Source organism: Poromitra crassiceps, assembly GCF_964638095.1.
Source record: "Poromitra crassiceps genome assembly, chromosome: 9".
NCBI lineage: Eukaryota > Metazoa > Chordata > Actinopteri > Beryciformes > Melamphaidae > Poromitra > Poromitra crassiceps.
The window spans coordinates 27,585,040-27,707,539 of NC_139630.1; the positions used below are offsets into that span (position 1 = coordinate 27,585,040).

The following is a 122,500-nucleotide window of genomic DNA, read 5'->3' on the forward strand; positions in this document are numbered from 1 at the left end:
TGGAAACAGTGTTACTCGAAATGGTTAAAAGTTAAATCAATTTGGTCATTCAGTGGCGTTTTACTGCCATGTAAAGTAACTAACGCTAGCCGCTAACATTAGCCACACTAGCCGACTACCCAGGGTTCGAGTTATGGGGGGACCTATGAGGTCTTGGACCCCATAGCTAGAGTCTGGGACCCCATAGTCCAGAACACCTGTGGGACCCCCACAAATATAACTTTTTTATTTTTATTTATTTTTTCCTTTTTTGTGTTCCAAATAACACATTTTTCGATGGAAGAATTATTATTATTTATGTTAACTAGATAAATAGGCTAAATAAGAAACATGTTTTCAGTTTTCCCAAAACAACCGTTTGAATTGTTGTGTGAAATAGGCTGCATTTCACCTCCAAGCCACCATGTGCCGCCCATGAGCGCGTGTTCTACTGCTACAACCGAGTTGCAGGGAGAAGAAGCCACAACATGCAACCATCACGTGATGTAAACAGCCGCCTGAGCCAACAAGATCTTATTAATCTTTAGTATAGCGTTATCATGCCACTGAAGAAAAGGCTGAAGCTGCCAACGGGGTGTACAAGCCTGGATAGCTTCGGTTTCAGAAAGAAACAAAGAACGGCTTCAGACAACGGACAACGACCTGTTAGTGCAACAGCTAGGTTGCTACTAGCTAGTAGGTAAGCTAACGTTATGGATGATGTCGTGGACACAGCTGAGAGGAGAGGAGTCTGAGATTTTTCATTTTGTAAGTATTACGCCTACAGTTGTTTTTGTTCTAACAAGATGCTGCTACTGTATCTGCTGAAATATGCTGCTGTTTGTTGCAATTTGTTTTTCATTCACAAGTTCTTGATTACCTGTGCACAAGGGGTTTGTTCGTAAGGTTAGCCTACTCTGGTAACTTCCGGTCTGTTGTTGCTATGCAACGGTAGCGTAGGGGATGGCTGCCCCATTCATCTGTTTTCTTGTTAGCGTTTCTTGCTGAGTGCAGAGAACTGCTCGGAAAGCAAATTGTATGAGCATTATGTATTTATTTGTGTAGTTTTTGATTTATAAGTGCAGAGACAGAGTTAAATAAATGTTAATTTAAGTTAAGCAATTTTGTCTCATTTGTAAAATTAAATTGTTGTATTTTATCAGATGCAAGTGTAAGACTGAATAATAACATCATACAACAGTCTAAACCGAATGTTAATTTAAAATTAGATATTCCTCTAAATCTGGCTTCAAACGGCCACAATTTGAGGAAAAAACGGCCCAATTTTTTTTCGCCGACCCCCTCTGGGGGCCGCCGATTTAGGGGGACCCCATAGCTATCTGACTATAACTCGAACCCTGCGACTACCCATAATCGTATGAATGGGTATGAATGTCTATGAATGTTGGTGGTGGTCGGAGGGGCCGTAGGCGCGAAATGGCTGCCACGCTTCCGTCAGTCTTCCCCAGGGCAGCTGTGGCTACATCACCCGTAGCTTACCACCACTGGTACGAATGGTGTGAATGAATAATGATTCCTGTGAAGCGCTTTGGGTGTCTAGAAAAGCGCTATATAAATCCAATCATTATTATTATTATTATTTATAATGCATTACGTTATCCCAGCACCCGAACGACACGGCTGTAGAGCAGAATGGCTCTGCTGTGAAATCCTCAAGACGTTTTTTTGTCAAGTAAAAATAGTCTATTACACCGGAAGAAGCACCCATCAGGCAGATCAGGCATCATGGCCGCCAAAAATAAGGTGGATACAGACATATTTGTTTCTTTAATTGAAAATGGCTTTTCAATGATGTGGGTGTTTTGGGGTGTGTACGATTGGCTGTGGCTGTAGTATCGTTTTGTTGCGGTGAGCTAAGTTGTGGCTATCAATCTGAAGCTAGAACAGCATCAGGTAAGTCATAGCAACAATACAGCAGTAAAGAAAGTACAGTGAAGCTAAATGTGCAGCAGAAAGTTGTTTTGCTATTTTCAAATTTTCAAAATAAATGATGCAACCCGCTGCTCAAGTCAAGCTGAACAACATGGCCGCGCCCTGTAGGCCTTCATATAGAGTGAGACACTCTCACTTTTTGAAAACATTCAAAAGTAATATCTTGTCAGGAAAGAACTCTATGCAGAAAGCAATGGCATTTTTCTATAGCGGAGGAACAGTTTCATTTTCCATTCGCTTACAGAGGGTGATATGAAACTTAGAGAGACCGACAGACAGAGATTAAGACAGAGAGAGAGAGCTTTGCGATAGAATGAGAGAAAGAAAGCAAAAATAAAATGAAAACACCAATTCAGTCATAAAGGATCACCTTATGTAGCCCCGCCCATTTGTCCCAGTTGTATTATGACTTCCTGTTCAAAACACTGTCTGTTTTACCTGCTCACTAGTACTGTACTGTCACAGGAAGTGTAAACACAATAGGAAGTAACTGGCTGACCCCCAAGTTGGGACATAAGGTGAAAGTCAACAAATGGCGATAGACAGTCAGTCACTCAGAAAAAGGGGAATTGACCTGTTTCATAGCAGCCATTTTGTGTCTAAAAGGCAGGAAATAACATGGGGTGCAAGCAGAAGATCAATGCGGGTTTCCAACTTCCAATCCGTCGGTGTTCCAGTGCTGGGGGGGCCCTCACTGCTTGCACCTGTGTTACTTCCTGCCTTTTAGACACAAAATGGCTGCTGTGAAAAAGGCGGATTCAAGAGGAATGACAGAGAGAGAGAGATTGCGTTAACTCACCGAGTCCAGGTATGAAGGTGTTTAGAAACAGACAGATGACAGCCAGGGGGAAAGGCATTGTGGGTATTGCAGCGCGTAGAGTTCCCTTCTTCTCCCTGACCTCCACCACCACTCCTCCGCCGAACGAGTGGTCCCCCATCACGGGTTTGCCCCCCATGTCCCCGGCGTTACTACGGCCCTGCTGTGTCCCCCCCTCTTTCTCTGCCATCTCTCTTCTCTTCTTTGCTCTATGTCTCAATGTGTTAAAATATCCTGGAAGAAGAGGTGATGGCAACTGCAGGTAAGATGGTTCAGAATATCTTGACAATTATCTGCAACAGAAAGTGAGAAGTAGCTCCTCCCTTTCTATCGCTCTCAACAAGAAAAGCTTCAAAATGATTCAATAGTATAGGCAAAAAAATAATATTGTGGAAAAATTTTGTCACCACATTTAGAGTTATTCAAGTAGCATTCAGTCTTCCCTGGTCTCTTCAGTGTTTTCTGTGAAAGTCTCCTCACGCTCACAGTTGTTAAAGTCCAACAGTCCGTTTAACAGACGGGATTTCTTTTTCTTGAAGAAGTCTCTTCAAGATCGTTGAATGATCCTCAGTTGTATCCTCTTCATTCTGAGTGCAATAATAATAATAATAATAATATGAAGGACGCAATCTTCAATCTTCCATTGGTTTTCCTATCCGGATGTTGAATCCACAATAGTGCTTTTGAAGAATTACTGATTCAATGAAAGTTCTTCAAATATCTTCCATTCAGAAAAGTCTTGAAGGATGTCAATGAGGATTATTTTCATAAATATCCTCAGAAGTTTCCTTTTCTTTCTTTCTTTTCTTTCTTTCTTTCTTTCTTTCTTTCTTTCTTTCTTTCTTTCTTTCTTTCTTTCTTTCTTTCTTTCTTTCTTTCTTTTAATGTGACTCAAATCATGCTCAGCCCACACACTGCTATCGAAAGGCAGAGAAGAGAAACTGCACAACAGCCCCCCTTTTTTACAACTGTGTGTGTAGTGTCGCTCTCTCTCTCTCTCTCTCTCTCTCTCTCTCTCTCTCTCTCTCTCTCTCTCTCTCTCTCTCTCTCTCTCTCTCTCTCTCTCCCCTTCTCCCTCCCTCCACTCCCCACCTTCCCAGGCTCCTTCCATTTAAAGGAACAGCTTACACCAATCTAGTGTTACAGTTCAGTGGGAGCGCATTCAACAAATCATTTTTCACTGTGTCTGAATGGAGAAAGGTATTACATCTAGTGAATTCAGTCACTATTCAAGGCATTGCAGTTGCGAATATAATGACTAAAGTGAATGCATTTGATTCACATTCAAATTAGAGAATGCTGTAGAGAGCGCTGTGACTTTCATTGTTAACGTGACATGTATGAATTATGGATTTATTCAAAAGAAAACTGGAGTATGCATGGGAGAGAGAGAGAGAGAGAGAGAGAGGGAGGGAGAGAGGGAGAGTCACGGAGGAAGAGAGAGGATGCATAGAGAAAGAAAGACAGTTTCCTGTCATATTCACGATTATGAGTTGTTATTATTATTATTATTATTATTATTATTATTATTATTATTATAAGTGCATGCTTTCAACCCAAATTATCAGTTATCTCAATATGGTTTGAATATATAAACGGTTGTTTGTCACCGTTTTTGAAAAATGACAAATAAAGTTATAATTGAGAAATAGAAACAAGAGAGTGAGAGAGAGACAAACACTAAAAAGAAAGGAAGAAAGAAAGAAAGAAAGAAAGAAAGACCAGGGGAGGGTGAGAGAAGGAGGGGTGTAAAGATGGAGAGAAACAACAGACCAATGACAGGCTTGAGGGAAGGAGACAGGTGTGTGTGTGTGTGTGTGTGTGTGTGTGTGTGTTTGAGAGAGAGAGAGAGAGAGAGAGAGGACGAGAGGCAGGGCAGAGCAGGAGAGGAATGAAAGGAAGTAGAATAAAGCGGGCATGGAGAGGAGAGGGGCGATGGAGACGGAGGGCGAGAGAGGATGAGAAGGGGGAAAATAAAGAGAGAGAGAGAGAGAGAGGGAAGATAGAGGGGGAGGGAAAGAGATGAGGAGACAGCCAGTGTCAATAACTCAGTAATTATTCATCAAAGATCACATATATCTTTCTGTCTCCCCCTCTGTGCCTTTGCCCCGCCTCCATCTCTCCCTTTCTCTTAATTCCCTCTCCCTCCCCCTTTCTCCATCTCTCTCTCTCTCTCCCTCTCTCTCTCTCTCTCTCTCTCTCTCTTTTTCTCTCTCTCTCTCTACTTTTATGGCATGAGCTCCATTTAAACATAAATGACAAAAAAATAATGTAAATCAGTATATTTTTCCTGCTCGCTCGCTCGCTCTCTCGCTCTCTGTCTCTCTCTGTCTCCCTCTGTCTCCCTCTGTCTCCGTTTGGTCGCCTAGCAACCCAGGAAGCTGTGGGTAATTATACTGGAGATACTGATCTCGGTTTTTGGTCCTCCTCCCTCCCTCTCTCTCCCTCCCTCCCCCTTTCAATTTCAGTTCAATTCACAGGTTAAACCACCACAATTTCCTTTAATATCTCATTATGCACGAGATGGCTGGCAAAAAGGAAAGGAGCAGTGCCTCTTATTTGTTAATGCAGATGCATTTGATAAACACACTGTAAGCTAACAGCAGACACCATAAAGATGACATGTGACGTCTCTATGGAGGAACATCTTCACCAGAGGTCCAGAAACTGACCTCCATTAGACCATAATGGCTGCTGGTAATTTACAGGCGTTTGACTGGTGGCTGATTGTTTAATTGTTTAATGGTGTGCATTAAAATACGCTCCTAATACTGATATATCCCCTGTGTGTGTGTGTGTGTGTGTGTGTGTGTGTGTGTGTGTGTGTGTGTTTGTGTGTGTGTGTGTTTCAGAGATGCTCACAGTGATATTTTGCAAGACCAAATCTCAAGTCTTTGAGCTGGAGTCCACAAGTCTTTGAGCAAGAGAGTCTAAGTCAAGTCTCAAGTCTTTGAGCGAGAGTCCAAGTCAAGTCTCAAGTCTTTGAGCTGGAGTCCAAGTCAAGTCTCAAGTCTTTGAGCTGGAGTCCAAGTCAAGTCTCAAGTCTTTGAGCTGGAGTCCAAGTCAAGTCTCAAGTCTTTGAGCTGGAGTCCAAGTCAAGTCTCAAGTCTTTGAGCTGGAGTCCAAGTCAAGTCTCAAGTCTTTGAGCTGGAGTCCAAGTCAAATTCATTTTAGCTATGCAGTGTTAAAGCAGACCGGATGGCAGCAGATGATGGAAGGTTGAACTTTTAACCATTTCGAACACCATTTGTAACACTGTTTCCATACGGACCCCCAGCGTTGGTTAGTTGTTTATAACGTGACTATATTTATAACTTGTATAACGGACTCCAGCTTCCGGTTTATAATTCGGGTCTGCAGCCGAGTACAAAGGCTGCAGAAGAAGACACGTTAAACCGGACCTTGTTCCCACATTTTTTACCGTGAGGCATTCAAAAATAAGGTGGATAGGCAGAGTTGATTGGCGATTGTGTGCAGCTGTGATGCCATCTCCAGCCTCCAGCACACCAGGCTCCAATCCTGCAATCACACACACACACACACACACACACACACACACACACACACACACACACACACACACACACACACCACACACACGCATACAGAAAGAGAGAGAGAGACTAGGAGGCAGGGGGCATGACACCTGGTTCCTCTAGCCAGCGCACCTGGCCACTGCTGGGCCGGACCCCCCGTCCTTCTGGCCTCCTCTACAGCAGCTCCAGCCCCTGCTCTGTCTGTTGCAAATTCCGGCCACATCTTCTATTTGAACTCTCAGTATAAACCCTTCAACTGTGCTTTAACTGTCGCTTGTGGGTTTTTGGTCCAGGTCATTGTTCATGACATCGACTCCAGCTGGGAATTCAGCTTGTCAAGTTGCAGGGCCTAGTTGCAAGTCGTTGGAATTAGTCTTGTCTCGTCGTGAATCTTTGGCCTAAACTGAGCTTAAGTGCGACTCGAGTCCAAGTTGCAAGTCCAAGTCCCCATTTTGTGTGTGTGTGTGTGTGTGTGTGTGTGTGTGTGTGTGTGTGTGTGCGAGCAATATTCAGTGATGAGTAAGCAGATATTTAAGTGTTGCTCTACTTTAGAGTCTGTTCTTTCTTTCTTTGTGTGTCGTTACTGTACTGCTACTGTATGTAGCCTGGCTGGCCGGTACAAAGCCAAACTGTTGTCTAAATTAAATGGACATCAATGGGAAAATCAAGCAATTCTCTCTTGTCGTTGATACAGTGTGTGTGTGTGTGTGTGTGTGTGTGTCTCATACAGGTGTTGAACTTGGTCTTGACATATGCTGTCACATGTTGTAGCTATGAAAGGATTATGTGCCCTCTTCTCTCCTGCTGTCTGTTACTTTTTTCTCTCTCCGTACCCCCCCCCCCCTCTCTCCATCTCTCTCTCTCTCTCTCTCTCCCTCTCTGTCTCTCTCTCTCTCTCTCACTCCCCCCCTCTCTCTGTCTCTGTCTCTCTCTCTCTCACTCCCCCCCTCTCTCTGTCTCTGTCTCTCTCACTCTGCAGGTTTTGAATTTATTTCGATCCATCCATCTGTCATGAAAAGCTGACATCACACACACCGGTTATTTGTATCTGACTGCGTGCACGTACATGTGTGTGTGTGTGTGTGTGTGTGTGTGTGTGTGTGTGTGTGTGTGTGTGTGTGTGTGTGTGTGTGTGCGCGTGTGACCTCCTGATGGCATCCCATTGTGTGCCTCTCCTGGACAGGACGGTCACCACGGTGTTTACTCCCTCCTTTTCTCTGGCCCCTCCTCTGCAAACGGCAGACTCTCTCTCTCTCTCTCTCTGTAGTTTCTCATCATCACATGTACTTTTCCCCACACAAGTCCGGCTCATTAGTTTCTGTTTCCATCCAGATTGTATGGATCCAATGCTAATTTTGTTAAAGGGAGATAGCAGCAGCAACATGCTAAGAGTACAGAGTCAAACAGGCTGCCAGAGGGATGATAGTTTCGCTCCTGCAGTCCAAGGTCACTGATTCATTTTATGGTCCCATCACCTTGTCTTGAACGGTGGAGGATATATCTTAGTGGACAGGCTGGGAAATCACATACAAGATGAACACCATCTCGACATGTGCAGGAAGTGTAGCAGTCCTTTTCCTACCAGCCAAAAAGCCAACTAACATGATTTTTAGGTGGGGAACTCTTTGACTGCAACACGTCTGCTGTATTTCACTGATCTATTTTGCATTTCAGTATCCCTGTTTCTACAAGTAGGTCACTTCAAATTTTACGTACAGTACATACGTCCAAATTTAATATGGCGCATCTCTCCAGATTGTCTCGTGAATCAATATCCTGCTAAACTCATTAAAATGACACAATGACTAAAGCTTGACTAAAGATATGAAGATGTTTTAATTCTTCTATATTTGAAATATTTGTCATCTGGTTAGTCATGTGTATAGTGACTAATTGACTTGATGTTGTGAAAAACATCATTATATAATTGCAAACAAGAAACGTTTGGTCCTTTGCCTAAAGTCCTCCAGATTTTCCCTCATAATATGCAAATCCAACATCTAATCAGATCATGTGTTTTATAGGAGGAACCATGTGGTTTAAATATGAAGTTTCATTGTGTTCACAAAGAGCATACAATATCTACACAGACAGACAACATCATGTAGGCTACCATGGAGGCGGGACATACATTAACAGTACAAATCTGTGTCTGGGTCCATTGAAAGACAGATTGGACATGCTGTCACTGGTTCCCAGGACTATTGCTGGGACAATAATCCCGTTTCAGAACGGTTTATATTGAAAAATCAAGGAAACAGAAAGAGAGCACAATTCAAATTGAACCATATCTGCTGTCTTGAAAGTTGGTCCCGTGGCTTTTAGATCAAATAAACCCCAAACAGATCCATGTTAGACCCCTAAATAAGCCTACATCCCAAAGAAGTCACATATGACTCGGTAGATAATTCAATATTAACTGTCTGTAACAGCAGTTGTGGGAGTGAAACCTCTGATCAAAACAGCCATCTTTAGGCTATTCCTCCTTAAGCTAACTTCTCAAGCGTGTAAATAAAAGTGAAATAAACATTCCTCATTTTGCAGCGGACCCCTTGGAAACATCAAGACCTGACTGTGGAAACCCCAGTGCTGTATGAGAAGACCTCAGTCAGTGTGAGACAAGACAAGAGCGACATCTGCTGGTCACATGAGGTGCTGTAGACCAGCGGTGTCCCTCCTAACTTTTTTGAATGGGGGCCAGATTAGATCATGTGAAAATATCGGGGAGCCAGCTGCTTTCCGCATATGGGTTATAAAAAAAAACATACAATACAATTGTACTCTAAGGATTGTCATTGTCAGGATCTGTCATTGTTGTGAACGGAAAAAAAACACAAGGTGAACTTGCTTGATTAACCAACACTGTATGGAGGGCCACATATAGTATATTATTTTGAGAGACAAGCCGTGAGCCCCTTAAAATCGGTCCGCAGGCCGCAATTGGCCCTCGGGCCGGACTTTGGCCATGCCTGCTGTAGACCTTCTGGGATTTCTTCTGGCAACACTCGGAAATGCTGACTTGTGATTCAGACTCTGCGTTGCTGGAAGCATGCTGATGTGAGACGTTGGGTCTGACCACGTTGTTTGTGCCTGAAGATCAAACCTTTTGGCAGACCTCAGCCTATAGCTTTATCAGAGATGTTTAACTGATGGTAGACCATGCGTTGATGTTCTCAGTCTTTCTTTTCTAACAAGGACAACACTACAAAGAACCAAATTTAACCAAAGCGTGTAAGGAATCAAAACCACTTGAAAATAAATATTTTGTCTATAAAATATTGTATTGTATAGAAAATAATATCAGCGAATTAAAAACAGTACAGTACAGTACAGTACATCATACATAGACATCCCATTAAAACAAATGTGAATATTATAACAATAAAGACATACAGTGGTTTATCTGAGCAATTATTTTGCATCATTCTATTTTGTTCTAGCGATAGAAAAAGGAGGAAAATGGAGAAAGTTATGAAGATGGTCTAGCTCATGGGTTTCAATTTTTCAGAGATGTATTTTTATTTCCATATATGTGGTTAAAACATCTATTGGGCGAATCAGATTGCTTGCTGGTGGTACAGGTACACAGTTGTACCCAGAACCCTCCACATTAGCAGTTTGGGCCTATGGTCTGGAATTCACAGCATTCATGGTGTCCTTCACCCAGTCCAGAGTCGGGTCAGCACAGTGCAAAATATGGTTACCATTGGTATTCAGCCTCTTCATCTTAAAGCTAGAAGAGAGAGAGAGAGAGAGAGAGAGAGAGAGAGAGAGAGAGAGAAAGAGAGTTGTTGTTGTTGTTGTTGTTGTTGTTGTTGTTGTTGTTGTTGTTGTTGTTGCTGCTGCTGCTTTTTTCCTTGTCAGCAAACCAGCCAGCCAATCAATCAGTCAATAATTCAGCCAGTAGCAATTCAGTCAGCCAATCATGCTCAACTCGGGTGGTATTATTATTATTATTATTATTGTTGTTGTTGTTGTTGTTGTTGTTGTTGTTGTTGTTGTTGTTGTTGTTGTTTATTATGGTAGATTTTCACACTCAATATGTATTTATTTATTTATCTATAGCAGAGTTATCTTAAATGTTTCAATAAACCAATTAGTATGGATTGATGATTTTGTATCAGTGCAAAGTTATTCTATCATAGGTTCAACTCTTTCTGAAATCTGCCATTTCCCTAAGTTGATTCAAGACACAGAAACAACGACTTTGTCTATAACACACATTCTATCAGCTACTTCTGAAATTTGAACAGTAGTATTATTTGCAATTTGCAGAACAACAAGAGTAAATGCCATAAAGCTACGTTCTAGTCCAGATACATATTTTTTTAGGACTCTGCAGGTCAAATGGAGTTTCGTAGCTCGTTCCAACAACGAAGAACCACAGAAGAGAAGAGAACCACAGAACAGAAGAGAACATTAGGCTATGACCTAATGTTAGGGCCTTGTTGTAGTGGCAGAACACCCTGCATGGAGCCTAGCCCCTTTCAGGACTGTGTTGTCACTGGCTACGCAGGTCATACACAGTCCCATACTGTACCATCTAAGGGCGTACGTTTGATTTGGAAAGTGGTGGGGACATTTGGCAGGTGGTCCGTAGACCCCCTAGGGGGGTCCGGGGGCGCCCCCGCAAGAAAAGTTTGTACATTTTAAAGTAAAATGCATCAATCTGGAGGTGATTTGTCAAGGGACCCCTTTTAAAATGGTCATGCCCATTTTTTCCCTCGCCAAAATTTAGCCAAAATTTGGAGCATTATTTTGCCCCCTTGCTGACATGGTAGGTTGACAAGGCTGGTACCAATCGATTCCTTAGGTCATTGGTTCCCAACTTGTGGTCCGCGGACCTCTGCCTGGTGGTCCGTCAGAGAATAGCATTATTATTATTATCATTTTTTACAGACAATAGTTACAAATGTTGCAGAGACATTTTAAGCTTAGCCTACTCACCAACGCAGAAGGGTCTTGTGATCAGATCCGCTGTGTTTTGAAAGCTCAATGTTGCAAATAAATAACTTTACCACACCTTCTGTGTGTTGTGCCGGTGCGCCCAGGAATCACAGCTCTCCATAGCACCCCTCTGGTCAAAAGCTAACACAGAAGAAGGCACGGCTACCATCTTGCCATTTTTCGGGAAAAAAATACTTTAATCGGCACAAGATTGGTATATTAAAGTTATTTATAAGCGTCAGTAAGTAACTTTGAAATGTCTGCGACACTTGTAAGACGAGCGTTTTAAGATTGACTGCTGCTTGATTCTTTTGTTAGCGCCACTCATAACTAGGGTTGTCAAAAGTATCGATAAGTATCAATCACACTCAGTTTGAAACGGATACAAAAATAATTTGCAACAGGTATTGATAGTATATTGATATGTATTGATTAGGGGTGTCACGATACACTCAGTTCACGATACGATACGTATCACGATACTGGGTTCACGATAACGATACGATACGATACGATTTTAACAATATTTTTTTAAACTTGAATAATGACAATATATGACTGGAAAAGTAGTATTTTATTTGAAATGCACAAATACAAAACATGCTGTTGTGGGAAATTGTTATTACAATAACAACTAGAAAAAACATGAGATTGGAGATAAGGCTTATCTTGAAATAGAATGAGTTACACCGTCACTTAGATTTACTTTGAACTAAAAGGTTTCTCAGCAGTATAAATTCTCATTATGCATCTTCAGTTTTTCTTCAAACTCAAACAACAAGACTTTTCTTAGTCTATTTTTTATGCATCTTCAGTTTTTCCTGTCAAGTAAACAGTTTTGCCAGAAACTCAATTGAATGGTTTCTCTCCTGTATAACTTCTCATGTGTCTCTTCAGAGACTTGTTCAACTGAACTACTTTCCACACATTGAACTTCAACAAACAAAGACGTTTCTTTGTCTACTTTTGAAAAAAAAAAAAAAAAAAAAAAAAAAAAAAAAAAAAAATCACGATATGAGATTTCATCTCAACGATACATATCGTGACGTTTTACTATCGCGAAATTTCGTGGGACGATATATTGTGACACCCCTAGTATTGATACAAAAAATTAACGGATGCAATAGTCATTTGCGACAATATCGATGTCAGCAGTGCGTTCTCATAATGAAAAATCAAACATACTGATGTTTCCCTCTCCCTATCATCGATGAGTATCTGTTGCTTCAACAAGCTAAAACTGATTTGATAGGCTGCTGACTAGAGCAGGGGTAATCTGCTGTGTTGTGATAGGCTGATGTCTAGAGCAGATCTGCTGTGTTATAGGCTGATGACTAGCAGGGGCAATCTGCTGCGTTGTTATAGGCTGATGATGACTAGAGCAGGGGCAATCTACTGCATTGTTATAGGCTGATGACTAGAGCAGGGGCAATCTGCTGCATTGTTATAGGCTGATGACTAGAGCAGGGGTAATCTGCTGTGTTGTTATAGGCTGATGAGCAGGGGTAATCTGTTGTGTTGTGATAGGCTGATGACTAGAGCAGGGGTAATCTGCTGTGTTGTGATAGGCTGATGACTAGAGCAGGGGTAATCTGCTATGTTGTTATAGGCTGATGAGCGTAATCTGTTGTGTTGTGATAGGCTGATGAGCAGGGGTAATCTAATCTGTTGTGTTGTGATAGGCTGATGACTAGAGCAAGGGTAATCTGCTGTGTTGTGATAGGCTGATGACTATAGCAGAGGTAATCTGTTGTGTTGTGATAGGCTGATGAGCAGGGGTAATCTGTTGTGTTGTGATAGGCTGATGAGCAGGGGTAATCTGTTGTGTTGTGATAGGCTGATGACTAGAGCAGGGGTAATCTGTTGTGTTGTGATAGGCTGATGACTAGAGCAGGGGTAATCTGCTGTGTAAGATTGTAATGAGTTTTATCTGGCCTAGATAATGAAGAAGCATGTGTCCCTCCATCTATCTTCCTTTATTTTGTATGCCTCTTGATGTGTTGTCATTTCCTCCCACCGTGGTATCAAAAATGGTGTCACGTATTGATGTTTTCTTGGGTATCGAAATTGATGTTAGAAATTCTAGTATCGTGACACCCTACTCATAACGATGGTATAAGGGACTGTGTATGAGCTGACACCCTACTCATAACGATGGTATAAGGGACTGTGTATGAGCTGACACCCTACTCATAACGATGGTATAAGGGACTGTGTATGAGCTGCGCAGCCAGTGACAACACAGTCCTGAAAGGGGCTACCTGCAGCACTTCCAGTAAGGAGTTGCAAGGTGTGATATCAGCGCCTGTAGTTAATTGTGTGTATTATGTATTATAGAATGTCTAAAATGACAGATAAATTAAAATGTGCCCTGAGCCTTAATAAAAGATAACTCCTACACTTGTGCAGGAGTAGCAAAGTTTGTAAGGTTAAACGTAAATAACAGCAGATGCAACACTCACATTACACCTTCCTTTACACACCGAGTGTCTATGTAGTGGTACTCCAGCACATGGCTCTTGGGCAGGCGTCCAGAGGTAAATCTAAAACAGCATTCAGCTGGACCACCGCCTGGGAAACAGACAGAGAAACAGCATGAACACACAGAGATAAATATTATTATATTTTTCCCCTTTTTGTCTTTACACTTTATACACTTCTGTAGTTTATACTATTATACTACATTTACAAAGCATGAATACGCTTTAGGCTCATATTCAATGACTGCTGAGGCTTGCTGTGGTTTGGTTTGAGTATGGTATGAATCAACATATCTCTTCAGCATTAAGTAAGAACAAGAATAGCAAAACAAACAGTGCAAAACAATTTCATTGCCGTTTACTTTTTTCCACCAGGTCTGGTTGTGAAACACAGCAGCCAGGTTGACATTTGACATCAAGACGTGAGACTGACCACAAGACAGTAAACTCACCTCCATCCTCATGCTGAGATGCAGCCAGAGTTGAGAAAAGCAGGATGCAGACCACCAGAACGACTGGCTTCTTCATCACCGTCATCACCGTCATCATAATCATCGCCTCTGATATAGTTGAGAGTGGACACACACGTACACTGATAGCTGAGGACACCACGGACGCAGAGTACCTCTAAATAAATAGGTGGGTGCTATAACTCCAAGTGGGAGGTGCTTTGCTCCAATGGAAGGCCTTATGATGACAGCAACAGACTGACCGTAGTTAGCTGCCAGTAGAGCAGTATAGTTCTCAACCTTTTTCCACACCAAGGACCCCTAAACTGAAACATATTAGATAACGGACCCCCAATTGATAAGATTCTGTCCCAGCCAGGGTCCATCTGATACGATTTCTGTTAGATTTCTGTTAGATGTGTTATTACAGAACCTGTATGAAACCCATAACCAAAATAGTCCTACATTCTGTCAGTGTGTTCTTTATGGATGGGAATTACAGTGAAAATAAATGATTCACCTTTTTACTGGGGACCCCCTGGAACGCCCTCAAGGACCCCTGGGGGTCCCTGGGCCGCACTTTAAGAACCGCTGCAGTAGAACACTGCTCGGCTTTAGCATAGCATACTGAGTGTTTGCAGGCAGCAACAGGAAGTGTGCAGCGAAACTGTATTAACCAGATTGTTGTGAAATATTCACTTTAATAAAGCAAACAGATGTGAAACTGACTGACGTGAATTTATACTTCTGCATAATGTTCTGATGCAACCAAACAGTCACCGAGCAGGGGTAAAGTAGGCCTACAAGGGTTTGGCAATTCTGGTATTAAGGTACCTAATGTACAGTCATTTTCACATTTTATGAGAGATATGCTCAGAGGAAAAGCTTTTATTTCAGATATATTCTATTTTGTCACACAAACTCCAATCAAGGACTGTTGAACTTAAATGGATGACTGTATACACCATTAAAGAAAATCAGCATGCACATTCCCATGAAGATGAATGTAGAACTGGATTTATATACAGTATGTAGAACTGGTGCTGAGAAATTCTGAATAAAGAGAAAATGAAATGTCTGCACTGTACAGCACACAGTATATTGCTGTTCCATGCTTTAATTTCACCCACACCAAGTTGGTGAGGGTCAAATGAAAGCATATGTTACAGCAATGCACTGTGTGTGGACATGTCTCTTCTCTAAACATGTCAGTGCCATTCTTTAGCACTTGGCCTGATAAGACAGTATCAATGCACTCCAGTATAATTTACGGTTGGTAATGCAGGGCTCACCCATCACCCATGTGAGAGAACATCTTCAACTGCCACACCCCATAAGTGCCGTTTCTCCTTTTTAAATCAATTTATTCATACTCATCTAGATTCACTTCTTGTTCTGTAAAATAGGAAGGCCACTATAAGTTAGATTATACAACATGTAATATGATTTTTTTTTTTATCAACATCATTTTATGATTTTCTCTTCCAAAAGCCATCTTCCCTCACCTTAAAGGGACACTTCACCGAAAAACAATACTGATTTATTTTGCACATGATCTCACACAAAACTGAAAACACTTTTCTTCAAAGCAACTCATTCATTGAGTTCTGACAGTTATTGAGAGTTGATTTGAGTTAAGTTGTGGAGCAATGATGTCATCAGAATGCACTGGATCATTGTGTACAGTTTTGTGATGACAGCACTGGTCCACAACTTCACTCAAGTCAACTGTCAATAACTGGCAAACCAAATTATCATCATCATTCCACAGCTTATCCGGGATCGGGTCACGGAGGTATAGTTCCAGCAGGGAAGCCCAAACTTTCCTCTTCTTTTGGTGAAGTGTCCCTTTAAGTTACATGCCATATCTGTTTTATTTTGTTTATCAGACTGCTTTAACCTTGCACTGACATGTAACACAGTGCATTGCTGTAACATATGCTTTCATTTGACCCTCACCAAATAGAACTTGGATTAAAGCATGGGACAGCAATATACTGTGTGCGGTACAGTGCAGACATTTCATGTTGTCTTTATTCAGAATTTCTTAGCACCAGTATACGTATATAAATCCAGTTCTACATTAATCTTCATGGGAATGTGCATACTGATGTTCTTTACTGGGATATACAGTCATCCATTTAAGTTCAACGGTCCTTGATTGTAGTTCGTGTTAACCGTTTTTCCTCTGCGCATATCTCTCAGAAAATGTGAAATCCACAACCCCCCCCCCCCCCCCCGCCCGTTCCCCCCCCCCCCCCCCTGTTAGACCCCTAAATAAGCCTGCATCCCAAAGAAGTCACATATGACTCGGGAGAGAATTAAATATTAACTGTAACAGCAGTTGTGGGAGTGAAACCTCTGATCAAAACAGCCATCTTTAGGCTATTACCTCATTAAGATAACTTCTCAAGCATGTAAATAAAAGTGAAATAAACATTCCTCATTTTGCAGCGGACCCCTTGGAACCATCAAGACCTGACTGGGGAAACCACAGTGCTGTATGAGAAGACCTCAGTCAGCGTGAGACAAGGCAATGTGGGCAATGTTCTCTGTTTACATTTTTCTATGCCGGCCACAGCTATGCCGTTTTGCGTGCAATCAGGCTGAAACTTTCAGGGCGTGTAAAGAGGGTGACCTGACGGAGCTGGATTTTTTAATTATGTGATTGCCCTAATTACCAATGTCATCACCGATGTCATACCACCACTGATGATGTCATCAGTGATGTCATACATAGGAAGTGTGACATCATTGTGACATGACTGATGATGTCATCAGTGACATATGGGAGCAGAAAAAACCTGTGTTGCGAGCCGTCTTTTCTCATTTGATTTTCTGTCATACAGTTTAGCTCAGCACCAATAGCTGGATGTGTGTAAGTTCCTCTAATACTTGTCATCAGTGACACACACACACACACACACACACACACACACACACACACACACACACACACACACACACACACACACACACACACACACACACACACACACACACACACACACACACACACACACACACAAGAGAGACTGTGAAGGAGAGGGAGAGAGACGAGAGGGAAAGGGATAGGGGGAGAGAGACTGAGGGAGAGGGCAAGAGAGGGGAAGAGAGACTGAGGGAGAGAGAAAGGGAGACATTGCGCACGCGCCAATAGGGCAGGCGAGGCCACGCAGTAGCCGAGCTGCAGGCCTGCATATCCGAGGCCAGCTCGGTGAGCTGCAGGGCGGCCTAGGAATCGAGCGCGTGTAGCACGCGCGCGATGCCTAGTTTGCATACACTTTCAGAGCATAAATCTGAACATTGGATAAAGCAAGGTTCAAAATTCATATCCACCTTATTTTTGAATGCCCGTCTGTAAAATGATTATGGGTGCAAGGTCCGGTGACTGATTGTTGCAGCTGGCGCATTTCCTCATCAAGCTCCAACGCTGAAAAAAAGTTGCTTGTCACAAAGAAATAACATTCGTTTGAGGACTTATTTGAGGGAATGTATGTTATCTATCACATCTGCTAACTTCTCTGCTCTTTGAACAACTCGGGATATTTATCGGCCAAAGCTATGTGATTTGTTCCCTTCGCCTGCAGCTTTGAAACATGGTTTACAGACGCGTCCATGTGTCTGTGTCAGCAACGTAACGGGGGAGGGGGCTGGGAGGATTACATCGGAAGAAGCACCCATATTTCACATAAGCATAGCAGCTAGAAAAAAGGTGGATAGATCCAAAGGTTGCAACAAGGGGGTTTGTTCATATATCATTAGCCTGATTTATATTGTAAATAAATAAATAAAAACATAATGAAAATGGATTTCTTTTACAGTATTCATGAAGTGACAAAAAGAGATATCTACAATTCCCTCTGTAAAAAAAGCTTTGGCTCTAATTAATATGTCAACAAAATGAAACAAGCAGCCATTCCGTGGGGGCCCCTCGGCAACTGCAGTGTCCTAACTACAGTATATCCAGTTATAGGACCAGTGTTATGCTGAGTTTTGCACCTCCACCTCCACAGGACGGTCACCACGGTGTTTACTCCCTCCTTTTCTCTGGCCCCTCCTCTGCAAACGCCAGACTCTCTCTCTCTCTCTCTCTCTCTCTCTCTCTCTCTCTCTCTCTCTCTCTCTTTCTCTCTGTAGTTTCTCATCATCACATGTACTTTGCCCACACAAGTCCGGCACATTAGTTTCTGTTTCCATCCAGATTGTATGGATCTAATGCTAATTTTAATAAAGGGAGATAGCAGCAGCAACATGCTAGTACAGAGTCAAACAGGCTGCCAGAGGGATGATAGTTTAGCTCCTGCAGTCCAAGGTCACTGATTCATTTTATGGTCCCATCACCTTGTCTTGAACGGTGGAGGATATATCTTAGTGGACAGGCTGGGAAATCACATACAAGATGAACACCATCTCGACATGTGCAGGAAGTGTAGCAGTCCTTTTCCTACCAGCCAAAAAGCCAACTAACATGATTTTTAGGTGGGGAACTCTTTGACTGCAACAAGTCTGCTGTATTTCACTGATCTATTTTGCATTTCAGTATCCCTGTTTCTACAAGTAGGTCACTTCAAATTGTACATACATACGTCCAAATTTAATATGCCGCATCTCTCCAGATTGTCTCGTGAATCAATATCCTGCTAAACTCATTAAAATGACACAATGACTAAAGCTTGACTAAAGATATGAAGATGTTTTAATTCTTCTATATTTGAAATATTTGTCATCTGGTTAGTCATGTGTATAGTGACTAATTGACATGATGTTGTGAAAAACATCATTATATAATTGCAAACAAGAAACGCTTGGTCCTTTGCCTAAAGTCCTCCAGATTTTCCCTCATAATATGCAAATCCAACATCTAATCAGATCATGTGTTTTATAGGAGGAACCATGTGGTTTAAATATGAAGTTTCATTGTGTTCACAAAGAGCATACAATATCTACACAGACAGACAACATCATGTAGGCTACCATGGAGGCGGGACATACATTAACAGTACAAATCTGTGTCTGGGTCCACTGAAAGACAGATTGGACATGCTGTCACTCATGGTTCCCAGGACTATTGCTGGGACAATAATCCCGTTTCAGAACGGTTTATATTGAAAAGTCAAGGAAACAGAAAGAGAGCACAATTCAAATTGAACCATATCTGCTGTCTTGAAAGTTGGTCCCGTGGCTTTTAGATCAAATAAACCCCAAACAGATCCATGTTAGACCCCTAAATGAGCCTACATCCCAAAGAAGTCACATATGACTCGGTAGATAATTCAATATTAACTGTCTGTAACAGCAGTTGTGGGAGTGAAACCTCCGATCAAAACAGCCATCTTTAGGCTATTCCTCCTTAAGCTAACTTCTCAAGCGTGTAAATAAAAGTGAAATAAACATTTCTCATTTTGCAGCGGACCCCTTGGAACCATCAAGACCTGACTGTGGAAACCACAGTGCTGTATGAGAAGACCTCAGTCAGTGTGAGACAAGACAAGAGCGACATCTGCTGGTCACATGAGGTGCTGTAGACCAGCGGTGTCCCTCCTAACTTTTTTGAATGGGGGCCAGATTAGATCATGCAAAATATCGGGGAGCCAGCAGCTTTTCGCATATGAGTTATAAAAAAAACATACAATACAATTGTACTCTAAGGATTTTGTTTACCATCTGAAAATATTAGTTCTGTGTTGTTGTTCCTTGGCACTTGTCAAACTGTATGATAGTGCTGTCATTGTTGTGAACGGAAAAAAACACAAGGTGAACTTGCTTGATTAACCAACACTGTATGGAGGGCCACATATAGTATATTATTTTGACAGACAAGCCGTGAGCCCCTTAAAATCGGTCCGCAGGCCGCAATTGGCCCTCGGGCCGGACTTTGGCCATGCCTGCTGTAGACCTTCTCGGATTTCTTCTGGCAACACTCGGAAATGCTGACTTGTGATTCAGACTCTGCGTTGCTGGAAGCATGCTGATGTAAGACGTTGGGTCTGACTACGTTGTTTGTGCCTGAAGATCAAACCTTTTGGCAGACCTCAGCCTATAGCTTTATCAGAGATGTTTAACTGATGGTAGACCATGCGTTGATGTTCTCAGTCTTTCTTTTCTAACAAGGACAACACTACAAAGAACCACATTTAACCAAAGCGTAAGGAATCAAAACCACTTGAAAATAAATATATTGTCTATAAAATATTATATTGTATAGAAAATAATATCAGCGAATTAAAAACAGTACAGTACAGTACAGTACATCATACATAGACATCCCATTAAAACAAATGTGAATATTATAACAATAAAGACATACAGTGGTTTATCTGAGCAATTATTTTGCATCATTCTATTTTGTTCTAGCGATAGAAAAGGAGGAAAATGGAGAAAGTTATGAAGATGGTCTAGCTCATGGGTTTAAATTTTTCAGAGATGTATTTTTATTTCCATATATGTGGTTAAAACATCTATTGAGCGAATCAGATTGCTTGCTGGTGGTACAGGTACTCAGTTGTACAGAACCCTCCACATTAGCAGTTTAGGCCTATGGTCTGGAATCCACAACGTTGATGATGTTCTTTACCCAGTCCTGAGTTGGGTCAGCACAGTGCTCAATATGGTTACCATCTTCATTCAGCCTCTTCATCTTAAAGCTAGAAGAGAGAGAGAGAGAGAGAGAGAGAGAGAGAGAGAGAGAGAGAGAGAGAGAGATAGAGAGAGAGTGTTGTGTTGTTGTTGTTGTTGTTGTTGTTGTTGCTGCTGCTTTTTTCCTTGTCAGCAAACCAGCCAGCCAATCAATCAGTCAATAATTCAGCCAGTAGCAATTCAGTCAGCCAATCAGGCTCAACTCGGGTGGTATTATTATTATTATTATTATTGTTGTTGTTGTTGTTGTTGTTGTTGTTGTTGTTGTTGTTGTTGTTTATTATGGTAGATTTTCACACTCAATATGTATTTATTTATTTATCTATAGCAGAGTTATCTTAAATGTTTCAATAAGCCAATTAGTATGGATTGATGATTTTGTATCAGTGCAAAGTTATTCTATCAAAGGTTCAACTCTTTCTGAAATCTGCCATTTCCCTAAGTTGATTCAAGACACAGAAACAACGACTTTGTCTATAACACACATTCTATCAGCTACTTCTGAAATTTGAACAGTAGTATTATTTGCAATTTGCAGAACAACAAGACTAAATGCCATAAAGCTACGTTCTAGTCCAGATACATATTTTTTTAGGACTCTGCAGGTCAAATGGAGTTTCGTAGCTCGTTCCAACAACGAAGAACCACAGAAGAGAAGAGAACCACAGAACAGAAGAGAACATTAGGCTATGACCTAATGTTAGGGCCTTGTTGTAGTGGCAGAACACCCTGCATGGAGCCTAGCCCCTTTCAGGACTGTGTTGTCACTGGCTACGCAGGTCATACACAGTCCCATACTGTACCATCTAAGGGCGTACGTTTGATTTGGAAAGTGGTGGGGACATTTGGCAGGTGGTCCGTAGACCCCCTAGGGGGGTCCGGGGGCATGCCCCCCGCAAGAAAAGTTTGTACATTTTAAAGTAAAATGCATCAATCTGGAGGTGATTGGTCAAGGGACCCCTTTTAAAATGGTCATGCCCATTTTTTCCCTCGCCAAAATTTGGAGCATTATTTTGCCCCCTTGCTGACATAGTAGGTAGACAAGGCTGGTACCAATCGATTCCTTAGGTCATTGGTTCCCAACTTGTGGTCCGCGGACCTTTGCCTGGTGGTCCATCAGAGAATAGCATTATTATTATGTTTTTTTTTTACAGACAATAGTTACAAATGTTGCAGAGACATTTTAAACTTACTCGCCAACGCAGGTCTTGTGATCAGATCCGCTGTGTTTTGAAAGCTCGATGTTGCAAATAAATAACTTTACCAAACCTTCTGTGTGTTGTGCCGGTGCGCCCAGGAATCACAGCTCTCTATAGCACCCCTCTGGTCAAAAGCTATCACAGAAGAAGGCACGGCTACCATCTTGCCATTTTCGGAAAAAAAATATTGAATCGGCACAAGATTGGTATATTAAAGTTATTTATAAGCGTCAGTAAGTAACTTTGAAATGTCTGCGACACTTGTAAGACGAGCATTTTAAGATTGACCGCTGCTTGATTCTTTTGTTAGCGCCACTCATAACTACAGTATAGGGTTGTCAAAAGTAGTATCAATCACACTCAGTTTGAAACGCGGATGCAAAAATAATTTGCAACAGGTATTGATAGTATATTGATATGTATTGATACAAAAAATTAACAGATGCAATAGTCATTTGCGACAATATCGATGTCAGCAGTGCGTTCTCATAATGAAAAATCAAACATACTGATGTTTCCCTCTCCCTACTACTAGCTAAAAATGATTTGATAGGCTGCTGACTAGAGCAGGGGCAATCTGCTGCATGCGTTGTGATAGGCTGATGACTAGAGCAGGGGTAATCTGCTGTATTGTGATAGGCTGATGTCTAGAGCAGGGGTAATCTGCTGTGTTGTGATAGGCTGGTGACTAGAGCAGGGGTAATCTGTTGTGTTGTGATAGGCTGATGACTAGAGCAGGGGTAATCTGCTGTATTGTGATAGGCTGATGTCTAGAGCAGGGGTAATCTGCTGTGTTGTGATAGGCTGGTGACTAGAGCAGGGGTAATCTGTTGTGTTGTGATAGGCTGGTGACTAGAGCAGGGGTAATCTGTTGTGTTGTGATAGGCTGGTGACTAGAGCAGGGGTAATCTGTTGTGTTGTGATATGCTGGTGACTAGAGCAGGGGTAATCTGCTGTGTTGTGATAGGCTGATGTCTAGAGCAGGGGTAATCTGCTGTGTTGTGATAGGCTGGTGACTAGAGCAGGGGTAATCTGTTGTGTTGTGATAGGCTGATGACTAGAGCAGGGGTAATCTGCTGTATTGTGATAGGCTGATGTCTAGAGCAGGGGTAATCTGCTGTGTTGTGATAGGCTGGTGACTAGAGCAGGGGTAATCTGTTGTGTTGTGATAGGCTGGTGACTAGAGCAGGGGTAATCTGTTGTGTTGTGATAGGCTGGTGACTAGAGCAGGGGTAATCTGTTGTGTTGTGATATGCTGGTGACTAGAGCAGGGGTAATCTGCTGTGTTGTGATAGGCTGGTGATTAGAGCAGGGGTAATCTGTTGTGTTGTGATAGGCTGATGACTATAGCAGGGGTAATCTGTTGTGTTGTGATAGGCTGGTGACTAAAGCAGGGGTAATCTGCTGTGTTGTGATAGGCTGGTGACTAGAGCAGGGGTAATCTGTTGTGTTGTGATAGGCTGGTGACTAGAGCAGGGGTAATCTGTTGTGTTGTGATAGGCTGGTGACTAGAGCAGGGGTAATCTGTTGTGTTGTGATATGCTGGTGACTAGAGCAGGGGTAATCTGCTGTGTTGTGATAGGCTGGTGATTAGAGCAGGGGTAATCTGTTGTGTTGTGATAGGCTGATGACTATAGCAGGGGTAATCTGTTGTGTTGTGATAGGCTGGTGACTAGAGCAGGGGTAATCTGTTGTGTTGTGATAGGCTGATGACTATAGCAGGGGTAATCTGTTGTGTTGTGATATGCTGGTGACTAGAGCAGAGGTAATCTGTTGTGTTGTGATATGCTGATGACTATAGCAGAGGTAATCTGTTGTGTTGTGATAGGCTGATGACTAGCAGAGGTAATCTGTTGTGTTGTGATAGGCTGGTGACTAGAGCAGGGGTAATCTGTTGTGTTGTGATAGGCTGGTGACTAGAGCAGGGGTAATCTGTTGTGTTGTGATATGCTGGTGACTAGAGCAGGGGTAATCTGCTCTGTTGTGATAGGCTGGTGATTAGAGCAGGGGTAATCTGTTGTGTTGTGATAGGCTGATGACTATAGCAGGGGTAATCTGTTGTGTTGTGATAGGCTGGTGACTAGAGCAGGGGTAATCTGTTGTGTTGTGATAGGCTGATGACTATAGCAGGGGTAATCTGTTGTGTTGTGATAGGCTGGTGACTAGAGCAGGGGTAATCTGTTGTGTTGTGATAGGCTGATGACTATAGCAGAGGTAATCTGTTGTGTTGTGATAGGCTGATGACTAGAGCAGGGGTAATCTGTTGTGTTGTGATATGCTGGTGACTAGAGCAAGGGTAATCTGCTGTGTAAGATTTTAATGAGTTTTATCTGGCCTAGATAATGAAGAAGCGTGCGTCTGTCCCTCCATCTATCTTCCTTTATTTTGTATGCCTCTTGATGTGTTGTCATTTCCTCCCCCCGTGGTATCAAAAATGGTGTCACGTATTGATGTTTTCTTGGGTATCGATATTGATGTTAGAAATTCTAGTATCGTGACACCCTACTCATAACCATGGTATAAGGGACTGTGTATGAGCTGCGCAGCCAGTGACAACACAGTCCTGAAAGGGGCTACCTGCAGCACTTCCAGTAAGGAGTTGCAAGGTGTGATATCAGCGCCTGTAGTTATGTAATTGTGTGTATTATGTATTATAGAATGTCTAAAATGACAGATAAATTTAAATGTACCCTGAGCCTTAATAAAAAGATAACTCCTACACTTGTGCAGGAGTAGCAAAGTTTGTAAGGTTAAACGTAAATAACAGCAGATGCAACACTCACATTACACCTTCCTTTCCACACCGACTGTCTGTGTAGTGGTAGCTCAGCACATGGCTCTTGGGCAGGCGTCCAGAGGTAAATCTGAAACAGCATTGATCCGGACCACCGCCTGGGAAACAGACAGAGAAACAGCATGAACACACAGAGATAATTATTATTATATTTTTCCCCTTTTTGTCTTTACACTTTATACACTTCTGTAGTTTATACTATTATACTACATTTACAAAGCATGAATAAGCTTTAGGCTCATATTCAATGACTGCTGAGGCTTGCTGTGGTTTGGTTTGAGTATGGTATGAATCAACATATTTCTTCAGCATTAAGTAAGAACAAGAATAGCAAAACAAACAGTGCAAAACAATTTCATTGCCGTTTACTTTTTTCCACCAGGCCTGGTTGTGAAACACAGCAGCCAGGTTGACATTTGACATCAAGACGTGAGACTGACCACAAGACAGTAAACTCACCTCCATCCTCATGCTGAGATGCAGCCAGAGTTGAGAAAAGCAGGATGCAGACCACCAGAACGACTGGCTTCTTCATCACCGTCATCACCGTCATCATAATCATCGCCTCTGATATAGTTGAGAGTGGACACACGTACACTGATAGCTGAGGACACCACGGACGCAGGGTACCTCTAAATAAATAGGTGGGAGCTATAACTCCAAGTGGGAGGTGCTTTGCTCGCTCCAATGGTAGGCCTTATGATGACAGCAACAGACTGACCGTAGTTAGCTGCCAGACAGTAGAGCAGTATATTTCTCAACCTTTTTCCACACCAAGGACCCCTAAACTGAAACATATTAGATAACGGACCCCCAATTGATAAGATTCTGTCCCAGGGTCCATCTGATACGATTTCTGTTAGATTTCTGTTAGATGTGTTATTACAGAACCTGTATGAAACCCATAACCAAAATAGTCCTACATTCTGTCAGTGTGTTCCTTATGGATGGAATTACAGTGAAAATAAGTTATTCACCTTTTTACTGGGGACCCCCTGGAACGCCCTCAAGGACCCCTGGGGGTCCCTGGGCCGCACTTTAAGAACCGCTGCAGTAGAACACTGCTCGGCTTTAGCATAGCGTAATGAGTGTTTGCAGGCAGCAACAGGAAGTGTCCAGCGAAACTGTATTAACCAGATTGTTGTGAAATATATACACTTTAATAAAGCAATCAGATGTGAAACTGGCTGACGTGAATTTATACTTCTGCATAATGTTCTGATGCAACCAAACAGTCACCGAGCAGGGGTAAAGTAGGCCTACAAGGGTTTGGCAATTCTGGTATTAAGGTACCTAATGTACAGTCATTTTCACATTTTATGAGAGATATGCTCAGAGGAAAAGCTTTTATTTCAGATATATTCTATTTTGTCACACAAACTCCAATCAAGGACTGTTGAACTTAAATGGATGACTGTATACACCAGTAAAGAAAATCAGCATGCACATTCCCATGAAGATTAATGTAGAACTGGATTTATATACATACTGTACGTAGAACTGGTGCTGAGAAATTCTGAATAAAGAGAACATGTTATGTCTGCACTGTACCGCCAGGGGCGTAGTGGAGGGTAAACGCAAGTAAACGCAGTTTATCCACCTCTTTGAAATGATGCAGATAGTTTACTCACCTATTTTCAGATCACCTATATAAAACAATGAAGGGACACAAGGTGGGTAAACTACTCCTCTTGGATAGTTTACCCACCTCTGTATTTACCACTACACCCCTGTGTACCGCACACAGTATATTGCTGTCCCATGCTTTAATTTCACCCACACCAAGTTGGTGAGGGTCAAATGAAAGCATATGTTATAGCAATGCACTGTGTGTGGACATGTCTCTTCTCTAAACATGTCAGTGCCATTCTTTAGCACTTGGTCTGATAAGACAGTATCAATGCACTCCAGTATAATTTACAGTTGGTAATGCAGGGCTCACCCATCACCCGTGTGAGAGAACATCTTCAACTGCCACACCCCTTAAGTGCCGTTTCTCCTTTTCAAATCAATTTATTCATACTCATCTAGATTCACTTCTTGTTCTGTAAAATAGGAAGGCCACTATAAGTTAGATTATACAACATGTAATATGATTTTTTCTTTATCAACACCATTTTATGATGTTCTCTTGCAAAAGCCATCTTCCCTCACCTTAAAGGGACACTTCACCGAAAAACAATACTGATTTATTTTGCACATGATCTCACACATATCCGAAAACTGAAAACACTTTTCTTCAAAGCAACTCATTCATTGAGTTCTGACAGTTATTGAGAGTTGATTTGAGTTAAGTTGTGGAGCAATGATGTCATCAGAATGCACTGGATCATTGTGTACAGTTTTGTGATGACAGCACTGGTCCACAACTTAACTCAAGTCAACTGTCAATTAGTTTCGCTGGCCAGACTCCTCTCCCTTCTGTCCGAGGAGTCTGGCGCCACAGGTCTCGGATTGCGATGGGCGGCCCTTAGCGGTAGTGCCCTTGGAAAATAGTTTCAAACAATCCAACGTTTTCAGCGTGTAGCAACGAGCTAGCGTGTAGGTTTCTGCCGTTAGCTTGCTAGCTAGTTAGCGTTGTTGTTTTCACTGCGGCGGCAGGGCACTATTTACAGCGACACACAGGGAGGAGGGAGCGGAAGCCGCTCTGATTGACATGGTCGGAGCCAATGACAGAGGCCAAAGGCTGCGCCAACTGGGTGTTGAGGGCACCGCACTGGACTGGCTCACCTCATACCTCACCGACAGACAACAATTCATCTCCCTCTCCGGTCATTCCTCCACCCTCTCCTCTGTTTTGCAGGGGGTCCCCCAGGGCTCAGTCCTCGGCCCCCTGCTCTTCCTCTGTTACATACTCCCCCTTGGTCACATCATCCGTCAATTCAACCTGGACTTCCACTGCTACGCTGACGACACTCAGCTCTACATCACCACCAAATCCCTCCAGAACCCACCCCTCACCCACATCGAAAACTGCATATCCGCAATAAAAACCTGGCTAACCCACAACTTCCTCCAACTCAACAGCGACAAAACTGAACTCCTCCTCATTGGCACCAAATCCACCCTCAATAAAACCGGACCCATCACCCTCACCATTGACGACTCCATCATCACTCCCTCCCCCCTGGCACGCAACCTTGGTTTCATCCTGGACCCCACCCTCTCCTTCGATCCCCATGTCAGCTCCGTTGTTAAAACCTCATATTTTCATCTCCGCAACATCGCTAAAATCAGACACTGCCTCTCCCCCCCTGCTGCTCAATCCCTCATCCATGCCTTCATCTCCTCCCGCCTCGATTATTGCAACTCCCTCCTCACTGGCATCACCTCCCGTTCCCTCCATAGACTCCAGATGGTACAAAACTCAGCTGCTCGCCTGCTCACTCACACCCGGTCCCGCGATCACATCACCCCTGTCCTCCACTCTCTCCACTGGCTCCCCGTTAAGCAACGCATTGACTTCAAATTACTCCTCCTCACCTTCAAAGCCCTCCACAGCCTAGCCCCCCCCTACCTGACTGACCTCCTCATCCCCCATCGCCCCTCCCGTACACTCCGATCCTCTTCTACTGCCACCCTCACCATCCCCCCATCCAGACTCAAAACCTTCGGCGACCGTGCTTTCTCCCGCGCTGCACCCCGACTTTGGAACTCCCTCCCCCAGACCGTCCGAGACTCTCCCTCACTCCCCACTTTCAAAACCCGACTCAAAACCTACCTGTTCTCCCAAGCCTACAACCTCCCCTACCCCTGACCACCTCCTCCAAACCATAGCTCCAAACCATCACCCTCCCCCCCCATCCCCCCCCCTCTTCCTCCCTCCTGTTATCTTCCTCCCCTCTGCTTCTCCATACTACCTGCCCTGAACCGCGACTGTCATCTGTATCTGTTCCCTGTAACTGTTGCCTGTTACTTGTATCTGTTGCCTGTTTTGTTCCCTGTTGCTTGTCTCTTGTTCTCTGTTAAGCGTCTTTGGGTCTGGAAAAGCGCTATATAAAATAAATGAATTATTATTATTATTATTATTAGAGCTTGTAATAAGCCGGGAGCGGACATCCGGCTGCCACCGAAACAGTCGCTCCAATAGAGAGCCGCAGGGATGACGTATTTTTGTAGGCTGAATGCGGAAGTCCCGAACTTCCTGGTTCTTCACTGTTTCTGTCTATGGGATTTTTGAATGGGTTTTTGGCACGATGCTTCAAATAATGTCTGTGGGCAACGCAAGTTTAATCAAACGCGAAACAAGGTTCAGCGGGATAATCTTCACACATGAGGACCACTTTCATGAGTTTTGAAGCGTAACTGCGAGCCCTAGAAGTAAAATGCTCGAGCTAAGCTAATCCAGAACTACACACTGTCGCATAGGCTTCCACGTCACGTCAGCACTCAACCTGGACTTTTGTTGATGTGTGCACTGATTACCCCGGGCTGAACGGGGCTGAACCAGGTGAGGGAAAGATAATTTCTCTCGGCTCTCTATGGGAGAGCAGAGTAGAGCAGGGGAGGGTTTATCCCAGTTATGGAGACCTGCGGCGCCAGACTCCTCGGACGGAAGGGAGAGGAGGCTGGCCAGCGAGACTAACTCTCAATAACTAGCAAACCAAATTATTATCTTCCACAGCTTATCAGGGTCGCGGAGGTATAGTTCCAGCAGGGAAGCCCAAACTTTCCTCTTCCTGGCCACATTAGCCAGCTCTGACTGGGGGATCCCGAGGCGTTTGCCCTCTGGCTCAGCTGTCTTCTCGTCACAACAGTACAAACCAAATTAATGTCTGCAAAACGGTTAACAGTTTTTGGATTAGTGTGAGATCATGTGCCAAATAAACCAGCATTCTTTTACGGTGAAGTGTCCCTTTAAGTTACATGCCATATCTGTTTTATTTTATTGATCAGACTGCTTTAACCTTGCACTGCCATGTTTAGAGAAGAGACATGTCGACACACAGTGCATTGCTGTAACATATGCTTTCATTTGACCCTCACCAACTAGAACTTGGTGTGGGTGAAATTAAAGCATGGAAGAGCAATATACTGTGTGCGGTACAGTGCAGACATTTCATGTTCTCTTTATTCAGAATTTCTCAGCACCAGTTCTACATACTGTATATAAATCCAGTTCTACATTCATCTTCATGGGAATGTGCATACTGATGTTCTTTACTGGGATATACAGTCATCCATTTAAGTTCAACAGTCCTTGATTGGAGTTCGTGTTAACCGGCATGTGACAAAATAGGATATATCTAAAATAAACATTTTTCCTCTGAGCATATCTCTCATAAAATGTGAAATCCACAACACCCCCCCCCAAAAACAACAACAACAACAACAACAACACACCTCCGCCCCTTCCTCTCCCTCTCATCTGCCCCCTACGACACACACACACACACACACACACACACACACACACACACACACACACACACACACACACACACACACACACACACACACACACAGCTATAAGTGTTGACCACAGTGTTTGCATGCGAGCTGCATCTTATGGTTTTTATTTTGTCATGGAAACAATCACAAACACGCGTTACGCACCTGACATAACAAAAGTCAGGGGAGACAAAGCCAGAATGACAGAAAGAGCGAGACAGAGACAGAGAGAGACACTCAGAGACACACAGACAGACAGTTATGATGATGAAGATGATGATGAAGAAGCCAGTCCTTGTGGTGGTCTGCATTCTGCTTCTTTCAACGATGGCATCTCAGCATCAGAGTAAGTTTACCGCCTTGTGCTGTACTGCTCATGTGCAGTAATAATGTGAAATGTCTAGAAATCCTGACTGCTGTGTTTCACAACCAGGCCTGGTAAACATTACATTAAAAAACATGATGCTGTACACTACAGTATAGAATACATGCACTGTATTGTGGGGAGATTTTGCAAAGCTTTCAATTGTAATTGTTAGCTTAGCTGTGGTAAACTGATTTGTTCCTCATTTTGCAGCGGACCCCTTGGAACCATCAAGACCTGACTGTGGGAACCACAGTGCTGTATGAGAAGACCTCAGTCAGTGTGAGACAAGGCAATGTGGGCAATGTTCTCTGTTTAAAAAAAATTATGCCGGCCACAGCTATGCCGTTTTGCGTGCAATCGGGCTGAAACTTTCAGGGCGTGTAAAGAGGGTGACCTGACGGAGCTGGATTTTTTAATTAGGTGATTGCCCTAATTACCCTTGTCATCAGTGATGTCATCACCGATGTCATACCACCACTGATGATGTCATCAGTGATGTCATACATAGGAATTGTGACATCATTGTGACATGACTGATGATGTCATCAGTGACATATGGGAGCAGAAAAAAACCTTTTTTTGCGAGTCGTCTTTTCTCATTTGAGTTCCTCTATACTTGTCATCAGTGACACACACACACACACACACACGCACGCACGCACGCACGCGCGCGCGCGCACACACACACACACACACACACACACACACACACACACACACACACACACACACACACACACAAGAGAGACTGTGAGGGAGAGGGAGAGAGACGAGAGGGAAAGGGATAGGGGGGGAGAGACTGAGGGAGAGGGCGAGAGAGGGGAAGAGAGACTGAGGGAGACATTGCGCACGCGCCAATAGGGCAGGCGAAGCCACGCAGTAGCTGAGCTGCGGGCCTGCATATCCGAGGGCCAGCTCGGTGAGCTGCAGGGCGGCCTAGGAATCGAGCGCGTGTAGCACGCGCGCGATGCCTAGTTTGCATACACTTTCAGAGCATAAATCTGAACATTGGATAAAGCAAGGTTCAAAATTCATATCCACCTTATTTTTGAATGCCCGGCTGTATAAAATGATTATGGGTGCAAGGTCCGGTCACTGATTGTTGCAGCTGGCGCATTTCCTCATCAAACTCCAACGCTGAAAAAAGTTGCTTGTCACAAAGAAATAACATTCGTTTGAGGACTTATTTGAGGGAATGTATGTTATCTATCACATCTGCTAACTTCTCTGCTCTTTGAACAACTCGGGATATTTATCGGCCAAGCTACGTGATTTGCTCCCTTCGCCTGCAGCTTTGAAACATCGTTTACAGACGCGTCCGGGAGGGGCTGGGAGGATTACATCGGAAGAAGCACCCATATTTCACATAAGGCATCATAGCAGCTAGAAAAAAGGTGGATAGATCCAAAGGTTGCAACAAGGGGGTTTGTTCATATATCATTAGCCTGATTTATATTGTAAATAAATAAATAAAAAACATAATGAAAATGGATTTCTTTTACAGTATTCATGAAGTGACAAAAAGAGATATCTACAATTCCCTGTGTAAAAAAAGCTTTGGCTCTAATTAATATGTCAACAAAATGAAACAAGCAGCCATTCCGTGGGGGCCCCTCGGCAACTGCAGTGTCCTAACTACAGTATATCCAGTTATAGGACCAGTGTTATGCTGAGTTTTGCACCTCCACCGCCAAATGCATCAGAACCTCACGGGAGCACATTGTAATATGCCGTACATACGGCAACATAACTGTTGATGATATAATCTTCTCGTAGATGTGACCTCCAGGCGAGGGGATATGTCCTGGCTCATGGAGAACGACTTTGATGCATAACATCCATGTCGAAGTGACCTCCATGCTGGGGCTCTCTCCTGGCTCGTGGTCCTGGAGGCCAACTTTGGTGCTAGTTAAAATCCGTGTACAGGTGACCTGGAGCTGGAGGCCTCGTCGGGGTCTCTACTGCTTGGCTTATGGAGGGGGATGCAAACCTCGGCGGGAATGCAGAACTCGGCATAACATCGGCCCTGCAAGTTGCGGCCCTTCTTTCAATGAATGAATGAATGCTTTTATTTTAGTGTCATGCCACCTAGTGGCCTCTCCCTCATGGGCTTATGACACCTTTGCAGCAAATGCAACAATAATCCACAGTACAGTACATATTTTATTGCATGAGAATAAGTAGACAAAGAAAAAGAAAAAAGGAAGAGATTAAGATACAAACTTATATACAGTTATACACACATCACCTTCTGATAATGCTCCCTTCCTCATGTCCCATGCTTTCTCTAGCCTAAATAATTTGCCAGTTTAAATGACTCTTTTTCAACTCGTTGTGAGTTATCAATATTTAGCAAATCAACTTCAGACTATATGTTATTAAACAACTCTTCATGGATCTTCCAATTCAAAGGACAATACAAAAGAAAGTGATAGGCTACTACTTATTTTTAATTTTTTAAGGTCACACATGACATTGGGCAGATTCGGGCTTAGATGACAAGCTAACTCACTCACACACAGGTTTGTTACAATGAATAGACTACTGCAACAGCTGTTTTACTTACCGGCCTCCCTAAAATGTCTATAGAATAAAACAATGAACTATGCAGTGACAGGCATATTTGAAATTTTTACTTGTAGCCTATCAGTTGGTAGCATCTTTAAAGTCGAGCTGAACCCAAAAATGACTTTTCTTTTCTTTTAGTTCAAATATCTGGGTATTCAGTGCACCTATTTAATAATGTATACAAAGAAAATCACAAAAATCACGTCTTTCGTTTTTCACACTTTCACATCAAAAGTTCATTTTTCAAGATTTCATTCATAACAGTTTGCTGACGTCACATACTTTCTACTTTCTACTTACATAATTTCTACCCCATTTCAACCAATCATATCACAACATGGCAGCTGTCAATCAATCTTCATTTCAGGAGAATTTTCTCCTCCAAATGAAGGAGAAAATGGTGCCTCGTGTCTGTAATCTGGCAGAATTTCTAGTCCATAAACTAACTACTAACATGGCCAATTGTATGTAATCCAAAATAAAGCAAACGGTAATGTCTAAGAATGCAAAGAAATGTAACTGGCTCGTTAAACTCGCATTCCAGCATAACGTTAACTAAGGGGTCGCCCCTCGGAGATTCCAGGTGGGCGGGCAGCACTCATGCATCGGACTGTCTGCGCCGCACCACAACACGTTGAATCCCACTCGATTTGGGGGTGGAACACGCCAGGATTGGCCAATGCCAAAGCCAGTCGCCAGAATTGTCAAATCAAATCATCGACACATTATTATGGTCCGCCTCTCAACCCTGTCATCTCAGACAAGATTTGTTTTCAGACTCTGAAACGTCTCCGACCCTCACGCTACTTGTGTTCCGTGGGGTTCATTTAATCTTTAAACTCTTTAAGGTTCTGCGTTTTCTCATTTCTAGTGAAATCCCTTTGCTGCCTTGTGTTATGTGCCTCTGTGTCTGATCATAAGGCCATCATGTTCAATGTGGACCTCTCCCAGTCCCACCCCACCCCTGACATAATGTGCCCCTCCTTCCACTCACGTGCTTCAAATTCCTTCAATAGCATGTACACAACAACCCACGTTCCAAAAGTCATAAAAGTTATTCATGTTTGTGAGGATTATCCTGCTCAACCCAAATTTGCGTTCCCCATAAACATTTGTTAACCACAGACCTTATTGTATGAATTTAAGTGAAATCCCCATTCTAAAAGCCCATTCACTTTTCCTCTTACGAACCCGGAAGTATACTTGCGGCCTCATTCCTGCGGTTCTCTATGAGCACATCGGGGCCCTTAAAGGTGACCTATTATGCTAATTCCCAGCTCTATATTTTATTATTAGTTTATTCTGGGACTATAGAGTAGCTTTGCATGATTCACAGTTCAAAATGTATCTTGTACTGTCCCTTTATGCAGCCCCTCAGTTCAGCCTCTGGCTGGGTGATATTGTTGAAATCAATACAGTATATACGGTATGTTTTCAAAATTCAAGATTCAAGATTCAAGATTCAAGATTTTTATTGTCACTCCATGGTACAAGTATCACGTGTGAAATTCTTGTGCTGTGGACTCCGTTTACAACATAGTACAAATATCAAATATCAAATCAAATATCAAATCAAACATACAATTAAACATTAGACATACAATCACATAAAATCACCTTAATCAAATTAATTGAATATCCCCTTAGAGTGTTTATTACCCCATTTCTTTCCCAGAGTTTCTAAATAGAATACAATTTACTTCCTCCATCATATCATCACGATTCCACTGAAAGATGATAAACCATATTATAGTATGCAGGGGCAGACGGACTGGAGTTTGATGTGGTATAAAACATAATGTGATATAAAACACAACATGGAGTTTTGACAATGTATTTATTTTAGTTATTGCATAACATATGACTGACTGCACAACATATAGGCTACTAACATGTATGCTGTAACCACCAGTGACTAATAGGCTATTTCCTGCTTCTCTTCCACCAGGATTTGCCCTGTGATCTGAAACTCCAGCGCTCTCCAGTTGAAGATATTGCCTGGAGTGAAGCTCACATTATTCATGTATGAATGGATCTGCTTGGGCGAGAGCACACGGTCCCACATGTGGACATCAGACATCATGCCAATGAACGCATAAGGGGCATATAACGACCCACCATGAGTGCTCTGCCATTGTCCGAGGACAGTGATGGGAGCCCCGGTGATGTGCTGTCCAGAGTTGATATATCTTTTGATGGTCGGTTTGCCGTCCACCCACACCTGAGCCACCCCGGTGTCAGAGCCCCAAGTGACGCACAGGGAGTGCCAGGCGTTTTGTTCCATGGGCACTGCCAAGAAGACTGTGTATATGCCCCGAGCATATATCAACACAGACTTTTCGTTGAAAATACGAATGTAAAAGGCACGGTCTTGGGATGGAGCAGTCAAAGAGAAGAGTGTATACTCTTTGCTGAGATCTGTGACGAATCTAAACACATCAGCCAACGGTTAGAGATGTATAATGAAAAACATAAGAATAATACGAACTCTCTGCAATTCTTCACTGATAATATCACATTTACCTGAGGCAGACTGTCACATAGATGAATGAAGTTGAGGATGTCAGTAGTTTGACATAATTTGTGTTGGTCTGTCTAGGAAAGACAAACACTTTACCTGAGAGATCTGCACAGGGGAGAAAACCAAAGCAAGAAATGCAGGCCAGTCAGAGTTCAAGTGACAGGAGAGAGAGAAAAAAAAGGTTTACAACTACACACACACCGTCTCTTTCATTGTGTTTGAATGAAAGAGAAAAAAGTGCAGACTCAGCTCCCAAGGGTCTAGGGGTTGCCTTGGATGGCTGTACACATGAATACTGGAAGGGGTAAATAGAGAGTTGGGTAAACTATCCAAGGTGAGTAGTTTACCTTGTTTCCCCTCATTGATTGATAGTTGATCTGAAAGTAGGTGAGTAAACTCTCTGCCTGATTTAAAAAGGGTGGGTAAACTGTGCTTCACAATCTCTCCTCCTCTGGAGAGGCTGGCGCTCACTGTATCTGGCCCCGCCTCCCCCCTCCCTCCCAACTAAGCACCCCCCCCCCTGCTCCCCCCCCCCCCACATACATATCCAGACACACTACCACGTCTATTCGCATATTCAGAAAGGTGAACATACATAAAAGAAACACAACATATCCGCTTACCTCTCACACCTTTGTAACAAGAATCTCCCCCCAAATGTCTGCATGTCTGCCCAACCACAAGACCCTGTCACTGCTATTGTATGTCTTGTGTTTGTTGTGTTTTGTACAAGTCTGTTTTGTCTTTGACTTATTTATACTGTTATTTGTTTGCACACACACAAAAAATGCACCAAATCACTCACAATAGTGTCAATATATTGGGTAAACAGAATTGAGTAACAATGGTTGACTAACCTTGAGGTGCTGCATAACATGCTGCAAACATCACCGTCAGAAGAAGTAAGAGCTTCTCCATCTGAGATTTAAAAAGTCAGAATTGCACTGCAGATATTGTTTTACAAGAGTCGTAACAAGACTAGTGTGAACTCATTCTAGCATTATGGTCATGACATTTTTATCACATTGGCTGCATAATAAAATTTGAATTGATCAGTCTTTGGCAATACTGAGGTGCCAAGTAACTATAGTGTTGCAATATATATATATATATATATATATATATATATATATATCACACTATAAATCCAATGAATAGTGGAATTTAATTCCTAGAGGTAGAGACAAATCTTACCTTGTGGCTTGGTTGTATCAGTTTAATGTGAATGATCTGGAATGTCCAAATTCAGGATGTTGGACCTCCTTTTATTTGTGAGCCAAGTAGGTTGGGGGCTGTTCTTTCAACTTCATCATCAGAGACTTCCCCCCCACCCCCCCACCCCTTTGCAGACATCTAAAAATCACATCATGACGCACTCACGCTTTGAGTTGATTAAAACTGTTGTTTAGAAAGAGGAGTTTGTTATTTTCAAAAATTTATTTTCCACAATTAATTAATTAATTACACTGTAGAAAAATAATTTAAGGTGTAATTCCCAACTAAGTTGGGGGTGCCCACTGATTTGGTGATACTTTTGAGATCGCCAGAACCCAAGGACATGCAGTTAGATCAAGGTCAAATTACATCAATGTTGCTAATACATCTATTTGAGCTTGGACACTGGATTGGACCTATGCTCATTTCCATTTTGACACTATAGGGATAATAATATAAAACAAGACTCGGTTGAAACCTAGTATATGACCAGAGCCTGAAAAACGTTGAGGCAGGCATACTATACTGCGTGGTGAAGCGCACGCCACGCATTATGTTGTACCAGGTACCATTTTGTGGATAAGTAAAGTTTGTGTAGCAGTTGGGACAAAACATGAAAGGTAGTGTGTCTGTGATTGGCTTGGCGTGACAATGTTTTGCGTAAGGTGAAAGAAGAAGGCTGTAATTGGTGCATTTGTGCACATGAGTGAAGCAGTCCTAAAATGCCCTTTACAGTGTGTGTGGTCATAGGGGGAAAGGGGGGTAGAAAAAAAGAAAAACAAATGACCAAAGACAAAGTATTTTCCACCCTGTTAAACCTCAAGCAAAGTTTTAAATAAAATGTAACTAAAATATATCAAATCAAAAGTAGTGTATTTGTTCCAATAATTATGTACACACTTAACGGTATTTTACAATCTGTGCCAAATTGATATTAAAAAAATATTTTATACGGTCCTGCCGCATACATCGACCAGCCAATCAGGGTCAGGACAGTATATTGCCTGAATAAACGCAGTGGATGGCCGAATGTCCAGACCCATATGAAGAGTGATGACAACTGCGATTCATATGAGGCTGGATACCAGGCTAGGGACTCTGCAGGTCAAAAGCAGTTAGGTGACTCGTTCCACCAACAAGGAACCACAGAAGAGTAGAGTCTGGCTAGTGACTTAAAGGCTAGTGACTTAAAGGCTAGTGACTTAAAGGCTAGTGACTTAAATGGATATGCCAACTTTTCGGGAGTTTCGCTCATTTGCCATATCCTCCATACATAACCAAGATACACAGTGTCTTCACCGTCACTCTCCGCACAGTATACAGTGAGCTACAGTCGTCAAGTTAGATAGTATCGCTATAGAATGGAGGCAAATGGTACAGTCATTCAAAATCACCAAAAACACACAACAGTGCCAAAAAGCACTTTGTGCTTCGGGTACTCACCATGCGATGAAATATTAATCCATAGTTACGTGAAATGTAATTTTTGGAGTAAATCCCCACACTGAGATACTTCCTTGTTTGCCTGTAAAGAGCGCTTCCAATGTACACAGCGCATGCGCTGTATGCCGCCCATGCCTGGTGGCCATGTTTAATTCTGGCTATCTATTTACCTTAAAAAAAGATTATGTTCCAGGGTCCCCCATCTGATGAGATTTTTGCTGTTACAGTAGATGTTTTATTACAGAAGGACCTGTTGAAACCCATAACCAAAATAATCATACATTCTGTCAGTGTGTTCCTTATGGATGGAATTACAGTGAAAATAAATTATTCACCTTTTTGCTGGGGACCCCCTGGAACACCCTCAAGGACCCCTGGGGGTCCCTGGGCCGCACTTTAAGAACCGCTGCAGTAGAGCACTGCTTGACTTTAGCATAGCGTACTGCTCGACTTTAGCATAGCGTACTGTTTGCAGGCAGCAACAGGAAGTGTGCAGCGAACCTGTATTAACCAGATTGTTGTGAAATATCTGCTTTAATAAAGCAAACAGATGTGAAACTGGCTGACGTGAATTTCTACTTCTGCCCAATACTCTGATGCAACCAAACAGTCACAGAGCAGGGCTAGAGTTATACTGTGCTAGCTGGCTTTGGTCATTCTGGTATTAAGGCACCTAGTCATTTTCACATTTTATGAGAGATATGCTCAGAGGAAAAGCTTTTATTTCAGATATATTCTATTTTGTCACACAAACTCCAATCAAGGACTGTTGAACTTAAATGGATGACTGTAAGAAAATCAGTATGTACATTCCCATGAAGATTAATGTAGAACTGGATTTATATACGTATAACTGGTGCTGAGAAATTCTGAATAAAGAGAAAATGAAATGTCTGCACTGTACAGCACACAGTATATTGCTGTCCCATGCTTTAATTTCACCCACACCAAGTTGGTGAGGGTTAAATGAAAGCATATGTTACAGCAATGCACTGTGTGTGGACATGTCTCTTCTCTAAACATGTCAGTGCCATTCTTTAGCACTTTGCCTGTTTACGGTTTGTAAACTAATTTACGGTTGGTAATGCATGCAGCGCTCACCCATCACCCATGTGAGAGAATATCTTCAACTGCCACACCCCATAAGTGGCATTTCTCCTTTTCAAATCAATTTATTCATACTCATCTAGATTCACTTCTTGTTCTGTAAAATAGGAAGGGCACTATAAGTTAGATTATAGCCTACAACATGTAATATGCATTTTTTTTATCAACACCATTTTATGATTTTCTCTTCAAAAAGCCATCTTCCCTCACCTTAAAGGAGAATTTCGGTTTTTTACACCACGGTCCTCATTTCCAGTTTAGAATATGATGTTTTACTCACCGAAATAGTTTCGCTTCATTTGGAGGCCCACGGAAGATTTTGAGCTCCGAGTAGTCTCCTCAAACAGGCTATAACGAGAGCCTGCGGCGAGTGCGGGGCATGCTGCACACACTCTGTAAATGACACTTTTTCGGTCACATCACGGTTCATTATGGTTGTAAATATAATTATTTAGCTAATAGCTAGAAGCTAAGCTAACACCAACACAACAGTCAACGTAGATCTGCCCCGGATGGGGTTACAGTGTTCATCTTCTTCTGTGGTTTCTCTGAAGAAGTGTGGTAAGAAGAGGCGGTAAACTTACTCTGATGCTGAGATGCCACCGTTGAGAAAAGCAGAATGCAGACCACCACAAGGACTGGCTTCTTCATCATCATCTTCATCATCATAACTGTCTGTCTGTGTGTCTCTGAGTGTCTCTCTGTGTCTCTGTCTCGCTCTTTTGGCTTTGTCTTCCCTGACTTTTATTATGCTGCCAGTTATGTGTGTGCGTGTGTGTGTGTGTGTGTGTGTGTGTGTGTGTGTGTGTGTGTGTGTGTGTGTGTGTGTGGGGGGGGGGGGGGGGGGGGGGGGGGCAGATGAGAGGGAGAGGAAGGGGCAGAGGTGAGGTTTTTTTGGGGGGGGACAAACTTCTATTTTAGATATATCTATTTTGTCTTACGCCGGTTAACACAAACTCCAATCCAGGACTGTTGAACTTAAATGGATGACTGTATATAGCAGTAAAGAAAATCAGCATGCACATTCCCATGAAGATTCATTTTTTTTTTATTTATTTTTTTGCCTTTATTTATACAGGGAAGGCTATTGAGAGCAAGCTCTCATTTTCAAGAGCGCCCTGTTACAATGAACATATACAAGGGGTTACAGACAGACAAGATAAGAGCAATAAGAACAAATGATAATCAACTAAAACATGTGCATTCCTCGTGCAGTGTGCTCTCGAGGAGTACTCTAAATGAGTCCAGAGAGATGTTCATGTAGAACTGGATTTATATACGTAGAACTGGTGCTGAGAAATTCTGAATAAAGAGAACATGAAATGTCTGCACTGTACAGCACACAGTATATTGCTGTTCCATGCTTTAATTTCACCCACACCAAGTTGGTGAGGGTCAAATGAAAGCATATGTTACAGCAATGCACTGTGTGTGGACATGTCTCTTCTCTAAACATGTCAGTGCCATTCTTTAGCACTTGGCCTGTTTACGCGGTTTGTAAACTAATTTACAGTTGGTAATGCAGGGCTCACCCATCACCCATGTGAGAGAACATCTTCAACTGCCACACCCCATAAGTGCCGTTTCTCCTTTTCAAATCAATTTATTCATACTCATCTAGATTCACTTCTTGTTCTGTAAAATTGGAAGGCCACTAGAAGTTAGATTATACAACATGTAGCCTAATATGCATTTTTTTTTATCAACACCATTTTATGATGTTCTCTTGCAAAAGCCATCTTCCCTCACCTTAAAGGGACACTTCACCGAAAAACAATACTGATTTATTTTGCACATGATCTCACACATATCCGAAAACTGAAAACCGTTTTCCTCAAAGCAACTCATTCATTTAGTTTGACAGTAATTGAGAGTTGATTTGAGTTAAGTTGTGGAGCAATGATGTCATCAGAATGCCCTGAATCATTGTGTACAGTTTTTTGATGACAGCACTGGTCCACAACTTAACTCAAGTCAACTGTCAATTAGTCTCGCTGGCCAGACTCCTCTCCCTTCCGTCCGAGGTCTGACGCCGCAGGTCTCTATAGTGGGATTGCGATGGGCGCCGCTTAGCGGCAGTGCCCTTGGAAAATAGTTTCAAACAATCCACCTTGCTGTTTTCAGCATGTAGCAATAGCTTGTAGGTTTCTGCCGTTAGCTTGTTAGCTAGTTAGCGTTGTTGTCACTGCGGCGGCAGGGCACTATTTACAGCGACACACAGGGAGGAGGGAGCGGAAGCCGCTCTGATTGACATGATCGGAGCCAATGACAGAGCTTGTTGTAATAAGCCGGGAGCGGACATCCGGCTGCCACCGAAACAATCGCTCCAATGGGAGAGCTGGGTCAGAGCAGGGGAGGGTTTATCCCTGTTATGGAGACCTAGGCGCCAGACTCCTCGGACGGAAGGGAGAGGAGGCTGGCCAGCGAGACTAATTCTCAATAACTGGCAAACCAAATTATTATCTTCCACATCTTATCAGGGTCGCGGAGGTATAGTTCCAGCAGGGAAGCCCAAACTTTCCTCTTCCTGGCCACATTAGCCAGCTCTGACTGGGGGATCCCGAGGCGTTTGCCCTCTGGCTCAACTCTCTTTTCCTCACAACAGTACAAACCAAATGAATGTCTGCAAAACGGTTAACAGTTTTTGGATTAGTGTGAGATCATGTGCCAAATAAACCAGCATTGTTTTTCGGTGAAGTGTCCCTTTAAGTTACATGCCATATCTGTTTTATTTTGTTGATCAGACTGCTTTAACCTTGCACTGCCATGTTTAGAGAAGAGACATGTCCACACACAGTGCATTGCTGTAACATATGCTTTCATTTGACCCTCACCAAATAGAACTTGGATTAAAGCATGGAACAGCAATATACTGTGTGCGGTACAGTGCAGACATTTCATTTTCTCTTTATTCAGAATTTCTCAGCACCAGTTCTACATACTGTATATAAATCCAGTTCTACATTAATCTTCATGGGAATGTGCATACTGATGTTCTTTACTGGGATATACAGTCATCCATTTAAGTTCAACGGTCCTTGATTGGAGTTCGTGTTAACCGGCATGTGACAAAATAGAATATATCTAAAATAAACGTTTTTCCTCTGAGCATATCTCTCATAAAATGTGAAATCCACAACACCCCCCCCCACACACACACACACACACACACAATACAACAACAACACACCTCCGCCCCTTCCTCTCCACCCCCCCCCCCCACACACACACAGCTATAAGTGTTGACCACAGTGTTTGCATGCGAGCTGCATCTTATGGTTTTTATTTCGTCATGGAAACAATCACACACACGCGTTGCACACCTGACATAACAAAAATCAGGGGAGACAAAGCCAGAATGACAGAAAGAGCGAGACAGAGACAGAGAGAGACACTCAGAGACACACAGACAGACAGTTATGATGATGAAGATGATGATGAAGAAGCCAGTCCTTGTGGTGGTCTGCATTCTGCTTTTCTCAACGATGGCATCTCAGCATCAGAGTAAGTTTACCGCCTTGTGTCCCGCTCATGTGCAGTAATAATGTGAAATGTCTAGAAATCCTGGCTGCTGTGTTTCACAACCAGGCCTGGTAAACATTACATAAAAAAACATGATGCTGTACAGTATAGAATACATGCACTGTATTGTGGGGACATTTTGCACAGCTTTCAATTGTAATTGTTAGCTGTGGTAAAATGATTTGTTAAAAAAAAAGTAACACCAATGAAACACTTTTGTTTAGCTGTTCTTACTGTTCTTACTTAATGCTTTTTTTATGATCTTTTTTTTTATTGAAGGTATAGCACCATGAAACAATAAGCAGTGATGCCTAACAAAGACATAATGCTATATACATTCAATAACAAAATGTATGAATAAAATAATACACAATAATAATAAAAAACATACACCAAGGAAAAAAACAGCCAAGACAAACAACTATACAGAAATAAATTAAAATTAAAATAATAATAATAATAATAATAATACTAATAATAATAATAATAATAATAATAATAATAATAATAATAATAATAATTGATTGGATTCATATAGCGCCTTTCAAGACACTCAAAGCGCTTCACATATCAGGGAAGGGAACTCAACTCATCCACCACCGATGCATAGCACCCACCTGGGGGAACGCTCACCACACATCAGCTATCACGGTGGAGAGTTGAGGACTGAATGTGGCAGTTAAGTAATGAGGGATGATTAGGTGTCCATGATTGAAGGAAGGCCTGTTTGGGGAATTTTGCCAGGACACCGTTACACCCCGACTCTTGTGAAGAGTGCCGATGGGATGAGATGAAGATGGTAATATAGTTCATGGGTTACCATGGGGTAGATTCTGCTTTATTATTATTATTATTATTATTATTATTATTATTATTATTATTATTATTATTATTATTATTATTATTATTGTTTTTACATATAGTGTGGTTAAAACACCTATTAGACCAATCAGATTGCTTGCTGAGGGTACAGACCCAGTCCCAGAATCCCCCAACGTTAGCAGTTTAAGCCTTAATTTCTTGTTCTGGAATCCACAGCCTTTCTTTTTTTTGTAACTTTATTTTTAAGGTTTTTGTTTTTGAACAGAGTGTTTGCATCACATTCCAACATTTCTCCACATGAGTGACAGTTTTACAAATGCAAACTCACAAAATTAAAATTAAAATAAAAAACAATAAACAACAAACATTCAGGTCATCATGATGGGTGTTACAGATCAATTCTTAGTTTTTTAATAGTTAGCTTTGTGTTAAGTTATGTTGTTTGGTTACTTGTTCCAATCAGCTTCAGAGAGAGAGAGAAGTATAGAGCGAAAAATAGAGAAAAAAAAAGAAAAAAAAAGGGAATGAGACATATACATGTATAATATATAATACATTCGATGTGAAAATACTAGGGGTGTCACGATACACTCAGTTCACGATACGATACGTATCACGATACTGGGTTCACGATAACGATACGATACGATACGATTTTAACAATATTTTTTAAAACTTGAATAATGACAATATATGACTGGAAAAGTAGTATTTTATTTGAAATGCACAAATACAAAACATGCTGTTGTGGGAAATTGTTATTACAATAACAACTAGAAAAAACATGAGATTGGAGATAAGGCTTATCTTGAAATAGAATGAGTTACACCGTCACTTAGATTTACTTTGAACTAAAAGGTTTCTCAGCAGTATAAATTCTCATTATGCATCTTCAGTTTTTCTTCAAACTCAAACAACAAGACTTTTCTTAGTCTATTTTTTATGCATCTTCAGTTTTTCCTGTCAAGTAAACAGCTTTGCCAGAAACTCAATTGAATGGTTTCTCTCCTGTATAACTTCTCATGTGTCTCTTCAGAGACTTGTTCAACTGAACTACTTTCCACACATTGAACTTCAACAAACAAAGACGTTTCTTTGTCTACTTTTGAAAAAAAAAAAAAAAAAAAAAAAAAAAAAAAAAAAAAATTCACGATATGAGATTTCATCTCAACGATACATATCGTGACGTTTTACTATCGCGAAATTTCGTGGGACGATATATTGTGACACCCCTAGAAAATACACATGGGCCAAACGAGCATAGACAAGGCTAAATGGGAATAGAGGCTCCTCCTATACTCGTATGCGCCAACCATTTGGACCAGAACCCATCGAATTTATCCTTTCTCAATCTTAGATAGAAGGTCAGCTTTTCCATCTCATATATTTCCTGTACAATTGCTATCCACTCTTTTTTTGTTGGTGGGTCCTGGTTTAGCCATTTTCTTGTTATTGTTTTTTTGCTGGCTACAAGAAGTATTTTGAGGAGGTATTTATCTTGGGGATTAAATTCGATTGGTATATTCAGGTATATGGTGCCAAAACTGTCATCTATTTCAAAACCCAATATTAATTTGATCTCTGAGATTATTTTTAACCAGTAATCTTGGATTGCTGGGCATTTCCAAAATATGTGATAGTGATCAGCCATTGAATTATTGCATTTTCTCCAGCAATTACCGGATTCTGGTCAATCGTTCTGTAAATATTTTCTTCTTGGAGTAATAAAAAATCCGATAAGGTTCTTCCATGAAAATTCCCTCCATTGGCCAGAGCTGGAGGTGGAGGATTGCATATCGCATATGTTTAACCATTCGTCCTCTGTTATGGTTATGTCTGCTTCTTTTTCCCTTAGCCTTTATACTGTATAGAGTAGAGTGATTCCTGGAGAACTGTATATATGAGTACATTCTTGATACTAGTTTCTTGTGAGCTTTGCCCTTATATGCATCTATAAAAAGATTAACCAGATTCCCTTCAGCTTCCTCATTAATTTTTATATTTCTATTGAAATGATATCTAAGCTGTAAATATCTATAGAAGTCTTCTTTTTCAAAGTTGTGGGTGTCAATAAAGTATTGGAAGCTCTCCAAATTTGTGTTATCTGAAATCAAACAATATGATGTGATGCCCTTCCGAACCCATTGTTGAAACCTCTGATCCATCTGTGCTGGCAAAAAATCTTTGTCATATGCCACCCATTTTGGAATCCACAGCCTTGATGACATCCTTCACCCATTTCACAGTCGGATCAGCACAGATCTCAACACCAGTATGCATCTGAAAGCTAGAACAAAAAGAGAAAGAGAGAGGTTGTTGTTGTTAATTGTTGCAGTGCATTTACAGTAAGCAAACCAACCAGACATAATTCAGAGCCAGTGGAGGGATATGAACATGTCGAGTGACATGTGCTCTTTTGGGCATTCAGTCAAGGTGTGATATCAGCACCTGTAGGAGTTGTGCTGCATGTTCCGGCCGAAGCAAGCCACAGTATGTCTATAATGACAGATACATTATAATGTGCCCTGAGCCTGGATATGAAATCTGCATGAAACAAAGCTCATAAGGTTAAAGGTCAGTAACAGGAGATGCAACACTCACACTACACCGCTCTTGGCAGGCGCGCTCTGTGTGTGGTAGTAGCTCAGCACGTTGGCCTTTGGCACGCGTCTGGGGGCAAATCTGAAACAGCATTCTTGTGGACTGAAACCTGTGAAACGGACAGAGAAACAGTGTGAATACACAGAGAGTCTATTACAGTATTTTTGTCTTCCCTCCTTTCTGTCTGTACACTTTATATACTTCTCCTCATATACTTGTATAGTTTAAATGGGTTTAAAGCGATAGACTGTTTACTATGTGAATTACGCCAAATTGTTCTACTGTACTGCTTATGATGAAGCAAGGGAAGTACTCTATAGTGAAATGTCCTCCATTTATGTTGACTTCTTTGAATTAATTGGACGATTATGAGAAACTTGAGCTGTGCTGTAAAAAAGGAACCTTCCTCACAGTAAAGTTTGTCAAGCATGGGAGCAAAGACACAACTTTTTGTTGAGTAAATGATGTATTGCTCTGTACTGCTGTCTGAGCAGTACGCTGACCTGACACCTGTTTTTATTGAAATGTACCACTGTATCAATGCTGTCTTGTTCTATTTTATTGTGTGTCTTGGAAACCCATCTGGGTTGGGCACGATGAGTGCATGACACTTTAATACATTAATAAATCAATCAAATATAGTTTATACTAAAAAAAACTCTCGTAACGGACAAGCCCGTCTTTTATTGTCATACGAACACCACAATACATGCATGCGGCCACAACACACTCATGCTGACGGTGGCCGGTGAAAAGTGTCCTCTGCATTTAACCCATCCAGGCATGTCCTTTCCTCCGGGGGGCAGGCCAGGAGCAGTGGTCGCTTTCTCGTACAGCGCCCGGGGACCAACTTCGGATGTTGTCGTCACTGGTCGGATGACGATGACGATCTGATCTTCTGCATGTTTTTAGTGTGGGGGGGGGGGTTATATACGGAGGAACCCCCTGCGGGAGCACGGGGAGAACATGCAAACTCCACACAGAGAGAAAGGCCCTTACGACTATTACTGTTATACAACATTTACAAAGCACCATCGCAAACCTTTGGACCATATCGCATGAAATGCTGATGCTAGCTATGGTTTGGTTTGATCATGATGAATCAACATGTTTCTTCAGCATTAAGTAAGAACAGTAAGAACAGCTAAACAAAAGCGTTTCATTGGTGTTACTTTTTTAATTTATTTTTCTTTCTTTTATTTTTTTTTACAAATCAGTTTACCACAGCTAACAATTACAATTGCAAGCTGTGCAAAATGTCCCCACAATACAGTGCATGTATTCTATACAGCATCATGTTTTTTAATGTAATGTTTACCAGGCCTGGTTGTGAAACACAGCAGCCAGGATTTCTAGACATTTCACATTATTACTGCACATGAGCGGGGACACAAGGTGGTAAACTTACTCTGATGCTGAGATGCCACCGTTGAGAAAAGCAGAATGCAGACCACCACAAGGACTGGCTTCTTCATCATCATCTTCATCATCATAACTGTCTGTCTGTGTGTCTCTGAGTGTCTCTCTCTGTCTGCCTCGCTCTTTCTGTCATTCTGGCTTTATCTCCCCTGACTTTTGTTAAGCTGCCAATTGTGTGTGTGTGCGTGTGTGTGTGTGTGTGTGTGTGTGTGTGTGTGTGTGTGTGTGTGTGTGTGTGTGTGTGTGTGGGGGGGGGTTGGGGGGGGGGGGGGGGGGGGGTTGTGGATTTCACATCTTATGAGAGATATGCTCAGAGGACAAACTTCTATTTTAGATACGTATATCTATTTTGTCTTACGCCGGTTAACACAAACTCCAATCCTGGACTGTTGAACTTAAATGGATGACTGTATATACCAGTAAAGAAAATCAGTATGCACATTCCTATGAAGATTCATGTAGAACTGGATTTATATACGTAGAACTGGTGCTGAGAAATTCTGAATAAAGAGAACATGTTATGTCTGCACTGTACAGCACACAGTATATTGCTGTCCCATGCTTTAATTTCACCCACACCAAGTTGGTGAGGGTCAAATGAAAGCATATGTTACAGCAATGCACTGTGTGTGGACATGTCTCTTCTCTAAACATGTCAGTGCCATTCTTTAGCACTTGGCCTGTTTACGGTTTGTAAACTAATTTACAGTTGGTAATGCAGGGCTCACCCATCACCCATGTGAAAGAATATCTTCAACTGCCACACCCCATAAGTGCCGTTTCTCCTTTTCAAATCGATTTATTCATATTCATCTAGATTCACTTCTTGTTCTGTAAAATAGGAACATGTAATATGTATTGTTTTTATCTTCCAAAAGCCTCTTCCCTCATCTTAAAGCTGGGATACTCAACATGCTTTGCCCGGGGGCCACTTTCGTGAAATGATAGAAGGTCAGGCGCCAGTTAATAAACAATCAATATACATTTTTCTGTAGCGGATTGTAGGTTTTTGGGGTGTCAGCCGGAGTTTAGTCTGACAACAGCACACCAGATAGTTAGTTAGGTTAAGTTAGTTAGGTTAAGTACATACATAAGTGCCTGGGTAGCGAGCAGACGTCAGTATTTGACAATTTAGCAGCTAAATCATAGATTATTGAAATATATTCCATATTCCAGACTGAAATGCTATAACAGAAGTGGAGTATTGGCCAGAATGGCATGAACATTTGGACACTTATTCAGCGGGTATCTTGCATGTTGCGTTCAGGTGCACTGTAAAAAAAAAATCTTTGCAATTCCATCGCGGGCCACACAGGAGCAACTTGCGCCCGCGGGCCGCAAGTTGAGAATCACTGCCTTAAAGGGACACTTCACCGAAAAACAATACTGATTTATTTTGCACATGATCTCACACATATCCGAAAACTGAAAACAGTTTTACTCAAACCAACTCATTCATTGAGTTCTGACAGTAATTGAGAGTTGATTTGAGTTAAGTTGTTTAGCAATGATGTCATCAGAATGCACTCAATCATTGTGTACAGTTTTGTGATGACAGCACTGGTCCACAACTTAACTCAAGTCAACCCTCAATAACTCTCAATAACTGCCGAAACCCTCATCCATGCCCTCATTACTTCAAGACTAGACTACTGTAACAGCATCCTCTACGGCTCACCAAACAAAATTCTCAATAAACTGCAATATGTCCAGAACTCCGCTGCTCGCCTGCTCACCTCCACTCGTCGCCGAGATCACATCACCCGTGTCCTTCACAACCTCCACTGGCTCCCAGTCAAACACCGGATAGACTTCAAAATACTGCTCACCACCTACAAAGCCCTCAACAACCTGGCCCCTCCCTACCTCTCCGACCTCCTCCTCTGCCACACCCCTACCCGTCGCGTCAGGTCCGCTGACACTACTGATAACCCCGAGGACCAAGCTGGACCTGGGGCGACAGGGCCTTTTCAGTTGCTGCACCCTCCAGTGGCGCCGGAACGAGTTTGCAATTAGGGGGACATTTTTATTTTTTTTGTCAATTTTTTTTTTTTTTTTTTTTTTTTTTTTTCAATGTTTTTTTGCCGGCTCCCGTCAGGGCGCCGGCAAGAAAAAATTATGTTTTTTTGAACGTCTGGATGATTTTTAGCCATATTTAGAGGAATATCTCATTTTAAATTAACATTAGGATTATACTGTAGTGATGTAATTATTCAGTATTTTCTCCTTTTCTCACTCACTTGGTGACCTGCTCTCCCTTTAGGTCATTTTACAATTACACTACAACAGACAGCAACACAGGCAGAAACACTGAACTTATTATTATTATTATCACTTCGAAACACAGTGCAAAACTTGTCATCTCAACACAAAAATAAAATAACAATAACCGTATACGATTATAGCAGCAGCCAATGACAGTGAGTGCAAACAGAGTCCAGGTCTGTCTGTCTCTCAGGTGTAATAATCCCACAATGATCACGGCTTTAACAAGTGTCACAGGCTGTGTAAACAGTGTAAAGTGGGCTCTCTGTAATTTGATCCCTGGGTCTGTCTGTCTCAGGTGTAATAATCCCACAACGATCATGGCTTTAACAAGCATCACAGGCTGTGTAAACAGTGTAAAGTGGGCTCTAAGCGTCAGGGGCAGTTGCCCCCTCAGATTAAAAAAAAAAAAAAAAAAAAAAAATTTAGGGGGACCAAATTTTAAGGGGGACAAAATGTCCCCATGTCCCCCTTGTTCCGGCGCCAGTGGCACCCTCCCTCTGGAACGCCCTCCCCATCCACATCCGTCAGGCAACCACGTACCATCCTTCAAACAGGCCCTCAAGACCCACCTCTTCAAACTCGCTTTCACCTGCTTATCATCCTCCCCTCCATCATCACAACTCATCAATTTTTTTCACATACCCTGTTTTATTGTTATTCCTATTGTTATGTTCTTTTATGTTCTGTATCTATTAAATTATTTTATTGTGTGTAAAGCGACTTTGAGTATTTAGAAAAGCGCTATATAAATCTAATGTATTATTATTATTATTATTATTATTATTATTATTATTATAACTGGCAAACCAAATTATCATCATCATTATATTCCACAGCTTATCCGGGATCGGGTCGTGGAGGTATAGTTCCAGCAGGGAAGCCCAAACTTTCCTCTCCCTGGCCACATTAGCCAGCTCTGTCAACATCTCTCTTTGGATATCTTCCTGAGGGCTGAAGACCTCCGTCAGTGAGACAAGACAAGAGTGACATCTGCTGGTCACTGAGGTAGACTGCAAACTGATCTGAGGTTATCTCAACTGCATTTAAAGTGGAGAGACTACACTTACACAGAATCACAAGAACTAGTCTACTAACACGTTGTAATATTAATCACATTAACCTATAAGCCATTTACAATCAGTTTGGCTTAATGATAGATAACATTTACTTATTACTTAGTATGATTACTTATTACTTATTATATTTGGCTATATTATTACTGATTATTTACTCATGTTTTAGAAATGATTTGCCACTATGTTGTGTGTGTGTGTGTGTGTGTGTGTGTGTGTGTGTGTGTGTGTGTGTGTGTGTGTGTGTGTGTGTGTATATATATATATATATATATGAATAAATACTTGGCTACTCATTTATAAACTTGTTGCAGCACCTTATCTAAAGTAGCAACTTATTCCAGTCTGTTAAGGATTAATAAGACATCTGTTACTATCAAGATGGCCTAGAAATGTGTACTGGGTGAGCGTATGTATGTATAGTATATGCAAAAGTTTAAAAAAGGGGGTAGGGGGGGCAGAAAATGAAGAAAACATTTTTAAAACCTGTCATTGTTGAATGCATGTCATACTGAAATTTGGTATAAAAAAATTGACAAGTGTCATTGCTGTCACTGGATTGTTTCTCTCATTTCTAGGACATTAATAGACTGGAATAAGTTGTATATATTTCGTGCTGCAACAAGTTTATAAATGAGTAGCTATGTATTCATTAATATATTTATCTCTTATTTACAACATAGTAACAAATCATTTATAAAGCACGAGTGAATAATCAGTTAACACTATTACAATGTACATGTATGCAGGATTGTATGTCTTTTTTTAATCCATCATCTGAAAACACAGACGGGTCAAACAGCTCGCAAAATTGACTGATGCAAAAAACGCAGAAAATGTAACCTGTTCCCAAAACTTTAATGACGGACGAAAGTTTCAAAATGTGTAAACGTGAGTGACACAACATGTCATATTTATTTTAAAACATGCGGCAATCGGATGGAAAATACAGACTTCTCTAGTGTGCAAAAGCCTTAAGTGTGAATTTTACCAGCATCAGCTAATGTTTTACAAATGACTTAGACATTTGTATTCCTTCAGATATAAATGTAGGACTAATATGAGTACTAATGATGGCTTAATCAGATTTGAACATCTATAATATAATATAGTGTAATATATTATGAGTAATTGTTTAATTAATAATTTATTAACTGCCTTTCAATGGTTTTTAGGTTAGTTATTATAGTGTTACCAACATACTGCATATCACAGGAAAAGAAAATCATATTCTGTATAATGTCTCTCTAGTTAGACATGAAATGGTCAACTCGATATAAGATTGTTTGTGCCTGACTATCAAGCCTTTACACCTCAGCCTCTCATGGCTTTATCAAAGAGAAACACATAGATTCTGATGTTTAACTGATTGTAGGCCAGAGTTGATGTTCTCAGTCTTGTTTAACGAGGACACTATGTGGAACCTGATTTTGTAGAAATGGATTATATCAAAGACTGTAAGAAATCAAAACCACTTGAAGATAAATATTTTGTCTATAAAATATTTTATTGTATAGAAAGCAAGATCAGCAAAAGGAGAAAAAAAGCCTATAATACTAAATACTTTGCATTCAATACATCATATGAGACATCATATTAAAATAGACATGAAAATTATAATAAAAACATAATATAGTAGAAAGATTTATCCAAGGAATTATTTTTGCTATTTACTACTCTTTTTAACTCATTCTAATGATAGAAAATGGAGGAGAACTGAAGAAAGCTATAATAAAGATAATAATAATAATAATAATAATAATAATAATAATAATAATAATAATAATAATAATAATAATAATAATAATAATAATAATTGATTGGATTTATATAGCGCCTTTCAAGACACTCAAAGCGCTTCACATATCAGGGAAGGGAACTCAACTCATCCACCACCGATGCATAGCACCCACCTGGGTGATGCACGGCAGCCAGTTTGCACCAGAACGCTCACCACACATCAGCTATCACATGGAGAGTTGAGCACTGAATGTGGCAGTTAAGTAATGAGGGATGATTAGGTGTCCATGATTGAAGGAAGGCCTGTTTGGGGAATTTTGCCAGGACACCGGGGTTACACTATACTCTTGTGAAGAGTGCCGATGGGATGAGATAAAGATGGTAATATAGTTCATTTGTTACCATGGGGTAGATTCTGCTGTTTATTATTATTATTATTATTATTATTATTACCTTTATTATTATTATTATTATTATTATTATTATTATTATTATTATTATTATTATAACTGGCAAACCAAATGATCATCATCATTATATTCCACAGCTTATCCGGGATCGGGTCGTGGAGGTATAGTTCCAGCAGGGAAGCCCAAACTTTCCTCTCCCTGGCCACATTAGCCAGCTCTGTCAACATGTCTCTTTGGATATCTTCCTGAGGGCTGAAGACCTCCGTCAGTGAGACAAGACAAGAGTGACATCTGCTGGTCACTGAGGTAGACTGCAAACTGATCTGAGGTTACCTCAACTGCATTTAAAGTGGAGAGACTACACTTACACAGAATCACAAGAACTACTAACACATTGTAATATTAATCACATTAACCTATAAGCCATTTACAATCAGTTTGGCTTAATGATAGATAACATTTACTTATTCCTTAGTATGATTGCTTATTACTTATTATATTTGGCTATATTATTACTGATTATTTACTCATATTTTAGAAATGATTTGCCACTATGTTGTAATAAGATATATATAAATATATATATATATATATATATATATATATATATATATATATATATATATATATATATATATACAGTATATATATATATATATATATATATATATATATATATATATGAATAAATACTTGGCTACTCATTTATAAACTTGTTGCAGCACCTTATCTAAAGTAGCAACTTATTCCAGTCTGTTAAGGATTAATAAGACATCTGTTACTATCAAGATGGCCTAGAAATGTGTACTGGGTGAGCGTATGTATGTATAGTATATGCAAACATTTAAAAAAGGGGGTAGGGGGGGCAGAAAATGAAGAAAACTTTTTTAAAACCTGTCATTGTTGAATGCATGTCATACTGAAATTTGGTATAAAAAAATTGACAAGTGTCATTGCTGTCACTGGATTGTTTCTCTCATTTCTAGGACATTAATAGACTGGAATAAGTTGTATACTTCATGCTGCAACAAGTTTATAAATAGTAAAGTAAATAAATAGTAAGTAAATAGTATAGTAAATAGTAGCTATGTATTCATTAATATATTTATCTCTTATTTACAACATAGTAACAAATCATTTATAAAGCATGAGTGAATAATCAGTTAACACTATTACAATGTACATGTATGCAGGATTGTATGTCTTTTTTTAATCCATCATCTGAAAACACAGACGGGTCAAACAGCTCGCAAAATTGACTGATGCAAAAAACGCAGAAAATGTAACCTGTTCCGAAAACTTTAATGACGGACGAAAGTTTCAGAGTGTGTAAACGCGAGGGACACAACATGAGCTCATATTTATTTTAAAGCATGCGGCAATCGGATGGAAAATAGTGTGCAAAAGCCTTAACTCTGAATTTTACCAGCATCAGCTAATGTTTTACAAACGACTTACAGACATTTGTATTCCTTCAGATATAAATGTAGGACTAATATGAGTACTAATGATGGCTTAATCAGATTTGAACATCTATAATATAATATAGTGTAATATATTATAATGAGTAATTGTTTAATTAATAATTTATTAACTGCTTTTAAATGGTTTTTAGGTTACTTATTATAGTGTTACCAACATACTGCATATCACAGGAAAAGAAAATCATATTCTGTATAATGTCTCTCTAGTTAGACATGAAATGGTCAACTCGATATAAGATTGTTTGTGCCTGACTATCAAGCCTTTGCACCTCAGCCTCTCATGGCTTTATCAAAGAGAAACACATATAGATTCTGATGTTTAACTGATTGTAGGCCAGAGTTGATGTTCTCAGTCTTGTTTAACGAGGACACTATGTGGAACCTGATTTTGTAGAAATGGATTGAATCAAAGACTGTAAGAAATCAAAACCACTTGAAGATAAATATTTTGTCTATAAAATATTTTATTGTATAGAAAGCAATCAGCAAAAGGAGAAAAAAGCCTATAACACTAAATACTTTGCATTCAATACATCATATATGAGACATCATATTAAAACAGACATGAAAATTATAATAAAAACATACAGTAGAAAGATTTATCCAAGGAATTATTTTTGCCATTTACTATTCTTTTTAACTAATTCTAATGATAGAAATGGAGGAGAACTGAATAAAGCTATAATAATAATAATAATAATAATAATAATAATAATAATAATAATAATAATAATAATAATAATAATAATAGATTGGATTTATATAGCACCTTTCAAGACACTCAAAGCGTTTCACATATCAGGGAAGGGAACTCAACTCATCCACCACCGATGCATAGCACCCACTTGGGTGATGCATGGCAGCCAGTTTGCACCAGAACGCTCACCACACATCAGCTATCACGGTGGAGAGTTGAGGACTGAATGTGGCAGTTAAGTAAGGAGGGATGATTAGGTGGCCATGATTGAAGGAAGGCCTGTTTGGGGAATTTTGCCAGGATACCGGGGTTACACTAACCTCTTGTGAAGAGTGCCGATGGGATGAGATGAAGATGGTAATATAGTTCATGGGTTACCATGGGGTAGATTCTGCTGTGTTTTATTATTATTATTATTATTATTATTATTATTATTATTACCTGTATAGGTTTTTGGGTCACGAAGCCCATAGGCCTTTGTCCGGTGAACACGCAAATTTCCGGGCCCTACTGTGCGGCACGTGGGGGCGTGAAAAATCAGGGGGTGGACTTTACATGTCTTCTGGGCCCCCCTCTGCGAGTGGACACCACTTGTTTGCCCATCAGTCCTACAGATAACCCACAATGATTTTTTGTCATTTTCATGCCATTTTCTTGCAGTTCAAGCATGTTCCACAGTGTGGCACAGTCCCACATTACCCAATGGAAAATATGGTCCGTGCACACCGTGTGCACGTGTAGCACTTATGCTGGAATAAGTGTAAATAGGAGACATATATAATCAAGTATACAGTAGAGTATGGACTAGTTCCAGGTTTGACTATGGAGCTGGTGGAAGAGTAATGAACACACCGACACAGAACTGCAAGAACCGGTTTGTATTAGATCAACAAAATGAAAATGCATATGTAACCATGCAAAGAAGCCAGTTACATAAATTGACAACGCCACCTTGGGAATTTCACCCAAAGAGTTAAACCAAAGTTCAGTTTTACCCTTAAATGAAAAGCAGAGGCAAGATGTTCCAAGTATAACAAGGGTACATGTTTATTTAATGCACAAAGTCCAAGTTAAAAGGTTAACATGCTAAAAGGCTGGTTGTTTATAAATTAAAAACACATTTAGATAGTTCTAAATGGGAGCTGCTCAACGACCAGGAGGAGGGGTTAAGAGTCCCCAGAGAGGGAGCTAAAAGCTAAAATGCGATCCCAAATTAAGACTAGGTGGGGATACACTACAAACAGCACGGCAAACCAAAAACACAAACCCACAGATAACTAGGAACACGGGGATTCACACACTCAGCCCCTCTCAATGGGACAATTTCTCCACTCCTGGCCGGGACAACCTGCAGTCAGAACGTAACAATTAAAAACAGGCAGTGGTATAACAGAAAGTGAAATAGTACAACAAAATAAATAAAACAATAAAGAAAGGGCAAAACAGCAGCTGGCCGCTACTGTAAAGAGACAGGCGAAACACAAGTATTAATACATATATCTATATGTTCTGTGACAAATACCTCTATGAACATTTTACCTTCACAGAGAATAAAGCTCTTGGGATTCTCAAGCTGTGATGAATGTTCTAGGCCGCATGTTCACTTCTGCCTACAAACAGTCATGGTTAGACAGTAACAGTGGAAATAACCAGGAAGTACCTGCATACAAGTCACCCAACATACAACCTTACTCACATAGTGTCAGCAACCAAGCTCCAAGCAACCATTTCCAGGGAAAACCAAAGAGTGTGGGATAAGGACAGCTCAGCCCCACAAGACACAGTATTTATTGAGGTGCACCTAATTATCTAAGCAGCAGCACCTGGGCCTGGATGGGTGTAAATCACTAGGGAGGGAACCTGACTACAACATGGGCCAGCCCTCTAAGTTAGCCTGGCTACACATAACAAAAAACACTTGAAAATAAATCAAGAAAAACAACAAATAAAGTAAATATAAAGAGGCCTTTTAGATAAAAAGAGTGGGTTTACACCTTCTGTAAAGTAGCACTACTAGTGGTGATTTCCGTTCAGTCCATTAATGTTCAAATCAATTCATTGAGTCAAATAATCACATTTCTATTCATTTCATTCCCATCTTCTTCCCCGTCATAAATACTATGCAATTGCACAATCCCATAAAGCCTTCAATTCAGTTCACACTATAAAGTGACTATTGTGACTAAAGTGCTTCAAGTTTGACAATTGTTATGACAATAATTGCACAACCCATATGACCTGTGTGCAATGAGGGAGAAGGGGAGAGAAAAAATGAGTAAAGACTAGTGTGTAAAGTTCTACCACCCAAGGGGAATGGGGCCTATGGTAGGAGTGAGTTAGGCTTGAGGCCTGCCCAGAGTTCAAGGTTCTTCTGGTTTAGCTCGCCATCCATTTAGCTCCAGCTATGAAGCCCATCCAGTATTCGCATGCACGGTTTCCTCCACAACAGCAGCAGTTCCTCAGATCAGACACTGTTGAGTGATGGCTTGATTACAATTTGCATATATAGTGAAGGCTGTAGTTGGCATGGTAGCTTAGCATTTATCTTGGCATGTAGCTTAGCATTTATCATTGCTGGTTTTAGCAATGATGGCAGAAGATTTCCATGCTTTCTGTAATGAGGATGCACTCACCCATGTGGTGTAAAAAGCAGTGTTGCATCCAGTTTCCAATATTCAGGTTCCAAATGTCCAATGTCAGTCAACGTGAACATGAGTCAAGGTTTGTGGCCTGCTTGCATCAAGGTGTGGGGTCTGCTCTCAGCAGGTGTGAGTGAGAGAGTGAGGCAGTGATTTCCTCTTCCCAGACCAAGAAAAGGGGGCGGGTGCAGGACTGAAGAGCCTGCAGCCGATTGGCTCAGGTGTTTGAGTTGACAGTTTTGCTTGTCCAATCATTATACAGGACTGTGGATAGGTGAGTGTGTATATGGCAGAATGTTCAATTCACCTGTGTTACACACGTCCCACATTACCCAATGGAAAATATGGTCCCTGCACACCGGAAGGAAACCATGTGATTGATGTGGCTGAAGATTACCCTCAATAGACTAGATGCACAAAATGAGTTCAGCTGCAGTACTTAATTGAAGCTGCACGTGGGGTTCCGTCTCGCTACTTGGGGGCGGGGCAGTGTAGGCTACTCAGAACAATCAAGGTGTAACTAGAGAACCCATAGTACATTGTCAAAGAGTTGTTTTCGTGCTATTTTCAATTACTGATTTTTACAGAATTGTGGTAAATGACACAAAGGTGACTTTGACAGAAGCGGACACAGCTTTAAGGCCATAACATTGCAGTGGATGCATAGAATGACTAAAGTTTTTGCACGTGTGTTCAGCCGGAGGTCCTGAACTAGTGTAGCGAATATCGCCTCATTCCGTTAAGCCATGCCAAAATGAGAGCCAATCAGGGTCGCTCAGAAGGCCGGGGTACAGCTAATTTGTCATAACATTGCAGCGGATGGATAGAATGACAAAAAAATTTGCACGTGTGTTCAGCCGGAGGTCCTGAACTAGTGTAGCGAATATCGCCTCATTCTGTTAAGCCATGCCAAGATGAGAGCCAATCAGGGTCGCTCAGAAGGCCGGGGAACAGCTAATTTGCCATAACATTGATGCGGATGGAGAGAATGACTAAATTCTTTGCACGTGTGTTCAGCCGGAGGTCCTGAACTACAATGATAACCTTAAATGGAAGTGGGCGAGGCCAAGGGGCGTCACCCCCCACCCTTCTGAGATCAATTTAGATAGTAAGTAGCCCTGGTGGCATGTGGGGACCTCAGGACGACATCCTGAGGGACTGTTTTGACCAAGTAGCATGGGAGGAGTTCAGAGCGGCAGGAGACCTGGGCGCGTACGCAGAGACGGTGTCATGCTTCATTAAGAAGTGTACCAACGACATAGTCCCCACAAAGAAAGTAAAAATAATGCCAAACCAAAAGCCCTGGATCAACAGCGAGGTCAGGGCTGCCCTACACGCCAGGACCACCACCTTCAGTTCAGGCACACCAGAACAATACAAGCAGGCACAATATGCCCTCCGGACCGCTATTAAAAAAGCACAGAGAGACTATGGAAGGCAGCTGGAGTCAAAACTGGACACCAACAACCCCAGACACCTGTGGAAAGGCCTCCATGCTGCTACAGACTTCAAAGAGGTGAAACGACAGAACCCCAGCACATCACCCACCCTACCGGACGAACTCAACGCGTTCTACGCTAGGTTCGACCCCTCTGGCAGAGCGCCTCCCATCCCCCCTCTCCCAGCCCTCTCCCACTCCCTCCCCCCCATCACCTCCCACCCTCTCCTCCCCCCCACCCTCCCCTCCCCCCCACCACCACCCCCCCTCTCCGCCCCCCCCTGCCACCTCCCTCCCCCCATCACCCCCCCCTCCTCCCCTGCCACCCCTCCCCCCTCATCACGAGTTTGGTGTCATTTGGAATAACTTTGGTTTTTTGGAAAAAAAAAAAAAAAGACGGATGTCGGATGCAACAATTCAGTAAAAATCAGTAATTGAAGCTAGCCCTTTCAAAGTTGCTGGACACGTAGGAGACAGTCTAAAGCCTACTCTCAGCAAAGGGTAGGCTAATCGGAGCTACGCTGAGCGAGCTGTGGTCCCGCAGAGTTGAAAAAAATAAGAAAACGCACGAAATTACGAAATCCTGCAAAATTTACATCTCTTTTTGGGCCAGGGACACAGTTCCACTCAACCTTGAGCCGAAATTTTGGCTACAGTGTATGTTGACAACCCCTAGTACATGCTCAAACCGTCATTTTGGTTGTAGCTTCAATTACTGAATTTTAGTGAATATAAAGATACGACATTTTTTTTGTAAAGAAAAAAAGTTCCGTTTTGACCTCCCATTTTTTGTGGGCTGAAAGAGGAGTGTGAGAGGAGTTCCCACAAAAAAAATTACACCTTGAAGTTACTTCCCCTAGGAGTTATTCAGGTTTGATTTTTTTTTTTTTTTTTTCAAAAATTTTTTTTTCAAATTTTTTTTTTTTTTTTTTTATAGCCATGTAGGTACTCTAAGGACTCCATTTTTGGCGAGGAGCCCGAAAACCGACTTCATTTTGGCCAAAAAGCAAGGGAAATGGCCGAAACGCGACTTCCGATTTTTAGGGGGCGTTTTGACCTCCCATTTTTTGTCGGCGGGAAGAGGGGTGTGAGAGGAGTTCCCCCAAGAAAGGACAGCCTTCTAGTCCTTTTACTTTAGGAGTTATTAGCACCCCTATTTTCAACATTTTTAAACGATTGGACCGCCCCCCTGCCTAGGGGGAGGGGACTTTGGCTAATCTTTTCTCAGGATCTACTCTCCTATAGGAGGGCTACATGCTCCAATTGAAATTATAGCTCCAGGTGGTCCAGGGGAGTTAATTGACAACCCTAGCTGAAATTTGCACTAGGTTGTTAGGGTTGTAGACCGTTCACCCATGTTGAAGGGCTAAGTTGGAACTAGGGTTAGGAAGTTAGACATGTAGTCTTATGTAGTTTTATGCGCTGGTCCCGAATATGGGCGGGGCTTCCGCCGGAAGTGACCGGAAGTGGGTGTAAATAGGCTTTGAACATGGCATTTTGGCCAACCCTAGGCTGTTTTGCATATGGGTTGTTGGGGGGGTGTCATATGAGCATGAATTGGGTTGATTGGAGTCGTTTGGTGAAACGGCTAAGAGACTTTTTTTTTTTTTTTGTATGGGAAAAGTACTTGGTGTTTTTTTTTTTTTGTTTTTTTTTTTTTTTTGCTAATGCTAAGCTAACTTTTTTTTATCTTTTTTTTTATGCTAAGGTAATGCTAAGCTAACATGCTAGCAACTTCCCGCACACTCCCGCCGGACCACGACCCGCTACAATTTGCATACCGCCCCAACAGGAGCACAGCGGATGCAGTAGCACACGTGCTCCACACCATTCTTACACCTATGTAAGAATGCTGTTCGTGGACTACAGCTCAGCATTCAACACCATAGTACCCTCCAGGCTGGTAAGCAAACTCAGGGATCTGGGACTAAACACGGCAATGTGCGACTGGATCCTGGATTTCCTAACAGACCGCCGCCAGGTGGTGAGGGTGGGCAACCTCACCTCCTCCCCACTGACCATCAGCATAGGAGCGCCCCAGGGGTGCGTCTCCAGCCCCTTCTGGTACGACCTCTACACCCACGACTGCGTGGCGACTCAAACTTCAAACTCCATTGTGAAGTTTGCAGACGACACAGCAGTCGTGGGGCTGATCTCAGGGGACGACGAGACGGCCTACAGAGAGGAGGTGAGGGTCCTGGAACAATGGTGCCAGGACAACCACCTCTCTCTGAACGTCTCCAAGACCAAGGAGATAATTGTGGACTACAGGAGAGGGGGGGGCGCACACCCCCCAATCACCATCAACGGCGCAGTGGTGGAAAGGGTGGACAGCTTCAAGTACCTGGGAGTCAACATCCACCAGGACCTGACCTGGGCCGGCCACACCGCCACTGTTGTCAAAAAGGCCCAACAGCGAATACACGGACTCAGGCGCCTGAAGAAATTTGGGCTAAGGAAAGAAATCCTCAGGGACTTCTACAGAGGCACCATTGCAAGCCTGCTGACTGGCTGCTTCACCGCCTGGTACGGGAACTGTACCGCCATGGACCGCAGGGCGCTACGGAGGGTGAGGCACGCGGCCCAGCACGTAACAGGAGATGAGTTGCCAGATCTGCATGAACTGTATAACCAGCGGTGCCTCAGGAGGTCCCTGAAGATCATCAAAGACACAAACCATCCCCACAACAGCCTGTTCTCCCTGCTACCCTCAGGGAGGAGATACAGGGTTCCAAAAGCACGCACAAATCGCTTGAGGAACAGTTTCTTCCCGCAGGCCACGAGACTCCTTAACATACACAAATAGTGTAGTAGTCGTACCGTACCGTACTGCAGCTGCTACCATTATGTATGCCTAATGTTTAATTGTATGTTTAATAAGGTACATGCTATTTGCACCTGTATGTCAAATACGTCGAATTTAAAATGTCTGAACACGTCCAACGTATGCACAATGCCTAATGTTAATTGTATGTTTAAACATGCTATTTGCACCTGCATGTCAAATACGTCGAATTTAAAATGTCTGAACACGTCTAACGTATGCACATGACATGTGCACCTATGTGCAATGAATAAGCCACTGACTTGTCTTATCGCTATTCTGCCTTATTGCCTATTGCTGCTTAGTATTGCTTATTGATGCCTATTTCTTATTGCCTATTGCTCATTGCTTGTTGCCTATTTGTACTATGTCATAAACGGAGTCCACAGCACAAGAATTTCACACGTGATACTTGTACCATGGAGTGACAATAAAAATCTAGAATCTTGAATGTGGGCGGGGCCAAGGGCCACATGTGTGGGCTAGAAGGCTGACACTTGGTGGTCGTAGAGTAGCAGGGGGTGCCACAAACATACCAAAAGATCAGCCTTCTAGCCCTCACCTCTCTTGAGAAACAGACGTGTTCACCCTGCATATGTTGGTGTACACCGCGCATGCTTTATCATGTAATATGTAAAAGCTTATATCTCAAAAACGACTCAGGCTAGGAGGCTGAGATTTCAACTGCAGCCTCTCCTTATTATACAGGACCAGCCCTGTGAGTAGCAGGAGGATTGGAAGAAGTTGGATTTTTTGCCTTCGGCAGCTGAGAGCTGGTTTCTAGATTTTGGTCCAAAATTCAAATTGCTCCTATTGACTGGAAACTCAGCACACTAATAGAGCACCGTGGTGGTATTAACATACTTTGGTATCAGCCTCCTAACCTGAGTCGTTTTTGAGATATAAGCTTTTACATATTACATGATAAAGCATGCGCGGTGTACACCAACATAGGCCGGGTGCACACGGCTGTTTCTCAAGAAATGTGTGGGCTAGAAGGCTGACACTTGGTGGTCATAGAGTAGCAGGGGGTGCCACAAACATACCAAAAGATCAGCCTTCTAGCCCTCACCTCTCTTGAGAAACAGCCGTGTTCACCCTGCATATGTTGGTGTACACCGCGCATGCTTTACCATGTAATATGTAAAAGCTTATATCTCAAAAACGACTCAGGCTAGGAGGCTGAGATTTCAACTGCAGTCTCTCCTTATTATACAGGACCAGCCCTGTGAGTAGCAGGAGGATTGGAAGAAGTTGGATTTTTTGCCTTCGGCAGCTGAGAGCTGGTTTCCAGATTTTGGTCCAAAATTCAAATTGCTCCTATTGACTGGAAACTCAGCACACTAATAGAGCACCGTGGTGGTATTAACATACTTTGGTATCAGCCTCCTAACCTGAGTCGTTTTTGAGATATAAGCTTTTACATATTACATGATAAAGCATGCGCGGTGTACACCAACATAGGCCGGGTGCACACGGCTGTTTCTCAAGAAATGTGTGGGCTAGAAGGCTGACACTTGGTGGTCATAGAGTAGCAGGGGGTGCCACAAACATACCAAAAGATCAGCCTTCTAGCCCTCACCTCTCTTGAGAAACAGCCGTGTTCACCCTGCATATGTTGGTGTACACCGCGCATGCTTTACCATGTAATATGTAAAAGCTTATATCTCAAAAACGACTCAGGCTAGGAGGCTGAGATTTCAACTGCAGCCTCTCCTTATTATACAGGACCAGCCCTGTGAGTAGCAGGAGGATTGGAAGAAGTTGGATTTTTTGCCTTCGGCAGCTGAGAGCTGGTTTCCAGATTTTGGTCCAAAATTCAAATTGCTCCTATTGACTGGAAACTCAGCACACTAATAGAGCACCGTGGTGGTATTAACATACTTTGGTATCAGCCTCCTAACCTGAGTCGTTTTTGAGATATAAGCTTTTACATATTACATGATAAAGCATGCGCGGTGTACACCAACATAGGCCGGGTGCACACGGCTGTTTCTCAAGAAATGTGTGGGCTAGAAGGCTGACACTTGGTGGTCATAGAGTAGCAGGGGGTGCCACAAACATACCAAAAGATCAGCCTTCTAGCCCTCACCTCTCTTGAGAAACAGCCGTGTTCACCCTGCATATGTTGGTGTACACCGCGCATGCTTTACCATGTAATATGTAAAAGCTTATATCTAAAAGACGACTCAGGCTAGGAGGCTGAGATTTCAACTGCAGCCTCTCCTTATTATACAGGACCAGCCCTGTGAGTAGCAGGAGGATTGGAAGAAGTTGGATTTTTTGCCTTCGGCAGCTGAGAGCTGGTTTCCAGATTTTGGTCCAAAATTCAAATTGCTCCTATTGACTGGAAACTCAGCACACTAATAGAGCACCGTGGTGGTATTAACATACTTTGGTATCAGCCTCCTAACCTGAGTCGTTTTTGAGATATAAGCTTTTACATATTACATGATAAAGCATGCGCGGTGTACACCAACATAGGCCGGGTGCACACGGCTGTTTCTCAAGAAATGTGTGGGCTAGAAGGCTGACACTTGGTGGTCATAGAGTAGCAGGGGGTGCCACAAACATACCAAAAGATCAGCCTTCTAGCCCTCACCTCTCTTGAGAAACAGCCGTGTTCACCCTGCATATGTTGGTGTACACCGCGCATGCTTTACCATGTAATATGTAAAAGCTTATATCTCAAAAACGACTCAGGCTAGGAGGCTGAGATTTCAACTGCAGCCTCTCCTTATTATACAGGACCAGCCCTGTGAGTAGCAGGAGGATTGGAAGAAGTTGGATTTTTTGCCTTCGGCAGCTGAGAGCTGGTTTCCAGATTTTGGTCCAAAATTCAAATTGCTCCTATTGACTGGAAACTCAGCACACTAATAGAGCACCGTGGTGGTATTAACATACTTTGGTATCAGCCTCCTAACCTGAGTCGTTTTTGAGATATAAGCTTTTACATATTACATGATAAAGCATGCGCGGTGTACACCAACATAGGCCGGGTGCACACGGCTGTTTCTCAAGAAATGTGTGGGCTAGAAGGCTGACACTTGGTGGTCATAGAGTAGCAGGGGGTGCCACAAACATACCAAAAGATCAGCCTTCTAGCCCTCACCTCTCTTGAGAAACAGCCGTGTTCACCCTGCATATGTTGGTGTACACCGCGCATGCTTTACCATGTAATATGTAAAAGCTTATATCTAAAAGACGACTCAGGCTAGGAGGCTGAGATTTCAACTGCAGCCTCTCCTTATTATACAGGACCAGCCCTGTGAGTAGCAGGAGGATTGGAAGAAGTTGGATTTTTTGCCTTCGGCAGCTGAGAGCTGGTTTCCAGATTTTGGTCCAAAATTCAAATTGCTCCTATTGACTGGAAACTCAGCACACTAATAGAGCACCGTGGTGGTATTAACATACTTTGGTATCAGCCTCCTAACCTGAGTCGTTTTTGAGATATAAGCTTTTACATATTACATGATAAAGCATGCGCGGTGTACACCAACATAGGCCGGGTGCACACGGCTGTTTCTCAAGAAATGTGTGGGCTAGAAGGCTGACACTTGGTGGTCATAGAGTAGCAGGGGGTGCCACAAACATACCAAAAGATCAGCCTTCTAGCCCTCACCTCTCTTGAGAAACAGCCGTGTTCACCCTGCATATGTTGGTGTACACCGCGCATGCTTTACCATGTAATATGTAAAAGCTTATATCTCAAAAACGACTCAGGCTAGGAGGCTGAGATTTCAACTGCAGCCTCTCCTTATTATACAGGACCAGCCCTGTGAGTAGCAGGAGGATTGGAAGAAGTTGGATTTTTTGCCTTCGGCAGCTGAGAGCTGGTTTCCAGATTTTGGTCCAAAATTCAAATTGCTCCTATTGACTGGAAACTCAGCACACTAATAGAGCACCGTGGTGGTATTAACATACTTTGGTATCAGCCTCCTAACCTGAGTCGTTTTTGAGATATAAGCTTTTACATATTACATGATAAAGCATGCGCGGTGTACACCAACATAGGCCGGGTGCACACGGCTGTTTCTCAAGAAATGTGTGGGCTAGAAGGCTGACACTTGGTGGTCATAGAGTAGCAGGGGGTGCCACAAACATACCAAAAGATCAGCCTTCTAGCCCTCACCTCTCTTGAGAAACAGCCGTGTTCACCCTGCATATGTTGGTGTACACCGCGCATGCTTTACCATGTAATATGTAAAAGCTTATATCTAAAAGACGACTCAGGCTAGGAGGCTGAGATTTCAACTGCAGCCTCTCCTTATTATACAGGACCAGCCCTGTGAGTAGCAGGAGGATTGGAAGAAGTTGGATTTTTTGCCTTCGGCAGCTGAGAGCTGGTTTCCAGATTTTGGTCCAAAATTCAAATTGCTCCTATTGACTGGAAACTCAGCACACTAATAGAGCACCGTGGTGGTATTAACATACTTTGGTATCAGCCTCCTAACCTGAGTCGTTTTTGAGATATAAGCTTTTACATATTACATGATAAAGCATGCGCGGTGTACACCAACATAGGCCGGGTGCACACGGCTGTTTCTCAAGAAATGTGTGGGCTAGAAGGCTGACACTTGGTGGTCATAGAGTAGCAGGGGGTGCCACAAACATACCAAAAGATCAGCCTTCTAGCCCTCACCTCTCTTGAGAAACAGCCGTGTTCACCCTGCATATGTTGGTGTACACCGCGCATGCTTTACCATGTAATATGTAAAAGCTTATATCTAAAAAACGACTCAGGCTAGGAGGCTGAGATTTCAACTGCAGCCTCTCCTTATTATACAGGACCAGCCCTGTGAGTAGCAGGAGGATTGGAAGAAGTTGGATTTTTTGCCTTCGGCAGCTGAGAGCTGGTTTCCAGATTTTGGTCCAAAATTCAAATTGCTCCTATTGACTGGAAACTCAGCACACTAATAGAGCACCGTGGTGGTATTAACATACTTTGGTATCAGCCTCCTAACCTGAGTCGTTTTTGAGATATAAGCTTTTACATATTACATGATAAAGCATGCGCGGTGTACACCAACATAGGCCGGGTGCACACGGCTGTTTCTCAAGAAATGTGTGGGCTAGAAGGCTGACACTTGGTGGTCATAGAGTAGCAGGGGGTGCCACAAACATACCAAAAGATCAGCCTTCTAGCCCTCACCTCTCTTGAGAAACAGCCGTGTTCACCCTGCATATGTTGGTGTACACCGCGCATGCTTTACCATGTAATATGTAAAAGCTTATATCTCAAAAACGACTCAGGCTAGGAGGCTGAGATTTCAACTGCAGCCTCTCCTTATTATACAGGACCAGCCCTGTGAGTAGCAGGAGGATTGGAAGAAGTTGGATTTTTTGCCTTCGGCAGCTGAGAGCTGGTTTCCAGATTTTGGTCCAAAATTCAAATTGCTCCTATTGACTGGAAACTCAGCACACTAATAGAGCACCGTGGTGGTATTAACATACTTTGGTATCAGCCTCCTAACCTGAGTCGTTTTTGAGATATAAGCTTTTACATATTACATGATAAAGCATGCGCGGTGTACACCAACATAGGCCGGGTGCACACGGCTGTTTCTCAAGAAATGTGTGGGCTAGAAGGCTGACACTTGGTGGTCATAGAGTAGCAGGGGGTGCCACAAACATACCAAAAGATCAGCCTTCTAGCCCTCACCTCTCTTGAGAAACAGCCGTGTTCACCCTGCATATGTTGGTGTACACCGCGCATGCTTTACCATGTAATATGTAAAAGCTTATATCTAAAAAACGACTCAGGCTAGGAGGCTGATATTTCAACTGCAGCCACCCCTTTTATAGAGGACCAGCCCTGTGAGTAGCAGGAGGATTGGAAGAAGTTGGATTTTTTGCCTTCGGCAGCTGAGAGCTGGTTTCCAGATTTTGGTCCAAAATTCAAATTGCTCCTATTGACTGGAAACTCAGCACACTAATAGAGCACCGTGGTGGTATTAACATACTTTGGTATCAGCCTCCTAACCTGAGTCGTTTTTGAGTTATAAGCTTTTACATATTACATGATAAAGCATGCGCGGTGTACACCAACATATGCCGGGTGCACACGGCTGTTTCTCAAGAAATGTGTGGGCTAGAAGGCTGACACTTGGTGGTCGTAGAGTAGCAGGGGGTGCCACAAACATACCAAAAGATCAGCCTTCTAGCCCTCACCTCTCTTGAGAAACAGCCGTGTTCACCCTGCATATGTTGGTGTACACCGCGCATGCTTGGCTAGGCTTGGCTAATGTGTACTAGGCTCTATTAGGCTGTGCTAGGCTGGACTAGGCTGGGGTGTACTAGGATATATTCAGCGGTACTATGCTATACTAGAATGTATTAGGCTGTGCTAAGCTACACTGTAATGTACTTGGCTTTACTGAACTATACTATAATGTACAAGGCTCTATTTGGGTGTACTGGGCTGGACTAGGCTGTACTAGCCTGGGCTAGGCTAGACTAGGGTGAACTAGGATATACTCAACTGTACTAGGCTATACTATAAATTACTAGGCTCTATTAGGATGTAGTAGGTTGTAATGGGATGTACTATGCTGGGCTAGGCTGGAGTAGGCTGTACTATGCTGTAGTACAATGTACTAGGCTATACTACAATGTAATAGGCTCTATTAAGGTGTACTAGCTTGTACTAGGATGAGCTAGGCTGTACTAGGCTCCATTAGGCTGTGCTAGGCTGGACTAGACTGGGCTAGGCTAGACTAGGGTGTACTAGGCTATATTCAGCTGTACTAGGCTATACTAGAATGTACTAGACTGTACTAGAATGTACTAGGCTGTGCTAAGCTACACTATAATGCACTTGGCTTTACTGAACTATACTATGATGTACAAGGCTCTATTTGGGTGTACTGGGCTGGACTAGGCTGTACTAGCCTGGGCTAGGCTAGACTAGGGTGAACTAGGATATACTCAACTGTACTAGGCTATACTATAAATTACTAGGCTCTATTAGGATGTAGTAGGTTGTAATAGGATGTACTATGCTGGGCTAGGCTGGAGTAGGCTGTACTAGGCTGTACTATGCTGTAGTACGATGTACTAAGCTATACTACAATGGGCTATACAGGGCTGGTCCTCTATAATAAGGAGAAGCTGCAGTTGAAATATCAGCCTCCTAGCCTGAGTCGTTTTTGAGATACAAGCTTTTACATATTACATCCCCTGTATAAATAAAGGTAAAAAAAAAAAAAAAAAGATAAAGCATGCACGGTGTACACCAACATATGCAGGGTGAACACGGCTCAAAATGGCTCAAATGGCTCTCTGCTCCCCTCTATTGACAAAATATAGTCAGTACAGACATGTTCACGAAAGAAAGTAGCAAGTGTTCAGTAACCTAAGTTACTGAGGTTCGTGAACACGAAATGTCTTCCGGCACGAGTTGTTCATTTGCCTTAGTTTTTTGTATTGAGCACTGCCTGCTGTGCACACACTTTTATTATTATTATTACCTTTATTATTAGTATTATTATTATTATTGTTTTTACATATAGTGGGGTTAAAACACCTATTAGACCAATCAGATTGCTTGCTGAGGGTACAGACCCAGTCCCAGAATCACCCAACGTTAGCAGTTTAAGCCTTAATTTTGTGTTGTGGAATCCACATCCTTGATGATATCCTTCACCCAGGCCACAGTCGGATCAGCACAGATCTCAACACCAGTCTGCATCGTAAAGCTAGAACAAAAGGAGAAAGAGAGAGGTTGTTGTTGTTGTTGTTGTTATTGTTGCAGTGCATTTACAGTATAAGCAAACCAACCAGACATAATTCAGAGCCAGTGGAGGGATATGAACATGTCAAGTGACATGTGCTCTTTTGGGCATTCAGTCACAGTGTGATATCGGCACCTGTAGGAGTTGTGCTGCATGTTCAGGCCGAAGCAAGCCACAGTATGTCTATAATGACAGATACATTATAATGTGCCCTGAGCCTGGATATGAAATCTGCATGAAACGGAGTAGCAAAGCTCGTAAGGTTAAAGGTCAATAACAGGAGATGCAACACTCACACTACACCGCTCTTGGCACACGTGCTCTGTGTGTGGTAGTAGCTCATCACGTTGGCCTTTGGCACGCGTCTGGGGGCAAATCTGAAACAGCATTCTTGGGGACCAAAACCGCCGTCTGTGAAACGGACAGATAAGAGAAACAGTATGAATACACAGAGAGACTATTACAGTATTTTTTGTCTTCCCTCCTTTCTGTCTGTACACTTTATATACTTCTCCTCATATACTTGTATAGTTTAAACGGGGTTTAAAGCTACCCCTGAAGAAGATAGACTCTGTTTACTATGTGAGTTACGCCGAATTGAAAACGAAGTAAATTTCTTGTTCTGCTGTACTGCTTATGAAGCAAGGGAAGTACTCTTTAGTCAAATGTCCTCCATTTATGCCGACTTCTTTGAATTGGACAATTATGAGAAACTTGAGCTGTGCTGTAAAAAAGGAACCTTCCCCACAGTAGAGTTTATCAAGCATGACACTTTAATAAATTAATAAATCAATCAAATATAGTTTATACTATTACTGTTATACAACATTTACAAAGCAGTATCGCAAACTTTTGGACCATATCGCATGACTGCCGATGCTTGCTATGGTTTGGTTTGATCATGATGAATCAACATGTTTCTTCATCATTAAGTAAGAACAGTAAGAACAGCTAAACAAAAGTGTTTCATTGGTGTTACTTTTTTTTTTAACAAATCAGTTTACCACAGCTAACAATTACAATTGAAAGCTGTGCAAAATGTCCCCACAATACAGTGCATGTATTCTATACAGCATCATGTTTTTTAATGTAATGTTTACCAGGCCTGGTTGTGAAACACAGCAGCCAGGATTTCTAGACATTTCACATTATTACTGCACATGAGCGGGACACAAGGCGGTAAACTTACTCTGATGCTGAGATGCCACCGTTGAGAAAAGCAGAATGCAGACCACCACAAGGACTGGCTTCTTCATCATCATCTTCATCATCATCATAACTGTCTGTCTGTGTGTCTCTGAGTGTCTCTCTCTGTCTGCCTCGCTCTTTCTGTCATTCTGGCTTTGTCTTCCCTGACTCTTATTATGCTGTCAATTGTGTGTGTGTGTGTGTGTGTGTGTGTGTGTGTGTGTGTGTGTGTGTGTGTGTGTGTGTGTGTGCGTGTGTGTGTGTGTGTGTGTGTGTGTGTGTGTGTGTGCGTGTGCACGCACATGCAGGTGTGCACCGCGTGTGTGCACCGCGTGTGTGTGATTGTTTCCATGACAAAATAAAGACCAGAGCCCATAGGATGCAGCTAGCATGCAAACACACTGTGGTCAACACCTATAGCTGTGTGTGTGTGTGTGTGTGTGTGTGTGTGTGTGTGTGTGTGTGTGTGTGTGTGTGTGTGTGTGTGTGTGTGTGTGTGTGTGTGTGTGTGTGTGTGTGTGTATGTGTGGGGGAGGGGGGCAGATGAGAGGGAGAGGAAGGGGCGGAGGTGTGGTTTTTTAAGGGGCTGTTGTGGATTCTACGAAAAGGTAACACTATTGTGTGTGTGTGTGTGTGTGTGTGTGTGTGTGTGTGTGTGTGTGTGTGTGTGTGTGTGTGTGTGTGTGTGTGTGTGTGTGGGTGGGTGGGTGGGTGGGTGGGTGTGTGTGTGAGTGTGTGTGTGTGTGTGTGTGTGTGTGTGTGTGTGTGTGTGTGTGTGTGTGTGTGTGTGTGGTGTGTGTGTGTGTGTGTGTGTGTGTGTGTGTGTGTGTGTGTGTGTGTTGTGGGAGGGTGAGCTCCTCTTGCAGCTTCCTGTGGTTTTAAAGGGCATGGTTTGAATTGCATAATTCAAATAGAGTAATTCTTTCATTTTCTTGAAGCTGTAATCAAGTTTCAACGTTCGTAATGTCATCAAAGTAATAAAGTTACAAAATGTCTGATTACAGTCTGTGTCGCAAGTTTATATATTCAAGCCATACAGCCATGTTAAAAAATCTTGCCCCTTGAAATGACAACTTTGTTACAGTATGTTTATTGCACAAATTGATTATTTACTAGGCATCTTGTGCGCTACGCACGCTCGATTCCTAGGCTCGCCCGTTGGAGGGCTCGCTAGCTCAGCCGCTGAGTGGCCTCGCCCGCGCTGCACCTCGCCAAGCTGGCCCTGCATCTTGCATAGGAGCTCGGCTGCAACGTGGCCTCGCCCTGGCTGCTCCTTGATGGCATACTTCAGGGATGCTGGATCACCTGTCCTGGAGCTGGCAACATACAGCTGTCCATGGCTGAAGACGAGGATCTGAAGCCAGACTCCCACTTCTTTCAGTGTCTGCCCCTGGCACTTGATTTTCCTCTTATGACATCACTGATGACATCATCAGTGGGACTCTTATGACATCACTGATGATGTCACATTGCTCTGATGACATCACTGATGACATCACAACCTCTTATGACATCACTGATGATGTCCCAATGTATGACATCACTGATGTAATGACTTAAATGTTATCTATAACACTCATCAACATAAACATTCTAAATAGGCCCCAGCTCACTTCCTGTTGCAGTGTTTGCTAGTACAATAACTGACAGGAGATAATGTAGGTTCCAAACTGTTGCCAAGCAACACAATTCTGTGAAAACCGTCTATATAGGTTTATTATTCTTAAAATGCTAACCGAGAAATTCAAACAGTGATTTGTTCCCAGTGCAATGCAATTGTGGAGTGACAGATTTGTGACTGATCTCTCTGCTTAGTACAGACTTGGGTGGTTGTGCATGTACACTACTGTATGTAATGTTTGGGTTGTGTAGGCTACTGTGTCTTGCTTTGCTTGTGATGTTTCTGTGATAGTTTTTTCCATGGAGTAATACAGGGGATCCCAACCTTTTTTGGCTCGTGACCTTACTTTGACATCAGAAAAAACTAGGGACCCGAGACATTCAAATTCTGGTACACCATCGATAATATCATCAGTGACATCGCCAGTATATTATGCTTATTTTTTCCTGCAGAATTCTGACTTTAATCTCAGAATTCTAACTTTATTCTGAGAATTCTGACTTTATTCTCAGAATCCTGATAGTTATAATCTCAAAGATCTAAATAAAAATAAATATGAGTTGAGTTTGAGTTTGAGTTTTAATCATTCTGACTTGCAATACTGTACATGATTGAATTATGCAGAATGTACACTTAAAAAGAAACAATAAAAAATACACATACATTCATTATGCATTATTAAAACAAACCCCAACATCAAAAATACAATCAACGCTTAACTACAGCCCATTAAAAAGCCTGACGCCACAAGAGATGGTGGAATTTCTCAGTCTATTTGTTCAGGTTTTTGGCAAAGACAACTGATTGCCTCTGCACAGAACACGGCCAGTCCTTTCTTCCTTACTAGGAGGGAGGATGTGGTGGAGCGGGTGGTTAGGCTGCTGCATTTCCTGAATCAGCTTCACAGTGGCCTGTTCTCTTCATGTCTGCAGATCAGGTGCAAAGAGATGTCCTTGAACCCCATCATTATTTTGACAGCCCTTTTCTGAACCCTGTCCATGGTGGCTTGTTGTTTAGCTGTACAGCCCACAAGCAGTGCACTCCCATATAAAATAAAATAAAATAAAATAAAATAAGAGTCACTCACAATTTTGATTGAGGCTATGGTCCATTGATGGAAGCAGTATATAGTGACATTATGTGAATTAATGTCACATAATGCAACACTGTTTGGATCTCACCTGCAATTATTACTCACCGCCATACTGTAGGTGTCACCCAAGAGAACAAAACTGAATATCACTTTAAACATATCTATGCTTTAAACTCAGAACTATTTTTTTTTTGCAAGTGACCCTAATCACCTTCGGTAGCATTAAATTGTGTGTGGTGTTAAAAAAAAGAAAAATCCAGGCGACCCTATTTGAATTCCATGTGACCCCATTTAGGGTCATGACCCTAAGGTTGGGAACCACTGGATTAATAAGTCAGTACCTCTTCTACTGGACATGATCTCTGTTGTGCAGATGGAGAGACTCGGGTCCCTGATAACTAATAACTCGCTTGGAAGGTTCTTGGCTATCTGGGACCCGTTTCTGGCCTACTTCGACGAGGTTAAGAATGACCAGTGACTGAGGTTAGGGGAGACGGATGGTTCGCCCAGCTGGTATCTCATGGACCCCCTTGCATGGGATCCCATGCATATTGTCTTTTACAAACACATATTGCACCTTATGTGGCCGATAGCACCACACTGCAATGTTGAATGTTGATTTATGTTTTTTTTTCTTTCTTTTCCTGTCTGAGCCTGTTTCTCTTGTTCGTATATTGTTCTATAAAAATTGAAAATAAAATATTTAAAAAAGGTACCTACTACTACTCCTACTGCCACTACTACTACTACTACTACTACTACTACTACTACTACTACTACTGTACTACTATACCCCTCAGTTAGTATCTAGTAGGCTAAAGCAAAATGTTATAACCACACTCCAATAGACTGACTCTGGGCAGGAAACTCACACTCTAAGATGCAACTCTGTTTTCCCTCACGTCAACAAGATTGATTAAAAGAAAACAAGGCTGGACTGAAACCTATAGCAAAGTGACCGCCTACTTCCTGCTTCAGCACTGTACCAGCGATTTTAATCCGCCATTTATTTTCCCATAGACATTTCGTAAAATGCGTATAAAAATAGTTTTACTTCGTCAAACCAAACGGTTCAGCTATATTTAGAATCGGGAGAGACCAGAGAACATTTCACTCGGACCAAAACTAAAAAAAACAACATTGAAAAAATATTTCCTTTAAATCAAGGAAGTAAGCGGTCACTTTGCCTCTCTATTCCCAGTCCCTTGGGAAATGTTGACCAATGTATAGGCAAGCCTACTGTGTGGTGAAGTGAATGCATATGTTGTAACGAGCGGCCACCATTGTGTATTCACTTTTGTGGGTATTAAAGTTTGTGTAGCAGTGCCCGCTTTGTCCTCGGCGACAACAACAGAACTGCCGAAGTCACGCCCTCTTCCGGGTTCGGCATACCCACTAAGGTATTTTCCTCCGTCAATTTTTCCATAGCCTACATTTCGTAAAATAATAACTTACTTACAAACTTAGCGGCTCAGCTATAGGAGAGGCTAGTGTTGTCACGATACCAAACTTATTATTAGGGGTTCAAACCCGAAGGGGCTGAAACCCTATTGTTTTTGAATAAACAACATCATACAGATTTGTGGCTTAGAGGAACATATCTCGTATCACAACTAGCTCGTCCGTGGTAAGTCTACGACATTAATAATCAATCAAAATCTTATTGCAGAATATGAACGGGGGAAATACTGTAATGAACCTTTTGGTAATTAGGCAGCTAAATGCTGCTACCTTGAGAACCGGTAATTGGTTCACTGTCACTGAGGCTGGAAATATCCCACACAGGAAACAGATTGTACATACAGAAGTCACTTTATTATCTAAAACCAATTCATATAGGGCATGGGCAACGAGGTGAGGAGGTACACAATGGAACCGCACAGGTATGGCAAATGGGCCGGAGTAATGCCGGATTTATATACAGTAAGAAGAGATAACACCGCACTCTAAAGAGCTAGATATACAACGACTAGCTTAGCCACTTCACAACACAGCACACGTAGGATACTAGAGATAACACCGCACTCAAGAGCTAGATATAAAACGACTAGCTTAGCCACATCACAACACAGCACACGTACCACACAGGGGTACAGCACAGCACTACAAACTTCACTGCAAGGATTGCACACACGTCACTGCAAACGTAAAAGCCCATGAGCTAGGAGAAAACCCAGGCACCCTCCACCCCAAAACCAATATAGCGAGCTCCACCCGCTGCCTCCCCATACAGGCTCCCACACAATTTAAAAGGCTACGGTCTAAAACCTAACACAGGTAGACGAGAACAGACCTAGAGGACAGACATAAATAACATGGAGGTAAATGTAGGTTACTCAACTCGCCCGATTGGCGATGACCCCCCCCCGGGGTCTACGCTTGTGGCGCCGACCGACTCCCCGGGGAATCACGGCTTCGTCGGCGGCGCTGGACAAAGTCAGGCTTGTGGTGTGGAAACAGCATACGGCAGCGTGCCGCTGCTGAAGATCGGCTGGAGCGCGGCGACAAGGTTCACTCCTATAGCCCGGCCCTCACTGACTACAGGAACACTTTCCCCCTGGCTAACTGTCTTCCGCGCCGGCAGCCCTAATCAGCTGCGAACGCTCCCTCCCGTCCCGAGAGTGACCAGCCGAGAACAGACAGACGCTCCTCCAGCAACATGGAAGTCAAAGGCTGGCTGCCTTTTGAATGTCTGCGTCTCCTCTGGCCACACAGGTGAGAGTCATTAACATCAGGTGTGAGTCATTGTCCCTTGATTAGTTGATTGCAGGGAGACAGCCCCTGCTGTCTCACTACACTCTCCCCCCCCTTGGCAAAGGAGACTTGTCCCCAAGTCACTCCAAAGACACATTGTAGTCACGGGACCACGCTGGCGCCCTCCGGTGGCGCTGTGGCCTTCCCCCTTCGGCTCCCCCTGCCGGCCGGGGCCCTGGCTCTCTAGGGGCGCTGCTCTGCTGCTGACGTGAGGAAAGTAGGACACCCTCTGGTCTAGCGTCGAGTTGAGGCTCGCCTGGTGCAGGTACGGTCACCCTCGGATCCCGTCTCTCCTCCATGGACCTCGAAGCAGCAGACGTGTCGTTCCCTCCTCGAGACGTCCCCGCTGGCTCCTGGCGCCTCAGATAGACCCAGCTAGGCCCCCAGTGGACATCAGGCGGACACTGTGGTGGGTTGAGCTGCTGCAGTAGGTTGGATGGCTGCCTCGACCGGTCTCTCCCCGCTCCATCATGGGTTGCCAGTGGTTCTGGGTTGGATGGCTGCCTCAAACGGTCTCTCCCCCCTCCATCATGGGTTGCCAGTGGTTCTGGGTTGAGCCGCCGCCGTGGGTTGGATGGCTGCCTCGACCGGTCTCTCCCCCCTCCATCATGGGTTGCCAGTGGTTCTGGGTCAAATGGCTGCCTCGACCGGTCTCTCCCCCCTCCATCATGGGTTGCCAGTGGTTCTGGGTCAAATGGCTGCCTCGACCGGTCTCTCCCCCCTCCATCATGGGTTGCCAGTGGTTCTGGGTCAAATGGCTGCCTCGACCGGTCTCTCCCCCCTCCATCATGGGTTGTCAGTGGTTCTGGGTCGAATGGCTGCCTCGACCGGTCTCTCCCCCCTCCATCATGGGTTGCCAGTGGTTCTGGGTCGAATGGCTGCCTCGACCGGTCTCTCCCCCCTCCATCATGGGTTGCCAGTGGTTCTGGATTCGGGGAAAGATATGGCTTGAGCCGATTGAAGTGCAACACCATCTCGGGCCCTCCCTGCACTAGCACTACTCTGTATAACACCTCAGTAACCCTCTCTAAGACCCGAAATGGGCCCCTAAAGCGTCGTTGAAGTTTAGGGCAGAGCCCTCTTTTCCTCGCCTTGTTACGGACCCATACTAGCTCCCCTTCTGAGTAGAACTGAAAATTAACTTTGACATCAAAAGCAGCCTTCTGCCGACCCGATGCCCTAGTTTGGTGTCTCCGCACGGCGTCAACCACCGTAGACAAAATTCCTGCTACGCTTGTGATGTATTGATTGGCTGATGGAAACCTCTCCTTCTCACCTAGATGTAACATGATGTCAACTGGGAGTACAATCTCTCGGCCAAATAGCACCTTATAGGGTGTAAACCCTGTGCTGGCGTGGACACTGCTGCGATATGCCATCATAACATACGGCAGCAGTGTATCCCAGTTTGTCTGGTTATCCTCCACAAATAAGGACAACATTGACAAAAGGGTGCGATTGAAGCGTTCAATTAATCCATCTGACTGGGGGTGATATGCTGATGTCCGAGTCTTATGAATGTTTAGCAGCCTACATAAGTCCTGAAACAAATGAGACTCAAAGTTACGGCCCTGATCCGTGTGAATGCTACGTGGTGCACCAAAGCGACACACCCATTGCTCTGCTACCACTTTGGCAATGGTTTGGGCCTCTTGATTAGGGAGGGGAAATGCCTCTGTCCATCTAGAAAAATAGTCCCCTATTACCAGAATATATTTATTTTTGGCAGTGGTCTCGGGCAGGGGTCCCAAAATATCCAAGGCTACCCGCTCATGAGGCCTTGATGCCATAACAGATTGCAGTGGGGCACAAGGGGCTGGCCCTTGAGTTTTACGTGAGGCGCAATCCACACACTCCCTGCACCACTGTTTTACATCCCTGAACCACCCAGGCCAATAAAAACGATCTTTAACTTTTGCCTGTAGTTTCTGTACCCCCAAATGCCCCCCGGTTGTTGAATTATGTAGTTGGGCCAACACGCTGGGTACCAATGCACCAGGAAGGACCACCTGTACCTGGGAGGAGGCATCTGAATTAACAGGGGGTATTCTCACTAACCATTGGCCCTGCAGCTGTAATTGTGACCACACTGGGGCATAGCTCCGTAAAGCCGGATCATCTGGAAGTTCTATGCTCTGCCCGCCCCTTCCCCTCTTGAGACGAATTAGCTGCTGTATCGCTACATCCTCCGCCTGAGCTCTGGCTATTTCATCCACCTCAGCACTCTGGGTGGAGTCTACCGCATGGCCCGCCCCTCGAACGGCTCGTATGACAGGTTTTAAAACTGACTGGATGGCAATGAAATTGTCTGGTTTTGGAACAGTCTGGCGCCCCTCTAGAAACCCTGGAACTCTGGATAAAGCGTCAGCATTAGCGTGCAACTTCCCAGGCCTATGCACTATTTTGTACTGAAAGTTGGCCAGCTGCTCTATCCACCGGGCCAGTTGCCCCTCCAGACCCTGGAAATTGTGTAGCCATCGCAGGGAGTTATGATCAGTACGCAAAATAAATTCCTTACCAAGCAAATAATGCTTAAAATGCTTAGTAAAAGTTACCATACTCAATAGCTCTTTTTTGGTTGTTGCGTACTTTCGCTCTGACTTTGTCAAGGCCCGGCTAGCATATGCTATTACACGCTCAAATCCCCCTTCCTCCTGCGACAGCACAGCACCAATGCCCGAGTCACTTGCATCGGTGTCTAAAATAAATGGCTTACTGGGGTCCGGATAAGCCAACACAGATGCAGAAAGCAAACCTCGTTTGAGCTGTTCAAATGCATGTTGGCATACATCGGTCCACTTAAAACGCCTCCCAGTTTCTGTCAGTTGATGTAGTGGGCGGGCTATTTGAGCAAAATTTTTCACAAAACGCCTATAATATGAGGCCAAGCCGACAAAACTTTTCACCTCAGTCTGGGTCCTAGGGGCGGGCCACTCCCGCACAGCCTGCACCTTTGCTGGGTCTGCCCTAACCCCTTCAGCTGAAATGATGTGGCCAAGATATTGAACCTGGGCGGAAAACAGGCTACATTTTGAAGGCTTAACTTTCAAATTAGCCTCCCGCAACTTTAAAAGTACTTCATCCAGACGCACCAGATGTTCCTGGAAGGTGCGACCAAACACAATGATGTCGTCTAGATACACTAGACAGGTGTTCCACTGTAGGTCAGCCAGCACTACATCCATCAACCTCTGGAAAGTACTTGGGGAGTTGCACAGACCAAAGCTCAGGACATTAAATTCAAACAGCCCCTGGCGTGTAATGAATGCAGTCTTGTGCCTATCATTAGCGTCTACCTCCACTTGCCAATACCCACTGGCTAAATCTAACGTGGAGAACCAGCGAGCATTACATAGACTGTCCAATGCATCATCAATTCTAGGAAGTGGATAAGCATCTTTTATAGTCAGATCGTTTAGCTTACGGTAGTCTACACAAAAGCGGAGGCTACCATCACGTTTTCTAACCAGGACCACTGGGGCTGCCCAAGGGCTGCATGAAGGGCGGATGACGTCATTCTCCTGCATCTGCTTTATGTGTTCAGATACCTCCTGTTGTAAATGAAGTGGAACACGCCGAGGGGGCAATTTAACAGGTTTGGCATCGCCAGTGTCAATCTGGTGTAGTGCAAGATGGGTCCTGCCTAGATCTGAATCCCCAGTGCTAAAAACAGATTGATGGCGAGATAGCAATTTTGACACCGCCTCGACCTCCAAAGGGTCCAGGCCTTTTTGGTCAATGCCAAACCGGGACAAAAGAGAAGCAGTTGACCAGGGCTGGGTGGGTTTTACCCGCTCACTATCTCTCCCCTCCCCGCCATTCTCTATGTCGATACCAGCGTAAAAAGTGCCCACTTTCATACCAGATCTTAAAACTAGCTCATCGCCTGTGACATTAATCACACGAACCGGAAGGGTCCCCTCTTTGACCCGGCAAACTACACGGGCTACTAAAATGTCGCAGTGGTTTGGCAATGAGGAAGAGGGCTCCAACATACCCTCTAATCCATCCCCAAATCCAGCAGCAACGGCCCCTCTAACAATTGCCTCGCTGCGGGGGGGCACCACAGTGTCAGCCTGGATCACCACCACTTGAGGTTGGTGCACATCCTGAGGGACCAACAAATGTAATGTCTTCCCCATTATGCGACAAATTCTCTCTTTAAAATCCAATACAGCGCCATATTTGGATAAAAAATCAAAGCCCAACAGAATCTCTTGAGAGGGGATATCCGCAACCAAAAATTCAGTGACTACTGCCAATGAATCAAATTGACAGACTGTTTGCCATTGCCCCATGACCCCCATATTCCCTCCATTAGCAGCTGACACCTCCCTATTGTACTCACTTAGCTCAGACCCACCCTTGGTAATTGTCAGCCAAATTTGTTTGGGGATTATGGACCGATTGGCCCCACTATCCACTAATACCATGGATTCCAACCCACCTATTTTGGCGGCCAAATAGGCGGAGCCACCAGCATCGCTTGTAGAGGCCACACTTTGAGAAGGTGCGGGGGCAGGCATTTGGCCCTCTGTGCCGGCCCCCTCTAGTTTCCCTGCAAATAAGGGCAGTTACGGCGTATGTGTCGATCACACCCACATTCCCAACAACCACTCCCCCGTTCCCGGGACCACCCTGGTCTTGCGTTGGTGGGCGGGGCTAGTCCTTCTGGGTCTCTACTAGGATGGCCCAAACTAGTAGACATGTTTGTGGGGGCCCTTTGTAATATTGTGCCCTGCAATGCTTTAACCTCCTGGCGCAGTCCCTCCACCACCCCCAACAAAACATCCATTCTCTCATCACTTTTTGTTTTATGTTCTGAAACTTCTCGAACTCTAACATCAGGGGGAGGAGCCTGGGAATGTTCTAAATTTCTTAACAGTTCCATTTCGGCAGCTAAATCAATGGCAGATTCCAGGGTGTCTGGCTTGGCACTACGCAAACTAATACGAAAATCTCCAATGGCAAAGTGGGTTACAAAATGGTCTCTAGCTAGCAGGTCACGGGTGCCCTCATCCGCTGTCGGATAAGCTCTAACGGTTAAGCGGCGTAATGCATTACCAAATTCCCGAGCAGTTTCATTGTGCAACCTCCTCCTGCCTGCAAACGCAGCTCTACTCCAGTCGTCACTGTCACAAGGCTCTAAACACCTGGTCATGGCAACTTTCAACAGTGCATAATTGCTTTTAGCGTCAGCCGATATGCCACTATAGATGTCCCGAGCGCGCCCAGACAGAAGTAATGACATGAATTTGAGTTTAAGGGAGTCATCCCAATTGTTTACATCGGCTGCCAAATCAAATTGTTCAGACCAGTCAGTCCACTGGCGTCCCACCCCAGTAAACGTTTCCGGCATAAATACTGGACGGGGGGTGGAAAGTGAATTACCCAGATTGGGAGGCATTACGACCGCCGGATTTTCTTCACCATTCTGAATAATAGGCCCAGGTTGATTGGGACCAGCCTCGAGTGACATTTTGAGAGGTTAATCCCACCGCTGCCACCAGTGTAATGAACCTTTTGGTAATTAGGCAGCTAAATGCTGCTACCTTGAGAACCGGTAATTGGTTCACTGTCACTGAGGCTGGAAATATCCCACACAGGAAACAGATTGTACATACAGAAGTCACTTTATTATCTAAAACCAATTCATATAGGGCATGGGCAACGAGGTGAGGAGGTACACAATGGAACCGCACAGGTATGGCAAATGGGCCGGAGTAATGCCGGATTTATATACAGTAAGAAGAGATAACACCGCACTCTAAAGAGCTAGATATACAACGACTAGCTTAGCCACTTCACAACACAGCACACGTAGGATACTAGAGATAACACCGCACTCAAGAGCTAGATATAAAACGACTAGCTTAGCCACATCACAACACAGCACACGTACCACACAGGGGTACAGCACAGCACTACAAACTTCACTGCAAGGATTGCACACACGTCACTGCAAACGTAAAAGCCCATGAGCTAGGAGAAAACCCAGGCACCCTCCACCCCAAAACCAATATAGCGAGCTCCACCCGCTGCCTCCCCATACAGGCTCCCACACAATTTAAAAGGCTACGGTCTAAAACCTAACACAGGTAGACGAGAACAGACCTAGAGGACAGACATAAATAACATGGAGGTAAATGTAGGTTACTCAACTCGCCCGATTGGCGATGACCCCCCCCCGGGGTCTACGCTTGTGGCGCCGACCGACTCCCCGGGGAATCACGGCTTCGTCGGCGGCGCTGGACAAAGTCAGGCTTGTGGTGTGGAAACAGCATACGGCAGCGTGCCGCTGCTGAAGATCGGCTGGAGCGCGGCGACAAGGTTCACTCCTATAGCCCGGCCCTCACTGACTACAGGAACACTTTCCCCCTGGCTAACTGTCTTCCGCGCCGGCAGCCCTAATCAGCTGCGAACGCTCCCTCCCGTCCCGAGAGTGACCAGCCGAGAACAGACAGACGCTCCTCCAGCAACATGGAAGTCAAAGGCTGGCTGCCTTTTGAATGTCTGCGTCTCCTCTGGCCACACAGGTGAGAGTCATTAACATCAGGTGTGAGTCATTGTCCCTTGATTAGTTGATTGCAGGGAGACAGCCCCTGCTGTCTCACTACAATACTCTTCTGGAACCGTGATGTCACAGAACGGTCACGTGACTGTTGAGCTCTATTGCTTCAGTAAAACACAACACTGGCTTCTAAAAACACAAAGTGAAACTGCAGCAGGCCATGATACAGTATTAGAATAAGAATAAGAGAATATAAGAGATAATTCATGGTGATATTGAGGGGGTTCATGTCCCGCTGTCTCCCCACAAATCTACCCATGCACCCACAAGCTTACAAATGCAAACATTTAAATATTGATTCCATGAGAAGAAAGAGTATGGTTTCAAAATCAACTTCCTGTCTACTCAACCTGAAAGCTGTGGTTTGAGAGAGGCAGAGTCACAACGCGCAGCAGCAATTCACGACTGTGTGTGTGTGTGTGTGTGTGTGTGTGTGTGTGTGTTTCCTTATAGACCACACATGTGAAATGTAGCTTTGCTACACTCCCATCATTTTATAGTTGATATGAAACTCCAATGTAGAAATATATTCCAATAGTACTTTAATACAAAAAAGATGAAAGATGAATCCCAAGAACATACTGCATGGCACAGGAAAAGTCCTATTCAGTCCAAAATGGTTCATATGAAATCATCAGCTCTACATAATAACGAGTTAAATTAGATTGTAATTTGTTCTTGACTATCAGGCCTTTGTGGTAAACCTCAGCCTCTCATGGCTTTATCAGAGAGAGACTGTTTAACTGAGTCCAGGCCATAGTTGATGTTCTCAGTCTTCTCAGTTCTAATGTGGACAACACCTATATAGCTCAGTGGGACAACACTGTGTGGAACGCAAAACCACCTGGCTGAAACAAAACAAAAATGTCTAGAAAATATTTTATTGCATAAAAAAAATATCAACAAATGATAAGAAATTGAAAAAGCATATAGCACTGAATACTTTACATTCAATACACCATACATGAAGCATCACATTAAAATATACAGCACATTTACAGCAATAAGGACAACAAGAGTTTCTCTGAGGAATTATTTTGCCGTTTCAACCTAACTCTATGGACAGGTGGAAAAATGAGACAGTGATGAAGATGGTAGTCTAGCTCTTGGGTTACCACTAATTCTTCAGAGATTTCAGGTTTCGGGTTTCATTTATTAAAATCCGACTAGGCAGGATACAACAGTATAAAAACAACAAACATACAATAACATGACAATATTTCAATTACTCCAACCATCTGTTTTCATTCTGAAGTTTTTAAACAGTGCTCCTGAAATGCATCAAAACTTTACAGTGATCAATCATCATAGATAGATAGCTATGAATTTAGCAACATAAAGCCTGAAGGGCAATTTAAATAAGCGAAATCAAATAAAATCATTTATAAAACAGTTTAAGAGCGCGAGGCAGGAAAGCGAGTTCATGTCTTTTGGTTCTGCTCGTGGGCACAACATATTCTCTACACCGACGGAGAGAGTAAGTGGAAGTTGAGGCTGGATGGAGGAAACCATGCAGGGGCGAGGAGCTATCCTTGAGTATGTTGGTGAGGGTACGCAGGGTGGAGGAGCTATCCTTCAGTATGTTGGTGAGGGTACGCAGGGTGGCCTCATCACGCCTTTCCCTCAAAGATGGAAGAGAAGAAGACGGAATTCCAATGATCCTGCAGCATCTTTTCTGTACCTTCTCCAGCTCCTCAGAGAGGCCTTTTGTCAGCCCACCCCAGACTGGGCTGACATACTCGAGGATTGGGCGAATGAAGGTCAGGTAGATTTGTTTTAAGACATCACAAGGACGACCAGCTCTTTTGGCAACAATGAGGTAATAGATTATTGGCCGTGCCTTGGACAGCATGTATTCAATGTGGGCGTCCCATGACAAGTCAGATGATATCTGAACTCCAAGTAGTTTAAAGGTGGAGACTCTGCTGATGTTTTGCCCAGAGATGGTTGGGGGCGGTGGACAGGGGATGTTGCCCTCTCTCCTGGCACTGATGACCATTGTCCATGGCATGGTCTTAGCTCCATTCATACACAAATAGTGTAGTAGCTGTACTGTACCGCACTGTAGATGGTACCATTATGTATGTCTATTAATTGTATGTTTAATTAGGTATATGCTATTTGCACATGTACGTCAAATACGTCGAATTTAAAATGTTTAAGCACGTCTAAAGTATGCACATGACATGTGCACCTATGTGCAGTGAATATGCCACTGTCTCTGACTTGTCTTAACACTCTATTGCCTTATTGCTTGTTGTGTCTCTTGTTGTTTTTGCACTCATATGCCCTGTTATATTTGTACTATGTTGTAAACAGAGTTCACAGCACAAGAATTTCACACGTGATACTTGTACTACGGAGTGACAATAAAAATCTTGAATCTTGAATCTTGAATCTTGAATCTTGAATCATTGCCAGTGAAAGCTCCTTAGCTCCTGACCCCATTCAGCTACAGAATCCAAGGCCTTCTGAGACAGGCCAGGTAGAGATGCCATCAGAAGCTCTGTCATTGTGAGGTCATCTGCATATTTTACAGGGATAACAGAAGGAGGCAGATATAAATCCAGGCTGTTAATGCAGATGACAAAGAGCACTGTGGATTAGTAGCCCCCCCTGGGGGACACCGGCTGGGATTGCACAGGGATCAGACACACAGGAACCCCACTGCACCCTTTGCTCTCTCTTACTCAGGTAGCTCCTAAGAATGAGCCAAAGGGGGCGTCTGACCGACATGTCAGCCACTGCATGAAGCAATTGACTATGTTTTATTGTGTCAAAAGCACGAGAAAAATCAACAAAAACAGCGTGAACGTCCATTTTAGGGTTGTTATTGAGTGCTTCATGCCAGCATTGCAGGATCTGAATGAGAGCAGTGACAGTTGATCTTTTAGCCATGAAACCATGTTGTGATGGGGCAATGTTGTCATTTGTATCCTCCAGAAGGGCATCCCTCAGGACCCCTTCAAACACTTTGCCAACACAACTGACTAATGGAATTTGACGGTAGTCAGCGGGAAAGCTGGGCTTTGGTTTTTGGGGAACAGCTTTGACCAAGGCTTCTTTCCATTGCTTTGGAAATATATTGTGTTGGATACATGAATCCCAAGAGGGAATGCAGTCAGGTCCGGCTGCCTTCCTCACATGAACTTTACTGAGTCTAGCTTTGACCTGCCCAACGCTCAGGAGAGGAATGACACCGTCTGCCAGCTTGTGATTAACATCTGCCTCAGATGGGATAGAATGGTCAACTTGGTCCCATACCGAAGCAAAATGCTTGGCCAGAATGTCACACTCATGCTGCAGGATGTTAGGGTCTTGTGGTACTGCAGTTTGCCCGTCCTCTTCCATCCCCATAAGTGCTTTAATAATAACATAACACAATAGTAACACCGACGTTTTGGCTGAATTAGGTGTGCCCAAACCTAAGCTGAAACAAACTGCTGAATTCTTCAGCAGAAGAACCTTGCTGTACTCACTGAACATGATATGCACATACAGCAAGTTGATAAAGAGTGCATAAAGCCGAGGCGAACGGCTTATTACGGCCCCTAAGGTGGCCAGGACATGTGTATTAAAGTTCTAATGAGACCACTGCAATTGCATGTCTCATTACTCCATTAGGAGCAAGTTGGCCGGAAGCCCGACACCGGCTGTTCACCCCTTGAGCAAGGGTTTAACGGAGCATGTTATCTGTCGTCTAGTGCTTTCGATGTATATATATATATATATATATATATATATATATATATATAAGGCCTTTATGTTTTCTGCACCATCCTCTTGGAATACCCTGCAGAATGGGCTTAAACTACGGGACCTACTGTAGTTACCCTTAGTGAATTTAAAGACATTGTAAAGTCCCTGGAATTTGATTCTATTAACTGTAAATGTTTTAATTGATGATTCAAATGTACTTTTTCCTGCACCCCTACTGTATTGCACTCTCGAGCTTGTTTGTTTTCTTGTTTGTTGTCTTGTTGTAAGTTTTACTGTTTGTTGTGTCTGAAACTATGTAGCTACTGCAGCCATTCTTGGCCAGGTCTCTCTTGTAAAATAGATTTTAATCTCAATGAGACATGCCTGGTTAAATAAAGTAAAATCTATTATTCAATAGATTGTTATTATTTTGTTTCTTTGTGTGTATCTTGTAAACCCATGAGGGTTGGGCACAATTGAATGCATGACACATTCATAAAATCAATCAATCAATCAATCATATTATACATACATCAGACCCTTGAGCTACTTCTGCTAACACTCACAAAGTCAAAATATAAAGTGATATATGTGATGTATAGTTTTTGAGATATTAACGTTTGTTTGGCACAGCCAGAAGGTTTTGTGTTCGGGTTAGGTTTAGGGTTAGCTGGGGACTCCCCTGGGACCACCTCACACAGAATCCCAAGACCAGGAAAAGTCCTATTCAGTACAATGGTTCACATGAAATCATCAGCTCTATACATAATAACAAGTGAGCTTGTTTCTTGACTATCCGGCCTTTGTGGTAAACCTCAGCATCTCATGGCTTTATCAGAGAGAGACTCTGATGTTTAACTGATTGCAGATAGTCGATGTTCTCAGTCTTCTCAGTTTTAATGTGGTCAACACTCTGTGTAACGCAAAACCACCTGAAACTAAAAAAAAAATGTCTAGAAAATATTTTATTGCATCGAAAAAAATATCAACAAATGATAAGAAATTGAAAAACCATATAGCACTGAATACTTTACATTCAATACACCATACATGAAACATCACATTAAAATAGGCATGACATTTACAGCAATAAGGATAACAAGAGTTTCTCTGAGGAATTATTTTGCCTAACTCTATGGACGGGTGGAAAAATGAGACAGCTATGACGATGGTAGTCTAGCTCTTGGGTTACCACTAATTCTTCAGAAATTCTGCTTCATTTTCCATATGGTGTGGTTAAAACATCTATTGGACCAATCAGAATGCTTGCTGGGGCTACAGTAGTCAGTGCACGGGACCCAGAACCCTCCATTTTAGCAGTTTGGGCCTATGGTCTGGAATCCACAGCTGTGATGGTGTTCTTCACCCAGTCCTGAGTCGGGTCAGCACAGAGCTCCTTATGGGTACCATCGTCATTCAGCCCCTTCATCTTAAAGCTAGAAGAGAGAGAGAGAGAGAGAGAGAGAGAGAGAGAGAGAGAGAGAGAGAGAGAGAGAGAGAGAGAGAGAGAGAGAGAGAGAGAGTTGTTGTTGCTGCTGCTTTTTTCCTTGGCAGCAAACCAGCCAGCCAATCAATCAGTCAATAATTCAGCCAGTAGCAATTCAGTCAGCCAATCAGACTCAACCTGGGTATTTTACAAGTGCAACAGCGAGCCTCAGTGTTTTAGTGTCAGATGTGTTGCCAGAACCATGTCATTACATCTCTAGTATTTTTAATTATTTTTTATTGCCAAGTTCTCTTAGATGTTTCAGTAAACTGACTACTATTGAAGATTTTATATCGGTGCAAACTGCAAAGTTGCCATTTCTGCCATTTCCATTTGTCTAAGGCGATTCAAAACGTTAAAAAAAAAACATTGTCTACGACGTGCACATATTCACACATTTTATCAGGTAAATCTGAATCATCATTTGAACTGTGTGTGTCTATAATGACTACAATGTAGATGCATTAAAATGTGCCCTGAGCATGCGGTCATGAAACTGCATGATAACTCCTACTTGTGCAAAGTTTATAAGGTTAAACGTTAAATAACCAGAGATGCAACACTCACATTACACCACTCTTGGCACACTGAACGTGTGTGTAATGGTAGCTCAGCACGTTGTCCTTCGGCACACGTTGGCCGATAAATTTGAAACAGCATTCATCTGGACCACCGCCGCCTGGGAAACAACCAGAGAAACAACATGAACACATTATTTTGGTCTTCATCACCTTTACACTTCATATACTTCAATTCATATGCTTCTCTTGTTTATACGGCTGTTAAACTACATTTACAAAGCAGCATTGTGTATAAGCTTTAGACTCATGTTCAATGACTGCTGAGGCTTGCTGTGGTTTGGTTTGACTCTGGTATGAATCAACCTTTTGCTTCAGCATGAGTAAGTAAGAACAGTAAGAACAGAAAAACAAACAGCTTAAAACGGTTTGATCGCTGTTTATTTATTTTTAAACAAATCAGTTTACCACAGCTAACAATTACGGTAAAACTCAAAACTGTGCAAAAAATCTCAATACAGTGCACATAATCTATACTAGATTCTATATCAGCAAGTTTATAGCCAATATGTAATATTCACCTGGCCTGGTTGTGAAACACAACAGACATTTGACATCATGACATTAACACTGACCGTGGAGACAATTAAGGTGGTAAACTTACCCCCATGCTGAGATGCAGCCAGGATTGAGAAGAGCAGGATGCTGCAGACGACCAGAATGACTGGTTTCTTCATCATCATCATCATCATCATAACTGTCTGTGTGTGTCTGACTGTCTCTCTGTCTCGCACTTTCTGTCAGTCTGTCTTCAGTCTCCCGTGATATATATGCTGCCAATCATGTGTGTGTGTGTGTGTGTGTGTGTGTGTGTGTGTGTGCACCCACGCATGCACACACACAACCGTGTACCCTTATACACTAGTGCGGGCGAGGTAAAACTTGCGGACAGGACTGTTCCATGACATAATAAAGACTCATAAGCTGCAGCTTCATGCAAACACATTGTGGTCAACACCTACAGGTTAAGAAAAAGGGGGGGATGGAGAGATAGGGGGAGGGGCCTCGGTGTGGTGTCGTGGGTTTATAGGAAGGCAGGGGTTCATATGAAAAAGGAAACACCATATCAGTCTAGTTCCCAGGTAACTGAATGATGTAGGGGACAAAGAGAAAAAAACAAATACATAATAATAATAATAATAAATAAAAAAGTGTATGTATAAGTATATATATATATATATATATATATATATATATATATATATATATATATAGGTATATGTATATATAGTTAATAATAATAATAATAATAATAATAATAAAACGATTATAAAATGTATGAATATGCCTGTATGGATTGTGTTTGTTTTGCTATTTGCTACTCACTGGTTTTTGACTGTTGTATTGCTTATTTACTTTTTTTTTTTGCTTTTTTTTGTTTTTTTTTGTTTCTTGTATTAGGATATTTTTTCCTTGAAATCCTTTGTTGTTTATATGATGGCAAGTAAGGACAATGTCCAAAATGTCTGAACATGATGATTTTCTTATTTTAATTGTAAGAAAAGGGGGGGCTTTACATAAGCGTTTGCTTCTGCCCCTAACCTTTGGTTATGACCTAAGTGTATGGTTGGTGGTGGTGGTGGTGACCAATACATTTTTTCATTCATTCATTCATTCATTCATTCATCATATCATCACACCTCTGCTGTGTGTGTGTGTGTGTGTGTGTGTGTGTGTGTGTGTGTGTGTGTGTGTGTGTGTGTGTGTGTGTGCGTGCGTGCGTGCGTGCGTGCGTGCGTGCGTGCGTGTGTGCATGCACAGTAGTCAAGTTTCAAGTCAAGTCAAGTTTATTTATATAGCCCTAATTCACAAGCATGTCTCAGAGGGCTTCACAGAAAGTATGTCTAGCTGATTCTAGCTAACACACAGTAACAAGAATATACAGAATAAAGATAACATTTGAACATTTGAAGAAAGCAGGAGAGTGGAGGAGGGAGGGAGAGGGAGGAGGGAGGAGAGGGGGGAGGTGGGGAGAAAATAGGAAATGTGGAGGAGGAGAGAACAGAGGAGGAGAGATGAGGGTGCAGGGGAGGGAGAGCCAGGGTAGGGGTAGGGTCTAGGGTTGGGGGAGGGGAGGGAGTAAGATACGGGCCCGGATTAGGGCGAGGGTGGGGAGAAATGGGAAATGTGGAGGAGGAGAGAACAGAGAAGGAGAGGTGGAAGGGTACAGGGGAGGTAGAGTAGAGGTAGGGTCTAGGGTGGAGGGAGGGAGTAGGATACGGGCCCGGATTAGGGCGAGGGTGGGGAGAAAATGGGAAATGTGGAGGAGGAGAGAACAGAGAAGGAGAGGTGGGAGGGTGCAGGGGAAGGAGAGCAGGGGGAATGTGAGAGAGGGGGGAGGACAGAGAGTAGAGGTAGGGTCTAGGGTGGAGGGAGGGAGTAGGATACGGGCCCGGATTAGGGCGAGGGTGGGGAGAAAATGGGAAATGTGGAGGAGGAGAGAACAGAGAAGGAGAGGTGGGAGGGTGCAGGGGAAGGAGAGCAGGGGGAATGTGAGAGAGGGGGGAGGACAGAGAGGCAGAGAAGGAGAGGTGGGAGGGTGCAGGGGAAGGAGAGCAGGGGGAATGTGAGAGAAGGGAGAGCAGGAAGTGGCAGGGATTCAGGAAAATAGGGGAGAAGAGGAGAAGGAGCAGAGGGGGGGAGATTGAGGAGAGAGCAGGAGAAGGGAGGGGGGGGGCGGTGGGATGTGGGGGAGGAAAGAGCATGGAAAGAGAGGAGAACAAGAAGGGGGAAGAAGGGAAGAAGCGGGGGAAGGGGGAAAGAGAGGGGGGGGGGGAGAAGATCAGACAACTGACTACTCTAAGCATTAACCAGAGCTAACTGGGACATAGTATCTAGCTAATCTACAGCCTAATCTGGCCTATCCTACCCTGCTCTAGTCTGATTTTAGCCTGAACACTAACAGGTCAGCCTTAGGCTGTAGCTAATCTATCGCCTACCTAAGCTGTTCTAAACCAACCGGCAGCCCTCGACCAGTGATGAAGAGCACCGATGCCCCCCGACCCGGCCCCCGCCCACATAAGGCGTGGGAGGGAAGGCCAGGCCGGGACACAGCGGCACCCCCTCACCCCCAGTGAACGCAAGAAAACCTTTCCACCATATGGTGGCAATCCACACATGGATCGCCACATGGATTGCCCCAGTGACTTGGCTGAGGAGGAACCTTGTGAGGTCGTTGTGCTAGGGGCCAATTGCTGCGGCCCGGGCGGACCCAGCCCCCACGCGACCCGCCCCCCCAGCCCCCAGCCACCAGCATAGTGACTGAGAGCGTGAGAGCAGGCCACGCGGGGGACGGGCCCACCCAGGCCACAGCAGCGGACCCCCATCTGGGGACTCCCCTCCGAGACAGGCCGAGAGATGCCGGGCTAAACCATGCACAGAGTTTCCGATAATGAAACTCTGTGAATGGTTTATTATGGAAATAAAATGTACAAGAGAACAGAAAATTGAAAATGTAAAAAAGAGTCCAACAGAAGGGATATAAAAATGTAATTTTTAAATTATCCTAAGATCAGGGAAGGGAGTTGAAAATCTAAAAAGTAGAGTCCAAAAAGAAATAGAAAATGCAGTCTTTAAGTGTTCGTAGGTTTAGAGAATACTAGTTAATTAGCTAGGTGAAAAAAGGGGTAACAAGATTGGGAGTTCCATGAGGATGATCTGAGGAATCCATGAGTCCGCGTTGGTGACATGGATTAAGAGGAGGGGAGGGGAGGATAGGAGTCGGAGGTGATGATTAAGAGGAGGGGAGGATAGGAGTTGGAGGTGATGATGAGGCGGCGGGGGGGGGGGGGGGGGGGGGGGGCTGGGGGGGCGCCCCCCCCTTCCCTTAGGCAAGCAGGTGACCAGGATGATGAGGATAGGGGTCGGTGATGGTGATGAGCCCGGGGTGTCAGACAGTAGAAGGAGTAGTGGGTAGATGGCCTAGAGTGACGACAGGTGGCTAGGGCAATGACGGCCGGACCTAGGGCTGCAGCGGTGGGGTGTACGTCAGGCCAATGAAGGACACCTGAGGGGGAGAGAGAGAAGAGAGCGGAGGAATCTGCGCAGAGGTGGAACTAACTCTATAGACAACAATAAAATTAGGTCAAATCAAAATTTATTAGGATTATTTAGGATGACTAATATTATACTGCTAATTCAGGTCTAGGTAGTCTAGGTCTAAGTTTATACTGATACTGCTGGCTTGAGAGTCTGGCAGTAAAATCCCTAGTGTTAAAAGTGCTGTGTCAAAATTGATAGACACTTTGGGAGTTTATTACAACAACAGATGGAGTAAAATACCGCCTAGTGTTGGTGTAAATTTCCATAGTTAGAGGTGTTTTAATTACACTGGGAAGCCCTGCCCATCTTCTACTCCTCTCCACATTGCAGCACCGCCATTTTCTTCCACGCAAAAGCACAGAAAGGCCTAGGTAAGTTTATCCCTAAACACATTATTTGGCATTTCAACAGAAGCAGCATGTTAGAATAACTTAATATTGTTGCTCACCATACTTCAGTTGGTTTTGTATCTTAGAATTCCGAATTTCAACGGGCTAACTAGTATGACGGAGTTGTGCAGCTTAATGAAGTGTAAGTGTCTCTGTTGTCCTTTCACCCTCCAAGGAGCATTTCTATGATGGCGAGAGTGGCACTGGGTACCTTGCTTGGAGGATTAAAACGATTCAGAGATGCAGGACTAAAGACAGACAAACAGCATTTGGAGGTAACACTGTAATAATAGTAGAAAAATGTATGGAACGAAAAGGTGACGAGATAACGACGCGGGGCAAAGGGCAAAGGGCAAAGGGCAAAGGGCAAAGGGCCAAGTCCAAAATGGCAAACATTTAAGCTTTCAATGGTCATAACAAAGCATTGCTCAGAAGCTTAGCAAGAATTTTACAAATACACTAGTGAGACCTTCTGAGCCACCATTTGCTCGGTACAAATTTTTATGAAAATATATTGGGGATGCACGATATATCGGCATTCATATCTGTATCGGCCGATGTTAGTAATTTTTTTAACACACGGGCAATCGGTCCAATGTTGCATTGCTAATAATCGTTATCGGTATCAGCCAACATTTTCACATTGAGAGGAAACAATGTGGTAAATCTAAGATTTATGAGCTTTTCCAAATGTTTTGGAATTAAAGAAATCCATAACTTTTTCAAATTCAGTGTTTACATGTGTTTTTCAGTATCTACACAATTTGATTATCATACAAATGTGTTTTTATACAGATCATATTGACATTGGTAAATATTGGTTATCGGCCATAAGAGCAATGTATAATTTATTTATCGGTATCGGCCAAAATCTTCATATATGTGCATCCCTAAATTATATATTGATGTTTTTTGCCCTGACCTCCCCCCCTCACACGAGTGTACATGGTTGTCACCATAATAAGGTATTTTTCCCATATTGTGCAGAAGGACCACCTGATGACAAGTATGGAGGACCAACTGCAAGAGGAGAGTCCCAGGTTGTTCCAGAGGCTGCCCTGAGCGAAGAGGAGTGCAAGGAAGCCATCTCACTGATGAAATATTCAGCTGAAGAGGACACAGTCAAGAATAAGATGAAGCTGATGTTTGGCTATCGCTGCGACATGGTTTATTCCAGGCACTTCCGTCTCAGAATGACGCAAAACGCGTCATTCTGAGACGAAAGTGAACAGATGTTATGCTCGAGGGCATCTGTTCAAACTCCAGATTCTTATTTTTATTTTTTCTGTATGCGCACATCCACGGATAATTGCATCAAGAGCCTTAATGAGCGTTAATCACCCATACCGGCTGGCTGGGCTGGAGTTTCTGCCAGCAAACGGGGATTTCTTGGTGCAGAAAGGCAGCATAGAGAAGTTAAACATGGTCCATCTCCTTATATTGGCCACATTGTAATGATTCAAAGCAGGTTGAAAATCTGTAAAGCCTTGCTTTAACTTGGGTTGGCTGTGAAATCCTGAAATTGTCCCACCAACACCCAAACAGGTTGAACAGGATTTCGCTCAGATGTTTGGAGAGGCCGTATCAGGCAGGTTTCTGGAGAAGTGCCCGACTACATTCAAGAAAAAGGTCATCCAACAATGCAAAAAGCTTCCATCCACCAGTGAGCTTGAAGAACTCCTGCTGGCAGCTGAGGATGACAGGATGAAGTGGATGTTGACTTTGCTTGTAAGCCTACTGTTCTTGTTGTATTGCACTCATAGAGTTGTAATGTATAAACATTGGCATTTAAACATCATACTTAAAGCTGGATTGAGATATTGTATAAAAAAATAGTGGAAGAGCTTCTTGTGATGATATAGAACTGCTATATCTTCTGTATTTTGTAAAAATGCTGCTGACATTGCACATGCACTGAATTTTGTTGAAGGGCCACAGAATTCAAGTGTTTCAAACTTGTGTTGTTACAGGTTGGGACAGTGACCTAATCAGTTTTACTGCTGTTACACCTGATGATTCCACCCACTGCCCAGGGTCAGAAGAGACCAGGAAAGGTGTCTGCATCCCAAGCAGAGAAACATCTTGTGCTCTTCAAGAAGGTTTGTACTTTTCCCTAATTTATGATAGCCTGGTAAAAAAAAACATCCTGATCACGTGATCTCAAATTCTGTTTCGCTTACGTATCAGCCTGGACTTCCGGCCACCCAGTGATTTCAGTGGGAGGGAGGACTTGCCTTGACAGACAACTCCTTCAGCCAATCAGCGTTGCCAAATCCAGTCGAACGGCGAAAATGTCTTTTCCACTGAGAAACTCTGCTGGTGCACACTCTTGTTGTTTAATTGTTATTGAGTCCATTTCAGCATTAACTGCACTTATGGCTGTATTTACCCTTACTATTGTTAATCCTCATTGCTTCCGGAAACCATACTGTTTGGCCACCAGAGCCCCTGAGTTGCATTGGAATTTTAGGAAATCTCTGTGTATCCAGAAGTCCAGACTATACGTAGAGCGAAACAAGATGTGAGATCACGTGGACATTATGTTAGGATGGTTCTTATAGGAAAGGAGAACTTAAACGAAAGACAATGCTGATTTATTTTGCACATGGTCTCACACATCTGAAAAACGTAAACCATTTTGCAGGCTTTAATTTACTTTTACAGTTATTTAGTTGATTTGAGGTCAAAGTAATTTCATTCATGCACAGATGACAACACAAGCAGCAACTTTAACTCAAATCAACTCAATAACTGTCCAAGAAAATGAATGGCTGCAAAACTGTTTACAGTTTTCAGGTATGTGTGAGATCAGGTGCAAAATAAATCAGCATTTTGTTTTTTGTTTTTTTTCCATTTAATGTCTGGGCTCTGCGCTAATAACATGCAAACTTAATGAAGATGCAAAGGAATATGCAATTGGCTCGCCACAACATGCATCCCAGAAAAATTGCCATACATGATGTGGTAACACTTTACAATACTGGTGCAAACATGTGCATGAATGCATGCTTAACTCATGATGAATTAAGCCATTAATTGATGCTTACCGCATCATCAACTAATGAAAGGTATGTTTGATGAACACACCGAGTCATATATGAATTACTATTAATTAAGTAGGCTATGCCTATATCATCATAGTTAATTCCTCATCAACACATACATTAACACACTGTGTTCAATAATACCGTAATTCATGTGTTAATTACCACTATCGACATCTGGCTCCCTGCAACCGGAACTTTAGCGTTACCAGACCGCAATGCCGATAGCCCACAATCCGAACCAGCTGAGCGAGGCGGTGTGCAGCGTGTCAGGGACCGGCTGGATCTAACCTCTCCCAGCCATTTTACCTCGTTCATCATGGGCATTCCTTCCTCTTCGAAGCTTGGTCCACAGAACATGTGGCCGGTGTTTTGTGCCTATCTTACCGGGTGTCTAAATGCACGACCCAGCAGGCCAGCCACCCCCAGGCTAAGAGCCTCTCTCCCGGCCCGACACCCAGGGCAGCCCAGGGTCTGTCTGAGAGCAGGTCGAGGTCACTGGGGGCTGGGTTTACCCAGGCTACCACCACCCAACCCCTACCCGCCCTGCCCCTCACCTTGCCTGGGTCCCACACCTCCGGCCGAGACCCCTTCAGAACCTCTTAGCCGGGTACGGCTATTTCAGCAGCTGTAGTAGCTATCATTCCGATGTTGCTGCTCTGATATAGGCTATGCGTGTAGTAGCCCCGAACCAGACCAACTCCAACACATTCTCTGACGTTGTATCCACTGTGCATCTCCAACAGACATCAAACACTGGATGTATGTCTTGTAGGCTCTATATGCCAAGAACCACATATATATGTATGAGTTAAGTGTTGTGCCTCACAAGTGCCTATATCATTATGTATGAATTAATAGTTATGTGCCACATTTAGTAAAGTCACGACATACTTATGTATTAATTAATTGTTATGTGCCACAAATAGTAAAGTCACAACATACTTATGTATTAATTAATAGTTTTGTGCCACATATTGTAAAGTCACGACATAATGATATCCTCACAAATCATTAGCTGATGCTGATCATGAAATCACTTTTATACAGTATAGTCATGAGAACAATTCAAAATATATAGGTAATCAGTGAAGACCATCATTGGAGTTATAAAAGCACATTTATTTATCAAGTTTGTGAACATGTCCCCCCAAAGTCTGCCCTGGAGCAAGGACTCGCTCTCCAGTGCCCCTTGTCTGTATCAGCTGGGGGAAACAGTCTGGCCTCTCCCCTCTCCTCCCCACGGCCCGCGTTGCTCGATCTCTCCGGCGGGTCCAGCTCTCGTCCTTTTTCACTTGTGTTGCTCTTCACTTCCCGAACCAACGTGACTGTAGCGACAGGTCTCCACCATGCACGCACACACAACAAACAAGCTAGCTAAGCAAGCCACAAGCTAGCTAAATTGCTACGGCTAGCTACCTGAAACTCTAACAAACCCGCTCGTTCCTCTTGCGATTGGTATCCATTCGACACTGCCACCACCACTGTGACCGACTCTTTGCAGTTTGTACTCTTTGTAGAATAAGAACACGGAGGCAGCTGTTGATATTTGCAAAACGAACACCACCTTGTGCAACCCAGCTAGTTGCTCTCGACCACGAGGATAAGTGTCAAGAAAGACATGGCACACAAACAATTACTTCCGTTGCCTCAGCCTGCCATCAAAAATAAAAGCACGCAGAGCTCAGTACTGCGTAGCTGGTTACAACATGAATTTCGACTTTTATTCTGAAAGTCTTGGCCGGAAACAATATGTTTTCTCGTGGTTACCTTGACAGTGGCCCAGCTACAATGGTGTCTGATATGAGAACATGTTGCAGGTCAGGATGTCAAACAAATAGCACGCTCACAGTGCGCTTTTAGCCTATTTCGGATTACCAGGAGCAAATCCCAAAGATACATGCAGCGGATGACAGATTGGGTAAACACATGGGCTCTTTTAGGCTACTGTCAATTTGAGTTTACCCGTGAGCACCAAGCATCAATCACTCGATCAGCCTGAGCCACGAGAGGAACCTCCATAAAATAGCGTAGCCTACACTACTACACTAGTAACAAGTAATCAGAATGATAGCCTACTGATAGTATCATAGACTACAGCACAGTTCGCCCATAAACACACGCTTCCCAGTCATACATATAGCGCCAGTGTCTCCGCCAGGCCACCACCACTGACAAACTACCGTAAACAGCAGAGGCGACTCCGCTGCACCCCGAACGCCTCTCTTTCCAGCCAGCTAGGCACCGGTCAAACAAAGAGAACTCTCTTTCCCCGAAGTCGAGTATGTTTTCCCTGAGATGTCGCTCGGACATAGCCTGGTAAACCAGCCCGTCACGTGAACTCACATTTCATTTGGTTTACCAGGCTAGCGCATCCCGTCTTCGTTATGCAACGGGGGAAACTCAATCGATTTCCCGGGTGCAGGCGACTGGATGGGTGGTGGTAGTAGGGGGGCTGCCCTGGGTGTCGGGCCGGGAGAGAGGCTCTTAGCCTGGGTAGTGGTAGAGGGTGGCTGGCCTGCTGGGTCGTGCATGGCCCATTTCCACCGCTGGTATCAACGCGGTAGACACCCGGTAAGATAGGCACAAAACACAGGCCACATGTTCTGCGTCCCTGCAGTGGACCAAGCTTCGAAGAGGAAGGAATGCCCATGATGAACAAGCTAATGGCTGGGAGAGGTTAGATCCAGCCGGTCCCTGACACGCTGCACACCGCCTCGCTCAGCTGGTTCTGATGTGGGCTATCGGCATTGCGGTCTGGTAACGCTAAAGTTCCGGTTGCAGGGAGCTGGATGTCGATAGTAGGCTAATAATAATAATAATACATTTTATTTGGAGGCGCCTTTCAGAACACCCAAGGTCGCCTTACAGTGCATATAAAAACAGTTTCACGTAATAAGAACATATATTAAAAACAGGGCAAATTACAGCAGGAATAAAACATAGCTAAGAAGGAAGGAAAATGCAGATTGGTTGGGGAAAAGTGACATTAATAGTGGTAATTAACACATGAATTACGGTATTATTGAACACAGTGTGTTAATGTATGTGTTGATGAGGAATTAACTATGATGATATAGGCATAGCCTACTTAATTAATAGTAATTCATATATGACTCGGTGTGTTCATCAAACATACCTTTCATTAGTTGATGATGCGGTAAGCATCAATTAATGGCTTAATTCATCATGAGTTAAGCATGCATTCATGCACATGTTTGCACCAGTATTGTAAAGCGTTACCCATGATGTCTCTCCGCTGGGCGGCTCTCTGACCGCAGCTGCACTGTAGACAGTCCGTCCCGGTCGTGGTGGGACCCAGAAAGCTGGCTACGCTCGGCTGCCTCCCAGGCTGAAGCGTGAGCTTCTGTTACAGCTTTCAACCTGGGAGCCAGTCAGGCAAGCGGGCACCCAGTCCACAGCCCTGGCCGAGGAGCAGCGACAGCAAGGTCTGCTGGTCAAGGGGCGCGCTGTCCCCGGTGAGAGAGCACCTCTGCTGAGATGAATGATGATTCCCCCTGACACGCGCAAACAACGAGCCGACCACATATTCCCCTGCATCCACGTTGCATCTAATAACGGCACTCCACGGCGTAACACTGATATTACAACCATGTAATTCTAATCGTCTCTCCGTGTTTGTGTTGTTTGTCTTCTCAGACCGGAACAAACATCCAAGAGCATCTTGATGCCATCACTACCAGTGCTCAACCCTATCTGGCTGTTGGACCTCAGAAGAATGCAATCCGCCAGTTCTTCATCATCCTTGACAATAATGACATACCTTACAGGTCAACCTCTTCCCTTGCTGCTGTGGATGAGCTGTTTGAGGCACATTTTGTCTTTGGCACAACAGACAACACCATGCTCCACAACATGTTCACATTCATCCAGACCACAGTGTACAATGTTGATGTTTGCGAAGTCAAGCAGAGTTCCTGTGTTGCTGAAGTCAGGGCAAGGCTGCTTAGGGATGAAGTGTTCTGATTGTCATGCTGAGTTAACTAGTTCAATTGCGCTTGTTAGGCATTTCTGGTTAGTTCATGGTTATTTGGATGGAAGAAATCTTTGCCTTCAATGTGTTCAGACTGGATGCGGCCGTGTGACTGTTTGGTACTTTTTCTGGTTTTAGGAAACATTTAAACACCAAACATACCGACTATGTTGACCAACAGATTGACACTGATGTTAATTTAAGCAGTGTAGACCTAGATGATCTAGGAGAGGTGGTGACCGCTAATGTAGATGAGACAGCCATAACATCTGGACTGTTGACAAAGACTAATATTCATTTGTGTGCTCTATTCCATGCACAGGACATCGAGCATTATGGTTTTAATTTGATACTTGAGCCACTTGTTAATGATTTGAAAGTACTCAAGACAGTGGGACTTCAAATTCCCATGTTTAAACACATGATTTGTGCTACTATTATTCAGGTCACTGTGGAAAATCTTGGTTTGCATGGTCTGTTTGGCTTTGTGGAGTAATATGGGGCTCGATATTGCTGTCGTTTCTGTCTCCTTGAGAAGCATTGTTTGAAGATGATCCGGAAGTTGTATGTAGTATCTGTTAATCGTTAATCATATCAATTGCTATTACTAATGCATTCATAAATGCTATGTCACCATTGAAAGGAGCATAGTTAGCCTGGCTGGTTAGTTAGGTGGGTTTAGGTGGAGACAGGACACACAGACAAGGTTAAGAAATGTGAATGACTGAGAGGAGGTTCTAAAGGAAGGAGGTTATAAAAGCTAAGCATTTGGAGTTACACACAGGACACAGCACGCACATACAAGTCAGGAGGGCACGGAGCCAATAGACACTTTGCGGAGACTAGCACAAAACCCTAGTACACACACAGCAACGTGCACTCACATGTGCACGCTTGGTTCAGCTGTTGAAGGAGATGGAGGATGTAGAGATCTATGTAGAGACACTTCATGGCCATCATAAAGGAAGCTAGCCATTTGTTTGAAAGGATCCAGGTGTCAAGTCGGTTTGAGTGACCCCAAACTGCATAACCGCACACTCCTGACCAGTTCACCTCAGAAGGGAGACAGATGATTGGTTGAAAAGTGCAAAGGAAGTGAGGAAAAACAGAGGAGGAGGTGGAGTGTTTAGGGAAGTTTTTAAAAGCAAGGATGCAAACACTGCTCCCTCAGAGAGCACATTCCGGGCAGCCTCTCTCCATGGCGCGGGCCATGTCATACCAGAACTTGTTCATTCAAATAAAAGATACTTTATTAGACTACATCATGTTTCCAGTACTTCTGTGATTTATCTTTTATTTTCCCAGTTATTTAATATACTAAATGTACTACAGTAAGAACTATCGATATGCACACACAGCACTGTCAAACTATGCAAACAGATCCTACACTATTTATATTGTGTGAAACACACTTGTCTGTTAAATTCACTTCAGTAATTCCACACAGCCAACAGTTTTTCTGTAGACATAATGCATGATGTTTTAGAGGGGGTTGCTCAGTTTGAGCTGAAACTTGTTCTGGGTGCTTTAAATTAACACTCAGTGTTAACTACTTCTAACATTGATGGAGAGTTAAATTAAGATGAACTCTCGGAGTCAAATAAAAGTAATTCAATCAGGAGAGGCCAGTTGGTAGGATTAGACAAACTTTATTTAGCAATCGGCGTGCATGGCAAATGCTTTGGCGCTTGACTCCATTGGCCAGTGGCGCTGCTCTTGAGGCAGAGGAGGGCGCCTGCATCCATTGGCCAGTGGCGCTGCTCTTGAGGCAGAGGAGGGCGCCTGCATGGGCTAGGGGGGAGGAGATCCCCCCCCCGTGGGGGATCAGGAGTCAAGACTCGTTGGTGGTGGACTGGGGAGGTGGGTGGGGCTTCAAGGGAGATGGACTGCCGTGGGCTGCTGCTGCTATGATCGGCCAGAGAGAGAGAGGTGACGTAGAACCCTTGCTATATATATGAGGATTAACTGACGTCATGTTTGACGTCATAGCAGACGTTATACTAGGATTTTTGACTGACCACGTTGTGCTAGAACTTGACTGACGTCAGGGGATGATCGGATTATGCGTGAGTGGCCTTCTGCTTGAACTATGGTCTGGAGACCTCACCACTATGGGTGTCAATTACCTCATAGTGTAACATTTTATTAACACTATTCAGTGTTGTGCAGGGTGATGCGGTGTTAAATTTTGACTCTTTCTAGAGTTAAATTTACTCTGAAATATCAACACTATGTCAAGAGTATTCAACACCCTGTGGTGTGGGACCATATGTTATCCGAGCCAGTGTTAAAAATAACTAAGTGTTGATTTAACACTGCAAATTTTACTGTGTGTGTTTTGAGCTTCTCTTGGCATGTGGTCTTAAAAGACATGGTTTGAATTGCACCTGTATTTTGTTTTTCTTGAAGCTGTAATCTATAATGAGAATGAGAGCATGTTATTATATTTATTGCCACAGTAGGTCATCAGATTACCTGTGGAGGAATTTAACTAGTACAGTATGCGTAGCGGTCACATCAATAGAGTACCGCAGGAATGAGTTGGAAGTAGAAAATTGCCGCCATGTTGGTTCTTAGGGCGGAAGTTAAAGTTTCGGTTAAATGCATGAAATAAGGTCTGTGGTTAACACAAGTTTATGGGAGTGGACATTCATGTTCAGCAAGATAACCTTCATAAATGTGGACCACTTTTATGACTATGAAGCGTAAATGGGGGGTTTTTTACGCGATCTTCGAAAATGTTTAAAAAGTCATAAAGGTCCTCATTGTGAAGATTATCCTGCTGAACACAAATTTCCACTCCCACAAGCTTGTGTTAACCACAGACCTTATTTCTGATAATGATGGTCTGAGAATAAGCACCTTGTCTATAATGTAAAGAAAACAAAGTTATATATACATATATATACCTATATATATATAGGGGGGTATGGTGGAGCAGTGGTAAGCGCTGTCGCCTCACAGCTCGAAGGTCCTGGGGTCGATTCCCACCTGGGATGCTGTGAACGCTGAAGGAATGCGTGCCCGTCCGCATGTCCTCGAGTGGGCCTTTCTGTGTGGAGTTTGCATGTTCTCCCCGTGCCTCTCGGGGGTTTCCTTCATATAGGAACCCCCTTCACCAAAACATGCAATATGCTGGGTTGCTAATGTGGTTCCTCCTCTGGTCGTTAAGGGTGCCTGTTCAGAGGGAGGGGAACTGGTTGGAATAGTGTGAACCTCCCACGTGCTATGTCCTACCGGTGAAGCTTCCTCTGTCGGGTGAAAAGAAGCGGCTGGCTAACTGCCCATGTCTCGGAGGAAGCATGCCAGTTTTGGCTCTCCCCAGATCGGCAGAGGGTGGAGTAGCAACCAGGATAAATAAATTAAATTAGCACTAATGGGGGGTAAAAATGGGATAAAAAAATCGGGGGGAGGAGAAAAAAAAAAAAAAAAAAAAAAATATATATATATATATATATATATATATATATATATATATATATATATATATATATATATATATATATATATATATATATATATATATATATATATATATATATATATATATATATATATATATATATATATATATATATATATAATATATATATATATATATATACGATTCAGTACTTCAGTGGTTGGTTTGGTTCCAGGCTTGAAACTCGTTATATCAGGATTTTTCATAATGTTTATGGAGAAAATGAATGGGGAGTTCTCTTCCGAAACGGGAGCTGAGAAAAAGTGGGCAGTCGAGCTCGATGGAGCCAGCCTTGAGTGTCTCACCCTAGCAGGCTGTACTTTTTACTAAATGCACACATTTTAAAACTGTGACAGCTCACACAACTTTAACACTATACATAATAATGATCTATTGAATCTATTGAATGATCTATTATTCAATAGATTGTTATTATTTTGTATCTTTGTGTGTGTCTTGTAAACCCATGAGGGTTGGGCACCATTGAATGCATGACACATTCATAAAATCAATCAATCATTATTATCATACATCAGACCCTTGAGCTGCTTCTGCTAACACTCACAAAGTCAAAATATAAATATGTGATGTATAGTTTTTGAGATACAGTATTAACGTTTGTTTGGCACAGCCAGAAGGGTTCGGGTTAGGTTTAGGGTTTGCTGGGGACCCCCCTGGGACCACCTCACACAGAATCCCAAGAACAGGAAAAGTCCTATTCAGTCCAATGGTTCACATGAAATCATCAGCTCTACCTAATAACGAGTTAAATGAGATCGTTCACTATCAGGCCTTTGTGGTAAACCTCAGCCTCTCATGGCTTTATCAGAGAGAGACTTTGTTTAACTGATTGGAGGCCATAGTTAATGTTCTCAGTCTTCTCAGTTTTAATGTGGACAACACTGTGTGGAACGCAAAACCACCTGAAACAAAACAAAAATGTCTAGAAAATATTTTATTGCATCGAAAAAAATATCAACAAATGATAAGAAATTGAAAAAGCATATAGCACTGAATACTTTACATTCAATACACCATACATGAAGCATCACATTAAAACAGGTATGACATTTACAGCAATAAGGATAACAAGAGTTTCTCTGAGGAATTATTTTTGCCGTTTTAACCAAATTCTATGGACAGGTGGAAAAATGAGACAGCTATGACGATGGTAGTCTAGCTCTTGGGTTACCACTAATTCTTCAGAGATTCTGCTTCATTTTCCATATGGTGTGGTTAAAACATCTATTGGACCAATCAGAATGCTTGCTGGGGCTACAGTAGTCAGTGCACGGGACCCAGAACCCTCCGTTTTAGCAGTTTGGGCCTATGGTCTGGAATCCACAGCTTTCGTGGCGTTCTTCACCCAGTCCTGAGTCGGGTCAGCACAGCGCTCAATATGGTGACCATTGACATTCAGTCTCTTCATCTTAAAGCTAGGAGAGAGAGAGAGAGAGAGAGAGAGAGAGAGAGAGAGAGAGAGAGAGAGAGTTGTGTTGTGGTTGTTGCTGTTGCTGCTGCTGCTGCTGCTGCTTTTTTCCTTGTCAGAAAACCAGCCAGCCAATCAATCAGTCAATAATTCAGCCAGTAGCAATTCAGTCAGCCAATCAGGCTCAACCTGGATATTTTACAAAGTGCAACAGCAAGCCTCAGTGTTTTAGTGTCAGATGTGTTGCCAGAACCATGTCATTACATCTCTAGTATCTCTAGTATTTCCCCCCCCCCCCCCCATTCAATTATTTTTTAAGTTCTCTGAAATGTTTCAGTAAACTGACTACTATTGAAGATTTTGTATCGGTGCAAAGTTGCCATTTCTGCCATTTCCATTTGTCTAAGGCGATTCAAAATGTAGAAAAAAACAACATCGTCTACGATGTGCACATATTCACACATTTTATCAAGGTAAATCTGAATCGTCATTTGAACTGTGTGTGTCTATAATGACTACAATGTAGATGCATTAAAATGTGCCCTGAGCATGCGGTCATGAAACTGCATGATAACTCCTAGTTGTGCAAAGTTTATAAGGTTAAAGGTTAAATAACCAGAGATGCAACACTCACATTACACCACTCTTGGAACACCGATTGTCTGTGTAATGGTAGCTCAGCACGTTCTTCTTCGGCACGCGTCCATTAAATTCCAAACAGCATTTATCTGGACCAATACCTGGGAAACAACCAGAGAAACAACATGAACACATTATTTTGGTATTTTCCCATTTCTGTCTTTACACTTAGTTCATATACTTCAATTCATATGCTTCTCTTGTTTATACGGCTGTTAAACTACATTTACAAAGCAGCATTGTGTATAAGCTTTAGACTCATGTTCAATGACTGCTGAGGCTTGCTGTGGTTTGGTTTGACTCTGGTATGAATCAACCTTTTGCTTCAGCATGAGTAAGTAACAACAGCAAGAACAGAAAAACAAACCGCTTAAAACGGTTTGATCGCTGATTATTTATTTTTAAACAAATCAGTTTACCACAGCTAACAATTACGTATACAGTGCCCATAATCTATACTAGATTCTATATCATCAAGTTTATTGCCAATATGTAATAATTCACCTGGCCTGGTTGTGAAACACAACAGACATTTGACATCATGACATTAACACTGACCATGGAGACAAGGTGGTAAACTTACCCTCATTAGATGCAGCCAGGATTGAGAAGAGCAGGATGCTGCAGACGACCAGAACGACTGGTTTCTTCATCATCATCATCATCATAACTGTCTGTGTGTGTCTGACTGTCTCTCTGTCTCGCACTTTCTATCAGTCTGTCTTCAGTCTCCCGTGATATATATGCTGCCAATCATGTGTGTGTGTGTGTGTGTGTGTGTGTGTGTGTGTGTGTGTGTGGGTGTGTGCATGTGTGTGTGTGTGTGTGTGTGCGCGCGCGTGTGTGCGCATGTGTGTGTGTGTGTGTGTGTGTGTGTGTGTGTGTGTGGGTGGGTGTGTGCGCATGTATGTGTGTGTGTGTGTGTGTGTGTGTCTGTGTGTATGCGTACATGTGTTCGTGCATGCGTGGGCGCGCACACACAACCTTGTACCCTTATACACTAGTGCGGGCGAGGTAAAACTTGCGGACAGGACTGTTCCATGACATAATAAAGACGCATAAGCTGCAGCTTCATGCAAACACATTGTGGTCAACACCTACAGGTTATTAAGAAAAAGGGGGAGATGGAGAGATAGGGGAGGGGCCTAGGTGTGGTGTCATGGGTTTCTAAGGCAGGGGTATTATGAAAAAGGAAACACCATATCATCACATCTCTGCTGTGTGTGTGTGTGTATGTGTGTGTGTGTGTGTGTGTGTGTGTGTGTGTGTGTATGTGTGTGTGTGTGTGTGTGTGTGTGTGTGTGTGTGTGTTTGTCTGTTGTGTGTGTGCATGTGCGTGTGTGTGTGTGTGTGTGTGTGTTTGAGCTTCTCTTGCAACTGCATGTGGTCTTAAAGGGCATGGTTTGAATTGCACCTGGATTTTTATGCCTCCGCCGGCGATAGCCAGGCATTATGGATCCGGGTTGTCCGTCCGTACGTCCGTACGTATGTCTGTCCGTACGATGTTTGTTAACGCGATATCTGAGGAACGCCTTGACGGAATTTCATCAAATTTGCCTCAAACATCGACTTAGACTCAAGGATGATCTGATTAGATTTTCGTGGTCAAAGGTCAAAGGTCAAGGTCTCTGTGACCTCTCGAACGCCATTTTCAAGCTTGTTAACGCGATATCTCAGGGATGCCTTGACGGAATTTAATCAAACTTGTCTCAAACATCGACTTGGACTCAAGGATGAACTGATTAGATTTTGGTGGTCAAAGGTCAAGGTCACTGTGACCCAGTAGCGAACCCTGCCTCTCACACCTGGGCCCTCTGACCCGTCCGCATGACAACCCCCCCCCCCCCCCCTACCCCCCCATCAGGGAAAAAAAGCGAATTACCATCTTGGCTTGTGTCCTATGGCTATGACAATACTGTCTGAAAATAACAACAATAATAATCATCATCATCATCATCATAATGCTCTCAGCCCCTGTCACTCGAAAATTAATTTCGAATTATTAATTACATCAACCCTCTGTGAATTTAGTAGAGGCCACGCCAACCAGAGAGCTCTGCACTGAGCTGCTATTCTTCCCAACAACACAGAGGTGCAAAATTATAATAGGGTCACACAAAGGGCTTCGTTTAGTTAACCCTTCACAGTCCAAATCAAACTGAACAGGCAGTTTTAAGGGCTTATTTACTCAGAAACATGTTTGTTTAGAAGATGATTGTCAATTTATTAATTAATATAATAAAATTACTTTTTAAATTTTATTTTTTAAGAACATGTTAGGCCCTCACAGAGGGCCTAGAGGGCCCTGGCGGTTGTGGCCTCTCAAATGCCATTTTCCAGCTTGTTAACGCGATATCTCACGAATGCCTTGACGGAATTTCATCAAATGTGCCTCAAACATCGACTTGGACTCAAGGATGAACTGATTAGATTTTCGTGGTCAAAGGTCAAGGTCACTGTGACCTCACGAATGCCATTCCCAAGTTCGTTAAAGCGATATCTCAAGATGATGATGGAATTTCTGCCAATTTGGCTCAAATGGCGATTTGGACTCAAGAATGAACTAATGGCGGAGGTATAAGTCGGCGTTGCGGTCGTTCTAGTCTTTTTCTTGAAGCTGTAATCTATCATGAGAATGAGAGCATGTTATTTATTTATTGCCACAGTAGGTCATCATATTACCTGTGGAGGAATTTGACGAGTACAGTATGCGTAGCGGTCACATCAATAGAGTACCGCAGGAATGAGTTGGAAGTAGAAAATTGCCGCCATGTTGGTTCTTAGGGGCGAAGTTAGAGTTTTGGTTAAATGCATGAAATAAGGTCTGTGGTTAACAAAAGTTGATGGGAGTGGACGTTCATGTTCAGCAAGATAACTTTCATAAATGTGGACCACTTTTATGACTTTTGAAGCGTAAATGCGTTTTTCTTACGATTTTCGAAGATGTTTAAAAAGTCATAGAGGTCCTCATTGTGAAGATTATCCTGCTGAACACAAATTTCCACTCCCATAAGCTTGTGTTAACCACAGACCTTATTTCTGATAATGATGGTCTGAGAATAAGCATCTTATCCATAATGTCAAGAAAACTAGTGGTTAACTTTCACAAAAAGGTTGAACTGAAAGGCCTTGAACTCATTTCAATCAGGAGAGACTAGAGACAAAAGAATGAATAAAATAATATGTATTACAATAAAGTGAATGATGCATTACAGAAAGTATGATGAGAATAAGGTATTGTTATTAGTCTTTGGCGCTTAGACACGGCAGGGAGATCTTGAGAGAGCTGCATCAGCCCAAAGCAGCATCCAGATATATCCCCCTGTAGAGTAGATACTGGTGGTGCTGGTGATCTCCTTCTGAGACTCATCATGATGAGACTCTTCTGACTGAAGAATCGGATAGGTCTGTGATGACCGGGAGGAGAGGGGGAGGAGGAGGGTGCAAGACTGACAGCAGCGGTGTTGAGAGGCTGAATGAGACAGAAAAACATATTTAAGGAGACCGCCGCCAAGAGATTGGCTTACAATGGGGGGTGAGAAGCAATGTGATAGGTGAGAGGTGATGTGAGCAGTGATGCGACACTATGCTATTGGTTAAAAGAGACCAGGCGGCAAACAGCTGATTGTTCAATTGAAGCCCGGAAATTGACAGCTTATTTTGAGCGTGTGAGTAGATTGAAGGGTGGAGAAATAAGTAGTGAACTAAGGAAGTGTAAAATTCAGATTATAGTCTTCCTGAACTTACGTTAGAACTACATTTGTCATAGCGGATGACATGATGCTCAGTGTAGCCTACACCTCATCAAGATTCACGACGAGCTAAGCTGCATTTCCTTAAAAGTTCACCCAAAAATGAAAATTACATCATTACTGTATCTACTCATCCCATGCCAATGGAAGGGCGGGTGACGTTGTTTTTTTTAATATTATTTTTTATTTACAGTAACACGGAAACCGTTTCAGTTGTAAAATGCCTACAGAGAAATTCAAAAGGTGATCTGTTCCCATGCAGTGTGATGAAACTGTGGGGTGAGCATGATGTATTTGTGACTGAGCTGTCTGCTTTTAGACGTGGGTCATTGTGGGTGTAATGTGTATATGTACTATTTGAGTTCTGTCTTTCTCCTACTACTGCTGCTGCTGCTGTGACACACTATCCTCAGTTACTATCTGGGTAGAGCAAAATGTTCAAGAGGAAACACACTTCAAAAATAGACTCAGGGCAGGAAACTCACACTAATGGCTACAGCAGTAACCTATTGCAACTCTGTCATCAGCAAGATTGATACAAAAGATACAAATATGGTTTTTCAATTCAATTTATTTACAGATTTGTTTACAGAATCATTGTGAGATTATTATTATTTTTTTACTAAAATGAACCTCTGGCCAGAAGAAGTGAGAATTAAGTTGTGAAAATTAGCAGATTGTTCTCAAAATGCATACTGTGAAGCAGGGGCGGTTTTAGCATCAGAGCTTTGGGTGGGCTCAGCCCACCCAAAGGTCATGGACCGCTGAACCCCTAGGGGGGTCCGGGGGCATGCCCCCCCGGAAGAAAATTTTGTACAGTTTCAAGTAAAAATGGATCAAACTGGCGCACTTTGAGATCAAAATGAAGAGACTAGATCTATGAAGAACTACACACATCAATATCTTCTTTACCGTTCTGTGGTTTTACAGCAATGAAAAAATAATTGTTTCCCTATATATACTATATATATTCTGCATACAGGTTACTATATGGTAGAATTATGCTTGCATAAATAATACCAAAATCACTTCAGGGGAGTTTCAAGTAAAGTAACATTTTGCTTTGTAGGCAAAACAAAAGTAAAATTAAATCAAAAGGGAACTTCCTAATTTATTGGCTGGAATAATATTCCGACAAGATAATAATATACTGTAAGCACTAAAGCAGGAGTTTGCAGTCAACTAGTTGAAATTAATATGTGGCAGTATTTGTGGGGGTCAAAATCTATGTAGGGTGTACCACCACAAATAGATCAGTGTATGGGAAACACTGACTATTAAATTGTGTGACTAGAAAGACACCAATAAATCTGAGAAAATTTACTTTAATTTTGAACAACAGCACTACAACGGTGGCATTACAAATGGTATTATGAAATTATTGTGTGAAAAAACAAGAATGCCACTTTTTTCATGAACTTTAAGCAGAAAATTAAAAAATAGTTTTAAAGCAAAAATAAATAATAAATAAAGATCATTTTAACATTGGCTGAACCAGCCCATCTTACTGACCACCAGGGGTCCTGGTCCTTAATCCCTTTTTATTACTCCCATGCCACTGGTACTGTACACAAACAAGGCTGTTTAAATATCTGCCTTGCACTCCCTTAGAGCAGGGGTGTCAGACTCATATTAGGTAGAGGGCCGGATTTGTTCAACTGAGACCTCATGGGGGCCGGATTTTTTTTTTACTAAAATCAATTCGACTCATTTACCCATTTACTTCACAAAAGAAATACTGCTCTTTCCATTTCTCTTGAAACTGCCTGCATTCCGTGTCAACCTTTCTCTTTTTCGACAGCATCTTGTTCAGGGGCGGACTGGGATCATAATTCAGGCCGGGCATTAGATACCAAGCAGGCCAGGCCGATACGGGCCGACGCGCGTGCCGGCGTCAGAAAAATTTGGGCCGTTTAAAGCTCAATTTGGGCCGTTTGAAGTCAGATGTGGGCCGTTTGAAGCCCAATTTGGGTCGTTTAAAGCCAGATTTGGGCCGTTTGAAGCCCGATTTGGGCCGTTTGAAGCCCAATTTGGGCCGTTTGAAGCCCAATTGGGCCAAGTCCAATTTTACGATGAGATGCACCCACTTTAATCCTGAATAAAGTAATAAAACCACTAGTAAACCAGTAGGCGGCACCTGGCCTGCTGTTCAGTAAGTGGCCTGACTGCGGGCACAATTTTTTTTTTTTTTTTTTTTTTGCAGGCCAGGCCAGGCCAGGCCACCGGGCATTTGCCCGACGTGCCCGATTATGCAGTCCGCGCCTGATCTTGTTGATTCTTTTGTTTTTTGGTAGGTAGCTGAATGCGCGATTCAATTCCAGCGTGGCATCATGGCGGCTTTGTTTACACCTGATGACCTACTGACATACTTCCTTGTAGTGCAGGTTAATTAACTTATGAATGAACTCTTAGCTTGCTTATTAGCCACACGTAGTTCATGATAATGGGGTGCGAATTTAATAATAATAATAATATATATATATATATTTTTTAATATTCCAAAACATCTCGCGGGCCGGATGAAACCTGCCCGTGGGCCGGATCTCTGACATCCCTGCCTTAGAGGGAAATAACAAGCCTGTAAGAACTTTTATTGAGATACTGAACTAACATCACAGCAAGACATAAGTGATGCCATGCACGCATGTTAAGCTATCGTCATCATAACATCAGACAGGCTGTGTAAAGCAGCCACTTGCGATTCTGAAGGGCTTAATTTCATTCAGATAACAAGGGACCCGTTTGAAAATGTTTGTCACTTATGCCCATATGTTTCTCAAAAAACATCACATCCATTTACACCCGCTTACTGCGAGCTAGTGTAACCTGGGTAGTCAGACCAAGATCTGCATTATGTTACTGTCCCTTTAAATGAAGTTGTTGACACGTTCTGCACACTGAGTGATCACCTTTCTCTTGTTAGACGATCTTTGGCATGTTCTGCCTCAGTGCGCAGAGAGCGCTACAGCGCTACAGAGTGGTCATCTTCGTTTAACATTCTTTCTTTACATCTCTTTTGTTAGAGAAGTCAGTGCTAACAGCTACGTTGGCGCTGGCTAACTGAACTGAACAGCCTGAAAAAAAGAGTTTAGAACTTGAAAAGAACTTGAAAATCGATTTAATCTAAATAACCTGAAATTGACAAGGAGCTGCAACTTCGCCCAGGGATCATTAGGAACATAAACATCGGATATCCCGGTGAGTTGTGGTTGTAGCTCAATGTTCTTAGCATGTTTAGGCCTTTAGTAGGCATGCAGATTAGAAAGTTGGACAGACTCTGTACTATACAAAAACCAGTCGGGATAACTTGAAAATGATGAGATGATTCATGAACATGTGAAAGTGTGCTATGAGTCGTGTGCAATTGCTTATCTGATGTACTGTGTGTGTTATGCTTGATGCCATTCAACTTGCAGCCTAGCTAGCTGCCACATGTGGTGTTGTTAATGTGTTGAGGCTAACATCACTTCTCATGCACTAGCTTCATGTCAAATATATACGGAGCCTGATAATATCTATATGTTGAGCTGTATAATGATCTGCACTGAAGAATGTATATAACTATTTTTTTGAGATGTTTATATTGAATTCACATTTGTTCTACTGTGAGACTGAGTTTAAGTGATACACTACAAGTTACGAGTTATTGGAAAAAGAGAAGACATTGTGGGAAATATATTTTATTTAAATAGATTCAATGGACATTTGTGAAGATGGACTGAATAGTAACTGTCCTGCACTTGTGTAGGCTGGTTTTTCTTGGAGAGCTACGTCTACATTGGAACTGTGAATCGCCATCTACCATCCCCATCTACTGCCCCATCCCCTGCCCTGTCCCACTGCCCCATCCACTATCCCATCCACCGCCAACCTCCACCCAAGTCACCATCAGGGACATCTCTGTCTCGTCGGGCTTGCGGTCATCGTCTCGGGACGTCTTCAGGGACAGTGATTATTGAGGACGGTTTGAGTGCACTCACTTTATTATTTTCCATTTTATTATTTTATTTTATTTACTTATGTTTGTTGTTTTCTGAGATCTCAGGGTTTATTTTGTTTGGTCCAGGGAAAAGAAAAACGAACGAAAGGAAGGAAAACAGAGTTAAAAACTCTGAAAAGGTCTTGTGAATACCGAATTGTATTTTGCTCATTCTAATTTATTTTTTCCTATTGATAATACACTTTCCCTATACCACATTATTGTATTCTATTTTGTGTGTTTAATTGAGGTGGTTTCTTTCTCATGTCTATTTAAGTGGCCAGACAAGGAATTTTCAACCAATCTCCTCAGAACCTAGATTAGAGGCCAACCCCTGGTTCTTAGATTGAGAGATTCGTCACTAGCATTAGTGACAGACCAGGGAGGGGTTACAAAAGTGGCGAGCCAGCCCAGGAGTTGGTGCATTTAAATTAATTTGATTCCACCCCAATATATAACACAAAACTACAAAAATAATTAGACCCAACGGAAATTATGTTTTGTATGCTTGCGTGAATTACTGTTAAAACAAGACATATTATTTCTACTACGTACGTACAGCTAAACCAAAAAATGGATCTTTGCAACCGTTTTAGCTTGCATGGGCCTAGTTGCCTTTATGTAGCGGGCATAGATGAAGATTACACTATAGAGGAAATAACAGACTTCTTCAAAGTTCATGGGGATGTCGCTAAGATAGTGAGGGTCCCTGATGAATCAAATCAGCCAGAAGGCCGGACCATAGTACAATACTCACTAGAACGAACAATTTCAAGGCTTGATCCTGCAGCCCTAGGCAGCCTGCCAAGCCCTAAGGATGCCACTGTTACCTGGCATGTGAGGACTATTCGTGAGATGTGTCAAAAGGAGCTCGGTAGAGAGTTGGCTCAAAAATGCTTAGACGAACTGAATAGTCTGGCTGGCAGTAGTAAAGCTGGCTTTTGGGATACGCTCCTGAGTGAGATGCAACATGTTAGGTCTGAGCTAGGCCCCCCACAGAGTTCTCATCTCCCCCAGTCTTCTGATCAGCAGGCTCCCACGCCTAGCAGTGAGAATGGAGTCACTGGCAAAAGTCCACCAGAAATTCCAGAGTCACAATTAATTGATTTTGCGTCCAATGCCGTTCCCTCCAGCTCTTCCATAGGCCCACCTCATCTTAATGAGAGTACAGTAAATCCGCCCCAAATCCAGAAAGTCATTGTTGAACATTTCATTCGTAATGACACCCCATCCAGCTATAGCCAGAGCAGGATCAGAACCTTTTCAGGGCGGCTGCCAAAGCCAAATGGCGAGGTTGATTATGATGCCTGGCAGACCCAGGTAGACCTTCTCCTCAATGATGCTTCATTGTCTGACACTCAAAAAGTGAGGAGGATTTTAGAGAGCCTGCTCAGCCCAGCTGCTGATATTGTCAAGCCGCTTGGCACCAATGCTTCTCCCAATGCCTACCTAATTCAGCTTGAATCTGCATTCGGAGTGGTAGAGGATGGCGAGGAGCTATTTGCTACCTTCCTCGGTTCAAACCAAAATTCTGGAGAGAAGCCCTCTGTCTATCTTAACCGACTCCAAAGTCTTCTTACTAAAGCTATCTCTAGAGGGGGAGTCTTAGCTGAAGTGTCCGACAAGCACCTACTCCGGCAATTCTGCAGGGGCTGCTGGGACCAGAGCTTACTCATTGGACTTCAGCTTGAACACCGGAAAGATAATCCACCATCTTTCCCTGAACTACTGCTCCTTCTGAGAACAGAGGAGGACCGACGTGCCGCAAAAAGTGAACGAATGAAAAAGCATTTAGGAAACACAAGGGTTGCAACACATGTGCATTCAGTCTTGAGCACGCCGGTGTTTGACGAGGAACCTCCTCCCCTGACTCCCAAAAAGCATGATACCAATTTCAAACTTGAAAAGGAGGTTGCTGAACTCCGTCAGCAAGTAGCGCAGTTAATGCAGAAAGAGAGGAAAGGATCAGAATTTGAAGAGATTCACAGCAATCCCACAAGGAGGGAAATACCCTTGAGGAGTGACAATTTAGCAGCTCGTGCTACAAACCCGGAGTACACACCCCGAACCCCTACTCTACCTAGAGCATGGTTCTGCTTTAAGTGTGGGGAAGACGGTCATATCGCAGTTAACTGCAATAATGAACCTAACCATGTCCTTGTCCGCAGAAAGAATGCAGAGCTTCGAGACAAACGTGAAAGATTCAAAGCCCAGCAGGAAGCCCACAACCACTCTTTAAACTGGTAGTGGCTCCTGCCGCGGGACGACCAGGAGCCGAGGACATAAATCAGAATAGTCCCATAGCAATGACTCATGATGTGAAAGAGGGGACAAGGGCCAAATGTAGCGAAGTGTTCAATCATTCTCTTCCTCCTGGGCTTGTAGGCCCACGCTGCGTCTCTACAGTCTTTGTGGGAGACATAAGATGTGAGTCTATTTTCGACACCGGATCCCAAGTCACCACTATTTCGGATACTTTCCATTCCAGATATTTGGCATCCACCCCCATTCAGCCCATTAATCATCTGCTTGAGGTTGAAGGGGCTGGGGGTCAACCTGTGCCCTATCTTGGCTATGTTGAGGTTTCCCTGACTTTCCCTGACAGTGTGACTGGTGCAGAGGAACAGTTGACCGCTCTAGCCCTCATTGTCCCCGAGTGTCACTTTAATAGCACAATTCCAGTGTTGGTTGGCACAAATGTTTTGCGGCAGCTCTACCAGCGTGGAATAGATCGTGAAGGACCAACATTCTCTAAGAGGTCAGACAGCTTTGCATCACTTCTTCAGCATGTTGCCCAAATACATGAAAGTGAAACCAAAGCTTGCCCTGTCAAATTGCATGGGAAAAACCCCATCACCATTCCAGCAAGAGACAAAATGTGTGTCTTTGGCGATGTTAGACTAGGGAGAGCTAATCCACACACCTCTTTCATTCTTGAACCACGTGAGTCTTCTCCCCTTCCTGGTGGGTTATTTCTTAAATGTGCACTATTGAACATCCACTGTAAGGCCTCAAAAAAGATCCCTGTAATTCTTAAAAACATGACCGACCACAGTGTCACTCTGTCCCCAAAGTGTGTCATAGGCGAAGTATCTGCTGCTCAGAGTGTCACGCCCTTGAACTCCAATCAGTCTCCGCCCACCCAATCTGAGGCACGGAGTGATAAGGTCATGTTCAATCTTGATGATTCGCCTATGCCAGAGGCGTGGAAACAGCGCATTTCAGACAAACTCAATTCCATTCCAGAGGTCTTTGCTGTCGACGAGCTTTCCTTTGGTCACACAGCTGCTGTGAAGCACCGTATTCGGTTGCAAGACGAGACACCTTTCAAAGAGCGATCCAGGCCAATACACCCCAGTGACAGGGAGGCTGTGAAGCAGCACCTCAGAGAGCTCCTGGATGCAGGAATAATAAGAGAGTCTGAGAGTCCCTTTGCATCACCAGTGGTGTTAGTAAGGAAAAAAAACGGAAAAATCAGGCTATGTATTGATTATAGGAAGCTGAACGCTCGCACTATAAAAGACGCATATGCCCTTCCCAACATCGAAGAGACATTCTCCGCCCTAAGTGGAGCGAAGTGGTTCTCGGTAATGGACTTAAAATCTGGTTATTACCAGGTAGAAATGGCAGAAGAGGATAAACCCAAAACCGCTTTCACATGTCCTTTGGGCTTCTACGAGTTCAACCGTATGCCGCAGGGTGTGACCAACGCGCCCAGCACCTTTCAACGCCTAATGGAAAAGTGTGTTGGGGATCTGCACCTTAGCGATGTGCTTGTATTTTTAGACGACCTCATAGTCTTTTCTGAGACACTTGAAGAGCACGAGTCAAGACTCATGAAAGTGTTACATCGTCTCAAAGACTATGGACTAAAATTGTCACCTGAAAAGTGTCAATTTTTTAAGTCATCTGTCAAATATCTTGGTCACATAGTCGACGCACAAGGGGTCCACACTGACCCAGACAAGATCTCTGCTCTCAAAGATTGGCCTCGCCCTGTGAACAGAGAAGAGCTCAAGTGCTTCCTGGGCTTCTCTGGGTATTATAGGCGCTTCGTGGAGGGCTATTCTAAGATCGCCAAGCCCCTCAACTCTCTTACTGCTGGGTACTATCCGCCCAAAAAGAGAGGCAAAATCTACAAAAGAGAGCGGCCCAAGAATTGTGTGAGTCCTCGAGCACCTTTTGGTGCAGCGTGGACATCTGAATGTGAGTCTGCCTTCAGAGCCCTCATTGATAAGCTAACTTCAGCCCCTGTTCTTGCATTCGCAGATGCCAAGCTTCCATACGTGTTACACACGGATGCTTGCTGTGGGGGTCTGGGGGCTGCACTTTACCAAGAGCAAGACGGAAAGCTCCGCGTAATAGCCTATGCCAGCAGAGGTCTGTCGAAGAGTGAAAGAAATTACCCAGCTCACAAGCTAGAGTATTTAGCTTTAAAATGGGCAATCTGTGAAAAATTCAGTGATTACCTCTATGGCACAGATTTCACTGTTCTAACCGATAATAATCCGCTCACCTATGTCCTCACCTCCGCCAAGCTAGACGCCGCCGGACATCGCTGGTTGGCTGCCCTGTCGACCTTCAGATTTAACATCAAGTACCGAGCAGGACACACTAACGGAGATGCGGATGGTCTATCTAGACGCCCGCAGGATGCACCTCAGGAAGACTATGAATTCCTGCAGGAAAGGGAGCGGATTAAAGAAATGACAAGGCGCATCTTGGAGGGGGAGGATCAGGAGATCCCCACTGATGCAGTCTCTGCAGTATGTCAGCACCACTCTGTTACTTCATCACAGCTTCCTGTTCTTGTGGAGTCACTTGGCGTAGAAGCCTCAGCAGTGCCCGATGTGTTTGCTGGTCAGGGTCAAGATACCTTACCTGGTATGACAAGGGAAAATTGGCATAGAGCACAAAGAGAGGACCCATCCATCGGGAGAGTTATCTCCTTTGTAGAAGGGGCACAGAAGCCCTGCTTCAAAGATGGGAGTGCTGAGCAGCCTGAAGTCAAATTACTCCTTAGAGAGTGGAACAGGCTTGAAATCAGAGATGGAATCCTTTACAGAAGGTGCTTTGATCGTGGAGATATGATCTATCAGCTTGTCTTGCCCGAGCAGTATAGAGAGAGAGCTTTTCACGGGTTGCATGATGAAATTGGGCATCTAGGATCTGAGCGTGTACTAAGTCTAGCTCGAGCCAGATTTTACTGGCCCAAAATGGCAGAATCCATCGAAAAGAAATGTCACACCTGTGAACGATGTTTTAGGCGGAAAGCTAGGCCCCAGAGAGCAGCGCCCATGGTGAACATAAGGACAACTTTCCCGTTAGAATTAGTGTGCATGGACTATCTGTCACTCGAACCCGACAGCCACGACACCAGGAACATTTTAGTCATCACTGACCATTTCACAAAATTCGCGGTGGCAGTGCCGACAAAAGATCAAAAGGCTAAGACAGTTGCCAAGGCTCTCTGGGAGAACTTCCTAGTCCACTACGGCTTCCCCAGTCGCCTCCACAGTGATCAGGGCAGGGATTTCGAATCCCACACAATCAAAGAGCTGTGTTCACTGATAGGAGCAGAGAAGGTGCGTACTACGCCCTATCATCCGCAGGGAAATCCTGTTGAGCGATTTAATAGGACCCTGTTAAGCATGCTCGGAACTCTAGAGGAACAGGATAAACAGCGTTGGAGGGATTTCGTGAAACCCCTAGTTCACGCGTACAATTGTACAAGACATGACACAACAGGGTATTCACCCTATGAGCTTATGTTTGGTAGGCAGCCTACTCTTCCAATTGACCTCATTCTGGGGATCAGCCCTCCCACTGAGACTCCTAAGACACATTCCGAGTATGTTCAGAACTTACGCCGGCGGCTCCAGGAAAGCTATGCACTGGCTGCCGAAAATTCTAAAAAGACAGGAGAGAGAAACAAAATACGGTTTGATGCCAAAATCAGAGCTGCTGAGTTAGTTGAAGGGGATCGGGTCCTAATAAGAAACGTCAACATACGGGGGAAACATAAACTAGCTGACAGGTGGGAGCGCTCCATTCATGTAGTCGTGAAACACATTGATAGCGGTCCAGTATATGTAGTCAAGCCAGAAAAAGGCAATGGCCCACATCGTACCCTTCACAGAGACCTACTCTTGCCATGTGGGTTTCTGCCTGTTGAGGAAGCTCCAGAGCAGAGATCGAAGCTAAGCAAACCAAAGAAAATGAGGTTGAGAGGCAGTATTAAAGTTGGACACCAGCAGATGGAGGGGGATGGTTCAGAGGGAGATTTAGGAGATGAGGAGGAGGAACCTTACTACTTAGAGGGACCCCCAAATTCTGCTACATGGGGCCCTTATGTCCAAGAAATAGAGAGCACACCACTGAGACAGCCCCCAGTACCACTTAATCCCCAAGCCCCTGAGTTTAGAACACGGCCCCCAACCAGCTCTGAGCAGATAGGTCATGACCTGTCAGCTACGACTCCTGACTTTGTTGAACATAGCGACCATGTTGTAATAAACATTCCAGAGCGCGACACGTCTGACGCATCACTTGTGGGGGAGGGAGACAGAGGCGTCTCGTCAGTTCGCGTGGGAGGTGGGGAATCTTTGCCTGATCAGGACGGTAGGCTTGACTCACGGGAACATGAGGAGGGTGTGAACGTTATTCTTGAGGGCGGACCAAGCGAGCCCAGGCGCTCCAACAGGGAGAGACACCCACCACATAAGTTTACATATGATGAATTGGGAAAACCCCTGATTCTGGCCCTTAGCTCATTTTTTGAAAGCCTGCAGACCATTCTTCCCCCAGTACCTAGCAGTCCCTACCAGGTGCCCGGTATGGTTTGGTTGCATGAAGGGACTCATGCAGTTTAGAGGGGGAGTGTGTAACCTGGGTAGTCAGACCAAGATCTGCATTATGTTACTGTCCCTTTAAATGAAGTTGTTGACACGTTCTGCACACTGAGTGATCACCTTTCTCTTGTTAGACGATCTTTGGCATGTTCTGCCTCAGTGCGCAGAGAGCGCTACAGCGCTACAGAGTGGTCATCTTCGTTTAACATTCTTTCTTTACATCTCTTTTGTTAGAGAAGTCAGTGCTAACAGCTACGTTGGCGCTGGCTAACTGAACTGAACAGCCTGAAAAAAAGAGTTTAGAACTTGAAAAGAACTTGAAAATCGATTTAATCTAAATAACCTGAAGTTGACAAGGAGCTGCAACTTCGCCCAGGGATCATTAGGAACATAAACATCGGATATCCCGGTGAGTTGTGGTTGTAGCTCAATGTTCTTAGCATGTTTAGGCCTTTAGTAGGCATGCAGATTAGAAAGTTGGACAGACTCTGTACTATACAAAAACCAGTCGGGATAACTTGAAAATGATGAGATGATTCATGAACATGTGAAAGTGTGCTATGAGTCGTGTGCAATTGCTTATCTGATGTACTGTGTGTGTTATGCTTGATGCCATTCAACTTGCAGCCTAGCTAGCTGCCACATGTGGTGTTGTTAATGTGTTGAGGCTAACATCACTTCTCATGCACTAGCTTCATGTCAAATATATACGGAGCCTGATAATATCTATATGTTGAGCTGTATAATGATCTGCACTGAAGAATGTATATAACTATTTTTTTGAGATGTTTATATTGAATTCACATTTGTTCTACTGTGAGACTGAGTTTAAGTGATACACTACAAGTTACGAGTTATTGGAAAAAGAGAAGACATTGTGGGAAATATATTTTATTTAAATAGATTCAATGGACATTTGTGAAGATGGACTGAATAGTAACTGTCCTGCACTTGTGTAGGCTGGTTTTTCTTGGAGAGCTACGTCTACATTGGAACTGTGAATCGCCATCTACCATCCCCATCTACTGCCCCATCCCCTGCCCTGTCCCACTGCCCCATCCACTATCCCATCCACCGCCAACCTCCACCCAAGTCACCATCAGGGACATCTCTGTCTCGTCGGGCTTGCGGTCATCGTCTCGGGACGTCTTCAGGGACAGTGATTATTGAGGACGGTTTGAGTGCACTCACTTTATTATTTTCCATTTTATTATTTTATTTTATTTACTTATGTTTGTTGTTTTCTGAGATCTCAGGGTTTATTTTGTTTGGTCCAGGGAAAAGAAAAACGAACGAAAGGAAGGAAAACAGAGTTAAAAACTCTGAAAAGGTCTTGTGAATACCGAATTGTATTTTGCTCATTCTAATTTATTTTTTCCTATTGATAATACACTTTCCCTATACCACATTATTGTATTCTATTTTGTGTGTTTAATTGAGGTGGTTTCTTTCTCATGTCTATTTAAGTGGCCAGACAAGGAATTTTCAACCAATCTCCTCAGAACCTAGATTAGAGGCCAACCCCTGGTTCTTAGATTGAGAGATTCGTCACTAGCATTAGTGACAGACCAGGGAGGGGTTACACTAGCATGACATGGCTGGCTGGTGCCATGGTAGCCTACCTACCTTCCTCCAGTCCACCTGTTTGTCTGGCAGGCACAGCAACAAGTTCTTTTGTTTAGCCTACGACAACGTTACGTGCTAATTTGCATATCAATATGCGCTAATTAAGTAACTACTAACGACTCTGACTGCTCAATGCTCACCTCAGTTTCATTGATCATGAGTGGGGAGAACGATTGTGTGGACCACTTCGCTGCTGTACTGTGTGTGTGACCTGTGTGAAGTGATGTG

The 122,500-nt window shown here is 43.2% G+C and overlaps 7 protein-coding genes and 2 long non-coding RNA genes across 10 annotated transcripts in view; all 9 read right to left on the reverse strand.

Moving 5' to 3' along the window:
• The window catches only part of stum (stum, mechanosensory transduction mediator homolog), a gene marked incomplete at both ends in the record, with an annotated part of 31,974 nt that extends 29,035 nt beyond the window's left edge, over positions 1 to 2,939 (reverse strand). Inside the window, one exon of the mRNA XM_083642914.1 lies at positions 2,732 to 2,939. Within this exon, the coding sequence (XP_083499040.1) occupies positions 2,732 to 2,939 (208 nt within the window). The remainder of the gene's footprint in view (positions 1 to 2,731) is intronic.
• A 6,617-nt stretch (positions 2,940 to 9,556) lies between these two features.
• LOC310781993 (C-C motif chemokine 5-like) lies at positions 9,557 to 14,318 on the reverse strand. 2 transcript variants are annotated; one of them, XR_014553001.1, is made up of 3 exons: positions 14,165 to 14,318; positions 13,695 to 13,803; positions 9,557 to 10,018 (listed from the first exon to the last, which is right to left on the reverse strand). XR_014553001.1 is itself a non-coding variant. In XM_083642642.1 (3 exons), exons 1-3 carry the CDS (start codon positions 14,265 to 14,267, stop codon positions 9,910 to 9,912), a joined length of 300 nt encoding a protein of 99 aa, XP_083498768.1. In that variant the 5' UTR covers positions 14,268 to 14,318; the 3' UTR covers positions 9,557 to 9,909. The 2 variants fall into 2 exon arrangements, 1 of the variants encoding a protein (XP_083498768.1); XM_083642642.1 differs by having other exon boundaries at positions 13,716 to 13,803.
• A 6,067-nt stretch (positions 14,319 to 20,385) lies between these two features.
• LOC310781996 (C-C motif chemokine 5-like) lies at positions 20,386 to 25,402 on the reverse strand. The gene is made up of 3 exons (XM_083642644.1): positions 25,253 to 25,402; positions 24,783 to 24,891; positions 20,386 to 20,808 (listed from the first exon to the last, which is right to left on the reverse strand). Exons 1-3 carry the CDS (start codon positions 25,353 to 25,355, stop codon positions 20,700 to 20,702), a joined length of 321 nt encoding a protein of 106 aa, XP_083498770.1. The 5' UTR covers positions 25,356 to 25,402; the 3' UTR covers positions 20,386 to 20,699.
• A 9,171-nt stretch (positions 25,403 to 34,573) lies between these two features.
• On the reverse strand, positions 34,574 to 36,899 carry LOC310782488 (C-reactive protein-like). Its single transcript, XM_083643158.1, has 4 exons — positions 36,835 to 36,899; positions 36,498 to 36,558; positions 35,643 to 35,745; positions 34,574 to 35,548 (listed from the first exon to the last, which is right to left on the reverse strand). Exons 2-4 carry the CDS (start codon positions 36,556 to 36,558, stop codon positions 35,035 to 35,037), a joined length of 678 nt encoding a protein of 225 aa, XP_083499284.1. The 5' UTR covers positions 36,835 to 36,899; the 3' UTR covers positions 34,574 to 35,034.
• Positions 36,900 to 44,966: 8,067 nt separating this feature from the next.
• Positions 44,967 to 47,905, reverse strand: LOC310782530 (C-C motif chemokine 14-like). Its single transcript, XM_083643204.1, has 3 exons — positions 47,759 to 47,905; positions 46,351 to 46,459; positions 44,967 to 46,036 (listed from the first exon to the last, which is right to left on the reverse strand). The coding sequence occupies exons 1-3, from the start codon at positions 47,841 to 47,843 to the stop codon at positions 45,937 to 45,939; spliced, it is 294 nt and encodes a 97-aa protein (XP_083499330.1). The 5' UTR covers positions 47,844 to 47,905; the 3' UTR covers positions 44,967 to 45,936.
• A 21,938-nt stretch (positions 47,906 to 69,843) lies between these two features.
• LOC310781981 (C-C motif chemokine 14-like) lies at positions 69,844 to 71,454 on the reverse strand. Its single transcript, XM_083642632.1, has 3 exons — positions 71,265 to 71,454; positions 70,372 to 70,486; positions 69,844 to 70,039 (listed from the first exon to the last, which is right to left on the reverse strand). The coding sequence occupies exons 1-3, from the start codon at positions 71,350 to 71,352 to the stop codon at positions 69,943 to 69,945; spliced, it is 300 nt and encodes a 99-aa protein (XP_083498758.1). The 5' UTR covers positions 71,353 to 71,454; the 3' UTR covers positions 69,844 to 69,942.
• Positions 71,455 to 75,784: 4,330 nt separating this feature from the next.
• LOC310781978 (uncharacterized protein) lies at positions 75,785 to 82,180 on the reverse strand. Its single transcript, XM_083642630.1, has 2 exons — positions 81,179 to 82,180; positions 75,785 to 77,656 (listed from the first exon to the last, which is right to left on the reverse strand). Exons 1-2 carry the CDS (start codon positions 81,255 to 81,257, stop codon positions 76,812 to 76,814), a joined length of 924 nt encoding a protein of 307 aa, XP_083498756.1. The 5' UTR covers positions 81,258 to 82,180; the 3' UTR covers positions 75,785 to 76,811.
• Positions 82,181 to 87,974: 5,794 nt separating this feature from the next.
• On the reverse strand, positions 87,975 to 89,794 carry LOC310781982. The gene is made up of 3 exons (XR_014552999.1): positions 89,670 to 89,794; positions 89,055 to 89,166; positions 87,975 to 88,437 (listed from the first exon to the last, which is right to left on the reverse strand). It is a non-coding gene; the product is annotated as an uncharacterized lncRNA (long non-coding RNA).
• A 15,151-nt stretch (positions 89,795 to 104,945) lies between these two features.
• On the reverse strand, positions 104,946 to 106,767 carry LOC310782477. Its single transcript, XR_014553024.1, has 3 exons — positions 106,648 to 106,767; positions 106,060 to 106,165; positions 104,946 to 105,432 (listed from the first exon to the last, which is right to left on the reverse strand). It is a non-coding gene; the product is annotated as an uncharacterized lncRNA (long non-coding RNA).
• Positions 106,768 to 122,500: the final 15,733 nt, after the last annotated feature.

Bases quoted from the DNA above. Each gene is read 5' to 3' on its own strand.
- LOC310781981 (XM_083642632.1), bottom strand. From the start codon at position 71,352: ATGATGATGATGAAGATGATGATGAAGAAGCCAGTCCTTGTGGTGGTC. The intron at 70,487-71,264 runs GTAAGTTTACCG...TCCGTTTCACAG, and splicing joins GGTGGCATCTCAGCATCAGA to ACGGCGGTTTTGGTCCCCAA. The intron at 70,040-70,371 runs GTGAGTGTTGCA...CTTTTGTTCTAG, and splicing joins TGTGCCAAGAGCGGTGTAGT to CTTTACGATGCAGACTGGTG.
- LOC310782488 (XM_083643158.1), bottom strand. From the start codon at position 36,558: ATGGAGAAGCTCTTACTTCTTCTGACGGTGATGTTTGCAGCATGTTAT. The intron at 35,746-36,497 runs GTTAGTCAACCA...TCCCCTGTGCAG, and splicing joins ATGTTATGCAGCACCTCAAG to ATCTCTCAGGTAAAGTGTTT. The intron at 35,549-35,642 runs GTAAATGTGATA...TGATGTGTTTAG, and splicing joins TATGTGACAGTCTGCCTCAG to ATTCGTCACAGATCTCAGCA.
- LOC310781978 (XM_083642630.1), bottom strand. From the start codon at position 81,257: ATGCCTGCCCCCGCACCTTCTCAAAGTGTGGCCTCTACAAGCGATGCT. The intron at 77,657-81,178 runs GTGGGTTGGAAT...CCCCGAATCCAG, and splicing joins CTATTTGGCCGCCAAAATAG to AACCACTGGCAACCCATGAT.
- LOC310781993 (XM_083642642.1), bottom strand. From the start codon at position 14,267: ATGATTATGATGACGGTGATGACGGTGATGAAGAAGCCAGTCGTTCTG. The intron at 13,804-14,164 runs GTGAGTTTACTG...TCTGTTTCCCAG, and splicing joins ATCTCAGCATGAGGATGGAG to GCGGTGGTCCAGCTGAATGC. The intron at 10,019-13,715 runs GTGTGTAAAGGA...TCTCTCTTCTAG, and splicing joins TACCACTACATAGACACTCG to CTTTAAGATGAAGAGGCTGA.
- LOC310781996 (XM_083642644.1), bottom strand. From the start codon at position 25,355: ATGATTATGATGACGGTGATGACGGTGATGAAGAAGCCAGTCGTTCTG. The intron at 24,892-25,252 runs GTGAGTTTACTG...TCTGTTTCCCAG, and splicing joins ATCTCAGCATGAGGATGGAG to GCGGTGGTCCGGATCAATGC. The intron at 20,809-24,782 runs GTGAGTGTTGCA...TCTCTCTTCTAG, and splicing joins TGTGGAAAGGAAGGTGTAAT to CTTTAAGATGAAGAGGCTGA.
- LOC310782530 (XM_083643204.1), bottom strand. From the start codon at position 47,843: ATGATGATGAAGATGATGATGAAGAAGCCAGTCCTTGTGGTGGTCTGC. The intron at 46,460-47,758 runs GTAAGTTTACCA...TCCGTTTCACAG, and splicing joins GGTGGCATCTCAGCATCAGA to GTTTCAGTCCACAAGAATGC. The intron at 46,037-46,350 runs GTGAGTGTTGCA...TTTTTGTTCTAG, and splicing joins CCTGCCAAGAGCGGTGTAGT to CTTTCAGATGCATACTGGTG.